Source organism: Eumetopias jubatus, unplaced genomic scaffold, assembly GCF_037043125.1.
Source record: "Eumetopias jubatus isolate StellerSeaLion01/CBP00866 unplaced genomic scaffold, mEumJub1_p1.0 scaffold_9, whole genome shotgun sequence".
NCBI lineage: Eukaryota > Metazoa > Chordata > Mammalia > Carnivora > Otariidae > Eumetopias > Eumetopias jubatus.
The window spans coordinates 57,109,491-57,227,997 of NW_028274815.1; the positions used below are offsets into that span (position 1 = coordinate 57,109,491).

At 42.7% G+C, this 118,507-nt stretch overlaps 2 protein-coding genes across 4 annotated transcripts; one reads left to right on the forward strand and one right to left on the reverse strand.

Annotated features, from left to right (window-relative positions):
* The first annotated feature begins 36,171 nt into the window (after window positions 1-36,171).
* Window positions 36,172-65,184, forward strand: RAB1A (RAB1A, member RAS oncogene family). Its single transcript, XM_028093871.2, has 6 exons — window positions 36,172-36,411; window positions 52,039-52,111; window positions 56,962-57,057; window positions 61,276-61,371; window positions 63,024-63,155; window positions 63,365-65,184. The coding sequence occupies exons 1-6, from the start codon at window positions 36,389-36,391 to the stop codon at window positions 63,560-63,562; spliced, it is 618 nt and encodes a 205-aa protein (XP_027949672.1). The 5' UTR covers window positions 36,172-36,388; the 3' UTR covers window positions 63,563-65,184.
* Window positions 65,029-91,343, reverse strand: CEP68 (centrosomal protein 68). 3 transcript variants are annotated; one of them, XM_088026502.1, is made up of 8 exons: window positions 91,226-91,343; window positions 80,018-80,411; window positions 76,891-78,414; window positions 75,383-75,505; window positions 72,944-73,040; window positions 69,580-69,752; window positions 68,348-68,417; window positions 65,029-65,613 (listed from the first exon to the last, which is right to left on the reverse strand). In XM_088026502.1, exons 2-7 carry the CDS (start codon window positions 80,366-80,368, stop codon window positions 68,394-68,396), a joined length of 2,292 nt encoding a protein of 763 aa, XP_087882628.1. In that variant the 5' UTR covers window positions 80,369-80,411; window positions 91,226-91,343; the 3' UTR covers window positions 65,029-65,613; window positions 68,348-68,393. The 3 variants fall into 3 exon arrangements, with proteins under 3 accessions (XP_087882628.1, XP_027949671.2, XP_027949669.2); XM_028093870.2 differs by having other exon boundaries at window positions 65,029-67,249; XM_028093868.2 differs by having other exon boundaries at window positions 65,029-68,417.
* Between the last annotated feature and the right edge of the window lie 27,164 nt (window positions 91,344-118,507).

The window sequence follows — 118,507 nt, forward strand, 5'->3', positions numbered from 1 at the left end:
GAAGTACATACTGAAAGGGCGCCTGGGTGGCTCAGGCGGTTAAGCAGCCGACTCTTGATTTTGGCTCAGGTCATGATCTCAGGATCCCGGGATCTAACCCGGGACTGGGCTCCATGCTCAGCGGGGAGTCTGCTTGAGGATTTCTCTCCCTCTCCCTCTGCCTTTCCTCCTGCTTGCACTCTCTCTCTCAAATAAATGAATCTTAAAATAAATAAAGAAGTATACATTGAGCATTTAGATGATGTGACATATAACATTATGCTGTTTTAATAATGGCATTTCAGGATTAACCAGCTTATTGGGCTTTGAGTTCAAGATCTCATTTCAAACTTTAATGTTAAAAGAAAATGTAAAGATGGCTGATTACTTATAAAGAACTGACAGTGCAAAGCTTACTAATCGCGTGAAGTCAAAAGTCATTCAATGACACAGATTGAAGCCAAGGCAGGAAATGCCGGTTGGTATACGGGCTGGTAGGAAAGGAGCAAGGGAGGTGGAGAACAATCAATGTTAGATCATCACCAGTCCTTGCAGGCATGCTCACAAAATGAGCAGGGGGCTTCTACAAGAAGCGGATGGTTTGACATCTACTCCAGCATCTAGATTAGATGTCAAAACAGAGGGAAATATATCTATGCAATAGCAACCGGGGAAGCTCAGTATGTGGCCGAACCAAGGGAAAAACTAACAACTTGTGGAAGAGCATGTATTTCAGAGTTAGTTCATTCGTGTATGCAGTCATTGAACCAGCACAGACTCCAGACCTTGTGCCAGGGGTCAGGAACATGGCTCTGAATGAGGCATGGGACCCCTACTGCCAGCCACCTCCCAGCCAGGTCCTTCCCTGCTTGAGTGCTGCCACTCAGGGAGAGGGTGGGGCTGAGAAGCCTGGGCCCCCTCCAAACCTGCCCCCTCCCCCTCCACAGCCCCACTCACTGTACCCTCCCCTGCTCTGTCCTCTTCACTTCTCAGTGTCTCCCCCCTCCCCCCACCTTCCTCCCACAGAGCTTGGCTTTTCCCCTCCTCCCATCTCCCCTCCCCCAGCTGCCAAGATAATCCTCAAACTGTAATAAGCCCAATCAGTCCACTTGCCCGGTTGGATTTTTCAAGGAATAGCTATCGGGGTGAGGCGGGTGTGGTATGCAGGCCTGGAAGAAGGCAGGAGAGGAGGTGTGCAGGGCAGGGTGGGAAGCAGGAGCGAGAACCCTCCAGTCCCTGTCTTCTCCAAAGGGCAGGGTAGGGAAGTGGTTAGAATCCGGTGTCTGAAGGTGCAGGTGGCCTGGGTTCAAGAGCAGTTTTTCCCCTTGCCACCGGAACCACCTTAGATACCGTCCCTTAACCTCTCTCTTCCCGTTTCCCCCATCTGCAATGCTGGAAGAATAATGATTTCTAAGGTTTTATTTCATAAGGGTGTATTCATCATATGGATAGAGCACGCAGAGCAGAGCCTCAAACATAAATAGATGCTCTGGGTGTTAGCTAAGAGTGTGATATGGGGAACCCCATGCCACCACGACACCAAGGCAGGCCTGCCCGGTTCCCTTAGTTCCCCTCTGCGGCTCTAGTCCTGGTGGCCTGTGGGTAGCTCTTAGGCAAAACGCAACATATGCAATGTCCCAAGACTAACCCCAAGTCCTAGGGACAGCAGCCTACATTGATTTTCAGTGGAAAAAGAAGGTTTGTGTCAAAGGGACAAATCTGCAAAGGTTCCACGGCCCTCTTGTAGATGACCTCCGAGGTTACTGTGCAGAGCGATTTCATTCCTCTTCCCTCAACTGCCTGCTTCTAGACTTGGCTGGGGGGCCTCCTTCTGCCTAACAAAGCCCATTTCAGTACCTTCCCAACAAGAAACATCCCTTGGCAACCCTCCTAGAATGTGCAAGCAGCTCTTTTTAAAATAGAATTCTGTTTTTCTTTGGTCCTTCTACATTTAGTATACAGCGTACTAAGTGGAAAATAGTCATCATAGTCCTTCTTCCCATTTTCTGCCCCTCTCTCTGCTCCACTCTCCTCTTCTGGGTCTCTTTCCTTCCCCTTTTATTGTCTTGGTTCTCTGTTTCCTTCAATTTCTCTTTATGGCTCTGTACTGAGCTGCTGTTGGTATTGTTCTGAACCAGATAGCTGCCAAGTCTAGAAAATAGTTTCTCTTTCCTGAACTTGGTGCTTGGCTGAAAAGGGAGAGTGGAGAGTTTCTTGGGTGAAGACCTGAAAGCGGAGAAAGAAGCAAACAGGTCCAGAGAGGGGACATCTCTGAGCTGACTCATTCATTTCCGGAGCAGTCTCTCTCCAGCTTCCCTTTCTCTTAGACTCAGAATAAAATGCATGATGTTGATCCCGAGCATTCCCTGCTCTCCATCCAGTATCTTTTATCTCTGGGTTCCAGGCTGTAAATGACATCTACTATTTTTATTTATTATAAAGTGTCTTTTTAATCTTGAATCTGCATCTGATTTATTTTGTTGCTTGTTATTTCCTGAGTCATGAAGGGAGAGGTTCCAGTGTTCAGGAAGTGCAAGAATGGAGAAGATTTGCCTGATCCCTTAGCAAACTCTCTCTAGAAATGAAGGTTTTCAGAGTTCCGCCCAAGGACCAAGTACAGGGACGGAGTTTGCTCTTAACCTACAGGTACCCTATTTATCTCAGCTGTTGTTCAGCTATGTACAATATTTCAAGGGAAAGAAAATATTTTAGTATTTGACCACAGTTTATTTTGTGTAGGTAGATGTGAATAGCACCTTTTTAAAAAAGGGGGTAGCTGTGTGATTAGAACAAAAAATCGCATTGTCATTCAACCTTTTTTCTAAATTAGTCTCTGAATTTGATTGATTGGTTTGTTTTAGTTTTGAAAATGGATTTATTATTATTATTATTTACCAATTCAGACAGCAATGCTGAGACTTGGTTTCTCCATCACATAGAGAAGAAAAAATTTTTTTCTTTTACTATTCTGAGTTCGCGTCTGAGACCTCTATAATAAAAGACAGATTAATGTAATGAGAGAAAAACAAACAAATTGATTAACATGTGTACCTCATGTATATGTGGAAGACACCCAGGGATGTGGCTTAGAGGTGGCTTAGAATTCAGGATTACCTATCATCTTAATAAGGAAAGGGGAGGGAGAATGTCGGTCTCTTAGGAGAGAATAAATGATTTTTAGGAAAGCTGAATGGGCCCCTCAAGAACGGATGGGAGGTATGATAGCGTGTGACAACGTCTGTCTGGGGGTGCTGTGGACTTGTAGTTTCCTCACCTATGATAAAAGTCAATCTTCCCAGGTTAATGAAAATCCCAGAGAGAGGATTTTTGACAACTAACTTCCTTTTGGAGGATCTGTCTTTGGGCAGATGAGGGAGTTCAGAGAAAGCCTCTCCCTACATTATTATTTTTTTTTTGAATCAGTTTTCAAGCACCTTCAGCTTAAAATAACCAAGATACTAAAGTGGCACCTTTTGGGGTGGCATGTTCTGCTACCTTTCAATCCTTTGTGGAATCTATGACCCAGGGTTTATTAGGTTGCTTATTTAAAAACAATCCGAAAGAGTTATTGGATCCCTTGCACAATTACTCCCATCTTAAGGAGAACAAGGAAAAAATAAATTGTCAGTTCCACAAGTGTGAAGGAGAAACTCCAAAGCTATAAGGACAAATCCCATGAATGGCTCTTGTATCTGCCTCTCTACATTTTGGTAAATGTAAGCAATCAGAAGAGAATGTCCACTACCAGCACTAGACTCCTCTCTTGGTTTCTATCTCCCTCAGTGTTTGCTCCTTCTAGGTTCTTCCTCTTCTCCCAGAACCCTTACCCTCAGTATGCCCCAGGGCTCCTTCCTTGGCTCCATCACTATCTGCATTCATTCCCTTGTTATCTCATTCAGTCTTGTGACTTTATTCTTGTCAGGAATGCAGGAGTGTTCAGGAGTGAAGCAACAAGATGCCTCCAACTCTCAAATGGCTTGTTTAAGCAAATAAAATAAGAGCTTATATAAATAGGGAAATACAGAACTAAAATGGCAGAATGTTGATAATTATTGAAAGGAGGTAGATGGCATATGTACTAAATATATGTACATTCCCATACATGTTAAAAAAATAGAAATAAGTAAATTATCATCTGTGTCCTAACTCCCAAATCATGTCTCCTGCCCAACCCTCTCTGCTGAACTCTAGACTCGTATAGTCAATTGCCCTCTGGCTTCCCCATTTGGATGTCGAAGTAATATACCCAAACTGAACTCCTGATCTGCCCTCCTCCCTGAAAATCTGCTCCATCTGCAGCTTCTACACCTCAGATGATGACAATTCCATTTTTTATAGTTGTTCAAGCCAAGAACCTTGGAGAGAGGTTGACTCTTGTCTTTCTCTCCCAGCCCCCCTCCAGGCCTTCAGGAAATCTGTTGTATCTGTCTTCAGAGCATGCCCAGAAAGCGATCACTTTCACCACTACCACTCTACGCCCTGCTCTAAACCACTGGTGGCCCTTCCTTAGACCATTGCTGTAGTCTCCCAATTGATCTCCCCGTTTCTGCCTTATCCTCCTCAGTCTGTTCTCAACTAAGAAGCCAGAGAGACTCTTTCAAAATGAATGCATATTGTGTTTCTTCTCTCTTCCAGAGCAGAGTCTTACCCAGGGTAGACAAGGAAAGGGTGGAAGCCGAAATCCTCCAGCAACACTGGGCCCTCTGTTGTTTCCTTCTGCTTCCCTCCTGGCCCACTGTGCTCTAGTTCCTCTGGCCTCCTTGCTGTTTCTAGCATAAGCCAAGATGCTCCTGCCTTCTTGGGACTCTGTACCAGCTGTTACCTCTTCCTAGAAGTCTCTTCCCCACAGTTTTTGCACCTTTTCTAAGTCTTTGCTTATTGTTACTTTTTTTTTCTTCAATAATTTTTTAAAAATTTTATTTGACAGAGAGAGACACAGTGAGAGAGGGAACACAAGCAGGGGGAGTGGGAGAGGGAGAAGCAGGCTTCCGGTGGAGCAGGGAGCCCGATGCGGGGCTCGATCCCAGGATTCTGGCACCATGACCTGAGCCGAAGGCAGACGACTAAGCCACTCAGGCGCCCCATTTATTGTTACTTCTTAACAAAGCTTAGTCTTATGCATGCAACCTTCTCCTCCACTCATGCTAGATCCATCTAACCTTGCTCTTACTTCCCTGTAGCTCTCACCACTGTCTACTACATGACCTAATTTACTTACATAATATATTTATCATCTGTCTCTCCCACTTGAACATCGGCTCAGTGAGGATAGGGGTGTTTTGCTTGTTGCCAAATGCCCTGTGCCTGGAACACCGTCTGGTCCAATATGGGGCCTGGTATGCCCTGAAAATTTGCAGAATGAATGAATTAAGTGAATAGTCATACTTTGTATTGCTTGAGCAAAGAACCTGTAATGTGAGCTTTATTGGGCCATAAATTAAACTTAAGTCAAAACTCTTTTAAATCCAGAATCCTGAGCTATGCTCTCACTCCAGCCTGGTCTTTATTTTTGTGCTATGGTGGCACAAAGCCATTTGTGAATGGGCTCTTGTATGAATGATTTCATTGATCTTTTTATTCTGTATGTTGCGATTCTTGGAACTCCTGTCAATTCAGCTGTTTCACTGATTTCACTTAGTACTTCCTTAAAGTGAAAGCACACTACTTAATATGTGAGAATCAGTGTGAATTAAAGTCAGAATAAGAATAATCCCCTGTTGAACTGGCAGAATTCCAACAAGTGTCCCATGGGATATGAAGATGCACCTTTGATATCCATTCTCCCTAAAAGTCACCCCCCTAAACACACTCTATATTCAGTAACAAGCTGTGTTCCTCCTAAACGTTATTAGTCCCTTGGGCCAGTATGAAAAATTTCTTTTTGGTAACATAATAGATTTCTCCCACCCTTTCTTGGCTGATTCCTTATATAGCAGAAGCAGAGGTATCATTATACTCCCAGGAAGAACTATTTATATAATGTAACACCCTTCTTCTCTACAGTAATTCTGCTACTATAAATAGTCTATTCTAGGTTGCCCCATTTTTTTCTAGCTTGACCATATTCATAGACATGTTAAGTGCCTCTCTTGGTTTCTCAAACTAAATCTTATAGTTTTAAATAAAGGAAAACCCAATGATTAGGGAGTAGAATAAGTTCATCTTATCCTTTGTACTCCATCTCTTTCTTTTCTATTAGAACATGAAATTTGGCAAATTCAGAGGAAAACAGAGCTAAAATAAAGCACTAGGGGTGCCTGGGTTTCTCAGTCAGTTAAATGGCTGTCTTGGGGTCGAGTCATGATCTCAGGATCCTGGGATTGAGTTCCACGTCGGGCTTCTTGCTCAGTGGGAGGTTTGCTTCTCCCTCTTCTTCTGCCCCTCCCCACCACTTGTGTGCTTGCTCGCTCTCTCTCAAATAAATAAATAAAATCTTTAAAAAAAATAAAATACAGCACTAAATGGAAATGAACTGTATAGAAGTAAGTTGAACAGGGGTTTGGAAAAGGTCTGGTCTCTGAAAGAGGATGGTAAAGCTAATGTGTCAGCTGTGTTTTGGACAACTCTCTCGTTTTCTGCCGGGGCACTTGCTAATAAGGTACTGCTAGGGACGATGCACACAGCAGGCAATTCATAACTCCTCTTTTGGGCAGCCAGATATCATGTCTTCTGAAATAATACGAGGAAGTACCACTAACACCTATGACTAGTCTAGCCAAAAATGTTTAATTGGAACACGTTAAGCTTTTGGATCCAATTTACAGTTCTTAGGAAATACAAGGGATAGAAGATCAAGCTTAATATACACAAACAAGCAATCAGACAAAACCAGAAACCGGGACAACTGGCTGAGTGTCTTCACTAAGTTAGTGTCATGCCTCAACAGCCTGGGCTAAATTAAGAGATTTAAAACAGAATAACCAGGTGCAATGGAAATAGGCTGAATTTTCTTTTCTTTCTTTTAAGATTTTATTTGAGAGAGAGAGAAAGAGCATAAGCAGGGGGAGGGGCAGAGGAAAAAGTGTGAGCCAGACATGGGGCTCAATCCCAGGACTCTGGGATTGTGACCTCAGCTGAAGGCAGACACCCAAATGACTGAGCCACCCAGGTACCTGGGAAATGGGCTGAATTTTCTTTCTTTCTTTTTTTCAAGATTTTTAATTTATTTATTTGACAGAGAGAGACATAGTGAGAGAGGGAACACAAGCAGAGGGACTGGTAGAGGGAGAAGCAGGCTTCCCGCGGAGCAGGGAGCCCGATGTGGGGCTCGATCCCAGGGCCCTGGGATCATGACCTGAGCCAAACGTAGACGCTTAACGAATGAGCCACCCAGGCGCCCCTGGGCTGAATTTTCTTGAAGAAACCAAATGATAAAGACAGTCTGGGATCTGGGAGTTAACTGAGATAAAATTTACTAAAATGGACAGAGAATGCTGACCAGAAAAAAAAAAAGCAGGTTATAAAACAGTATATACAACATAATCTAATTATAGTTAATAATTATAAAGATAAGGATTTAGAATATGCACTAATGTGATGATCTCTGGTTTTTATTTTTGTTTATCTGCATTTCAGTTTTTTTACTGCATATATATATATACTATATCTGTAACAATAAGAGGTCATTTTAAAAATGTTGGAAAGTACTTTTTTACCTCAATAGGCTAGACTTGGCTCTATTTCATCTTGCTACGATTTCTTTTTTTTTTTTAAGATTTTATTTATTTATTTGAGAGAGAGAATGAGAGAGAGCGAGCACATGAGAGGAGGGAGGGTCAGAGGGAGAAGCAGACTCCCTGCTGAGCAGGGAGCCCGATGCAGGACTTGATCCCGGGACTCCAGGATCATGACCTGAGCCAAAGGCAGTCACTTAACCAACTGAGCCACCCAGGTGCCCCATCTTGCTACGATTTCTTACAGTTTATTCACTTTATGAAAAAAAAATACTACTATTGAAAAAGACAGTGTTCAAGTGGTTTAACTGCGAGGGGAATTCAAGGTCAAATATTACATTCCTAAGCTAGTTATTCATTGATACTAATGAATGTTGCACAAAATGATGTTTAATAGTGTGTAGACCGTTTATATGCCCCAGTTCTGTTTGTGCTTCATTCCATATTCCTATGGCTTTATGCATTGTTATGTATTTTGTATTCAAGAAGCACTTGTTGATGAGTATATGTAGGAAAAGTTAAATTAGATGATTTGATCTTTCGTTTCCATAAGCACTGCAGTTTGGAGACAAAGTTATGCGTTTCTGTCCTCATTTTCATTTTATTCTGGGTACAAGAGGATGACCTAGTTACTGTTTCCCGATATTAAAGTAATTATATGCGGGCATTGGTGCTCCTGCTTTCTACTTCTAATAGTTCTACAGAGCAGAAATGGCAGTAGCCTTGGAGCTAGCAAACTTGAATTCCAGTCCCAGGTCAGTAAATAACAAGGTTAGTTTTTCACATATTTGAGGTGAGAAAGCAAGGGTAGAAGAAATCTAGGGTTCCTCCTAGCTCTAAAATTCCATAATCCTAAAACATTGCTTTCTTATATTTTTTTCCAAAATGAGATTCTCCATGCCAAAACAGACAAACAAACAACAAAACCCCATATATATTATGAGGCTTTAGCCAGTAGCCATTTGTATGAATGGCATCCCATAATTTACACATGATGATTTCATAAAGAGATTGAAACCAGAAATTGTTATTTTTTATATTTTCAGAAGAAGTAAAAGTAATAGGTTGCCTCTAGTTCTACTGAAGATCCAGTAGATTCCAATATATATTCCCAACATATCCAATGGATAATAGACACCCTATTCTCCATCACAAGGAAATACAAGTTCATAATTCAGGTTAGATAATGTTTACAAATCTAAGATACCTTTTATTTTCATGGGCTGTGGGGTCAGGCTAACTTGGGTTTAAATGACAGTTTTGACACTTTCTGCTTATTTTCCAAACCTTTTTTTTTTTAAGATTTATATATTTATTTGAGAGAGAGAGCGTGCACGCATATGTATGCAGGGGAGTGGGGGAGAGAATCCTCAAGCAGACTCTCTGCTGAGCCCAGAGTCTGATGAGGGACTCGATCCCAGGACCCCGAGATCACAACCTGAGTCAAAATCAAGAGTCAGAAGCTTAACCAACTGAGCCACCCAGGTGCACCCCTCCAAACCTTCTACTGAGTTCCTCATTTTCACTTTTTTATTTTTAATTTCTAAGACCATTCTCTGAATGTTTTCTTTTTTTCCCCAGTAGCATCCTGTTCTTGTTTCACAGTTACCCATTGCCTTCTTCCTGCATTATCCCTGTTTTCTACAAGTTTCTTTTCTTCTGTTTGTGTGTCCTGCTCCACATTTTGACATCAGAAGCTTCCTTCTGATCTCTGTTACTCCTCAGGTATCTGCTTTTCTTCCATTGGGTTGTCTTTGTTGTTGAGTGGTAATTGTATTTAAAAAAATTCCAGACACTGCACCCTTCTCAGATATATGATTTGTAAATATTTTCTCCCATTCTGTAGATTGCCTTTCCACTTTCTTTGTAGTGTTCTTCAATACACAAAAGTTTTAAATTTTGACAAAGTCCAATTTAGCTTTTTTTTCTGTAGCTTATGTTTTTGGTGTTATAGCTAAGAAATCATTGCCTAATCCAAGATCATGCAGATTTTCCTGTTTTCTGTTTTCTCCTAAGGGTTTTATACTTTCAACAGTTATATTTAGGTCTTTGATCAGTTTTGAGTTAATTTTTGTGTATTGTGTGAGGTGAGGTCTAATTGATTTCTTTTACATGTGCATATCCAGTTGTCTCAGCACCATTTTTTGAAGGGATTATCCTTTCTCCCATTGAATGGTCTGTGGCACCCTTGTTGAAAATCAATTGACCATCAATGTATGGATTTATTTCTGGACTTCAGTTCTCCTCCATTGATCTATATGCCTATCTGTATCCAAATACACACTTCCTTGATTACTGTAGATTTGTAGAAAGTTTCAGAATCAGTATGTATGAGTCTTCCAAATTTTTTTTCAAGATGTTTTGACTTATTTTGGATCTCTTAGAATTCCATATGAATTTCTGCAGAAAAGGTTATTGAGGTTTTTAAAAAGATTTTATTTATTTATTTATTTGAGAGAGAGAGAGCTCAAGTGGGGGAGAGGGGCAGAAGGAGAGAACCTCAAGCAGACTGCGCTAAGTGTGGAGCTGGTTGCAGGACTCAATCCCATGACCCTGAGATCCTGATGTGAGCTGAAATCAAGAGTCAGATGCTTAACCCCCTGAGCCACCCAAGCATCCCAAGGCTATTGAGATTTTGGTGGCGATTGTGGTGAATCTGCAGATCACTTTGGGTAGTATTGCCATGTTAACAATAGTAAGTTGTCCAGTCCATAAACATAGGATGTCTTTCTACTTACTTATGTCTTCTTTAATTTTTCTCACAATGTTTTTTAGTTTCAGAGTACAAGTCTGCTCTTCCTTGGTTGCCTTCATTCCTAAGTATTTTATTCTTTCTATTATAAGTGGAGTTGTTTTCTTAATTTCATTTTTGGATTGTTCATTGCTGGTGTACGGAAAGACAACTAATTTTTGTGGGTTGATCTTGTGTCTTATAACTTTGCTGCATTTATTTATTAGCTTCAATAGTTTTTTTGTTGATTCCTTAGGATTTTCTATACATAGGGTCACGTCATCTGCAAAAAAGAGATTATTCTACTTCTTCCTTTCCAATTTGAGTGCCATATATATATATAATATATATATATTTTACCTAATTACCCTGGCTAAAATTTCTAATACAATATTGAATAGAATTGGTAAAAGTGGATGCTCTTGTCTTGTTCCCAATCTTAACAATGCTCTTATTTGAAAAGAGGGCATGGGGGACTGAAAATCTAATTTGAAGCTTTGGTGCATGCTTGGAACTTACTGACTGAAATTCCCTGTGGTTGATCTGGCTGGGCCAGTTGGTTGGGAAACCTTTGATGTTATTACCTTTAGGTTTCTCTCTTCTGCTAAATTCTTGCCTCCTGCTTTCCAGTTTCCAAAATTGTGTTGCTGTTGTCTCTTCTCTTTCTTCCTGTCCTTTTTAAAAAAATCCCTTTACATTATATTACTGTTGTTTTCCTGGGTGAAAAGTATTTACCATCTTTCCTCAAAACTCCAAGACTGAAATTAATGGGTGTTGTACCAGTTTTTGTGTGTCCTTTGTCACTGAAGCACTTGGGCCTAATTCAGTCCCACAAATAAAACATGCTTTTGACTTCTCAGTAGATTTTTAGGATTTCGAATGGACTGAACTTTCTCTTTAGACCTTTTATGATTTTTATTTTTATTTATTTATTTGAGAGAGAGAGAGAGGTTGAGAGAACGAGTAGGAGGAGGGGCAGAGGGAGCAGACTCCCTGTGGAACTCGGTCCCAGGACCCTGACATCATGACCTGAGCCGAAGGCAGGTGCTTAATGGACTGAGCCGCCCAGGCGTCCCTCTTTAGACATTTTAATGACCCAGAGATACCACTGACATGACCTACTGGCCCTGACGAGTGTTGTGGTAGACTGTCCCTTTGGAGCACCAGAGTTATCCAGCAATGTGGAAGGAGTGAGTCACCAGCTAATGGGAGCCACCAGTGTGGTTTCCATCCTGACTCACTATTTTCGTGCCCTTTTTGCTTCTTTGTGCCACCAAATGAACACTAATTATGGGGATGCCTGGGTGGCTCAGTCAGTTAAACGTCCGACTCTTGATTTCAGCCCAGGTCAGGATCTTAGGGTCATAAAATCAAGCTCCGTGTTGTGCTTTGCGCTCAGTGGAGAGTCTACTTCTCCCTTTCCCTCTGCCCCTCCTTGTGCTTCCATGTGCGTGCTCTCTCTCCCTCCCTCCCTCTCAAATAAATAAATAAATAAATCTTTAAAAAGAGGCAAACCCTCTAATTACAGAAACTACCTATGAATTGGCCTTGCATCACATCAGGAAAATGTCCTTCTAGTAATCTAGTTCGTCAGAAAGCTGTGACACCAAGAAGTCAGCAAGAGGCCTTCAATAGAGCCATATTTAGATGATTGTCCCCTGCCTGGGTCTGAGAGTCATTGGCTTCACTGGTTTTAGGGCACAGTCTCTGAACCCTGAGTACACATGAGAACTATTTACAAAACTTGAAGAAGGAGAGGAAGAAGGAGGAGGAGGAGGAGGAAGGAAAAGAGGAAGAAGAAAAGCTTGTCTTCAGTCCTCACTCCAGACTAATTACTTCAGAATATCTGGAGATAGAGTATAGACAGTGGTATTTTTTAAAGCTCCCCTGCTGATTCTAAGTGCAGCAGGCTCAAGAGCCCTGACTTAAGGGGCCTACAGAAGGGAAGTGCTTGGCTAAAGCTTCTGGGGCTTCTCCAGAGCTTGTGAGGGTAGTTCCTCCTCTAGGTAGGGCCAAGCCGAAGGAACCCAGGCTACCCCCCCTTCAACACTGAAAGTCTGGAAGTGAAGCAACAAAATCTTTTGAGTTTTCCTTTTGAAGAAATTGTTTAAAATATGGAGGTTTTATAAGAACTTAACCCTTCAGTGTGGCGAGGAGAGCTTAGGAATTATACAGGAGTACTGACTTTGGGCTTATGCTTTTTTTTTTTTTTCCCAGTAGGCTCCACACCCAGCATGGGGCCCAGCACAGGACCCAAACTCATGACCCTGGGATCAAGACCCTGAGATCAAGACCCAAGCTGAGATCAAGAGCCCAATGTTCAACCAACTGAGTTATGCAGGTGCCCCAGGAGCTTACGCTCTATAACAGGTGGTGTAACATCTCTTATCCTCAGTTTCCTTATGTACAAAAGAGGATAAAAATCTCATAGGGCTCAATAAATAGCAGCACTTCTATTGCTTGGAAAATAAAAATAAAATAAAAGGCAAAATAAGACCTTGAAAATGGTACCACTGAGGTAAAAGATGCTACAGAAAGGCTATGCTAGACATAACATATTTTTAGCACTGTGTCAGGCAGGGAGCTGTAAGAATGGTCTTACATAACAGTGCTTTGCAAACACTAATGTTCCTACAAATCCCTTGCAGATCAAGTTAGGATGCAGATTCTGATTCAGTAGATTTGGTGTAGGCCTGAGAATCTGCATTTCTAACAAGCACTAGCAGATGCTAATGCTGCCAATCCAGGGACTACACTTTATTTTTTTATTATTTTTTTAAAGTTTTATTTATTTGAGAGAGAGAGAGAGCATGGGGAGGGGCAGACGGAGAGGGAGAGAAGCAGACTCCGCTGAACATGGAGCCTGATATGGGGCCGATCCCATGACCCTGAGATCATGACCTGAGCTGAAATCAAGAGTTGAACACTCAACCAACCGAGCCACCCAGGTGCCCCCAGGGACCACGCTTGAAAGAGCAAAGTAGAGGGCATATCAGCCAGGGTGTCTGCTGAAACTGACCTTCCTTCTCCATAGTCCTCCTGACTGCACCTGTGGTGGGCCTCTGACCCAAGGAGTCATCCACATGCTGGGCTTCAAAATACAAGATGATGGAGTGTAAGGGGGCCACTTAGGCTAGAAATTTTCACCAAAGCACAGGTCAGGCCCCAAAGGCAGTGCCTGTAGCTCCCAAGGGGCCAGATAGTCTGTACAGTTCCATTCTGTTTGTATCTAAAACACCCCATCCCTTTTCCTTCACATAGTCTGGATGCATTCATTGGTCATTCATTCAGTCAATATGTATCTAGCACCTACTTGACTCTAGGCATGATTCTGGGCTGCAGAGAGACATCAGAGAGAAAATAAGCCCCTGTTCTCAGACAGTTCACATTCCAGGGGAAGACTCCTTCCAATCAAATAGGTGAGCTAAATGAAAGAGGGATCCTACCAAAGAGCCTCCAGGGTCACTCGGCTGTGTTCTGTTATATACTTGGAATGTGTTTAACTAGGATAAAGGAACTTGTTATGGAAGAGACTGTAAGCCAAAAATGTAAACACATTTCAGAAAGATCAAACAAAATAATATATGATGCAGTCGTAAGTGTCGTCAGTGTATGAAGTATGCATTCAGGTTACAAAGAACATAGGAGGTATATGGAGGCACTCTTTAATTTTTCAGAATTGTACTTTAGGGGGCATTCGTCTTTACTTTTTATTGGGTTTTTTTGAAGTAGAGTTGACACACAACGTTACATTAGTTTCAGGTGTACGACATAGTGATTCAACAAGTCTATATGTCATGCTGTGCCCACCACAAGTGTAGCTGCCCTCTGTCGCCACCCAGGGCTATAATAATACCAGCGACTATATTCCCTATGCCACACCTTTCATCCCCATGTAAAGGGCATTTGTCTTTAAACAACCTTATCTTAAAATGATTTAGGATAGGCTATTGGCTCCCACTTTTTTTTTTCAAGATTTTATTTATTTATTTGACAGAAAGAGAGACAGCAAGAGAGGGAACACAAGCAGTGGGAGTGGGAGAGGGAGAGGGAGAGGCAGGCTCTCCGCGGAGCAGGGGGCCTGATGCGGGGCTCGATCCCAGGACCCCGGGATCATGACCTGAGCTGAAGGCAGACGCTTAACCAACTGAGCCACCCGGGCGCCCCTTGGCTCCCACTTTTATGTGCAGCATTTTTCAAGTATTACAGAAAGATACAAAAAACAATCTCTAAGAATCTGTGAACTCCTAAGAAACACTGTCTTTTTCAATAGCACTTATTAGCAAAATGACAAAACCATGCATGTATAAAACCTGCAGTAGGGGCACCTGGGTGTCTCAGTCGGTTGAGCGTCTGACTCTTGGTTTCAGTTTAGGTCCTGATCTCAGGATTGTGAGAGTGAGACCCGCAGTGGGCTCCGTGCTCAGCGGGGAGTCTGATTGAGGATTCTTTCTCTCCCTCTCCCGCTGCCCCTCCCCTCCCTCTAAAATAAATAAATCAGTCTTAAAAAAAAAAAAACCCCGCAGCATTCTTAATAGTGTTTTATAAAGTAATAGTGCATAAAATAGAGCAACTAGCAACATTCAGAATTCCGATGTTCCTAACCCGTCCTTGCTTTCTACAGTAGGAAGCAGTGAAGCACAGCAGTTAAGGACATAGGATTTAGAGTCAAACATACTTGGGTTCTGATCCCAGCTCTGCCTCTTGAGAGTCATGTGGCTTCAGGAAAGATACTTAACCTCTCTGACTCTTAGTTTCCTCATCTGTATAATGAGAATAATAATAATGCCACCCTCACAGGATTTATTATAGGGGCTAAATAAAAACACTTTATATGTAATTCAGTATCTACTGACTTTTATGAATCACTGTACTCCTAAAAAGATACTCCCATCTCCATTCCCCCACAGTGACCCGGCATTACTATTGGGAACAAATACAAGGGTGCTTCAGTAGTGCCCGTCATGACATCTTCCCTCATCTTCTTCCTCTTCTTGTCCACTGCTGCTGTCTGTCGCCTCATGGTGGTGCCCCGTTTCACACCCTCAAGCTGTGGCCTCTGGATGCTCCCGACCTTACCAGTTCTTAGAGCCCAACAACACTGCTGGGGCAACTAGAAATGGGAGGAAAGGGCATCTTCCTCTTCCTTCCCTGGTTTTGACAGGTCTCTCAAAGCCTCTTTTGAAGAGTTCCATCAACTTCTGCCTCTAACTCTCCCAGTAGTGAATTCAAAACCAGTCCAAGGAACTAGGTAGATGCTGGAAGCCCTTCTATCTCCTTCCATTCCCCAGTTCCTTCACTTCAGCTTCTCCCCCTCCCCACACTTCCTCTCCACATTCTCTGTTCCGGAATTAAAGCTCCTTCCATATGCATGCATACATGCTAGCTCATACTGACCTGGATGTAGGATAAGTGGTGGAAATAAAGTGTCTACACTGGCAGTAACCAGACAATCGATGCCCCTTTTTTATACATACATAAGTGTTTGGATATTGATTGCACTTCATCCCACATTTATAACTCTCTTTTGTAACTTTTAATTTAATCGAGTAGTACAGAGTATAATTTTGTACATGATGTACCTACTAGAGATAGACACTCAATATTTTCTGTTGCTGACAAAACAAATCAATTCCACAGACACAGTGTCAAGTATTTATTAATATGATTTTGTGCAATGAAAAGAAATGGGATGCTGCTTCGACCTTGCTTTTCCAGTGAATGGGAGAAATAATGTTACTCTCAACTCTTAATTATCTGCATAGCTTTTGAGGCTAATGAAAGGAGTCTAAGGTTGGGACTCTGAGGAAAAAAAACCCAAAAAAACACAAAGTGAGTTCTTTCTTTTGAATTGTCCAAACTAGTTCAGTGAGTTCCTAAGGGATTGACTTGCCTCAGCAATTGGATTTTAGGGATGACTGAAATGGTTGGCTTGGCCACAAATGCAGCCCAGCTGGACATCTGAAATGCATTTGACCAGATTCCAAGGAACAATGGGTGTGCCCATGGATATTACATTGATGTCACACCCCTTACCCCAGAGAAGAGGATTTTTTGCGAATGAGATATTATGGTTGCATATTTTTTATGTATATAGAGTATTTTCATATTGCTGAATATTCTGATTTGATTTTTTTATTATGGCAAAATATACATATAAATGTACATTTTATCATTTTTAAAAAGATTTTATGTATTTATTTGAGAGAGAGAGAACAAATGGGGTGGAGGAGCAGAGGGAGAGGGAGAAGCAGACTCCCCACTGAGCAGGGAGCCCAATACAGGTCTCAATCCCAGGACCCTGGGATCATGACCTGAGCTGAAGGCAGATGCCTAATCTACTGAGCCACTCAGGCGCCCCATCATTTTTATCATTTTACATGTACAGTTTAATGGTATTGAGTACAGCGCTGTGCAAACCATCACCACTATCCCTCTCCAGAAACCTTTTACCATCCCAAACAGAAACTCTGTACCCATTAAAGAAAAACTCCCAATTCCCCACTCCCTCCAGCCCCCAGAAATCACCATTCTACTTTATGTCTCTATAAATTTGACTATTCCAGGTATCTCATATAAGTGGAGTTGTACAATATTTGTCTTTTGCGACCGGCTTATTTCACTCAGCATAGTGTCCTCAGGTTCATCCATGTTGTGGCATGTGTCAATATTTCATTCCTTTTTAAGGTTGAATAACTTTCCATTGTAGGTATACACCACATTTTATTTATCCATGTTGTCCATCTGCTCATGGGCGTTTAAGTTGATCCCTCCTTTGGGCTATTATGGATATAGCACATAACACGCTGCCATGAACATGGGTGGAGGGCAAGCTAAAAGGTATGTTTCTTACAGAGCACTTTTCAGTTATCTCAAAGTCCTTTGAAAATAGCTTTTGCATGAGAAAATTAAAAAGAATTTAAGTAAATTCCTCATATAACGTAGAGTTATTGTGCTTAAGAAAAAATGAGAGGAAATAGGCTATAAATCTAAAACAAATATAAGAAATTATTGGAAATGTTGGAAAAATATCAAATGCCATTCTATGTGTCATGATGGGTAGAAGAATGAAACCTGCTGTTAGGTCTATGAACTATACAGTTCAAAGATAGGTGGCTGCTCCTGGTTACCTAATTGAATAATTCCATTTGCATTCAAAATTCAGTCAGAGGATGGGCATGGGGGGAATATTTTTGATCAAAACTACAGAGTTCCCTTAATGAAAGAATCTCGTATTTTCTTTTTTATAAAAGTTCCAGTTCTTCGTTGCAACTTTTGACCTTCAGATATAAAATGAATTGAGTTTGAGAATATATTTAGAACAAACACACTAAACCGGTGTTTCCCACCGGAGGACTTGTCTGAGACATTTGGCAATGTCTGAAGACAGTTTCGGTTGTCACAGCTAGGAGAGTGCTACTGGCATCCAGCAGGTAGAGGCCAGGATGCTGCTAAGCATCCTACAATGCACAGCATAGCCCCCACAAGAAAGTTCTGTGGCCCATAATATCAAGTGTCATTTGTGTCACTGTTGAGAAAGCCAGCACTAAACAGGGTATCTTGAACAATTCCAATCAGCTAGGGCAAAATTGATATTTGAAAACACTTGATCACAATGAGGCTGTATTTCCAGTTCTCATAAAAAATATTATTTTCTTCCTTCCTGCCATCCCTCCTTTCCTTCCTCCTTCCTTTTTTTGTAGGGACATGAAAGAAGCTTATCCACCATCATCTCTACTCATTTTGGGGTTTCAACATTATCTTAAAGTGGTTAGAAGTATGAATGGGGGGTTCAGGTTAGAAGTCAGACAGCTTAGAAGCAATCCTACTACCTCAAAATAGAAAATATTGGCTTGTGACCCCAGGCATGGTTTTCCTAACCACCTTCCTAACCACCTCAATTTCCTCCTCTCAAATTGGCAGGGCCAATTTGCCTCGTGACCTCTCCTCCAGCTGTACTGGGAGTTCTCTGCTGGTGTCACTTCTGATTGATTCATGCCTCATTTGGACTGGTTGGTGCCCAAGCCAAATACTTTGTTATCGCCACACAAAGTGGATATAATAACTACACTGCCCATCCAGAAAGGCTTGGAAGGATCTTGTACGGCAACTAAAAATACTTACAAAGAATAACAACCACGTAAATGTAAAGTCTTAGGGAATAAAAGGACATAAAAATACCAAGGATGACAAACCAAAGATCAAAATGTGCACGGCCCCATCTGGGGGTTCAGGGTGAAGTTATTCTTAATTTGTTTTGCTTTTTAAGCTAAGTCTTTGTTTCTGCTACCATTTAATTTGGGGAAAACAAAGGCCATTATGGCCTTGAATTTTTATCTCAGAGTAGTTCAAATCCTTTTTTGGTCACAGGAGAGCAAATTATGACAGAAAAGAAAAATAATCTTCTAAATTATTGGGTCATCATGGCATGGATCCACGTGAGCTCTTCTGGGACAAGATTTAATCACTTCATAAACTGCGTATGTTGATTGTGTTATAAATAATAATCCTGTGTGCCTCATTAAACCCCAAATGCATGTCCTTGCATGAAACTCATTCTTTTCTTGCCAGCCTGACTAGATGCATTGTCTTTGGAGTTGTCTTGGAAAACAGGTGCACCTGGCTCAGTTAGGCAGGTGCGAGATGTCTCAAGAGCAGTGAAATTTTACGCTCAATAATTTTGACAACGCATGCTCTAGATTAACTAGCAGGGCTTCTCTCCTTTTTTTTTTTTTGTAAATTAACTGGTAGATCAATTAATATAAATTGCCAGATAGGAAAAGTAGCTTGACTCCTGAGACTCCAATCTGTCATATTTTATATTTAAGCCTTGAGTTTTACAAAATGGGAGCCTGTCCTAATTTCTTCAACAAAAACCATTTAGAATATATTTACTTAGAATGAACCAACCTCCTGGAAAGATAAACCATAGAAGTTAAATGGCTTTTCCTTTAATATTAAAGAATGTAACAAGAAATTCCCACCTTTCTATCGTGTTTCATTGATAAGAGACCTATTTCTTGTGAAATTGGGCAAATTGTAGGGCTCCTCAAGGTGGGAGCCATTGGCCAGGCCCATCGGCAAAGTGTTTGTTACCAGTCCATCCATGAGAACACAGGCACAGAAATCAAGGGTAAGCACCTAGGAAGTTTTATAGCAATCTAAGCATAATTATTTTTCTAGTACTTTTTCATTTCATTTAGCAAAAATGTCAGTTTAGGTGTTGGATTGAAATGAAAAACTCTGGTCCTTCATGGCAGATAGGCTGAGAAGTGCTGTCGTAGGGAATTCTTTCAGCGCCATACTCTCTTCTCCAAGGATGACTGTCCTCATAAATTTTTCTTAGGCAACAGAATAATACTATTCTATCCTCCTTAGTTGCTCTGCTTTGAGTGTGAAGACACATAATAGCCAGGGTTTTCACCTGCAAATAATAGCAATTTGATGGAGACTCAATTTCCGTTCCTTCTGCCCTTCAGGTCTTCTGAATCCTTTCCCAACAGGACCCATTTCCTCCTAGATCTTGTGCAATATCAAAAGTGTGCCCTTGTAAGGTGTTCATGGTACCCTGGTTGGGCTCCTATGTTTAAAGGGGTGCTAAGGAAAATCTCTCTCTGGTGCCGGCACATTCCTCACTCCCATTCCGGAAGGAGTTGGGTTATCATTCTTGTATCAGAGACAGGGTTAGGTTAGCTGAGATGTGAGGCATCTGATCATTTAGTGTAGTGTTTTAAAGGATGTCACAAAGTGGGTGCCTGGGTGGCTCAGTCGGTTAAGCGTCTGCCTTCGGCTCAGGTCATGATCACAGGGTCCTGGGATCGAGCCCCACATCAAGCCCCGCATCCGGCTCCCTGCTCCGTGGAGAGCCTGCTTCTCCCTCTGCCTGCAGCTGCCCCTGCTTGTGCTCTCTCTCTCTCTCTCTCTGTCAAATAAATAAATAAAATCTTAAAAAAAAAAAAGAGTAAGAGTCCAGTGATCCTCCTAGAGATGTTTACAAGCTGCTGGTAAAAGTGCTGGCTGGTTCTTTGGGAACAGAGTTCTTTGCTTTTTGTCTCAGAGGGGTATGACCCAGATAGGAAAGGCTGGACGAGGATCCTCCCCAGGGGCTATCTAACCAGCTTTGGGGTTTTGTTTTACTAGTAGGACATGCTGAGTACTTATTGATGGGGATAATACGGGGCATGGAGGGGAGGGGAGGGGACAGATTGTGGAAAAAGATTATGAACTGATCAGTTGAGGTAGGGATGGTTTGGGAGAAAGAACAAAGATGTCTAATGGGAACTTCTGGGTGTTTGGCTTAGTCTGCCCATGAAAATGTCAGTGAATGGCACATTGGGAGTAATTTTTTAGGTATATGTGTAAGGAGATAAATTCTTTGCCTGGTCTCAAGATGGGGCAAAGGGCCAGACTAAGATCTACCCAAAAGGCACTTTCAGGTTGCACATGAATACACACCATAAGGATGTTTCCACTTCAGGGGCTTCTGGGTGGCTCAGTTGGTTGGACATCTGACTCTTGATTTTGGCTAAGGTTGTGATCTCAGGGTTGTGAGATCGAGCCCCGCATCAGACTCCATGCTGAGCATGGAGCCTGCTTATCACTCTCTCTCTCAATAAATAAATAAATAAATAAATAAATAAATAAAAGAAGGTTTGCACTTTGTATGGGAGGTTGCACTATTTGGCCTCCAAGCATCCTTAACTACCAATCACAATAAGATGGTACTGGTTCTCCCAGAAATGATTGCATTTTAAAAGAAGATCTGTAGAAAGTAAGCAATGCAAAACCCCAAGGAATGCCTCATTAATCTTGGAATTTCAATCATGGGCTAGGACAGGTAGATGATTAATGTTAGGAACATCCTGGTTCCTTTCAAATTGTACCACTATAGAAAACAGCCTAGAATCATAGAATTCGGGGGGCTAAACTTCTTCATTGCAAAGATTCAAAACAGAAACATAGAATCCCTTTCCTCAAGAATATGGGCTAGAATTAGTGAATGACTTCTAATAAATAGAGTATGGGGAAAAAGTAATAATTTTATAATGGAGAAATCTGGCAGACACCACCTTAACCAACTGATCAAATTAACATCACCAGTAATAAGTCATGTTGATATCATGTGCCCCCAATATGATGAGAAGGGCACATCATTTCTATACTCCTTTCCCCCAAAAGTCCATAACTGCAGTCTAATCATGAGAAAATATCAGACACCCCAAAATGAAGGGAAATTCTACAAAATACTTCACTCTTCGAAAGTGTCAAGTTCATGAAAGACAGGAAGAGACTAAGAGCTGTCAAGACTGGAGGAAACATGTTGAGTAAATGCAATGCGGCATCCTGGATTAGATCCTAGAACAGAAAATGGATGTTAGTGGAAGAACTGTTAAAATCCAAATAAAATCTGTAATTTAATATTGTACCAATGTTAATTTCTGAGTTTTGATAAATGTGCCATGATTATGTACAATGTTAGTTATTAAGGAAAGCTGAGGGAAAGATAAATGGAAACCCTTTATACTATCTTTGGATTTTCTGCCAATTTAAAATTATTTCAAAGTAAAAGTTAAAAAATACAATTTCGGTGAAAAAGTACTGAAGCACAGAGGAGTTAATTGATATTCAAGATCACACAACAGATAAGTGGTTTACCTGAAATTAGAATGCAGGTGTCTAGACCCAGACCCAGAATCATTTATCCTAAAAGCAGTCTCCAATAGGCCACTCTAAACCCTGGGGTCCATCATTCTCCTGCTCATCTTGGAGGATATATTTATGAATTCAACTTCTCCAGACTTTCCGGGTGGGAACTAAATAAGATTCTTCCAACTACAGTCTTCCCTGCAACACTGCAAACCCCTCCTCCCATTGTCAGAAGCAACCATTTCAAATTTTTTCCACTCCTCATTCTTCCAACCCAATCACCTTTTTCTTCACTCCCTCAGATGGCCAGATCTACTTCACAGCAAGCACAGAAGCCATCAGAGAACTTCCTCAAGTTCTGGTGACCCAACCTACAAACCCAGCTGTTTCCACACCCACCTACCTTTCTCCATCCCCTACCATTTCACCAAAAGAGATGTTCACCATACTGTCTCCAACTGTACCCCTCACTTGTGTCCTGGATTTTCCTCCTGTTCCTGCCTCAGGGACCTCTTCTATCAATGAAACTCCCTCTTATCTCTCTAACTTCTCCTCTCTACTGGCATCTTGAGATATCTTATCTTCAATCTAAAAACCATATTTCCTCAATACTACAGACACTTGGATATCTACCTTGCCCTTCGCAGCCAAACATCCTGAGAAAGTCATCTAACTCATTTCTTTCTTCACCTCCCACTGCACTATTCTTTTCCCACTTGATTTTTCTGAGCATTTAACACTATGAACCACACCACATTCTTCTTCCTTTTTTTTAGTTCACCCATTTAAAGTGTACAATTCAATGGTGTATAGTATGTACACAGTTTTAAAACATTTTCATCATCTCACAAAGAAACCTTGTACCCCTTAGGTGTTACTCCCCTTTCACCCCATCTTCCCCTACCATCCCTAAGCAACCATTAATCTACCTTCTGTCTCTATGGATTTGCCTATTCTGGACTTTCATATGAATAAAATCACATAATACGTTGACTTTTGCGACTGGCTCCCTTCACTTAGCATAATGTTTTCAAGGTTCATCCAAGTTACATGTGTATTGGTACTTCATTCCTTTTTAATGGACGAATAACATCCCATTATATGAATATACCACAGTTTGTTTATCCATTCATCAGTTGATGAGCATTTGGGTTGTGTCCACATTTTTTTACCATGATTTTTAAAAAAGACTTATTTATTTTAGAGAAAGTGAGAGCAAGCATGGGGAGAGGGGCAGAGGGAGAGAGAGAATCTCAAACAGACTCCCCACTGAGAATGGAACTCTATCCTAGGACCCTGAGATCATGACCTGAGCTGAAATCAAGCAGTCACCCTCTTCACCTTATTTCCGAGTTTTAGACAACTTTTTGAAAGATTTTACTTATTTATTTAGCTTGTTAGTTTTTGAGAGAGAGTGAGCACATGCGCACAGCAGGGGGAGGGGCAGAAGGAGAGGGAGAGAGAATCTCAAGCAGACTCCCTGCTGAGCACAGAGCTAGACGTGGGCCTGGATCTCACAACCCTGAAATCATGATCTGAGCCAAAATCAAGAGTCGGATGCTTAACTGGCTGAGCCACCCAGGTGCCCCCGGACAATTTTTCTTAATTCTAATTGTTCTCCAACCTCTCTAGCTCCTACTTTTCAATCTTCTTTGTAGACTTCTTTTCCTTTACCTTCCCTTGAATAATGGTGTTCTCCAAGGTTTTATCTTCAGGGATTGTTCTAGGCTCTCTCCCTTTTCACTCCTCCCCATATTTCTCCTTTACTACCTGATTAACTACTATTCATCCTTCAACCCACCTCTCAAATAAGCCTTCCCAGACTCCCTAAGTAGCATCAGCTTTCCTTCTTTCAGAGCACTTACCACCATTCTAATAAACAATTCATTGGGTAGTTGTTTAATGTTTACCTCTTCCACTAGACCATAAGCTCCATGACAGTAAGGAACATGACTGTCTTTTTCCTTTCTATAATTCTCAGGCCTAAATAATTATTTGTTGAATAAATGAGTAAGTGAGTGCATGAATGGAAAAATAAACAGATGGTTACATGATCTCATTATCTGTTTCCATGGTCTCAGTTTTCAGTGTATTGGTGAGTGAAAGTCATATATTACCAATTCTCTTTCTCTTTGGAAAATGATATTCAAGGAAAGTCTCTTGTTATATTCTAAACAAGTGCCAGAACATCAGAATTCCATGAAGATGCTTTGAAAATGCCAAATGTCAACAAATGGGACACACAATTCAGCTATTGCTTGATCTCGGATGTAGACTTTACTGTCCACGAAGGGTTGGGAGATAATTCTCCATGTGTCTCTTGTGTTTCTTCAGGTCTTGTGAGCAGATGCACCAACAGTCTTTTGTTCTGTACTATCTTTTCCAGGACAGTATAGCCTAGGAAGATGGAGATAGTGTCTTTCTCCAGAGCAGAAGGTAGGTTTGTTTGCTATGCAGTGCAATAAAGTTAATTATCTCCCTCAGGAACAAAGTTTGAACAATGAGGTTGCTTCCTGTCCATTATACAAAACTGAAGTTTCCTAGTCTTGGGGTTCCTCTCCTGGAATGCAGTTGGCTGGCACCACCTGGCCCTCATTCTGTCACCTGAAGAAACTGGAGTTGGGGAACTAAAGCAAGAAAATAATAGTTCTCTGGCTGCTATTTCTGTGAGTAATAAACTTCTTTTTCACCAACCCAGATTTGTCTTTGGTTAGCATCCACAAAACTGTGGCAGACTAACTTGGTAGCTTTCAAGTGGGAAAAAATCTCAAATCCTTCATGGTTCTTGACATGAAGCAGCGATTTATAAACATTCATATTAATTGTTTGGTGATGAGGTAGCAAATGTTCTAAGCATTTTACAACCCAATAGAGTTGATTATTACTTATATATAGGTGCTTTACAGTGTCTTAGTTCGGACTTAGAAAATTGATTAGGAGTCTGGGGTTGATGTGTAACTGGTTATACTTCTCTCCCTCTAAATTACACAAAATAGGCTCCCAGTTTGGGTTTTCACACAGAGTTTCTACTTTTCAGAAGAGCTTTTTTGATATTGCATGGAAGATGCCTGTGCATTTGTCCATATTTATTGGTATGTGGTTTTGGAAGTGCCTTAACATATTCTCTTAAGTGTGAGTTTAGCATTGCCAAGTACTACCTCAAAGACAAGAGTCATGCTCATTACTCTTTTGTATCCTTCTCCTCCTTGTAAGATTTGGTACAAGTTTTTGGTCCAAATATTCTCACTGTTCCTGTAGGGTTGATTATACTTTCCAAACATTGCTGCGGTATCTCCCACCCCTCTGCATTGCTCTTGTGCAAAGTCAATCTGTCACTCCCTCATCAAGAGGTGGCGTCTATTTCTGCATCCCCTTGAATCTGGGAAGGCCCTGTGACTGCTCTGACTAATAGAATATGGTGGAAGTAACACAGCGGAAGTCCTAGGCTTAGTCCTCTACTGGCCCAGCAACTTCTGCTCCCGCTTCTTGGAATACCTGTTCTTTGGCTGCTTCTTGTCATAACTCAGCCTTCATGTTGAGAGAAGCAGGCGCCACATGGAGAAACCACATGCAGGTGCCCTCGGTGACAGCCTCAGCTGTGCTCCTGACCAACATTTAGCATCAATTGCCAGCCGGGTAAGTGAGCCATCTTGGATGTCTCACCTAGTTGAGCCTTCAAATGATCACAGTCCCAGGTGACTTCCAACTGCAATTGCATGAGAGACATCAAACAAAATCTGCTGAGTTGAGCCCAGTCAACACATGGCAGGTAATAATAAATTGTTGTACACAGCCATAGAGAATCAGAGCAAAGAGGCCCCTGAATTAAGAATTTCGTTTGATCACGTGGTTCTAAACCCATCCCCAACCGCTTAGAATCAAGTTTCTAAGCAAGTTTCACTCAAGATTTAGTGTGGCAGCTTGTACCCCATAGACATTATTGAAGTATTCTTATGAATTAATGAATGATTGTATATAAAACAAAAATCATTATAAAGCAGAGGTCTTAATCCCAGGGGATTTTTTTTAATGTTGATTTGCTCAGTTATAAATTAAACACTTGGAAAAAACTCTTCTTCCTTAATTTAAGTTTATCTGGCCTCCTGGGCAAGGCCAAATCTCCAGACCAGAATCAAGATAACCTGTTTGATCACAAGCCTGAGCACAAGTAGGAGGATATTCTAGAACTGGTTTTGCTGTTGTTGGGCAACAATTTGAATCTGATGGTGTTATGCTAGACTACCATGGAGGCTCATTCATCACTCTTTTTAAAACTTTGAGAACGTTAGATTTTGATTCTGGGGATATTGTCTTCAGATCTCAGAGCATTAAGTGCTTTTGTCTCAAAAATAAAAAGTCACTCTGAAGCAAAGCAGTGGATAGCAATCTCTTGCCCACTGCCAGCCAATTGGCCTATGCTGTGTGCCTCTTTCCTCTCATTCCTGTGCTCCAGCTTTGCAAATCTTTCATACCGCATATTCCTTCCTGCCATGGGACCTTTGCACATGCTATCTTATACTCCTACCCCCTCCACTCCATTTCTTCATTTTGCTCAATTCATCATTTTGCCTCAGTTCAAGTACAAGTTCCTCAAAGATGCTTTTTCTGACCTCTGCAGAGTAGGTGAGGTGCCCCAGTTATATGCTCCCATAGTACCCTATATTTATCCATCAGAGTACATTTTGCAATTATAATTACATATTCTTAGTTGTGTAATTTATTTCTTTGAAGGGGCATATTTTTCACATGTTGATGGCACCATCTAAGTAGCTTAGTCTCTACATCAACATGACTTCACCATTTCAGGCAACTCTTTATCAGGAAGATAAAAGTTACAAATGACTTTATTGTTGATTCCAGGACCTGCTTGAAAGACACATCTACTCTTCAAAATAAAGCATCAAATAAGTGCTCGCTTCGGCAGCACATATACTAAAGCATCAAATAACAAAATTTTTTTTAAAGATTTATTTATTTATTTACTTGACAGACAGAGACAGCAAGAGAGGGAACACAAGCAAGGGGAGTGGGAAAGGGAGAAGCAGGCTTCCCGCGGAGCAGGGAGCCTGAGGCGGGGCTTGATCCCAGGACCCTGGGACCATGACCCGAGCCAAAGGCAGACGCTTAAAGACTGAGCCACCCAGGCGCCCCAAATGACAGTTTTTATTTCAAGTCTCTCTGAGCCCCTTGCCTCAACTGCTGTGTCTATCAACTCTAAACTATCATATCGTGATCCTTATCCAGTGCTAACCGAGCCTTCCCTCCCCGCCCCCCAGTGAAAGACCCACCTTTAACCAGACTTTTGAAGTTCAAAAATAGCCCAATTTTGTCCTTAACTTTCTTTGAGATGCTACAAAGCCTATCTAGATAACGCTTTCCTTTACCTAGGTAAGCAATAAACTGAGTTTTGTCATATCAACACATTGCTTTAGTGATATTTTTGGAGAGGAATTTGTGATGGTGACATTGAATCAATATGTGTTTTAAGTGTGGTAGCACTTCTTTTTCCTCCTGAAAAGCTGTTATTAAATCCATGATGGAAATCAATGATGTCTTAGATTGGAGGAAATGTAGTAGTTAACTGATACATCTCTTATGAGAATTTACATGCTTCATAAGAGCATAGACCCAGGCACTTTTTCTCATTGGTTTATCTCCATGTCAGAGCAGAATAGGTGCTTAATACGTAATTGTTGAATGAATGAGTGGATCACTGAGTAGATGACAGACCAAGATGGATGGATTGCCCAGCCTAGTTATGTAATATCATCATTAGGTGAAATAGAAGTTGTCCACAAGGTTGCCATTGTTTTAGAAGTGAACGAAAATGAGTTCCTAGCAGCACATAATAATGTAGACGTGGCTTGGCTAATTGAAGATGGAAGGGCAGCAGAATATGCCACCCCAAAATATGCCACTTTGGCATAAGGATTATTTATTATTTCTTGGACCCCTTAGTCACAGGTGTTACACTCCTCTGTAATGGTTCTGAGACCTACTTAGGGAATTTTTTTATCTGATTTTATTTGACACATCTGTGGCCCCATCCTGCCATTTGCTGAATACTGTGGCGACCTTGGCAGCACCCTGACCTCAAAAAAATTCCAAACTGGGGGCAACTCCATGGGAGGTAGAAGTCAGGGAACCAGGTGTTCAGACAGAGGTTCTTTTCAGAGTACCGAAGGCCTGGAGTATGATATCTATGGCAGGCATAGTGCACTTCAGCCAATCCTTTCCTTTGCCTTTTCTTCTGGCTGACCATGCCTAGATGGATAGGAATTTCTTATCTATTAGGCTTTAACACATTCTTCTTCTTTCTGGGAAGATGGGCTGAGCTTTATTTTGGCTGAGAATAAAGGAAAAAGATCCTAGAGCTTACTAATGAGGCAATTCTTTCCTGAGGATCCAATCAATGAATATGTTGGATATTTATTAGGTATAAAGCACTGTGCTAAGTAGGGGAGGGATATAGAATTGATAAGGTATGGTCCCTGCCCTCAAGGAGCTCATAGTCTAGCTAGAAACCTAAAACATACACATAAAAAATTATAACTAATAGTATGTAGTGCTGTCTAATAGAACTTCCTGCAAAGATGGAAATGTTCTTTAATGTGCATTGTCTAATATGGTAGCCACTAGCCACTTATGGCTGTTGAGCACTAGAAATGTGGGTAGTGCAACTGAGGAACTAAACTGAATTTTTAACTTAATTTTAACTTATTTAAATAGTCATATGTGGATCGAGGCTTCTGAACTGGACAGCTTTGTATGAGGCATTACATGAGCACTAACAAAAGAGCTGAGGTAGATAAAAGAGGACAAAGAGCATCCACTTCAGATTGATGTAGACAGGGAAGGCTTCCAGAAAGGGGGGTGATTAGAGTTAGTCCTTGGGAATATGTAGCATTCTCAGAGGAGAATATGCAGAAGATAGCACTGGCTTCCGGGAACTTTCAGAGAGCACAACGGAGGGTACCAGAAAGTAACTATTGAACAGAGTACAGTCTTATTTTGGTTTTCATCCATCTGTTGTTTTAGAAAGATGGTTGGATTTGATGAGGCAATTATTTCTCTTTAGTGCTCTGTGACACCTCTTCTCCAGGGGTCTGAGCAAATAATCTTAAGGGCAATAGAAAGACCACTAGACCAGGAGTCAGGAGACATGGATTCTATTCCTGATGTGTCATTAACCCACACATGGGCTTAGTTTTTGTTGTTGTTGTTGTTGTCTAAAAAGGATCAAGGGTTCTTTAGTAAACATTCTCCAAGTTTCTGTCCTATACCAGTGTTCTCTGATTCCCATCACATTTTAGTGGGACAGGATGGTGCAGTCCAATGTCACCCAACTTAAAGTCTTGCTCAGGGTGGAGAATGGAGTTATTGCAGGTGGGAGTTGGGGGAGGTATAGGGATGCAAGAGTCTACATCCTTTGCACCCTCCTGTTTTGGAGGAAGAAAGCAGAGGTGAAGGAGTGGAAACTTCACCTCTAAAGTATCTCTCACCTTCTATAGGTTGGGAAAGGTGGGGAAAGTTGGACTAGAAAAAGGGAACACCTTAAACTGAAGTGGGGATGAGTTTAGTGTGTATTGGGACTATATATTTGGGGTAAGGTTGGGTATGGGGAGGGGGTGTCTGAAGGGAGCAGATGGTGGTAACTGGCAAGTACAAGTCCTGGAAACATTTTTAAACTTGACAATTTCTGCTAAGATTTTTCACCATTCCTGCCTACCATTCCTGCAGATCAAATATGGTACTTTAGAGTCATTGACCTAAAGGGATGCTTCTTACACAATCACTGGACATCTTAAATTCAGGGCTCTGTCTTGACGAAGACTCTCTTTGACCAAACTCCAGTCAGGCTCCTTTGAGCCCTCTTCTCAAGCAGGTCTCAACCTTGGCTTATAAAAACTACAGACTCTCAGCATAAATGATTTTGTCCATCCACATACACTAAGAGATTTGAACAAACACCAGGATAGTTTCTAACCACTCGAGGCCACATCCTTGGGACGATCCAGGCCCCCCCTTAATGCCTGCCTGAAAAAGCTCAATGCTGCCTGGAGAATTTGTTTGTTCTAGCCAAAACATGGTGGCAGGCAGAGAGGTCCTGAAACCCTCTCTTAGAGTAGTCACTTTAGAAAGTTTGCAATTGTAAATCCTTCCCTGCTTCCTGTCTCCTTGAAATGCAAACATTCTAGGAGGTAACTCTCATTCCCAGACCAGTGGCACTGGGCACCTTGCTCTAACTTGCACTGCTGCTTCCTATCATAAAGATGCAAAAAATTCTGTCTTCTAGATAGTGCCAGTGAACAAACCCAGATGGCCTAGACACATGGACCAACCCTGTTAACACCTCTCAATGTCTTTTCCTTAGCACATGCCAGCTTTAAAAAGTCTATCTTTCATTTCAGTGACGGTGAGTTCAGTTCACACTGGGGCTTCTTCCCTATTGCCATGGTTGTTACTGAGTGAAGTCTGTTCTTCTTACCCCTTTAACTAGTGTCTAGTTTTGTCTTTTTTTTTCTTTGTTTTAAGTCTACATTACTCAGTGCTCATGAGGATAAGTGCACTCTTTAGGCCCCATTGCCTATTTCACCCATTCCCCCACCTGCTTCCCCTCTGGTAACCATCTGTTTGTTCTCTAGAGTTAAGAGTCTGTTTCTTGGTTTCAATCTCTCTCTTCCCTTTGCTCACTTGTTTTGTTTCTTAAATTTCACATGAGTGAAATTGTATGATATTTATCTTTCTTTGACTGACTTATTTTGCTTAGCGTAATACTCCCTAGCTCCATTCATGTTGTTGCAAATGGCAAGATTGCATTCTTTTTTATGGCTGAATAATATTCCATTGTATATTTATTCCACCTCTTCTTTATCCATTCATCTATCAGTGAACACTTGGGTTGCTTCCATAGTTTGGCTATTGTAAACAATGCTGCAATAAACATAGGGGTGCATGTATCCCTTTGAATTGGTGTTTTTGTACTTTTTGGGTAAATACCCAGTAGTGGAATTACTGGATCATATGGTAGTTCTATTTTTACTTGTTTGAGGATCCTCCATACTGTTTTCCACAGTGACTGCACCAGTTTGTTGTCCCACCAACAGGGCAAAAGTGTTCCTTTTTCTCCACATCCTTTCTGATACTTACTGTTTCTTGTGTTTTTGATTTTAGCCATTCTGACAGAATATGAGGTGGTATCTCATTGTGGTTTTGATTTGCATTTCCCTGATGATGAGTGATGTTGAGCATCTTTTCATGTGTCTGTTGGCCATCTGGATGTCTTTCTGGAGAAATGTCTATTCATGTCTTCTGTCCATTTTTTAATTGGATTATTTCTTTTTGGGTGTTGAGTTGTATCAGTTCTTTATATATTTTGGATACTAACACTTTATTGGATATATCATTTGCAAATATCTTCTCCCATTCAGTAGGTTGTCTATTAGTTTTGTTGCTTGCTTCCCTTACTGTGCAGAAGCTTTTTATTTTGATGTAGTCCCAAAAGTTTATTTTTGCTTTTGTTTCCCTTGCCTCAGGAGACATATCTAGGAAAATGTTGCTTACAGCCAATGTCAGAGAAGTTACTGCCTGTGTTCTCTGCTAGGATTTTTATAGTCTCAGTTCTCACATTTAGGTCCTTAATCCATGTTGAGTTTATTTTTGTGTATGGTAAAAGAAAGTGGTCCAGTTCCATTCTTTTGCATGTGACTGTCCAGTTTTCCCAACACCATTTTTGAAGAGACTGTCTTTTTCCCATTGTATATTCATTCCTCCTTTGTTGAAGATTAATTGACCATATCATTGTGGGTTTATTTCTGGGTTTTCTATTCTGTTCCATTGATCTATGTGTTTCTCTTATGCCAGAACCATACTGTTTTAATTACTACCACTTTGTGGGGCACTTGCCGGCTCAGTCAGAACAGTATGCAACTGTTGATCTCAGAGTTGTGGGTTTGAGCCCTACGTTGAATATAGAGATTACTTAAAAATAAAATCTTTAAAAAATTTACTACTGCTTTGTAATATAACTTGAAGTCTGAAATTGTGATACCTCCAGCTTTGCCTTTCTTTTTCAAGATTGCTTTGGCTATTCAGGGTCTTTTGTGCTTTCATATAAATTTAGAGCTCTTTTAGTTATGTGAAAAATGCTATTGGTATTTTGATAGGGATTGCGTTAAATCTGAAGATAACTTTGGATAGTATAGACATTTTAATGGTATTTGTTCTTCCAACCCATGAGCATGGAATGTCTTTACATTTCTTTGTGTCATCTTGAATTTCATTCATCAGTGTTTTATGGTTTTCAGAGTATAGATCTTTCATCTCTTTGGTTAGGTTAATTCCTAGATATTTTACTGTTTTTGCTGCAATGGTAAATGGGATTCTTTAAAATTTTTTATTGTTATGTTAATCACCATACATTACATCATTAGTTTTTGATGTAGTGTTCCATGATGGGATTATTTTCTTAATTTCACTTTCTGCTGCTTCATTATCGGTGTATAGGAATGCAACAGATTTCTGTAGATTGATTTTGGATCCTGTGACTTCACTGAATTCATTTCTCAGTTCTAGTAGTTACTTGGTGGAGTCTTTAGGGTTTTCTGGATTTGTCTTTGGCAGTCTTCTGTGTGTGTGTGTGTGTGTGTGTGTGTGTGTGCGCGCGCGCACGTGTGCACATGTTGATCTAGAAAGGGGACAATTTCTGGCCATTCTAGTACTTCCATACCAGGGCAACTTTAATTCTGCCCTCAAACTGCACAGTCTTCCACCTGTACCCCTCTTCAAGGCTTTTCTCTTCTGTTCTCTGACTTTAACTGGGGCCTTGGTTTCCATGCTGGCAGGTAAACTGGATGTCTCTAGGTCACTTTTAGTTCCCCCTCCCTCCCCCCTCCCCCACACCTTCAGGTTCTACAACCTGCTCTCTGGAATCTTCCCTCCTTTCCATTCTGGATACAACTACCCTAGGTCAGGACATACCATCTCTTGCCTAAGTGAATCTAATTATCTTTTAACTAATCTCCCTACCTCCAGTCTCCACAGAACTCCATAGGGCTCCTTTAAAACACTGACACACACATACATACATACATACATACATACATACATACATACATAAAACACTAAGCTGATCACCTCACTTTCCTTCTCAGAACTTTTCTTGGCTCTCTCCACAACCTACTGAACGAAGCTGAAACTCCTTAGAAGGCATTTGGGGCCCCCCTTACCTTACCTTAACCTAAACATCTCCTACCTTATCTACCATGGAACCTGTGATCTCTGTTCCTTAAATACATGTGTATCCACACTTCTAGGGTTATGCTTACATTATTTTGTCATTCTGGGATATAAGTCTCCCTTCTCCCCATTTCTGTCAATGACCAATATTTTATTTTTTTCAAGGCCTAATTCAGATAACACCTCCTTCATGAAAGCATTCCTAATAGTTTGAATTAGAATTGTTTCATTCCTCTGTATCAGCTCATACCATTTTTTGAAAGTCAGGTTCATAATTGAGGTATAATTTCTATACAGCAAAATTCACCCCTTTCAGATGTATAGTTCTATGGGTTTTGACAAACAAAATATATATAGTTGAGTAACTAAGCATCACCACAATGAAGTTATAGAATATTTTAGTGAAACCAAAAAGTTCCCTTGTGTCTCTTTGTAGACAATTCCCTCCTCCCATTCCTAGTTCCTGGCAATCACTGATCTGATTTTTGCCCCTATACACCTCATATCATTTAAATGTATTTTTGCCTTTTCCCCTATGGGCCTGGCAGACTGAGAGCTGTAATCACTCACCTTTGTATTGCTCATGGTTCCAAGCACAAGTTCCAAACACACTTATTACATACCAGGTCATAAATATTTGATAAATGAAAAAAGGAAGAAAAGGAAGAAGGGCAGACCAGAAGAAAGGAAAGAAGGAAAGAAAAAAGAAAGGAAAAGAATGAGCCAAAGAATAAATGGACAAATAGCCCTAGGAGAATTCTGATTCGGCAATGGGGCAGCCAACAGAGTGCATGCTGGTTTGATTAATTATTCTGAGTTATTAATCTGAACTACAAAAACAGTTACTCTTAAACACCTATATAGTGAAGTCTGAATCAACAAAACTGACACACTAGTTTGGGAAGGAAATCGTATTGTAAATGACATAAGTTGTACTAGCATGCAGGAAAGGACCACCCACCACTCCCAGGCTAAGCTGCCTCTGATCTCCTCACATATTACACCACCGGAACTGAGATATGAACTGTTCTGTTCTTGGTATATAGCACATGCACTTAAAATTTCCAGGGGAATTAAGGGAAGGAGAGAGGTAATGTTAAGTGCCCCAAAGTCATGGTGTTATATGCTTTGTACTGTTTTATTTTAATTCTTACAACTACTCTCTCACTGAAGTTAAAGTAATTAGGAGGTAACTCTTTGTTGGGAAAGGAAATAGATAATTAAAGGAAGTTTAGGGGTGTACCTCCTAAGGGTCGAGACAAGTTATAAATTATTTTTTAGTTCAGGATAAGTTCTTTGGAGATTTTGAGTTTTTCTTCTATGAAATCACAGTAAGCAAGAAGGGACAAGAGTCTAGAGTAATAAACATTTTTTTTTTTTTTTTGATGTCTATCATTGATCCATTCAGGGTATTTCTGGTGTGGTGACCATGTTCATTTCAGAAGCCAATATGATGTGAAGGAACTCTAGTGTGCTGTTTGATGAGGTTGTCAACAAAGGCAGAATTTGGGGGTTAAGGAGTATATTTAGTAAGTGGGTAATAATAACTGCCTTCTTTCTATATTATGGTGTCATGGTAATTTAAAGGGATTTTGCAATCACTCTTGAGAGATAATTTTCTTGGTTCTTAGAACAAGTTGGAAGATAAACTTTGGACGATGTATTATACTATGCCCTTTGCAGTTAAATAACCCAAGATAATGTGTTAAAGTTTAGTGGAGATCTAAATTCCTGAGCTGATTAAAGAGTGTTAAGACTATTAGGTTTTAGAAATGTTGTTAATATTACTTCCAGAGTTTCTAGGCACTATGTAGTGATGAATTGCATGTTTCCCTCGCTTATTATTTTTCAATCTTGCAGAACAGCTCAGCATTAAATAACTAAAATTACAGTTCAACTTGAAGCCTGGGACCAGGGCAGGAAGACCTTGAATTTCTGGCTGACTTTGGGATGCATCGCGTCCATGAAAAGTGGAGCCACTGAAAACTGTGGGATCATGATGGAAGTGCTTTTTCAGGAAGATAAATCTGGCTATGTGTGCAAATGGTCCGGGGCAGAGAAGAGAGAGGCAGCCTCCATTCGGAGGCTCCTGCAATATCCACACTGAGGTGATCAGAGCAGAGCTGGAAAAGAAATGGTAAAAAATGATAAAAGAAAATGGTAGTGTCTGCGACCAACACTGGACGATGACCAGATCCAGTGGGGTTGGGTAAGTAAGGAAGAGAACTGAAAGAACGGCTTCGTGTTCTCCAGCGACCCGAAGTTCTCAACAGAGGCCCCTCGACTCCTCTTCCGTCCTTAGCACCGACGTACTGAGATCAGCTGGAAAGCTCAAGCCTCAGGCTGGTCCGGCCAGCCAAGGGTGCACAGGCGGAAGGACCGGCCAGGCGTATACTCCAGCCTGCCTTCCTTCCCCGCCTCCGCTCTCAGGCAGTCGCTCAGATTCCTAACCCTCTCTCCTCACCATTCGGAGTCCCCAGATCACCCCGCCCCCCGCCCAACCTCAGTCCGCGGTCGACACCGCCCTCTGTCCCTCCCCTCCCCCTCCCCCTTGGGGCGCTGACTCGCCCGCCTGCCACGTCTCACTGATGACATCACCAGGGCCGCTCGGTCTTAGCCAATCCGCTAGGGGGAGTCCGAGCGAAGTCCTAGCCAGCGAGTCAGCGGGGCGGGGAGCAGGGAGGGGCAAGAGGGGGAGGTGAGAGAGCGGGGAATGGGGCGGGCGACAGGCTCTCAAATACGCATGCACCAGAGGCGCGAAGCTTTGCGGGAAGTTGAGTCCCGGCTGCCCCGTCGTACCGCAGGTCTTCGGCGCCCACTGCCGTGTTCGAACTCTCTTTCCCGGCGTGCCGCGCGGTGCGGCCGCCCTCCGGGCTGTGTAAAGACCCCTCGGTCTAAGGCTTTCCTATTTCCTGGTTCGCCGGCGGCCATTTTGGGTGGAAGCGATAGCTGAGTGGCGGCGGCTGCTGATTGTGTTCTAAGGGGACGGAGTGGGGGAAGACGTTTGCTCTCCCGGAACAGCCTATCTCATTCCTCTCTCTCGATTACCCGTGGCTTGAAGAGTCAGGGCGGCGGCTGCAGCAGCAAGGGCGGCGGTGGCGGCGGCGGCAGCTGCAGTGACATGTCCAGCATGAATCCCGAATAGTGAGTGCAGGAGAGCACCGGTCGGCTGGGTCCATGGGCCAGCTTGGAAAAGCTTAAGGGGAGCGAGGAGGGCTGAGGCAGGGGTGGGGGCCTCGGCCTTGGTGAGGTGAGGGTGGTAGAGCAGGAGATGCTGGCGGCCGGGAGTCGGGCCCCATTGTCTGACGGAGGAGGGGCGGCCGGGGGGAGGGGTCGGGCCGGAGGGGTGAGCCGCCCGGGCCTGGACAGGTCAGGTTGGAGGCCTTGAGTGCCCGGCCGGTGCGGAGGAACAGTCTTTTGAGGGGGTTCGGGCGTTTGGGAGTCGGTGGTCGGGCGGTGGGAAGGGGTAGCTTCACGCGGAGGCAGTGACTTTGGAAGGAAGACTTGTTTTTAAGGGGAGAGGCTAGGGTGGGAGAGCTCTCCTAGAGGGCACTGTCAGACCCTGCGCCCGCACTCTGCGGAGCTGTCAGAATCGTCTGGGTGGAAACCAGCTTTACTCGTAAATCTTGAGCTTGTTGGCTCTATTTTTTCACCCTCCCGGCCAGGTTGCAGGTAATATGGATGCTTTTCAGGACTGCGTGGGATTGAGGGGAATGAGTAGATGGTGAGAAGAGATTTTAATTTTTAGTGTTGTGTTTTTTTTTTAAGTTATTTTCTGGAGTTCTTCAAGAACTCAAGGGGCCCATTTGCCTTCCTGAAAACCTGGGCATTTGTGAGAATTTTTTTAGAGGACACTGAAGTCATTTTGTCTTCTGTAGGTCGAGAAAAAAAAATAAACAGACCTAAGACGTAGGAACATTTTTCTGATATTATCAAAATAAAGGAAGACTGCTGTCAAGTTGAAAGAAACGAACGGGCTCTATGATCTGTAGGTTTTGGGTTACCTGCTTGAATGCTCGAAGATAGGGAGTGAGGTTCCATGACGTGTCATGAAAAGTTAATGCATTTCTTTTTCTTGCTTACTCAAGAAGTCAACACAGCATATGTGACACACCTGACACCTTTCCTGGGAACTGGTGTTCACTTTCCTTGGGAAGACTTCTGTTGGGCTCTCCTTAATGGACATTTACAACCCTCCTTCATTTTACGTATATAAATTAATGAATAATTGGAGGAGATTTAATTGGTATTCCTCTTCAGAGTCAGAAGGCTTTGGGGGAGAGAGGGATTTTATTTTATTTTATTTTAAGCAAAAATCAGTGTTTTAAAAGCTGAGTGTATTTGCTGCTTTGGTCAATTACTGCTAAACATTTCCCCTAAAAGGTCCACCCATCAGTTTAGCTGACTGTCATGTGTGTGTCACATGGCTCTTGCAAAATGCATTCCGACTTCAAGTTTTGTAATATGGTGATTTGATGCTGAAATGTCCCCTTTTGCACTAAACAGAAGCCACTGTATTCCATTAGAATTTTATATACTTTAAGAAGTTGTGGATAGTGTTCTCGTAGTGCCATATTTGCTATGTTGGCAGTTTTTGATTTCTTTATCAAGGACTCCGAGGACAGAGTTGGTTTTGCATAGTTAGGGAGAGTTGAACTTGAGGTCCCTAATTTGGTGGTTTTCCTGGCAACAATAAAGTACGTGGATTTGCCACTTATGGAGAATTGTAAACCTCCTCTTTTCAGGGAGTTTCTTATATTTGCTACATATTCTTAGTACTACAAATAGATCTTTAGGGTTAGTTGAACAGAACCATGACAAATTAGCCTCTGATTTTGTTTCTCCTTTTGTAAAATAGGATAGTAGGAGCCATTATTCCTATCAGGGTAGTTGTGAAATTCAAGTGTATGTAAAAGAAAACATAGCACTCTAGGTGGTATATGTCGTTATCATGTATGACATTCTAATAGTGCTAGGATTTAGGAATATGATCCTTACCCTCGAGTTTATAATGGGATATAGAAAATAGATTGTTGTATATGTCAAATACCAGTAGATCTAGTTTGTTGCACATGTGCAGGATGGATAGGAGCAAGAAGATTTCAAAGGAGGGTGGAGGGCTGTGGTTGGCTAGTCAGGTTCAGGAAAAATTGATAGAGACTTCTAAGGGAATTATTAGCAGATTTAGAGAAGTAGTAGGGAATGAGGAGGATTTCTCAAAGGGGAAGAAGGAAGAATGGTTAATAAATGGCAGTGATAGCAATTCTTAAGTATATACAGTGCCAAACCATCGGTTAGATTAATGACCTTAACAGAATCAAACCCAGACATCATTTTTATACTTTTTCTGCCATCGACTATGCCAGTACCAGGTCTACTATATTTATATTCTAGACCATGTCTGTAAAATAGGAGTTTGGAAAAACCTTTGGAGGAGCATTACTGAAAATTACTTGGAGAGGAGGTGATGGGTATTTTATTAGGGAAGGTCACAAGGGCAACCAGCAGGCAGATTTTTAACAATGTGACTTCAGCAGTTTTTTTCGTTTTGTCTTTAATGAAGTTTGTTACCGTCATAAAAGTAATTAGTGAAAAATTGGTAAATAGAGAAAAGGAAAAAAATAAAATAGAGTTTTATCACTGAATACAAGTCCGTTTACTTTAATACCTTGTTCTAAACTTTAAAATCTTAAATTAAAACTTTTAATGGGTGAGTGCCTTTCATGATTCCATGATGTCTTAATAGCTAGCATTTATAGCTACATATATGTTAGGTATATTATAAATTATAATACATGTTTGTTGTAGCACATGCATTATATGTTGATGTGAAAGGGGGTAGTATACTAGATAATATTTAAAAGTGCAATCTAAATGTTCCTTGGTTTTGGTTTATCATCTACTAATTTATCTTATTCCTTTTAGAAACATTTAGAACTCTTCATGGGTGCCACTGAATTTGGTAATGAAAATAGGTTCTTAACAAAAGAGGTTTGGTTCTGTCAGAAAGAACAGGATTTTAGATTATTGGTCAACATAGGATTACCTGTTGGTAGCTTTTTTATTGAATGCTTTTACTTTATGATCTTTAAATTGTAAGCTTGGTTTGGGAGTGAGGAGAAAAAGAAATATATCAGTCAAAGGTTAAATTTTAAGTTGTCCCTTTGACTACTTTCTATGTTATTTGGTTAAGCTTGGTTTGGGAGGAGAATAAGAAATACATCAGTCAATGGTTAAATTTTAAGCTGTTCTTTTGACTACTTTCTATGTTATTTGGCTAGTATGAGAGAAATGACAACCCTGGATTATCTTTATGGTATAGAAATTAAGGGTAATGACTGACTTGTCTGAATTTCAAGTACAAACAAAAAGAAAAAGCAACTGGAAGTGGAATCTGAATAATGGAAAAAGTAGTTGGAAAAGATCAGAGCTTTCTTTTTTCTGGAGATGTGAAGAAAGATTTTGATTTTTCTGAGCTAGGTGGTGAAGCAGGCAGTGATTATTTCAGCATACTGGTTAAGAAATGCTTAACATTATTCTCATACCAGAAACATTTTTTCTAATCCATTAGCTTTTAGTGGATTTTTTAGTGTCAAAGAAATCATTTTGGCTACTTCATCTATAAGGAATGTGTTAATAAAGTATGTGTACTTATCATGGATATACCAGTTAACTGTAATAGGAAGGACTGTAGTAGTCTACTTGGATCAACTGTAGTTCTTTAATGCAGAAAAATTTTATAGTAAATGCCTTGTTTTTGTTTTGTTTTTTTAATATGGCTCCGGAGTGATGTTTAAGATTATGGCTCAAGATTTAATCAGTCTTACAAACAACTCTTCTGTCATAGTAGACTTAAGGAACATTTGACTTTTTTTTTTTTTTTTTGCTAGCACCGTGCTTTGAATTAATCTGTCTTTTAATATAAGGGTTTGAATGTAAAAGCAACTTAATCAGTCTTATTATCTGTCAGTATAATTTCATTAGTAAGTATGTCATAATTGGCTTTTATAATTTTTATTTAGAACTTTTTTTTATTAGAAAAGAAGCATAAATCAACTAAAAGTAAGTTGCCTTTTTGTTGGTTGTCTTGATGACTTTTTGGTGGTGTTTGTAGTGGTTTGAAAAATTCAGAAAATTTTAAAGAAGAATAATAACCAGTATTCTCACTATTGGGTATATGATTTCATAACGTCTGTAGAGAATCAGCAGATGTGATTCTTTGGGTAGTGTAAGTTTCTAGGAGCTGTATAGAATCTCCACAGAATGGGGTGCCTGGATGGCTCAGATGGTTAAGCGTCTGCCTTCGGCTCAGGTCATGATCCCAGGGTCCTGGGATCAAGTCCCGCATCGGGCTCCCTGCTCAGTGGGGAGCCTGCTTCTCTCTCTCTCTCTCTCTCTCTCTCTCTCTGTCTCTCATGAATAAATAAATAAAATCTTTAAAAAAAAAAAAAAAGAATCTCCGCAGGATGAATCTTAAGAGTTTTGTGTGAATAGATGATCTTGTAAGATCATTTGAAGATAACTGAAATTTTGTGTTTAAAAATTTCTTTTCATAATTATGTTAAAATGAGAGCTGTTGACAGTTTCTTATATTCCAAATAAGATTTTTAAAGTTTAAAAAATAGTTAAAGATGGAAGAGCTTCAGAATCAAATGTTCTCTTGACAACTCTTTGACTTTTGAAGAGAATTTTGCTTTATAAGTGATTTTATTTCTTGGATAGTTCAGTCTTTTTTATTCTGGAAGCAATCTTAGTAATTTGTGGTTTGACATTTTGTTATAGTCGCATCCTATTAGCAATCCCTTGTGTACATATGTCTTCTTGGCCTCCTTTGACTATATGATTATGATAGTTTTACTATTTGCAGTTTTATAGTTTCGTTTTTAATAATTAAGAATAGATTCCTTTTGCTAATGTTATCTACTTTTGTCTCTAATATATGAAAATATTTAAGGTCAAATAAAATCCTTTTTAAAGTTTTTGAGATTTTTTTTTTTAAGGTTTGCTAAAAAGTACTTTGAGTGTTTCAAGATGAAAATAAGCCAAAAGTGGGTATAGGATGCCAGTGCATGGGATATTTTAGATGTGTTGCTTATCAGTTTTTTACCACTCTGAACTCAATTTTGGAGTTTTAGTAAGAGTTAGAAAAGGGGTGCCTGGGTGGCTCAGTCATTAAGCGTCTGCCTTCGGCTCAGGTCATGATCCCGGGGTCTTGGGTTCGAGCCCTGCGTTGGGCTCCCTGCTCAATGGGAAGCCTGTTTCTCCCTCTCCCACTCCCCCTGCTTGTGCTCCCTCTCTCGCTGTCTTTTTCTCTGTCGAATAAATAAATAAAAATCTTATAAAAATAAAAGAGTTAGGCAGAATGCCCCCCCCCTTTTTTTAAATCTTACAGGGAGAAGGGAGTGGTCAGACTATTCTACTGTTTTCCTGTAGAAAGTGGAGCTGGTACTGCTTCTTTGATGTCTAGAATAGAATTTAGGGAAGAACACCTAGGTCTTGGCTTTTCTTTGGAACTGCTCTGTGAGCGTTTCAGATTATAAAAGGGTAATGGTGGGGTGATATTTGAAAAAAAATAATAGTCTTGAGGAGCAAAAGAACAAATGTTGGTTTGTTGACTGACTTTAATAATTAAAGAAATGGGGTACAAAGGAGAAGTATGAAATGAAGCTTTCCTTGGTAGTATTGTGGCTGGTTGGCTCAGGTGGTCAGAACACTCAGCTTTATTAAATCCAAGGTTGTGATAGGTTCTGATTAAGTTTACTCTGTTCCTTGTTTGTAGATTCCTAATTCTGACAGGTAATGTTAAGTGTAAGTGCCTTTGCTCACAAGGAGGAACACCTTTGGAAACACCATTTTTTAATAGTAGCTAGTACTTAACAAGCGCTTACTCTGCTTGGCATAAGGTCCTCACACAGGGCATTTTCTGCAGGCTGCCCTTCAAACTAGTGAGCTTTACAAGTGAAGTTGAATAAATTATGTAACTGAAGTTTTCCAGAAACAGTGATGGATTCAACTTGTCTGAATGTATTTCCTTTGAATAACAGTGGTACTTAAATGGAATTATTCTTTGTCTTTTCCACTCTGCCTATAGATATTGTCCAACAACTTGACTGAGGGCAATTACTCTTTAAGTTTTTAATTCTAGTTATTAGTTTCAGGTGTACACTATGGTAATTCAACAGTTCCATACATCACCTGGTGCTCATCACAACAAATTCACTCCTTGATCCCCATCACCTATCTCTCCCATTCCCCACTCCCCTCCCCTCTGGTAACTGTTTTCTATATTTAAGAACCCACTTCTTGATTTGTCTCATTTTTTCCCCTTTGCTTGTTGGTTTTGTTTCTTACATTCCACATCTGAGTGAAATCATACGGTATTTGCCTTTCTCTGATTGACTTATTTTGCTTAGCATTATACTCTGGCTCCATCCATGTTGCAAATGGCAAGGTTTCATTCCTTTTTTATGGCTGAATAATATTCCATTGTATATAAATGTATATTTTTTACATCTTTTGTCCATTCATCAATCGATGGTCACTTGGGCTGCTTCTATATCTTGGCTACTGCAAATAATGCTGCTGTAGATATAGGAGTGCATGTGTCCCTTTGAATTAGTGTTCTTGTAGTCTTTGGGTATATAGGGCAGTTATTCTTAGCCCATTTATGGTCATGTACCCCTAGGAGCATTTGATGAACTCTGTGGACCTGCTCCCTTTGTGCATCCATGCTCATAACATTTTGCATAAAAGTGCATGCTGCTTTTATTTCCTGAGCCTATTCATGAACCTTAAGAATGCCTGATTTAGGAGATTGAAAACAGAAAAGAGAATGTTTACTACCACTCTTTCAAAATGTGAAAACCTGAAAATGACAGTTTAATTTAAAATCTGGTATCCTGAACTAATTAGTTTTTTAAAATGTGAGATGTGTTTGGGCATGCTTTATTTTGATGACCTATTCTGTTCTTTCTTTTTTCAAAATGCTACCTTTCTGTTTCTCATTAGGTTTTTAATATATGAATTGTTTCCAAGAGCCTCGAAACAGAGGCATACTAAGTTCACAGAACATTAGCATTCCCATTAAGAGCAATAGGTCATCTCTGTAGTATCTTTACTACCTCAGAATCCATATGGATGTAGTTAGGATAAATGTCTAGTCAAGTTTAGTATAGTCTTAAGCATTTGATGGAACTTGTAAAAATAGTTGAATAGCTAGGTTTACAAAAGGACATTTGAAGCAACTTTGTGAAAGACACACTGTGGATAATTATTTAGTGCTTTATTTGTAGATTGGTAGCTAGCACCTGTCTTCATAAAGAGCAGTTGGGTTCATCACTTACTAAAAGCTAATGAAGTCTGAACTCTAAAATTTATCATGCATTTTGAGCTGAGCTAACTTATTCTCTACTTAATGCAAATGTTCTAAATTAATTTAAACAGTGAATCACATTTTTCTTTATTTTGGTCAGGTCCTGTGTGCTCGTTCATTGATGGTTTGATCCATTCTGATAGGTTTTATATGTATGACTTAACTTACTGATATTTTTATCACCTGAATATATAAAATATATCATTGAAGGAATGTGGTGTGATAAAAAACGGCATTTGGAGTTACAAACCCTAGATTTAAGTTCAGACTGCCACTTAACCTCTGCAAGTTACTTATGAGTTTTGAGCCTGTTTCTTTATCCATAAAATGTGATTAGTACCACCTCAGTTCTGAGTCTCCAGAGTAAACTGTACAGTACTATGCAGATGTTATTTGAGATGTATATTCTAATAAAGGATGTTAGAATATATGTAAATGGCGAGTGGTTTCAATTTTAAAGCTTTTCTCACACATGATTAATCATCACACAATTGTCTGTTTTTGTCTACTTTAACAATTTTTTCAATACAGATTTAAAAAAAAATCTTCCAGTAAATACATACTTATATGTGTGTGTATACACATGCATGCACATGCGCACACACACAGAGTTAATGTAACCTTAGAAGAAATCTTGGTAAAGAAAACAGCCATCCTTTTCTCTGTTTTTTGATGTGTTTTTTTGATTATGAAACATGGACTCTGCTCCCGGATCCTTACCAATTAGTTAAGAACATGACTAATGCTCAAACAAGTATAATCAGTATCATAGTATTAGCACAGATTAAATCTTGTGATACTTTCAAAGAATAGAATGGGAAAATAGCACAAAAGATTTAGAGAAAAGGCCTATGATTTCTATCATTAACAGAAAGTTTTACTTACGTTTGGTTTACCTGGCGAGTAACAGAGCACTGAATAGCAGGACTTTCCAGAACCCCTGGTGCTAGTTGTGGGATGTGGTCAACAACTAACAATTTGAGTTGTTACCACCAGCCAGAAATTTTATGTATGTACATTCTTTCTCTCAATCCTGTGAAGAAATAGTATCCTAGTTTTACAGATGGGGAAACAGAGGCAGAGAAGAGTTAAATGGCTTGCCTAAGGGCATTCAGAGTAATTAGCAGAATTGGAATTTTAATTCAAGGGCCTGTGATTTCACAGTCCTAGTATGCTGTTTCTCATTTACTGTGGTTAACTCTAGGAATTTAAAATTTGAGCCAGTTAAGTGACTAACATTTCTGTGGTTAGTTTTAAAATTCATGATTACAGAGGTCTTTTTAGAAACGTTAAGGGTTTGTGAAGTACCTGTTTCCAGGTACATACTGTCTTTGACTTTCTCCTTCACATCTTGTGTTGGGTTCATATTTAAAGCTTCTTTAGGCTTGAAGTTAATTATTGCATCCATTCTCAGTTTTTCTACCCCCCTGACTGTTCTTGAATATTTATACTTGGGGCCTTAAAAGTCACAGAAAAGCCTTTCTGTGAGTAAAGCAAGTGAAGCCAAAGAACTGACTTTCTTTTGCTGGAGAGGGCACGATTGCTGCAGACCCTGTTATTATTGTATGTGTTACTAGGCTTTGGGAGTTGTGACTGGTGTGATCATAGTACTTAACAACTGTTAGTTGGGTCACTTTTAAACTTTTGCTTTAGATTATAATAGTAAACTCCTGTGATATTTTGTCAGCTATCTGAACAGAAGCTTTGGATAAATAGCTTCAAAGTTTTTGTCAAAGCTCTTGAAGGTTTTCATCAAGTTACCTTGCAGTTTGGAGAGAGGAAGGAAGAATAATAATAAAAGCCACTTACTGTGCTCCCGTAATGTGCCAGATACTGTGCTACAGGTTTTAGAGGCATTATTTCTAATCCTGACAAGAAGCTTAATTGAGTGATAGAGGGTGCTAATGGAATATATTACAGATGAGGAAATTGAGGCTCATGGTGGTGAGTGAGTACCTTGCCTCAAGATCTGACAGCTAGTATGTGATGGAATCTGGATTCAAATACAGGTCTTTCCAGCTCTAAAACCCATGCAGGTTTTGAAAGGTAGAAGAGGTAGAGGATAACACACCTCCTCCTGGGATAGTTTTCAGCAAATACTTGTTATATAGGTTGTGAGACCGTCTATCTACTCTCTTGTCCTCTTGTATGACTTGCCACTTCTTTAGCACTACCAAACTTTCCTTTATTTTCAGAATTCCTGCTTTGAATTTTTGGAACACTGTTCTATAAACAGAGCTAAAATGGAACCTGGAAAAGTAATTAATTGTCTCTAAATATCAAAGAAAAGTGTGTAGCCTTAGTACATCATGGGGACAGTTTTTAAAAAATTGCTTGGCTGTTTCCTTAAATTTGGAGGAATGACTCTTGTACTCTCAGATTCTTGATAATTGATTATTTTGACTGTTTATCTTGACTAACAGACTGCTTTTGTCCATAGCTGAAGGTTTATTTTGTTTTTTATTTAGTTTAACCCTTAAAGTAATATGTGCTTTATAAAATTCAAACAATGTAGAAACATGTGAAGGAACTGAAAGTTCTTACCTCTTTTCTCCAGCCTGATGGTCAATTTTGAATTGTTTTCTGTGGAGCATACTTAAAATGAGTGAAGAAGAAAAATTGGTGTCAGACACAGTTAACTGCAGCCCAAATTTTAATTAATCATTCCATACCCCAAAGTCTAATAGTGTATAGTTTAATAGTGAATAAAATTTGGCCACTGTGTCATGATATCATAGTCATAATTTTGTTTAAAATTTTACATGTGAGCTTAGTTTTAGGCTATTTTCAAGTATGACATTTATAAAAAGGTAAAATAACATGATTCCTTCATGCAAGTGAATTTGTTCCAGATGAAAAACAAATTTACTTTCCACTGAACTTTTTAAAAATAGTAGGCCTTTTCTAAGGTATATTTATATTATAGGTGACGTTATGAAATTTGTATTTGGGGGGTACTGTGTGTGGATAAAAACAACTTTATGTTATAGTCCCTCCACTGTTTTATTTTTGTCTTTTCTTCCTTCCAAAGGGTGGGATGTTGAGAATTTTGTTAATGTCAGTCAGCTTTCCCTTATAAAGTATTCACTGACATGTGAATTGTATCTGATAATTTAAATTTTATTTTATAAAAGAAAAAAATGTTTATTTTCATTTAATCAAAAAAGCTGACTTCATAAACTTGTGGCTACATTGGGAATGTGCCAATGCTATTTGCTTATAAACGCAATCCTACTCTACCTACTTAGAAATCATTTGTGTTATGACAGCTATGCTGAACAAATTTGCAAAGGTGTTAAGTCTGAAAAATCCCTCTGATTAACACTTTTTCCTCATTTTTTTTTCTTTTGGTTATAAGACTAATAAGAGCTTACTGCAGACTTTGAAAAAAGTATAAAGAAGAAAATATCAATTGCAATCCTAAAATTTACAAGTGTCCATTTTCCCCCATATTTTTTATGTGAAAATAAAAAAAAAACATGTGAAATGGGTTATACTAAACAAATGTAATCTTTTCACATAAGAGTGTTTCACATAGACAGTCTTTTTAGAAAAGATTTTAGAATTCCCAGTAGCATTTTAGATTCAGACATAAGCAGATTCTTTTCTTACTACATATTCTTTGTATGCGGTTTGGTAACTTCATGAGAAGGAAACCATTTTATCTAAGTAGAATTTTGAACCAAAGTTTATTTTAGTAACTTTTTAAAAGTATAATGCTTCATACTCACAATAGTGTCTTTTTTAAAGGTACAGAAAATTTTCTGTTAGTGCTTGCATGCAAAAATGGTAGAGGTATCAAGATTATGTCCAGGGGCGCCTGGGTGGCTTAGTTGTTAAGCGTCTGCCTTCAGCTCAGGTCATGATCCCAGAGTCCTGGAATCGAGCCCCACATCAGACTCCCTGCTCCGCAGGAAGCCTGCTTCACCCTCTCCCACTCCCCCTGCCTGTGTTCCTGCTCTCGCTGTGTCTCTCTCTGTCAAATAAATAAATAAAACACGAAAAAAAGAAAAAGAAAAAAAAGATCACGTCCAAATCTTAAATAATGGAAATAAGGAATCTCCAATATTGCTAAAGTAGACCATGAATTGACTTACTGGAAAACTGATAGCAAAAAATTTTTCACTTGCTATCATCTTTGATGCCCCACCATCCAGTTGTTAAAGGCTGTTAATTTCCCCCAAATCTACCCCTTTCTGTCTAGCCTTAATCTGTGTCAGTTTTACCTTAACTTTCTTAGCTTTCTCACTGAATTATCTCCTCTTTAAATTAAAATGCTTGTGTTGTTGTAAGTTCAGCAGTTCAAAGGAATTTTCTCTGATAATAAAAATACTTGTGCCTCAAAAGCAGCTATTAAGTTTTTATTTTATAGATTCCAGCATGATTTATGATTTGTTGATTTAACTTGAGAAAACACAAAATGTCTCTCTTATGTTTAAAAAATATCAGGAGCTAGCTTATCAAAGAGATTGTTGTTTTGTACCCATTTCACTAATGTCCTCACACTTTATTTTTTTAAACCTTTTTATTTTGAAATAAATTTAGATTTCTAGAAGAGTTGTAAAAACAGTACGAGAATTCCTGTATACCCTTTACCTAGCTTCCTCTTAATATTAACATCTTTCATACCAAGGTACATTTATCAAAATTAAGAAATTAACATTGGTACATTATTAACTAAACTATAGACTTTTATTACAGTTTCTTCAGTTTTTCTGTTAATGTCCGTCTTCTTTTGCAGAATGTAGTCCAGGATACCACGTTGTATTTAGTTGGTTCTACGTGTTAGCCTCCTTCAGTCTGTGAGTTTCTCAGTCTCCTCTTTTTTATGATCTTGACATTTCTGAAGAGTACTATTAAGTATTCTGTCGAATGTCCTTCAATTTGGATTTGTCTGATGTTTTCTCATAATTGGACTGGGGTTATGGACTTTGGGGAAGATACTGTAAAGGTGAAGCACTCTACTCGCCACATCATATCAGAGGGTACATGATATCAACATGACTTATTCCTGGTGATATTCACCTTAATCACTTAGTTAAAGTGTTGTCTGTCAGGTTTCTCCATTGTAAAGTTACTGTATTTCCCTTTCCATACTCTTAGAAAGTAGTCATTAAGAGCCCACACTCAACAAAACGGAATTAAGTCCATCTCCTGGAGGGAGGAGTATTCAAAGAATTTGTGGACACATGTTAAAGCCACCACAGTAATAAATATTTGGGGGGGACATACTTTGAGGCCATGTAAATATCCTGTTTTTCCTTAAAGTTTATTCACAAATCTTAGCATTCACCGGTGGATTTTGCCTGCAGCAGTTCCTTACTGTGGTGATCTATTAATGAATTTCTACCTCTCTAATTCCTTCTGCACATATTTTTAGACTCCTGTAAGGAAGATTGGTCTCTTCTCCTGTTTATTTATTTAATAATTGATACCAGTATGAACTCATGGATGTTTATTTTATTCTTTGGCTTATAACCCAATACATGGTTGTTTATTTTGTGGCTCAAGTTATTCTGCCTCAACCAGTGACAGAACTTTCAGGTTGGCTCCTGTGTCCTTTTGACATGCCATGTCCCCATCCATTTTTCCCCCTAGTTTTTGCCCAAAATGTTAATCAGGGATGGCTGTAGGTCTTCTTTAGTTGTATCTCACAATGAGAGAACCTGATTAAAAATACAAAATTAAAATGTTCTCTGATCTGTTAGCACGTGCTTTGTAAGAGGCACAGTGCTAGATTTTGGATACACAGGAGAATGAGTTGGTTTATCTTCACACTCACAGATATGTCAGACATAAGAGTGAGGAAAAATAGATTCCAGGCTACTGAGGGGGAGAAAATATTCAGTGTCATAGTAAATTAGACATGAAAAAGACTAGAGGAAGTTCTGAGAACAGTGAATAGGATTTACTAGAAAATATAAAGTAGAAGAGTGGTTATTACAGTTGTGACTATAGATATCCGACTAGAATAATATAGTTTTTTCACTTAAGTCAAATTATATTGTAGACTGATCCAAGTTCTTGGGGAATAGAAGAAAAATACATTTAAAGTCTCACCATTTGCTAAATTATTCTTGACTTTATACCAGAATTCTCACCTTAGGCTGTTTTTAGATTTGCATATTTTTGTCAACATTTTTACTGTATTCTGTTTTATAAATTATAGTTAGAGAAATATCTTTAAGCAGTCTCAAATCTCTGAATTCTCTTGAACATTTGGAATATTAATAATTTAGAAATAAGCTACTACAGTAGTAATTTTATTTTTTTATTTTTTATTTTTTAGTGGTAGGTAATTTTAAATGTCCCAATGCAAGTAACATGCTATTGATCACACTCTCCAGGTGTGTTTATTCAACAAGAGGAAGAAGTTTGTGAGATTGATTTTGTTTGCCATTCTCCTCGATGTCTCTTGTCATGTTAGTAAACCTGATGGCTTGGGAGAGAACAAAGTAGTCTTTAGCAATAATTATCTCATTGCAGAGAAGAGTGCTCAACTGTTCTTATTATTTATAATAGCTGTGAACCTTAAATTATCAGAAACTCATAAATGTTTTAAAGTAACACTATTTAAAAGTTAAAATGAATGTGATGATTGAAAAAGTTGATTTTTAGAAAATTGACTATTAATTTCATTTAGCCATAATGTAATTTGTAACACTTACTAGGAGGCATTCCTGTTTTTCTTTTTCCAGCCTTATGGTTACTCTGAAATAAGTTGATCTTTAAGGTAATGAATATTTGTGGCCTACTGCTGTCCTTTATTGTAATGGGTTACAGTATAGCCATTTCAGGGGGTGTTTATTGAGTATTTACTGGATGCCTGGCACAGTGCTCTGGGAGATTGGTAAATTCAGGGCATTTGTTGTGTCTACATTTCTGTTAAAAGCGAAGTAATATTAATGGTGAGATTATTCTTGCTAACTGAAATGTAAATTGTTAACATGTACCATGTACTCATTGCTGATGTTCAGTGTTCATCATTCTTAAGAATTTATTTAGTCAGAGGAGGGTGTCAGTAGTACTAAAGTCAGTTACCAGCTTTACTGGCTAATAAAAGTTGTTTGGTATTAGGTATTATTTATTAAGGGTAAATTTTACAATTATTACCCCTTCCCCCCTCCTTTTTTCTTTAGGATCTCAAACTGGAAAGGATGTTAGTTATTTAGTTCATCCTGTGCTTCAGTCTCCTTCCTAATGACTTGTTGAAAAGCTTCTTATTTCCTTCTGTGATTTTTATTTTGTTGCTGACAAGGGCACTTTGGATTTTTTTTTAATTCTTTTTTTTTCCAGGTATAATTAGGAACAATAAATGTATTATGATAACTTGGTAAACCTAGAAAAAAATTTTAAGTAATATGTATTACTGTGTAAACCTAGGTAGCAGTTGATGAATATTCACAGAGATTATTTCTGAAAGTTTTATATCTTTCTTACATTTAAATAATGATAATTGTCATCTAAATTTAAATTGTGAGTGATATTTGGGTTTCATCTTAAGTACAAGTATCATTTTTTTTAAATTACAAAGGACAAAACTGAAAATCATGAATAGGTTTCCTTAAAAAATCTGTAAATTCTAAATTTTGGGGTCCTTTTGAAATTACTTAAAAGAATACATAGCAGTGGTCCAAGTTGAAGAGGATCTGTGAGGGACTCCTTGGGAGGCCATGGGCAGTATGTTGTCTTTAGGTCCTGGAAGGAATCCCTGGGGCTGGTTTTTGAGTTAGGCCTGGGAGGTTAATGTATGTAAATAGAGCCTAGCTTTCAGTTTCTGAAGAAAGCTTTAATACAAACTTAGTAAGTTGGTAAAGTTGTATGTTTATGTAAACAGCATTTGATTTTACCACATCTCTAGTCTAAAATATTTTTTAATACAGGTTTTTAGAATTTAAATGATCTTTTTTTTTTTTTTTTAAATGGGGAGAATTCCAGGTAGATGCTAGGAAAGGATCGTAAAAGCCCCTTCATTGGAGGATTGCTATGAAATAATGATCTGGTCTTGGAATTTGAAGGAGAGATTTGTTTCATTGGCAAGAACAATGGAAAGTTAACTCCCTGTATTCTAATGCTGCAGAGGAGTGGAATTTATCTAGCATAAGTCTCTTGGGCTCTCCAAGAGTACACATTACTTCTATTTCTTTCATTCTTTCCTTGGAAGTAGAAGTTCATTGATCTCAAGAGATCATGGGTGGCATTACTTACCTTTTACATAATTCTGCCATGTTTAGTGATTCCTGAAAAGGGCTTCTGCCGTTGGTTGCAGTTTGGGCTTCTGAAGCCATTCATGGGCCTTTTAGAAGTCCTCAAGTGAGCTATTATTGGCTATATTTTTGCTGTAGAACTTACAATGCAGTATGCTTGTTATTAATGTGATCTTCTTTTTCTTTTTGCAGTGATTATTTATTCAAGTTACTTCTGATTGGCGACTCTGGGGTTGGAAAGTCTTGCCTCCTTCTTAGGTTTGCAGTAAGTTGAAATTGAAATGCCTTTAAAGAAATTAATGCTGTGTGTGTTTTCTAGGTAGATAAAGGATTAAACAATTTTATTTGGAATAAAGTAGTTCTTCCAGAATTTATATATTTAAAAGCCTCCGAGTGTATATTCCCAGTGATATCTTCGACTCTTAAGTAGAGGAAATGCTGTTGCTTTTAAAAGAAATTCAGCTAAGCATGATTATGAAGTTAGAATGTCTAATACTCTTGGTAGAGTTCAAATAGTTGGCCTTTGTTTAAGTGACTTGATGAAAAAATGAATCTTCAAGGAAAATTTTAGTAGAATAAAGGAAGAAGCCGGGCCTGGTACAAACTTTTTTTTTTTGACAATGGCATACATAGTGTTTTATATGCTGCACTTTACGAACAGGTATATAACTTTAAACCTACTGAATAGAATCCACAGTCTCCTTCATAGTCTTTCTCAACTGCCTTCAAATTTAGCATGTTTTCCTTCTCGCTGTCTAGGTCATTGGTTCTCAGAGTATGGACCAAAGACCCTTGGGGATCATCAAGACTTTCTCAGAGGGTCCATGAGATTAAAACTTTTATCCTAATAATACTAAGCCATTAGTATTTACTAAGTAAGTACTTACTTAGTACTAAGACAAAAGACATTTGCTTTTTCACTGTGTTGACATCTGCTCTGATGATGCAGATGCAGTGGTGGATAAAACTGCTGGTGCCTCAGCACCACATTAAGGCAGTGCTAAGTGCTGAACTGTATTCATAGTCATGGTATTTACCTGTATTTATTCACGGGGCGGGGGGGGAGTTTTCATTTAAGAGTTTCTGATGAGAACAGTAAAAATGATTAATTTCTAAAAATCGTGATCCTTGAGTATTCTTTTTTTAAATGTTCTGTGTGAGAAAAATGAGTACATATAAAGCACTTGTACTGCAGACTGAATTATGTTGGTTGTCTTGAGGAAAATAAAAGCACTTACGTAGTTGTGAGCTGAACTAGCTGCTTTTTCATTTTTTAATTTGTGTCTTTTTGTTTTACTTGAAAGAACAACTGACAAACTAGTTATGTATAATTTGATGGTATTGGGCAGACATTTTCTCAAATGAACTGAGACTATCATTTCAAGGAAAATATCTGATAGCATTTGCGGTCTGTAATAAAATTCAAGCTTTCTAGTCTTCAGGGGAAGATTAGAAGTTCAGAAAACTTAAAATTCACCACTGTGAGCTTACTAGCTTATAAGATACTGTGTCTTTTCTGATGAGTGACCGTATTAGTGAATATCATTTAAAAAATGTATAATTTTTTTTTAAGATTTTATTTATTTATTTGACAGCGCAAGAGAGCACAAGCAGGGAGAGCAGCAGAGGGAGAGGGAGAGGGAGAAGCAGGTTCTCCGATGAGCAGGGGGCCTGATGCAGCTTCAATCCCAGGACCCTGGGATCATGACCTGAGCCGAATGCAGACACATAACTGGCTGAGCCACCCAGGCGCCCCTAATATAATTTTATTATATGTAACAGTGAAACCAAGGAACTACTAGAATAAAACATAGGTGGCTCTTTAATCTTGTGTGAAAATACTTTCTAACATGGAAACATACCAGGAAAGAAAGGATTGTTAAATTTGATTGCATTAAAATTAATGTCAGGCGCATGAAAATGTTAGAAAACATGATACTAGCAAAAAAATATATGAGGAAGGGATGATCTTCTCAATATATAAAGCACACTTACATACTAAAAAAAGGATGTTTGTCCTAATGGAAATATGGGCAAATACACAAATGGGCAGTTCACAAAAGAAACAAATTGACAATAAATATGAAAAGTTCAATTTTATTTGTAATTAAAGGACTTTAAAACTAGGTAGTACTTAATTTTTATTAAATTGGCAAATATTAAAATCAGGAATCATCCCTATATTAAATCAGCAATGCTAGGTATGTGGGAAGAATCTGGCATCTCTTGATGAAAATGAGTACAGCCTGAGGTGTCTATGTTGCAAAGAAAATCTTCTCTGGGATGCTTGTTGATCTAAGTCACAGGTTTTCAAGATTATTTATTTATTTATTTGACAGAGAGACAGCAAGAGCAGGAATATAAGTAGGGGTAGTGGGAAAGGGAGAAGCAGGCTTCCCGCTGAGTAGGGAGCAGGGATCCCGATGCGGGGCTTGATCCCAGGACACTGGGATCATGACCCAGGCCTAAGGCAGACACTCAACGATTGATCCACCCAGGCGCCCCTAAATCACAGGTTTTCAGTACTGCCTTCCCACACAGCAGAATTGCCTGGGAAGCATTTAAAAAATACTGATTCCCGGGCCTCTAGAATAGGGATGAGCTGCACCAGGTATAATAATGAAATGTATAAGCTATGGGAGCACAGAAGGAAGAATCTCTGACTATTCACCAAGAGTTAAAGAACGTTTGGACAGTCAGTATTGCCTGAGCTCAAAATCCAAGAATGAATAAAAATTGTGACCCAGGGGCTAGGGATTAGGAGGTATGCATAAAGAAATATTGAAAATTTGGACAGAAGGAAGAGAATGTGTAATGGCTCAGAGGTATGCAAGTAAGGCACATTTAGGAACTTATAAAAATTCTAAGAAAGCATTTATATATTTCCGACAAAGTCCCTGTCATGTGGGAGTGCTAAATGAATGTTTATTGCACTCATTCTGTTCTCCCTCCTCTTTCTGCCGTACCTGATACTTATTAGGCTCTCGTTTAGAAAGAAGTTACAAGATTTTTAAAAAATGAATGCCTAGTAATGGTGACCAGCATTTTGTCAAATTGCACTCAGTGCTTTAAAAATATCCTTTTACTCAGTGATTCTGCATGTGCATAAATGTGACTGTATGAGGAAGTCAACATGGCTACCTCTAGACACTTGGAACTCTCTGACACATTTTACAGTTTTCTTAGATCTTTTTTGTTTTAATTCCATGTACACATTACATTCAACATTATGGAGACTTGCCCACACTGATTTCCTTTCTTCCCTTTCTCTTTTTTGGAGTGTTGTAATGTGAATCCTAAATGTGTCACTTTACTCCTATATACTTCAATATGCATTTCTAAAAACTGGACATTTTGGGGGTGCCTGGCTGGCTCAGTTGGTGGAGCATGTGACTTGATTTCGGGGTTGTGAGTTCGAGCCCCACACTGTGTGTGATTACTTAAAATCTTTAAAAAGTAAATAAATAAAAATTGGACATTTTCTTATAAAATAACAATGCCATTGTCAGCTTAGAAAATAAATTTTGCTGATTGTCTCAGAAGTGTGGTATCACAGTTGTTTTGAATCAGGGTTCAGACATGGTCTGTACCGTCCATTTGGTGGTTTGCTGCTTAATTTCTTAATCTAGAGTTTTTCCAGCCTCCTTTTTTACTTACGTATTTTTCATGTCTTTTACTTTTTGCAGAACTTAGGCAGTTGTCATATAGATTATCCAACATTTTAGATTTGTCACTTTGCTTCTTTGTGGTGACTTTAAACTTTTCCTTTATCCCTCATGTTACTGTAATTGGAAGCCCCAGAACTCTGCTATTCTTATGGTAGCTACTAGCCCCATGTGGCTTTTTAAATTTAAATTAATTAAATTTGAATTAAATTTAAAATTCAGTTCCTTATTCTCACTAACTAGTGGTTACTGTTTTGACTAGCACAGTTTATAGAACCTTTCCATCATCAAAGAAAGTTCTCTTTGATAGGGCTGCTCTTAATAGATTTAGGCCCATCTTTGTTGGCAGAGTACTTGCTAGGTGTTGCCTTGTGCTGGCTTAAGATTGTTCATTGGGTTTAGGTGGTGATAGCTGATCTCACCATTCACATATCTTTTCACAAACATTTTCACTTGAAAAAGTTTTGTTTCCATTTTGAATATCATAACAGATACTTGAGGAAAATAGGTGTAATTTTAAAAGTTTATCATTGGGTTAAACATTGTTCACACAAAAACTTGTGCACAGATGTTCATAGCAGCATTATTCATAGTAGCCAAAAAGTGGAAACAACCCAAATGTCTGTCAGCTGATGGATAACAAAATGTGGTCTGTTCACACAATGAACTATTATTTGGCCATAAAAAGGAATGAAGTACTGGTACATGCTGTAACATGAATGAGCCGTGAAAACTTTATGCTAAGTGAAGGAAGCCAGACGCCAAAGGCCACATCCATTCACATGAAATGCCCAGAATATGCAAAGCCATAGGGACAGAAATTGCATTAGTAGTGGTTTCTGGGGTTGAAGAGGAGATGAAATGAAGAGTGACTGCTACTAAGTTTCCTTTCGGGGTAATAACAATGTTCTGCAATAAATAATGGTGACAGTTGTACAACCTTAGGAATATACTAAAAACTACTGAGCTGTGCACTTTAAAATAAATTTTACGGTATGTGTATTATATTACAATTTTTAAAAGTCATAGCTAGGAAGTAAAAGTGACTCCTAAAAAAAACTGGAAGAGAATGACATGAGCATTCCTTTGTGGTGAATACATTGGATGGAGGGTCAGGGGAGCAAGAGTTTTGCTGATTAGCAAGTAGAAAAATCATTTGTAATCATTGAAAATATGAAACTTTTTTTGATATGATGTATGTAAAGAATTTGCCTAGAGATGTTTGGTAAAATAAAAGAAGAGCTATTGAGAAAATCCTAAGAAGAAACTGCTATTAAAAAGTGTATTGTAATCAGAACATGAACTGAGTACTGGAGTGGGATGAAGTAGCTGTTCTCAACCTGTTATGGCTTATAAACTTTATCAACTTTGTAGATAAAAGTTGACATTATATTTTCATATTTCCTCTATTGAACATTAATTTTATATGTTGACTTTTTTTTCCCTTCAGGATGATACATATACAGAAAGCTACATCAGCACAATTGGTGTGGATTTCAAAATAAGAACTATAGAGTTAGATGGGAAAACAATCAAGCTTCAAATAGTAAGTCATTTTTAGACTAGAATTTGTTTTGGAAATCATTTTGGTAAATTTAAAATGTATTATTTGTTACTTTTTAACATGCTAAAATTGAAAGGATCTTAAGAATCATGTACTTGTGATAGAATGGTAGAATAAGAATTTAGATTAAAAATGACTTCTCTAAGATTATCTTCCTCGTTGAATTTTCTGTTCATAAAGTAAAGAAATACATGTAAGTCATACTTGGTCCTAGTTCTTTTTCTTGTGCTTTTATCATTTGTCTGGGGGGTCCTCAGTTGAAGTTTACCTTAATAGTGAAAGTAGATTGAGCATTTCCTGATGTCTTTTACTGTGCTGAATACTGTGGAGCATTAAAAGAAACCTTAGGGGAGAGGGTTTTTATATGTGGTCAGTTGAAAAGTTTTGTTTAGTTCTTTTGTATTTATTAGATTGTATGTACCAACTCTGTAGAAACAATTTTATTGGAAAGGAACTTAGCTTTTTTAACATGTTTTACAGCTCAGAAAACTAATGCCAAGATATTCAATGACTTGCCCACAGTTACTGGCAGAACCAAGTGACTCACAGCTTGCTTTCTTCAGTATTTTGTGTCCCTGTGCCATCCTAGCCCCCTTACGCATTGCTTCCATCCCCAACCCTGAATTAAAAACAGGCAATTGTAGTAGTTCAGTTGTATCACCTTTATATGGGTTTGGGCACTACAAGTGTGGACATATTGGTCTTTAAAAACATTAATTTCTGGGTATCTTTCGGTATTGACTCTTCGTACAAGGTAACAAAACCATTGACTGCTAGAAGGAGTTCTGGATTTGAAGTCAGGAAACTTGGATATGTTATCTTCACTCTGGTATTTACGAGTCAAAGAGTCATGTGTTTAACTTTCTTCAGCCTTTTTCCTGGGACTCCATTTCTTATCTCTAAAATGATCATGATGGTCCTTGATTTACTAACTTACAAGGTAGTTGTGAGAACCAAATCCAGTAGCTCTCTGTGGATATGATAATGTATGTGAAAGCCTGTTGTAAACTTTTGGACATTATATAAATGTTACTGATGATGTGACATACCCAAATAAATGGATATTTGACAGTTTTTTGTTTTTTTAGTTGCCCCGTTTTCTCATCTGCCTTTGATAAGAAAAAAGAAGGTACATTACAAAAGAACGGTGGATCCATACAAGTGAACATACTTGATACTACAAATTAGGACTTGCAAGGATATAGTTATCAGAGATAGCTTACTTCTTTCAGCCCGTGAACAGATTACCTTTCATATTGATTTTTCCCATTGTATGTAGAGTGCCAACTTTATACTTGGTACTGTACCACAAAGAATATTGCAAAAAAAGATGTACGCAACTGTCTAACCTAATTAGTAATGTGAAATGATTATGTGTCATCACTGAGCTCATAAGATTTTAGTGTATATTTGTGAAACACCCATTTATTGTTACTTTCCTGTGGCTGGAAGGCATCTAACAGGTCAGTCACTCGGTCTTCTTTCATCTTCAGTGGGAATTTCCTTTTGCTATCTGGTGCCCTTTTTTTTGAACACTTCTGGGAAGTTCACCATTTTTCAAAGCAGCTAGTTCCATTTATAAATAACTTCTGATTGTTAAGTCTTTATATTGAGCTGAAGCCAGTTTCCTTTAATTTCTCTTACTCCTCTGCCTTTCGGAGCCGCCTAAACGCAATTAATTTCATTTTCTATTGGCAGCCTGCCCTTTAGATTGATCTTATCAAAACCTTCTACCTCTGAAGTCAGTCATTCCTTTCTGGAAGCATGTTTCCAGAACCTTTTACAATTTTGGTCACTCCTGCACATTGTAGGAGTGCCTTTTATTAAAATGTGATTCCTAAAATCAAATATGAGATAGAGGCCAGCCAGTGTGAACTACATGGGGTAAATTTTCTCTTGATTGGGACTTTGAATTTTTTTTCTCCCCTGCACTTCAGGATTCATGCCCTTTTCTCATAATTAATCCATTCAAAGATAGATGCAAGGTTATAGAGATGAAGGAAACAGAGCCCCCTAGGAAGAGATTCCATTTCAGTGGGAGAGACAAACATGGAAAAATCAGTTATCCTGTGATTATGAGGAGTAGTGAGAATTAGATACAAAGGGTGATCAGTTAGAGAGGAAAGTACTGTTAGGATGAAAAGTCACAGGAGTTTTCAGAGCGGCAAGGAGAACATCAGAGATTTCACTCTTTGGATGCCTTTGCTTAGTCAGCTACAATTATTTATGTTAGCGTTTGTTTGGAAACAGTTTCTTCCTTGTCTAATTTTGCTATCTTTGTGAAAGGGGTTGGTGGGTGGAGAAGGGAACTAATATTTTATGGAGCACCTTCTGTAATCAGGCTAGGCATTTTACAAACATTAGTTCATTTAAACCCCTTCAGCAGTTCTATAAGGTGAGTGATACCTAGGCTCTATAGTTGAGAAAACTGTTAGGTGACTCTCCCTAGTGTTAAATAACCAGGAACATAGGTTTGACGTTTTGAAGTCAGGTTGCTTTGACTCCAAACCCATGCTTCTCTACGGATATCCCGAAAGACTTTGAGGCTCCTCACTTATACAGTAGATCTAAATAGTCTTCTGCCCTCTCAAGCTTAGTACTTTGGACAGAAAAGGTAATGAAGTTGTGGTGACTTGTTTGTTTGCTTTTGGATTCACAGTTGTTAACATTTTACCTTATTTGCTTCATTCTTTTTTTTCCTGGAGAATGCTAAATTACAGACATTATATTTTACTCCAAAAACACTTCGGTGTACATCTATATTTTACTGTGTAACCACCATTTTCACATCTAACAAAGTTGACACTAATGCCATAATATTCCCTTAAAATCCAGTCTGTATTCAGATTTCTCCCCAGTTGCAACTTGTTTTTAACACCCCTATGTGGGCTGGGTCTTTAAAAAAAAAAAAAAGGATGTGGTTTCACTGAGTGTTCCTGAACCTTTAGTTTTGCCATTTAAGGTGTTAGTGGGGATCAATATATTCCAAAACTTTACAGTTCCTCCCTTTAGAGGCTGTTGGGGTCCCTGGCTGGCTGGGTCAGTGAACTCTTGATCTCATGGTTATGAGTTTGAGCCTCACATTGGGTGTGGAGATCGCTTAAAAATAAAATATTTAATTAAAAAAAGGCTCTTGCTTTTTAATCTCCATTTGTCTTATGCATCGAGTCCATTTTTTTGTGTTTTTAATGGTAACCATTGTGCTATTTCCCCATCAGTCTTTTACCAATCTCTTTTAGTGGGGTAGGTAGCTATTCTAATTACACAAATATTTTAAGAAGTCATTGAGTAGGATGGGCGCTTGGGATAGCTCAGTCGCTAAGCATCTGCCTTCGGCTCAGGTCATGATCCCAGAGTCCTGGGATCGAGTCCCACATTGGGCTCCTGGCTTGTCTCCCTCTCCCACTCCCCCTGCTTGTGTTCCTGCTCTTGCTATCTCTCTGTCAAATAAATAAATAAAATCTTTAAAAAAAAAAAGTCATTGGGTAGGAGTAATTTAAACAAAATCCTCATTGCTTTCCTTAAAACCAAGGCTTTTTAAATCTAACAATTGAGTTTGCCTCTTGATGTTTTTAACAATTTTTTAAACCCAGAATTTTAATGTAGTAACATAAGCATTTGTTTTCATTGCTTGAGCCTATATGGTTAGGTAAATGGATCTTAAAATGATTTTATGAAAGTATATGGAATCATCTTTACATTGTTTTTCCTAGGATTGAGATAGTATCTTACTGAGATGGTTAAAGTACTGTCTTGACTAGTAGTTATCTGAATTAGGTCCTTTCAGTGCATGTGCTAGCAAGTGATTGTCTTATTTGTGAAAGTACACAATGTTAATGAGGTATTAGGCCAGCAGCTTTCCTAATCAAGTCAACCTGTCTCTGCATTCATACTGAATGCCTTGCACCATGCTAAGGGCTGTAGGGAATATGAAAAGTATAATAAAGTTTCTGACTCAAAATGCTTATTGGGAGCATTACAGCAAGCTAAATTATAGGCACTATCTTCTTTTCTGAATCTTCAGGTATTTGGCAGTTACCATGCAATTTAGGAGTGTGAGCATTGAGGGTTAATGTTTCCATGTCAAATCTCGATAATTTCCAAAACTATGTAAATTTTAAACTGTTTTCCCTCTTCCTGCTCTTTCCCCCAACTCTTATTTAATGGAATTGTTTGGATTTCTTGATTGTTTTATAACAGTGGGACACAGCAGGCCAAGAAAGATTCCGAACAATCACCTCCAGTTATTATAGAGGAGCCCACGGCATCATAGTTGTGTATGATGTGACAGATCAGGTAAGTTCCAGGAGGGAGTTGTGCTACTGTGGCAAAGTAGGAAGTTACTGTTTGATAAATATCAGATTCTTTGACTTTGCTTATATGGCATCAGTATTATACGTGGCAGAATACTTTGTCCACTCCCAGATTAAATGTCACATTAAAAAACATTTAAAGCAGTCCTCTTTTTAAGGTACATTGATATTTTTCTTCCCTCCATTATTTGAATATCAAATAAATTGGCCAACCAAAATTTTATATTATTTTCCTTTAGTAAATAGGAAATTTAGTTTTTACATATGCTTTCAAGGGACTCTGCTTATATTTATCATCAACTAAGTAACTTTTTGATCATTCTGGCAAGAGTTCGTAGGGATCTGTGGATTATTTAGTGTATACTGTGCTCTTGGTGTGAAGTATTAGCAGGAATTTGTTAATTAGAGCTCTTAGTGAGATTAGAGGTCTCTGCCTATGGAGGATATGGTTCAGAAGTAGGATGAGCTGGAGGAAGATTTTTAAGAGGACAATGAGGGGGGGCACCTGGGTGGCTCAGTCTGTTGAGCTGCCGACTCTTGGTTTCAGCTTAGGCTCAGGTCATGATCTTGGGGTCCTGGGATCAAGCCCTAAATGGGGCTCCACGCTCAGCAGGGATTCTGTTTCCTCTCTCCCACTGTCCTTCCTCCCACTTGAGCGTGCTCTTTCTCTCTAAAATAAATAATCTTAAAAAAAAAATAAAAGGACAGTGAGCATCTAAAGATTAGCTCATGTTGAAAGAATGTAGGGGGTATAGAGATAGTGTGATGATGGTGGTCCAGGGGCCATGAATGTTCTTTTGATCAGAAAGAAAATTTCAGGGTCCTTTTTTTCTATCAAAGAATGAAAGATAAACTGAATATTAAAATTTATTTTTCTGTGGCAAATGTTAAATCTCACCTCACCTAGGAAATCATAGCTAATTAGATAATTAGAATCATAGACTTCAGTCCGTGCCATTAGAAGTATTGGGTGAGTTATGTCAACAGGAGAAAAAAAAACTAATTTTAAAAATCTCAGGTCATTACCATGAGATAATGAAGTATGAAAATTTTCCTTCCCTAAATATGTCTGTGGAAAAGAAAACGAGCATCTTTAGTAGTTTAGTATCTTTTGATATCTCTAGTATTATAACACTTAGGTGCTCTTGTTCATGAACCAACATTTTATCAGATTTCAAAAACTAGGTTTTTATAGGTGTGTTTAAATTGCATATTCCAGGGGTGCCTGGGTGGCTCAGTTAGGCATCTGCCATCGGCTCAGGTCATGGTCCCAGGGTCCTGGGATTGAACCCCAAGTCGGACTCCCTGCTCAGTGGGGAGTCTGCTTCTCCCTCTCCCTCCCGCTTCCCCTGCTTGTGTTTTCTCGTGCTTGCTTTTAAATAAATAAAATCTTTAATTTGAGCTGTATTTTAAGTATTTCCCTCCCTTAAGCCTTCAAATATAATCTCTTTTCATATAGGTACCCACAGGGTCTTGTATCACTTCACTTCCTTCCCAGCACTGTAGTAATTTTGTAGCTAGAGTTGCCTCACTAGTTTTTCTTAGGCCAGGAAAGACCTTTGGTTTTTACTTGCTTATTTAGAGCAGTCTTGTCCAGAACTGTATGATCATTCTTAAAAATGTCTGTCTGCTTAGGAGTCCTTCAATAATGTTAAGCAGTGGCTGCAGGAAATAGACCGTTACGCCAGTGAAAACGTCAACAAGTTGTTGGTAGGGAACAAATGCGATCTGACCACAAAGAAAGTAGTAGACTACACAACAGCAAAGGTACGTTTCAAGTTTGATTTTCAAACTGAATGTGAAGGTGTTCGGTTTGGATGAAGTGTGGGTATGGTCAGCGTACAGCCTTTACAGCCCGTGCAGTGTCTGTCTGGATTCAGTAAACTCAGGCCATCCTCACTCCCCATTTCAGATGATAGAAATGCACTAAGTGGGGAAACATTTTCAGTGTTAATTAAGCCTTACTATTTTCTTAGGAATTTGCTGATTCCCTTGGAATTCCATTTTTGGAAACCAGCGCTAAGAACGCAACGAATGTAGAACAGTCTTTCATGACGATGGCAGCTGAGATTAAAAAGCGAATGGGTCCTGGAGCAACAGCTGGTGGTGCAGAGAAGTCCAATGTGAAAATTCAGAGCACTCCGGTCAAGCAGTCAGGTGGAGGTTGCTGCTAAAATTTGCCTCCGTCCTTCTCTCACAGCAATGAATTTGCAATCTGAACCCAAGTGAAAAAACAAAATTGCCTGAATTGTACTGTATGTAGCTGCACTACAACAGATTCTTACCGTCTCCACAAAGGTCAGAGATTGTAAATGGTCAATACTGACTTTTTTTTTATTCCCTTGACTCAAGACAGCTAACTTCATTTTCAGAACTGTTTTAAACCTTTGTGTGCTGGTTTATAAAATAATGTGTGTAATCCTTGTTGCTTTTCCTGATACCAGACTGTTTCCCGTGGTTGGTTAGAATATATTTTGTTTTGATGTTTATATTGGCATGTTTAGATGTCAGGTTTAGTCTTCTGAAGATGAAGTTCAGCCATTTTGTATCAAACAGCACAACCAGTGTCTGTCACTTTCCATGCATAAAGTTTAGTGAGATGTTATATGTAAGATCTGATTTGCTAGTTCTTCCTTGTAGAGTTATAAATGGAAAGATTACACTATCTGATTAATAGTTTCTTCATACTCTGCATATAATTTGTGGCTGCAGAATATTGTAATTTGTTGCACACTATGTAACAAAACAACTGAAGATATGTTTAATAAATATTGTACTTATTGGAAGTAATATCAAACTGTATGGTGATAAGTATTGTTTTAATTCTTATGGTTAAAGGGAAATAGAGCCTTGCATTATACTCCGAACAGCCATTTGTGTGTGCAACCAGGGCACTGTAGACCTATCTTAGAGCAGCATCCAATACGCTTTCCAGATACTATACCCAATAAATGACCTAGGGAGGCTTCTGTGCTGTGTTGGGATTTAACCAAGCTTAGTGGTTCAGGGAGACTTTAGTTGTATGGAAAACAAGTTTAGAATGTATGCTATCTAGTCTATTATCTCCTTCTCTAAAACCATTTGAAATGGCTTCACCGATCAACATTTTGTTAATTCTTCTGTGGTTGAGGTGGAAAGCAGCACACCTTTCCTAGTTGGCAAGTGATCAGACTAATGTGTGTACTGATACTGTTTTTTCCATGCTCTGAGTCACATGTCAACTATTTTATCCTCCACAATTGTATAATTTAGGTTGGAGGAGAATTAAAGCATTAAAGTAGAAAGCAGGAAATTTACTATTGATTGCCCTAATTTTAGGAATTATATCCCTGAAAATTAACTGAAAACACAAATGGTAGGTGGGAATGATAAATGAGAAAAATGTATTTATTTCAGTGGAATTTTGCACGTGAAAATTTTGTTAAATAGGACCTTAAAGATCCTAAGGTTTGTTTTTATTGTGGGAAACAAAAAATCTGCTAACGATGACATTTTGAGGTGATAGAAGTCAGAGACTGTTTCCGTGGGGTTGAAATAGCAGCCAAAACATTCTCTACTTAGGCGCTTGGGATGTGGCTGTTGGCAGCACGTTTTATGGTGGGATCTTTAATCCAGTGATAAAATTTAAAAACAAGCCAAAAATGATAGGTTTCTTTATTTTCACTAAACAGGCAATTGAAATACATGGTACAAAAATAAGTGGTAAGATTATTGTAAAATGAAATGGACAGAATAAATATTCAATTTAATTTTCCATCTATGAGAATTTCACAATAAAATCATAGTTTACTTTGTATTATAGATGTGCTTGTTGGATCTATTCATCCTCGCATAAGGCAACTGAAAAATCCCTCGTTACCAATAGTTACTTGGGTGAAGATTTTTTTTTTAATGCTTCAAAGGTTTGGTTTTTGCCTTAATGATACAATATAAAGGGGGAAAGATTCAGAAACTATTTTCTAAAGCAGATGAATGCTACAACTGTTACGTGATGCTGTGCACTTCAGTTTTATACAGCAAGCTATTCAAACTGGCAGCTTATTGGTGAGTTAACAAGAACGAACAGTATGTGAATTTATTTTAAGATGTAAGCATATTTACATACTTAGTTTTGAAAATCTAGTGTTCTTTTCTTTCCCCCATGGCAGTCAAGACTGGGGCTTACCGCAGGATGTTTCAGCATGCTTCCCTATTTGCTTTTTTGCGTATGACAATAAATGCAGTTCTGAAAAAAAATATACAAACACTTCAAGCTACTATGGGCTTTAATAATTTGTCCACTTAGTAAGAGGAATTCCCACTTGTTGTATTTTAATGTCCCTGGCTGCCATGAATAAGCTTACGTAAGTGAAGTGTTCTGAGCCTGAGTGGTTGCAATCTCTGGGAAACCCTAATAGAATGATAGCCACTCTGGTCTGAGCAGGAACTTCCTGTCCTTTGACCTTTGACTGAAATTTCCTTTAGCATACATGTTGCCATTGCAGCATCTTGACATCATCCCTTTATGTTCCCGTTGAAGCTTCAAAACAGCCCTATATTGATACTATCTCCTATTTGCGGATGAGCCTAGCTGTGGAGCTGCAACCCGAACCCAGGTCTTAGTACTACTACTTCCCTGTGGACTTCGATTGTTTATTTACAGGGACTACTAGGAAATGTTACTACAGGTAAACGTGGGATCTTATAACTACTGTTATGTCCACGTAAGCCACTTCTGTCCTTAAGGCGAATGCACACCAGCCAAGGTGCAGTGGCCGGCCAGGCTGTTCTGCCTCTAACCCGGCCGTGGCTGCTCACGGATATGCTGCAGCGGCTTCCTAGGCTGAAACCATTTCAGCTGGAGTTTTAACGCTGGTCTTAAACTCCTTATAGCACTGCTAAAGATAGAACTCTTCAGTGGCATTCACAGCTAGGTCCAGAGTACCCTCAGTCACACCTTATTTCAAAAGAGATAGATAAAAATATCTTAGATCATCTCTGTAATGAAAGTAATACTTTCTTGGGAAACCAGGTACTCTGAAATAAAATACTCTGAAAATTCCTGTCTGTTGAAGCTGGTAATTATTAGGTTGGATGGGAACAGAATGGCATATTCAGCATTCACTTGCTGTAACATTGGCCAAGTTTGTTTCCCCAGGGTTGTCGTCTTCAGTTTTTTTGTGAATAGAAACAGGTCTCTCAAATACTAGCAAATAAATGGGTTTAACGCCTCAGGGCTGTTTTAACAGTAGAAAGGCATGTGCCAATTTATAGCGACATCAAAGAGAAGGTGAAATAGATCAATATAAGAACACAGGCCATTAGACATTTTTAAAGCATCTGTAGGTTTTTAATATTTTACGTATGTAATTATTTGCTCTGGAGGTGCTTTGTTTTGTCCTGTCTTTTTAAATCTCACAATGGAACTAAGATTAATAGGGAGATGGCAGGGTTGAATTCTGATCAGGCCCTTCCCTGCTCATTGGTAAATCATACCATAGCAGCAGGCACTTGAAATAGTGCACTTTATATAGTTTACTTTTGTAGTTAATCTTTAAATATTAGATTTTAACAGATTCTTTCCCAGTGACGATAAAGTCAGAGATTTTAAAGCAGAAAAGTCACATTTAATAATAGGACTTTAAGTTCATAGGGAGGTAGATGAGATAGTGTTATGATTATGTGACCCCAAAACTAAAGTCCTAAACTTCTTTTAATAAAGAAGGTAATTTTGTATTAAATGTTTTGTTCTGAGGGGATGTCAGAAGTCTGCTCATGAGTAATCGTTCCAATGTCACCTTCTTTAGGTTCAAGATGACTTGTTCATTTTTCTTTATAAACATGAGATCTTCCTTTCTTAAGAACCCTCCTCCAATGAGCATCTGGAAGGAGTTTGAAAAAAGATCTTTAAGTGCTTATCTCACATATATTTAAGTGTGAAGAATCCTTTTCTGAAGTCTTTAGCCCACCATAATGCTAGAAATATATAGGGGGAGATGTGATTTTCCCCTCCTTCCATGTTCATTCACACAGGAGAAATTTTTTAAAGGTCTTTTGTTGCTTTTTTGCAGAATATGTGGTTACCAGCAAGAGCTGAACATTTTGCTTTAGAAAGCTACAGAACTGATGGTTGATCAGAGATTATATAGATTTTTTTTTTTCTCCTGTCAAGGTACATGTCACTCCCAAGCAATGAAGAATTTCCCTTTTCTCCTTCACCACTGACAGCCTTAGTTTCTGTAGTTAACCAAGCTTCATGACCCTATCCATGCCCTTCTCCGCCCTGATCTTGGAGACTAGGAATGGACTGATGCGTCCATCTGGAGGTATCCTTAAGGTGTGGATAATGAGGCCATAGCCCTGCGGAAGCTCAGTGACAGTTCCCTAAGTCTCTGACACATTTTCCTTTGACGTATTAGTTAGGCAGGCAGATGGAGCCCTCCTAAACCCTGAAGATAATTTAAAAAGTGTCCTAATAGTCAAAAATAATTTGTTCAGAAGTTTCTGTTAATTTGGGGATTTAAAGTCTCTTCTAAAATCTTCAAGAGGAATTTATAAACCTAAGCTTAATTTTATAAAAAGACCCAAGTTCCTGGCCAGTGATTCTTTTTTTGTTTCAGTCTCTTGGGTCTTCTGGTATGCCTGAAAATACCAGTATTTGGTGCCTTCTCTCTCATGTGAACCTTCTTTAAAGGATTTCAGCAGGTGGACTATTTTAGGAGCTCTGTTCTTTTTAACTGGATTTGGGGGTGGGGGGTGGTGAAAGACCTGTAAGCCTTACTAGTCTTATTTTATCAAAAACTGTAAAGCTACATGCTTTTGTAGAGAAGCACCAAAAGGAAAACCTCAGTTTGGAAGGATTCATTTTAAATAAAGAATAGTAACTCAAAAGCCCTTACGTCAGGGAAGAGAAAGGCATTTTAAAGCTAGTACATTACAGTTAAGTTTCCCCCTTGATTTGAGTGTTAAATGGCTCTTACAAGGGCTTCCTGAAAGTTTCCCACCAGCCAGGTTTTAGTCGACAGATTACATATCTGCTTGAGAAGATGCCTGAAAGAGAAAGGGAAACTTTTTTTTACAGGCGGAATACTGCAGAGGAAGAAATAACAACAATCACTGTATTCATTTTAGAACTAAAATGACTATTGCTCAAATTTCTTTGAGGCAAGTACAGGGATTCCCTCCTCTTTTTATCCTTTACATTCTCTTGGCTACAGTGAATTGTCACCTAGAAAGTCTGAGAATTAAGCACCGCATTTTGATTGTAGGAGAGTAAGTTTCAGAAAAAGTATGGTCCAGTTGTGGAATCCTACAGAATGTTGGGCAGTGGCGATCCCACATTAGGCACCCACCCCTCTGCTCTCTTAGCTCCTCTTCCCTATCATTCCCTGTTCGACTTTCCCGAAGATCAAAAGAAAGTTGTACTGTTAAGTCTCTAAGGCATGTTACCCCCGTGGATCCCCCTAGCCCTTTTTGGAAGGCAGTTTGCAGAGATCATTGTTGGGAAGGGGAGGGGTGGGGTCCTATCAGTAACTGAGTCTCTGTGGGCACTTGGTGCTTTCGAGTTGCTTGAAGATGGAATACCAAAGGAGCTGGGCAGGGGCGCCTGGGTGGCTCAATCATTAAGCTTCTGCCTTCGGCTCAGGTCATGATCCCGGGGTCCTGGGATCGAGCCCCACATCGGGCTCCCTGCTCGGCGGGAAGCCTGCTTCTCCCTCTCCCACTCCCCCTGCTTGTGTTCCCTCTCTCGCTGTGTCTCTGTCAAATAAATAAAATCTTAAGAAAAAAAAAGGGAGCTGGGCAAGAAGAGCCTATAGAACAGGGAGCCTAACAGCGGCCCTGTACTGGGAGAAGTTTACATATGCAGACATTAAAAAAGTTTAGGGATAGAGGAGTTTTGCCACTGTTGTCTTGAAGGGGCTGAGAAGTGCGAGCGCGGGGCACCCTAGTCCTCAGACAGGCAGCAAGAGTGAAAGGAAGTCCCGGAAGGCACCGCAGTGAGCCAGCTCACCAGAGGAAGACCCCCAACCTTCTACCTGGAAATGGTAGCATCTCCCTTTTTCAGTGTCAGGGTCTTCTACTATCTCATTTGTTTCAATAACTTGGTTCAACAAGCTTCTAAGAACTAACCAACTGTTAGAGCAGGAGCTCTGTACCCTAACTGGCACTGGGGTCCAAGGACAGATTTTCTTCTCTTGGGTTGCCTACTTACTAGGCGCATCCCCTTCACATCCGTACTCTTGTGTGCCATGGACGTCTTGTCCGGGATGAGGGTGCAGCCGGCCAGCATGTCCAGAGAAGCTAAGATAGCATCATATAGGCGATCTGCATGGCTCTCCAGCTCACTGGGCTGCTTCGAGATCCTCCCGAGGACATCTTTTAACACTAACAAATGAGGTTCAAAGCAATTAGGCAAAAAACAAAACAAAAACATGTGATTATATTTTCTAAAGAATCATAGAAGTGTGTAGCATTTTTACACAAAATAGGAACATGGCAGTAATTTCAGGATGTCCACACTTTTTAACAGTGACTCTCCAGGGACTGCTGTTGCACTGGGGGATCCACGTTAACTTCTGATTAGAGCTGAGAGAAGAATTCCGCTGGCTCCACTCTGGATTTACATAATTCACAAAAAGGCACAGAAGCATGGTTCTCTGGTGACTGGTGTAACCCGGCTTTTAGAGTTAAGACACAAGGCACACCCAGATCCTCTGGGGCAGGCTTAAACAAAACAATATGCCAAGATTAGGACATTGGGTTCTGCTGTCAGGTCCTAAGAGCCTCTGTTGGCTGGGGAAATGGTACTTAGCAGGTATACAGGTAGCCTGGTAATGTATTCGGGAATGCTTGTGAACCCTTTTTGGTGGGTCCTCGAGGAACAGACTTCAAAAGAAAAGGATCTGAAAGCAAGCTAAGACAAGAGGTGAGTGAGGCCACGATTTCCTCCAACGAGGAAGGGATGGACTAGGTTCAGAGTGCATCACAGCAGGCTTGTTTTTCTCTTAGAAACCTTATTTCCTTTATTAAACACAAAGGCTGCTTTAGCTTCCTGAACCTTTATCAGCTGTGTTAACACTCAGCTGCAGCAGGAAACACTGTTTCCTGCTGCAGCTGCAACATCTCCCAGCAGCAGAAGGGAAAGGGGAAGCTGCGGAGGATGCGGCCACAGAAGGAAGCAGGGTCTAGCTGCGGGGAGATCAGCCTCTAGGGAGGCCACGGCAGGGGGTGCAGCTCCTCTGTGCGGGCGGCGGCTGGTCTCTCCCCTCCACCTTTACCAGACCTTGGCTCAGTCCTGTGTGTTCGTCAGTGGAATTCAGGGGACCTTTATTTTTGTTTCTGAACTTTTATCTTAGGATGTTAGAATATTTGGTTGGGGCCAAGTAAAAGGAAAGCTGGGCGTGAGAATGCAGTCTTTCCCAGCCAGGCTTTGGTGTTTTAATGGAATACATACATTCAGGAGCCTGGTTCAGCTTCATGCCTATAGGTCCCAGTCATGTGATCCAGCTGAGTGTGGAGTTTGGATATGAGAAGGGACTGGCAATGCGTGCACCGAAGCAGTGAAAAAGCCAGCTCTCCACGGGGAGGCCTCTGGCAGGAGGCGGAGACAGATGCATTTTGGAGGGGCAATGAATGTGGTTCTTGTTCCTATGGTTCTGCTTGTGGCCGGGGGAGAAAGCGGGCTGCGAAGCTGGGTAGGGGGGTGTGCGCTCAGGCTCGACCCATGCTGGCAGTGTACCCTGGAGAGAGCTGAACACTAGTGCATCTAGCGGAAGAGACCCTGTGAAGGTCAAGGGGAACATGTGGTCTTCACACAACACCCAAGTTCCTGGTTAGTCAAAGCAGAGGTCCGGAGGGGGCAATGAGTCCATCTCAGAGGGGCTGGGTACATACCTGAAAATCACAGGAACGCCCAAATGACTTAGTTTGAGACATGGGCCAAGGGGGATGATGTTTTTCCAGATTAAGCACTGAGAAGTTATTACTGGATCGGTTTTTGAAGGAAGGTCAAGGAACCTGTAGCTTTTAAGAGGCCCAGTTGTTACAAGCGGCCTCTGTCTGGGCAGAGTTTCCTAGTATGGGGTGCTCTCCCTTCCTGCTCAGCCCCCGCACCTCCAGACCCAGCAGCAGGGCAATCGGCATCAGGGGGCTTGAGACAGGCTGCCACCGCTTAAGTGGTCCAAGGCAAGTTCGCAACTCTGAGGTGAGAGTAATAATAGCATCTAGCATCCATCTCACAAGGCTGTGATTAAACGGGACAAAAACCTGATATGTTAAGTGCTTCAGCGCAGCGTCTAGTGCATGGTGTTCAGTACAACACGGTGTTCAGTACAACACTGATGTAATTACAAGTAGCGCAAGAGCCTGACATAGCGAACTTCTGCCCCAATAAAACCCCAAAAACCCTCGTGCAAGAACCAAAACAAAAGCCTCCTGAGGGCAGGGGATTGCCAAGGGCTCCCCCAGTTCACACTGGATAATCACTGCCTGGCTAGAAAGCCCTTCGGTGGCTCCCTGTCCCATTGAAATCCCTCTGCCCGTTCACAGTTCTCAACGCTGGTCATTTTTCTTCCCAGGGGTATTTGGCAACGTCTGGACAGGTTCTCGGTTGTCACTACTGGCATCTAATGGGTGAAGGCCAGGGATGTTGCCAACCACCCTGCAGTGTGGAGGACAGCCCGCCTCCCACGGCATTACATGACCCCAAATGTGGGTGGCGCCCATTGAGAAACTGCTCTAGGCCACCTCGCTCACACGCACCCAGCGCTTCTGGTCGGGCCAGCGCCACCTCACTGCCTCTCAATGCCAGGGGTCCGGCCCAGCTTTGCTTCTGTCCTTTGTTTGCCGCAGAAGCCCCACCTCACTCCAAAACTGCGGCAGAATACAGATGCGATCTTTGAGCTCCTGCTTGTTTAGTCTTACAGGAAATCAGGGGCTGCTTTTGGCAATCCGTCAGTTCTTGGCTTTAACCCAGCATTCTCCGAGCTCATCCTCCCTTTCCCATCTGCCCACACCGATCGTGAATCCTCGCACCCTGCATGCTTAGGCATATTCTTAAAGTCTGTGATTTTACATTTTCCTAAATTGGGAACCCATCCTGCAAAATGAACTCTCAGCAGCACACTTCTTCCTTCAGTCTGCTCCCTCAGAATGGACTGCTCTCAAACACCGAAACGGATACTTCCTCAGAGCAGAACACCAAGCACATAACGAGAGAGGGGTCCAGCCTGGGAAAGGGGCACCCCTGAGGGCCCCCTACTGTGAATAGCCTATCAGAGAACCAAGGACGACTGCATGAAAACCAGCATTCCCACGCAGGTCAGTACCAGGGGACGGTAAAAGAGTGTCCTTGCAGACTCGACTCGACTTACCTTTCGGTCACCGGCTCACTGTGTGGCTGCAGGGAGAGTGACGAGGTGAGGGCCAGCGGGCAGCCAACAGAATCTAAGGCAGTGGGGGTGTGTGTGTGGGGGGGTGTTGGCACTACTGGATCCTTACCGGTGACCCTGTGGCCCCTGGACCTGCTGCTGAGAGGGAAGGAGTGCTGGCTCAATTCAAAACTTCAAGCGTCTCACCTGGGGTGTTATCCAACAGGCACTGAAGAAGAATCTCCCCTTTCTGTAAGACGCTCTCCGTCAGGGACTGGTGTTCATCTATATCTTTCTTAAATTGCTTAAAGCACATCAGAAAAGAAAGAAGCTTTGTTACTATTGTTTTGTAAAACTTACTCAAAATGATCCTTTGTGGAGCTCAATTCCCCTCTACCCTGGAAGACAAACCCATCCCATCTTCAGAATTCCCCAAGTAAGCAGCACATTAGTTTAACTTCACCTACTTTGAGCCCAAAGTAAATACAGACTCCATCCTTTTTTCCATCTACAGTTAGACAAAAGAATTTTCTTTTCCCTGCCAGAGCCTGGTTCATGAACAGCTTGGGAGTCAGGGTTTCTTTGTGTCGTATCTCACAGGGTTTTCTTTATAAACTCACAAGGCTATGGGATTCTCAGAACACACCGTCTTCTATTCTAACAAACCTGGTAGGAGCCACAAGAGAAGGGCCCCCACCCACTTCTTCCCTCAGTGTCCTGCTCTGTGCAGACCTTGGGACTTGGGGAGGCAGTGGGGAAGCTGTGAGTCTCCTAAGAAGCTGATTTGTTTTCCCCTCATCGGTACCGAGCCTTGTAGTTTTTGATGTTTCTTTAGCTGCTAAGATGTGTAAAGTCAAATCCATGACAACCTTTAGTACAGGGTACAGAACTTGGTGGTTCACGTTCTGGAGTTAGAATTTTACTCTCGGATTTAACTGTATTCCTATCTTTAGTTTTCCTTTGCCCTAATACCTGTACTTACTATTTTATTCTTTAGTATTTTCTGTAGTTCATATGGTGCCCTAAACCCAATGTGTTAAGACAAAGTACATGAGACAGAGTCAAAGCTGACAACATGTGAACACAGACACAGACTTGCGTATATGAGCTATCTTCTACGCAGGGGTCCGGGTAGCTCACGCATACACATGCGGCATGCACCAATCTGTGCGGGGAAGAGGCTGACAGTAATCCCACTTTGTGACACAGCTGTGTGGGTGACACAAGAGGGCGAGTCTTCACTGACTTGCGAGGGTAACTCCCAGCTCAGCTCTCAGTTCTACCCACAAAGCAAGAAAGGTGCTCTGGCTAGTCTGCAAGTTGAGGCAGAGAAGGACAGAGTGAGGGATAAAATGGAGGGACTGGACTTGTTCTACTTGGCACTTGCTTTGATGGGGATGAGGCTGAGGCACTCTGGAGAGACCACCCAGATAGTCTGAGGACAACTTCCCGGCAATTTCCTCTCTCCCCACAGTGGTACTGCCCCTAAGCCTCCAAGGGCTGGGCCCTGCTCAGCTCTGCACATGCACTTGGGAAGCTGCACACAAAGGACCCTGTCACACTCAGTCTTCTCTTTCCTCAAGCATACTCGGGGCAAGGAACTCAGGGCAACCTCTCTCCACCAGGCAGAAAACAGCACTCCCACGAAGGTACAACAGCTGGCCCATCCAGGCAAGGCCCCGCCCCTAAATTTTAGTTGGCGCCACGTTGGCCCTCTCTCCTGCCAGGGTGTGGGGGTTGCTGGGGTGGTGCTGCTCTGGCCTAGGCACACGTAAATCACATTCTCCTCTAAAGGCACTTGATTAGGTTACAGAAATTCAAAGAACTCTCAGAAAATCCTTTCTAGACTAGCCTCACAGGCTCAGACCCCACATACTACCTCTGCTCCTTCAAAAGAGGTTAGAAATGCTTGGTCAACCAGACATGCTAGAGGGCTGTGGGTAGTTCAGTCAAGGCTGATGTTATACTGGGGGTAACTGTACTTCTCAGAATGAAGGGGAACCTACTGGTAACTATTCCAGAACAGCAGGCACAAACTATCACTCCAAATACACCTGATCTAAAGTCAAATTAACCAGAACTCGTAATTAAAGAGATTTAAAAAATAACAAGACCTTAATGAAAAAGAGGCAAAACAAAACAAAACAAAACAAAACAAAAAAACCCCAAAACCCACAACCCAAAAACCAAACACACGGAGAAGTAAATTCCAGTCAGGGCTGCCCAACAGAACTTTCTGTGATGACAGAAATGCCGGGACACTTGAAATGTCGCTAGTACAACTGGAAAATATGAATCTTTAATTGTACTTAATTTAAATACCCATATGTGACTAGTGACTCATAATAGTGCAGTTCTACACTTAACCCCTGAGACATCTGCAAAATTACATTGCAAATTCCCTTAAGTATATCTGACTGAGGATAAATATATTTTCTCCAAACTCTGCTTGGCCTGGGAAATAACTCCTACATTTTAGTTTTTCAGCATGAAGAATCTGAAAAGGGCCTCTGATTAGATTTCACGTAAAATAGCCAATTGCGCCGTAACATACCAAGTATCAGTTATTTGAGCTTTTACTTTGTAATCAAGTACTTAGCCACCACTCTGGTGAGTGAACAGCCAGAAGCCAGGACCACATATTACCCGGTAAAGCTGCAGAGAAGACTTGAGACCTGTAAGATTGGACTTGGATGGAATCAAGTGGTCTGTAACGTCCGCTATGTTATGCAGCCAGCGGATCAGCTCTTCCAACTGACAGCAGAATGTCTGTGTAGACAAATAAGAACACACGGCGTTACCTTTCAATCCAGGGGATTCTGGGAGCCAGACTGTGCACCTTCCCCGAGCGTTCCTCACTTGCGGGGTCAGTCTCTTCCCTCCTCCCCTGCCTGTCCCCACCCCATGACTCCAGACCTCTGCGAGGGCAATATGGTTTCCGTCTCCCCTCAGCCTTTGACACCAAAAATGACAGGCTGAGAGCAGCCTGCCCTGCACGTGGGGAGAGGAGCTGACAGGAGGACAGGGACTGGCCCAGAGGAGGCACGCCTACCATGGAGACCGATTCCTGGGTGAGTACCACTGCTGACTTTCTAACTGTCCCTGAGGAAAACAAAATAAACAACTATAATCGTGACTAATTTGAACCTATGGCAGGAAACAAGTGAATTAAAAACTGTGGGTCCCTGTTTTGCATTTGCCTCGAAGTATTTCAATCTTTTATCACAAAAGAGGCACATGCTACCATGTGCCCTACCTGCTTCACAGGACAAATAAAATCACACATGGGACATGGCGGGGCTGACTGAAGCCCTCAGATGCTAGGAAACGTCTGTCGTGCTGGCTCATGGGTCTCTTGCCACCCGGCCTGCTGCTGTGCGTGTGCAGCGTCCGTGCGCTCACCCAGGACACGAGACCGCGCACGGACTGTGGTGTGGTGTGGTGTGGTGTGGGTGTGTGTGTGTAGCTGTGTTCCCGAACATCCTTGTATCAGGGACTATGCAAAGCCCTCGACATGAATTATTTCATGTAATCCACACAACATCCCAAAGAGGCAAGGCTCCACATCTTACAAATGAGCAAACTCAGAAGACTGAGCTGAAATTCCAAATACGGCAGTGCCAGGATTCAAATTCAGATCTGCCTGATGCTGGAGACCCTGTTCCACAGAGTGTGAATTCTACCTCCAGTCACGCGTCTATGAGAGGTCCGGTGACCAAGACGGCTAGGACATAGTGCATCTAATGACTCCCAACTCTGCAGCTCCACCACTTTATCAAACTGAAGCTCTCAGAAGTCCTACAGTCAAGAAAACCATTTACCTTTGTTCAATATTTCCTAAAGGCATGTGAGCACAGACGTTTCTTGTGCAGAATACCTCTTAATCCTCAAGGTCAAGAGGCCTAGGAAGCAGCCTTGAGTGGTGGTTAAGCTCAGGCTCCAGCCTTGGGTAGGCAGCTTCCCTAACCCCGCACTGCCTTTTCTCCAAACATGAACGACAACAGTAGTCCTTACTGGGCCAAGTGGTGAGAATCAAGTAAGAGAAGGCACAGCATGGTGCCTGGCACATATAAAGTGCTCGAGGTTACTACGTTTGATTCCATGCACTGGCAGAAGCCACACCTCTAGGCGAAGCCCCTTGAACGTAGGTTTACCTTCACACACTGCACGAGCGATTCTTCTCCCTGCTCCCCCTTCCCGGGAAGCTGCCCTGTGGCATCTGGGTCCAACCATGCGCGCCGGTCCCACACAGCTGGCAGGGAAGAGCGTGTTCCCAGCGGTCCGGAGACCCCCAGGGCCTGGCGGCTCCCCACACTGCCGTCCCCTGCAGAGGCCCTTGCCTGGATGAAGGAGTGCAGCAAACGGCGGTTCTGGCCCTCGGGGCCCCTGAGCCCTCTGAAGGCAGCCCCAGAAGGAAGCTGGCTTTGGCTCGAGTCTGACGGGAGGGAAGCTGGCCCATCACTGTCTGACACGTCCGGGGAGGTCCGCCCTTCGGCAGCCCCAGTGGGCAGGGTCACCAAGGTGGGAATGGAACCTAGATATGAAACCAAACTAGAAACCTGTGTCAGCCGAGTGGGCAGGGCAAGGTACTCGTCATCACTTTCTACCTCCTCTTCTGATTTCCACCCGGACTCTGTGCAGGCAGGGTGCCAGACGCCCTGGCTGGCCCCCTTCTCTCTCTCTGTCCTGGGCAAAGGCCACCCTCTGTCCCAGGTCCTCAGCTGGGGAGAACCGACCTCAAGGTGCTTGCCCATGGGGAGCCAGTCCTTCACACCCCTCGGGGCTGGCTCTCTGCTCTCCCAAGGAGCATCCCTACTGCCTGGGGCTCTGGGGGTAGATGTGACCTGGTTACAAGATGCCAAACCAACGCTGCCCTGCTTCTGGGGTACTCCAGAGGGCCACCGCATAAGGCTTGGCTCTCTGGGCCTAGAGAATGGCAGGGCGGAGGCCTCCGCTGATGGGCAATTCTGGAAGCCATTAGTGGGTGACTTCAGGGTACTTGCTGGGGAAACAGAAAAGCTATCCAGGTCTACACCTGAGTCCTGCAGGACAGGGTCAGCCAGTATATGGCTGTCAAGGTGCTTTGGGAGTTGAGGTTTGGGCCTAAGTGGGTAAGTATAGTCCAGCAGATCTTCATACTCTTTATTCGGGTTCCAGAGCGGAGAGTGGCGGTCGGGCGAAGGAGGCAGGGAGTCTGGTAGCACACAGGCCCAGTACTCGGCCTGGAAGGAGAGGCGCCTCCTGCCCAGCCCAGGAGCATCAACCCCGGGGGACGGAGGCTGTGGTGACCACTGGAGCCCCGGCCCTGGCCCCACAATGGAGGGGGCCGACTGGGGGACGACCAGTTCCAGGGAGGAGGAGACCTTGGCAATGGAGCAACTTGGAGGCTCTGCCTTCTCTCGGTGACCCTGCAGACTGCTGCCCGGGGAGGAGGCAGAGACGCTGCAGCTGGAGAACTGAGGAGCAACGGCGGCCTGGTTCCCCAGTGGCCTCCACCTTGGCGGGAAAGGGAAACCCGAGCTGTGGGGCTGCTGGCTGAGGTCTAGCGCCCGTGGCGACTCAACCGGGGACGGGTCATCTTCGCTGTCGGCATCATGTCCTGAGCAAAGGCCTGCGGCTCGTGGAACGCTAAGAGTCTGAGGTAGGTCCTCTGAGGCAGAAAGCCTGGTCTCCTCCATCTGCAATGAGAAGACGGAACAAAAGGCACGAAGGTGAAAATAAGCAAACCAAATTTCTTTCTTAGAGGACAACTCTGGGGACCCAGATGATATTCAGGAGAGCTCTTGCAATCGGAGTCTGCCATCTGATGCGAGAACTAGACAGCGTGCGGCGAGGGGCCAGCAAGACAGTTCCGCGTGCTCCGGGAAGCTGACCATCGTCCCCAAACCGCTCCCACCCTCTTCAGGCAAGCACACGGCGGCTCCGGCACACCGGGGCTGGGGCACACCACCTAACCTCGGAGAAGCGTGTCCCGGGCAGGAGATACCCCTGCCCTGAGACTCATCCACCTGCCCCCCCCGCAGGTGACCCACCAGGCCCCACCCATTCAGCTCATGCCTGTTATAAATGAACAAAGGGAGGCCCTCATCTCAGCCTCTTCAACTCATCTGTTCGATGAAGAACTTGCCCCCAAGGAAGGTAGGACAGCACGGTGGTTAAGGACGTGGGCTCTGGAACCAGACAGACTTGATGCCAACCCAACTGCCACCTTCCAGATGGAGACTCTGGGTCTCCCTTCCCTCATCTATGAAATGGGGAGAGTAATAGTACCACTTCCTCGGGACATGAGGATTAAAGGAACTCAGGTGTGAAAAGCACAGGGTCAGAGCTCAACGAATAGGCACCACAATAATAAGCCCATTGTAGTCAGCTCATGAAACAGCCTATTTCTGTGTTTGCTCATTTACTTGCTGCCTCACTAAATCTCGGATTCACAGGTGCCCTGGGCACCACCCCTGGCTCCCAGGCAGACGGGCCCAGCTGCTGTTTTCTCCCAGACAGTCATGCTCAGAGCATCCTCACGGGGCAGAACTGCGTGGGGGCAGCATGCAGCAGCCAAGGCCACAGTGATCCTGGTGCGATCAAAGCCTTTCCCACGGAGGGCCTTGGCAAGCAGAACATAATAGGATGTCAGAGCTGGGAAGGACGGATCATTCAGGTCACCTTCCCAAATATACTGAGGGCCTGAAAGATTGAGGTCACAGAGCCAAGCACAACTGCTTGCTCTCTGTGACTTGACTAGGCAAGGCTTCCCTGCAGTCAGGGAGGCCCAAGAAATTCTTCTTACCCAGGGACAATAGTGCCCACCACGGGGGCTCCAAGGCTCTGTCAGGTTCCCTGGGTCCCAAGGGGATAGAGTCTCAGAGCTTGAAGGAGCCCACAGCCCTGGACCCTCCCTCCCCAAGTCTCGTTAGGGCCCCCCACCCCCAAGAGTTCAGATCACCAAGTCAGAAACAGGACACGGCTCCCCCCATCACAGCTCCCGTGGCCCAGCCCTCTGGGCACTAGGTCTTGGCCACAGCATCCCCCGTCTTCAGAAGGTCACCAGTCACACTCTTGAGGAACAGGAGATGCTGTGGACAGAGTCCCCCACTGGCCCCAAAGCCCAGCTCTCCAGGTGAGCCTGTAAAACAGAAATCATCACACCCAGACTCCCCACCCCCCAATTCCCCTCCTTGTACAGGGGCTGGGAAAGCAGGTAAGATGGTAAGGAAATGCTAAAACATACTCCCAAAGGACCACAATAGTTAAATCTACAGTTCCATTTGCCTTATTACCTACCTGGCTTCCCACAGAGTGCAAAAGGTCTCTAGTCCCAGTGCCAGCAGGAAGGGGCAGGCAACCAAGAGCAAGCTTAGATCTACCAGCTACTGGCTCCCTGCTGGTGGTGTTGGCCTGGGGCTGGTCATATGCAGAGGGGCTGGCGGCAGGGGCAGACAGCCCCTCTATCCCCCACACGGGGGAGGCAGACCCTGCCGCAGCCTCGGCTTCCAGGCACGGTGGCTCCTCCTGCTTCCCGCCTACGAGCCCCGGGGTGTCCACCTCCTGCGCCCCGCAGCTCCGCCGCCCGCAGGACAGGGTCTTTGTGTCCACGGATGCCTCCACCTCTGCCTTTTCTTCCCCCAAGGCCATGGAGACGTCCCCAGGTCAGGGTTCCCCTGAAGCCTGCAGCTCTCTACAAAATGGGAAGAGAAAAGAAAAAGATACATTCTCTGCATCTGTACCTAGGAAACCTTGCTTTTTAATGATTAAGACAGACATCTGCAATGAAGGAAACCAGCAACAAAAAGAAAAGGTAACCTACTGAATGGGAGAAGATACCTACAAATCATGTACCCAATAAGCGTTTAATATCCAAATATATAAAGAACTCATACAACCCAACGCCAAAAAAAAAAAAAATCTGATTTTTAAAAATGGGTAGAGGACCTGAATAGACATTTTTCCAAAGAAGACACAGAGATGGCCCACAGACACATGAAAAGATGCTCAACATCACTCATCATCAGGGAAATGCAAATCAAAACCACAGTGAGAGATCACCTGACATCTGTCAGAATGGCCAAAACCAAAAAGACAAGAAACCAGTGCTGGCGACAAGGTGAAAAAAAGGGAGCCCCCTGTGCGGTGTTGGTGAATTACTGAAACTGGCGCAGCCTCTGTGGAACACAGTGTGGAGGCTCCTCAGACAACGAAAACCCGCAGGACTGTATGCTCCAGTGCTTCCACTTGTGGACAGTTACGGGAGGAAAAGGAGAACATTAATTTGAACAGATCAATGCAGCATTATTTACCACAGCCAAGATATGGAAACAGCTTGGGCGCCTGGGTGGCTCAGTTGGTTAAGCGACTGCCTTCGGCTCAGGTCATGATCCTGGAGTCCCGGGATTGAGTCCCGCATCGGGCTCCCTGCTCAGCAGGGAGTCTGCTTCTCCCTCTGACCCTCCCCACTCTCAAGTGCTCTCTCTCTCTCTTTCTCAAATAAATAAATAAAATCTTTTAAAAAAAGATATGGAAACAACTTAAGACTATGGAAACAAAGGAAACAAAGAATGAAATCTTGCTATTACTAACAAGGTGGATGGCCCTAGAGGGTATTATGCTAAGTAAAATAAGTCAGAGAAAGACAAAAACCATATGTTTTCATTTATATGTGGAATCTGAAAATTAAAACAAAGTACAACAAAAAGAAACAGACTCAGAACAAACTAGTGGTTGCCGGAGGTGGGGGAGATGGGTGTAATAGTTGAAGGGGATTAAGAAGTATAAGCTTCCAGTTATAAAGTAAGTAAGTCACAGGGATGTGTAAAAAGCAAGCAAGCACAGTGTGGGGAATAAAGTCCATAATATTGTAATAACACTGTATGGTGACAGATGGTGACAATACTTACCCACTTACATGGGTTAGCATTGTGTGATGTGTACGACTGTGTAATCACTAGGTTGTACATGTGAAACTAATATAAATATGTCAACTATAGTTAAAAAAAAAGGACTTTTTTTTTTCTGGTCAAATAAAAGAAAGAACAAATGGTGTTTATTTCCTCAGAGGAGAACACAGGTTGATTTTTCCCTGGCCCTGGAGTTTTCTAAGGCGAAGGAGGAGCAGACCATGTTGTCTTCTGCTTTTACACGGTCAGTACTAGCCCCAGCAGCAGAGGCCCAGGCAGGTGAATGCAGGTCCAAATCAGAGCCAAGGAGTAAAGCCGCACTTCCGTCCCGGCCCCACTGGGGCCTCCCTGCGCCAGCCCGGCCACGGCCACAGTTCTGCTGCTGCAGTGCTCCCACTAGCAGGCGGCTCGGGCCTGGCCCTGACCGCTGTGCTCTAGGGAACAGCAAGGCAGGGCCTGCTCAGGCCTTGGCTGAGCCCAGGGTGTTCCCACAGTGACCGCTTTGCCTGCTGGAGGAGGCAGGACCCTCTCAAAACACAGAAACCCCACCTGGGGCTGTGGAGCTGGTGGCGACTTCTCATTCCAAGGGTGGCCAGCGACCAGAGAGAGGATGAGCCGCAACTCTTCTCCCGCTAGCCTGGGCTGTGATTAACTTGCAGCTGAGGGAAGCCGTGGAAATCCAGGTGGATAACAATGGCAATGGCCACATAGCATGTGTGCACGGGACAGTGAGAGAGCACGCGTGAGCGTGCACCGGGTGGCGGGGGGGGCAGGCAGGCGAGGGAGACCAGGGCGAGCACTCAGGGAGGGAAGAAGGAACAACATGGGAGTTGGACCTGAAAATACAAGAGTTCCTTTAAGAGTTTCAGGGCTAACGGAGACCCCCTGCAGTCAGCCTAAGAGTACAGGAACAAGTACAGGCTGAGAGCCCTGGGGGCTGCGGCAGGAGAGCTGGCAGGCGGGGCAAGAGCTTTGGGAGGATTTGGAAGGGGAACAAGGGAAGCATAGTGCCCAGGATTTCAGAGGCCACCTGGAACGCACTGGACCAACCTCAAAGCTAGAACGTGGACAAAAATAGCCTTCCTTCTGCAGAGACCAGGAGCTGAAGTGACAGCAAGAGGAGGTGCTGGGAGCAACAGGGAAGCCCGAGAAAGTGGGGTTGGCTGTGGAGAGGGGTTCATCCTGCTCAGCTCGCACACTCGGGAACTGGGTGGGCACAGCCACACCTTGAGAGCACCCCGTCCTGGAAAAGGGTCCTACTCTGTCTGCCTAGGCACACGAGGCTCCAGGCCCATTCGGAGGTGATCCCAGAAGAGCACACACACTTCACACGTACTCTCTTACTTCTCACAACTACTGCACAGGGTTTTTTGGACAGGTAACATGGTTGAAATATAAAATGCGCTGCAGATAGAAGTCTCCCTCTGCCCTTGTCTCCATCCCTCACTAAAACCAGCTACCACAGGGACGCCTGCGTGGCTCAGTTGGTTAAGCATCTGCCTTCGGTTCAGGTCATGATCCCAGGGTCCTGGGATGGAGCCCCGCATCGGGCTCCCTGCTCAGCGGGAGGCCTGCTTCTCCCTCTGCCTGCCCTCCCTCTGCTTGTGTTCCCTCTCTCTCTCACAAATTAAAATATTATAAATAAATAAATAAACCCAGCTACTGCACACAGGGCATGCCAGGCACGTGCCCGGCACACGATGTATACTGAGTGTCAGCAGGTGCCAATCAGTGTGGGGAGGGGGCACAGAAATCAGTGTAACAAGTCACCTTACAAGCCACAAAGGAATCCAACAGAAGGAAAAAAAAAGCAGCCAATGTTTCAGAGAACAAAGGCAAAATATTTACTATTAGAAATTCCCATAAAAATAGGTAAAGAGTCTCAGTAATCTGTATGTCTCTTACCCCTTGACGCATATGCAAGCAAACACAAAAATCTCTTTCATCCTCCCTCTTTACGTAAAAGCAGCACACTGTACAGGACACCCTGTTCAGAATGTTTTCTTTCCTTTTTTTAAAAAAAAGTATCTCGTATGCCTTTCCTCAGCTATACACAGAGCGCGCGAGCTTCCTTTCTTTCATATTACTGCCCGGCACTGTATTCCGGAAAAGTGCCTTTTGGTTTATTTCACTGGTCCCTTGTGGGTGGATACTGGGGTTATTTCCAGTCTTTCCTTACTCCAAGCAATGCAGCAAGGAACCACCAACCAGCCAGAAGCACACAGTGCACACAGCCCTCGTGCGCCTGCTAGCACATGCACAACATCAACATCCGGAAGGACAGCTGCTGAGGGGAAGGCATCTGCACATACTTTGCCTATGTTGCCAAATGGCCTCTAAGGGTGGCACCCATTTACACCACCCCCCCAGCAGTCTGCGAGAGTGGGTTTCCCACGGGAGGCAGGTCGCCTTATCTCCCTTCACAGAGAGGGAAACCAAGGCTGAGAGAGATTCAAATCCAGGACGGTGTCACTCCAGAACCCAAGCTCTTTATGAACCATCAAGGGAACAAGTTACAAAGCAGATCAGCACATGAAGGGGAAGAGGGAAGAGAGTGACAGGATGGCGAGATGAGTGACCAAGTCCTAGTGAGACAGGTTTTCACAGAGCCACAGCCTCACCGTGTGGCTGTTTAAACAGCTACACATGAAGATGTTTAGAAGCTGAGTCCATGGGCTGGAAAAGTGTTACCTACAGCCCCCAATTTCTACTTCTTGCTCCATTCCTAGAAACCCTCTCAATGGCTAGAGTCAGGCCATGACGGGTGGCTAATTCCTTTTACCGGCTTTCCTGTTCCACTAAAGGGTGTGGTCTTACAACAGGGGCAGGAATATGATGATGCTGGGACAAGAAAAGAGTGCAAACAAATGATCTCTTTGTTTTGATGATGTAATTTTTATGTCTTGTCTGGACTCATTACTCAAAAAAGAAAGTATCCATTTATCCTGGGGGATGGGGAGTGGTGAGCTAGAATTATAAGCTATTTAAGAGACACCACTAGGTAATTTTCAAGTGTGCATACAAACCTGAACTAGGTTAACACTGTCACCAGAGGCCCTTCAGCAACCAGGTAAGATGGTCTGAAATAATGATTTTCATGGAAACAGTGCTTCGGAAAAGGCAGGTTTATTTTCTCAGTATGGACGAACAGTCTCTTCATAATCTTACTTCTTAATCTGCCTGACAAATCATGCCCCCCTCCAACTACACAAATTATGAGAAGACAGATACATGTGAAAGAAAAGAATTAAAAGAAGTCCATGAGGGCGCCTGGGTGGCTCAGTTGGTTAAGCGACTGCAGTCGGCTCAGGTCATAATCCCGGGACCCTGGGATAGAGCCCCACATCGGGCTCCCTGCTCAGTGGGGAGTCTGCTTCTCCCTTTCCCTCTGCCTGCCACTCTCCCTGCTTGTGCTGTCAAATAAATAAAATCTTTAAAAATAAATAAATAAATAATAAAAGAAGTCCATGAGAGCTAATTCCATGTTGTATATAAGATGCTACAGAATACAAAGGGCGAAATCAACTGGCATAGAAATAATCAGGGAAAACTCCTTGAAATAATGACTGTTGAAGGCAAAGCTTTTTTAAAACATCAATCTTGATGAGGTGGCCTAGCAAATGCACAAGTTTTAGATTTCTGGGGTTCAGTCCTGTCTGCACTTGCCAGGTGGGCATCTGCATGAAGGCCAAGCCCTCATTGCCACAGGTTTAGATTTTACACATCATTCCTTCTAACCTTGTGGGGTGTGGGTGGAGGTGGGGATTCTGCTTGGACACTTCCAATGAGAAGCAGCTTATTCCTTTTCCAATAGACTGCTCCGGATGATGAAAATGACTTGTGGTATTGAACCAACTCACAGGTCAACAGCTAACAGAACCTATTACTAACAGAACCTAAGATCACGTATCTTACAGTGTTCCTATAGGCTAGTGGCTCTGGGATGGGCAGAGGCCTCAGGAGACCTCCTCCCTAACAGGGAAGTACCACAAGGTTGGAGTGAGGGCCTGGAAGTCTCGAAGCACAGACAATGAAGAGTTAATTCAACCCTCCACCTGGGAAAGGTCTATACACACTGGAACCGCCCTGTTCTTGGCCAAACCAAGAGACAAGCCATAAAAGCTTCAGGATATCCTAGCGACCACCTGGACTTTGCTATTAAAATTCTCCATTAGTCTCCCGCAGAGGCCATATGACCTGCCAGATATATAAAATTAGGAGTGATGTAGGCTTGGCATCTGCTTGCCTTACAGTAAAAATATGCTCACACGTCACATATGTGGCAAAGCTAACTCTGTAAGCCTGGACACCTGACCCTTCGTGGTATTGGCTGCACCCCGTGCGTGCAGCCCCCGTCGCAGCTGCTGGTGCTTCCTCCCACTTGCTCCTATCCAGGAGGGGGAAAGGAGGGCTGCATTCGGAGAGAGAGAGAGAGAGGATACGCCTCTCCTAACTAAACCATTCAGAGAGGAATGATCAACCAGGGAGCAATCCTCCTCTGATCAAAAAAAGGACTACCTCCAGGATTTGTTAAATCACGACCTCCCTACGAAATAATCTGATTTATACAAGCTTTGCCAGGGATGCTGTGTTGGGGCAAGGCCCATCTCTGTCCCCAAGCACACGGCCACCTGTACTGGCTACATGGGCCAGGTATTAATCCACAGAGCAAGCCCTACCAGTTCAGGGGCCAAATGCTTCAAACTCCCTGTGTTTTCACAGGAGGCCACAGGTATAGGTGAACACCATGCACACATAGTGGCAGAATCTGACCACAGAACCAGACAAAGAAGCTCTGCCCACTAGGAAAGGGGGAGGGAGCGGGGCAGGACCCAACACTGCAGGATTGCTGGAAAGTTTCTGGGGGAACTAGATTTATGGGAAAGAAGCTTAAAGGCAGAAGCCAATCCAGGCGTGGGAGGCAGCAAGACAGGGGGTAAATACATATTCAGCGGAGGCCAACAAAAGAGACAGTCACAAGAGGCCAGGGCCTGCCTCAGAGTGGGGTGGGTGCCAGGACTGCTGTGGCTGGAGGTTTGAGACTGGGAGGTCAACAGCCAAGAGCAACCGCCTTTCTACCTGCTCCCGCCCTGGCTATTGAAGCCCCCAAGTCTCTTAGTCTTCCACATAGGCCCTGTCTTTCCCTGTGGGGCAGGTCATCCTGAGCACCGTGTCTACCTTTTTATTCGAAGGTCAAAGCCAAGTAAAAGGAAGAAGCCAAGTAAAAAGGAAGGTCGAAGCCAAGTGAAAAGGAAGAAGCTACAGAGGGTAGACATGTTTCCCATGGCTTGGTAATGGGCTGATGCCATCCTCAGAATGCTCCAGCACCAGAAGCCCCTTTCCTTCTCCTCCTGGGGCTACTTCCCTATGTTTTCCTTAAAGTCAGAGGGAATCCTCCAGCATCTGAGAAGGAGCCACTGGCTCCCTGTAAATCAATACAGGTGGGAAGGCTGCGGCCAGGCTGCTTCTCTTGCTTTCTCACTCACTCACTCACTCACAGGCTGGCGACTGACTGGGACCACCAGATAGCCGCGCAGCAAGGCCAGTCTTCTAACTCATCACGCAGGTCTTCAGAAGGCCTTTAAAGAGATGTCACTGCCACATCTTCAAGGAGCTTGGCTGAGCTTCCAGTCCCCTGTCCACTCAACCGCAAGCTCTCTGGCCTCCTTAGCAGATTGTCCCCAACCAACAAAACTTAAACTATGAGGATACTGAGGACTTCACGTGTTAATAACTGTACCTTCTCTTCCCACCAAAGAGCAAGGCAGAAAAGCAGCTTTCCTGTAACAAAAATCTCTCCTACTGTCTGAGCAAGCTGGCCCTGGAACCATGGTTGCAGTTCCACAAGCCACTGCGTGTTCTGCGCTTGGTGATTTCTGTGAGGCAGTCAGGTTACATGTATGAAGACTGATAAGAATCTTACTGATAAGAATGCTGCCCACTCTACTAAAGGATCCTCTTTTGGAGAACACACTGGAGAATTCTCTGGTCTTGGTAACAAAAACAAGTGTTTCACTGAACAGCCAGTTTGTTTTTACTTGAAAGGTATTGGTGAAACTGATAAAAATTTCCTCTTTGCTTTGACTACTAGGAAGCTCAGCAACAAATCTGCAATCCTACACAACCAAAAAGCTTAGGACAGAAAGGCACTCACCTTTTGTACTAATCTTACCCTTGACTTCATCTTACTTTTCTTTCAACCTATCTGCCTCAATTACTTCTATTAAAAATCTTGTTATATGGAAAGTATCTTGGAATGATTTCTCAAATCATTTTTTGGAACAAAATATAAGAATTGTTAAAAATAGAGTAACATAATAAATTAGGAAAAAATATCATAAATCCAAGACTTTATCCCAAAACCATAAAAACAAAACTGTTTTTAGCAGTACTTGTAAAAACCAAATGCAGGGGCGCCTGGGTGGCTCAGTCGGTTAAGTGTTCTGCCTTCGGCTCAGGTCATGATCCCAGGGTCTGGGGTCAAGCTCCATGCCAGGCTCTCTGCTCAGCGGGGAGCCTGCTTGTCCATCTCGCTCTGCCTGCTGCTCCCCCTGCTTGTGTTCTAATAAATAAATAAAATCATTAAAAACACACACACACACAAATGCAGATACCTGTGTTAGTACCTTTCTACTCAGTGTGAAGACCAGCAACATCTGCATCACCTCAGAGCCTGCTGGGAATGTAGATTCTCAGGCCCCACCAGTCTTGGAATCAGAATTTACATTTGAGCAAGATCTCCAAGTGACTGGTAATGTTTCAGAAGCACCAGGTTAGTCAGTAAGCCTGTTTCGCACACTGGAAAGAACTACTACAATGATTTTACAACCATTCACTGTGGTTTTGTTTTTTTGTTTTTTAAGGTTTTATCTTAAGAAAGTAATCCCTACAGCCAATGTGGGGCTTAAATTTACAACCCCAAGATCAGGAGTTGCATGCTTTACAGACTGAGCCAATGAGGCACTCCACTGAGTGCCTATCCTATGCCAGGCACATTTGAGAAGGAAATTTTTGGTCCTTGTCCTTAAAGTCTTTCCAACAGGACACTAGAGAAAGTTCACACCTTGTAGCAGGTTTTTAACAGCTAATTATAGTATGTCACATCTGGAAAGGAGTCCCCAGAAAGAACCATATTCCCTAGAAAGGATTCAAGATTGTGGCTACATTAAAAACAGAATCAGAGACCAGAATTCTCCTGTGTTAGTTACAAGTGAAAAGAAGATATTTGTTTTGGAGACTCCAAATAATTTAAGAGAAACTGACATGTCAAGGAGACCTACAGCTGGAAGGAAATGTACAACTTAGCCCGCTTCCTGCCCCCAGAAAGTGGTGCAGGAAAACCTGGAAGTGAGGCAACATCCCCTAGGGGTTCTATCTGCCACCTCTACGTCTGGCCAACAGGTCTAAAGCCAAAGAGAAGACTTCTTCCACTTTTCACAATGTTTGTGAATAACTTCAAAGACAGGAGACAGTTTCTTCATGAGAACAGTTAAGTTATAAGGAGAAAAGCCACTGCAAGTCCATCTCCACAAGCTCTGCCTCTCTGGCTGAACCAATCACCCTAAAGATTTCTTGTTAGCCACAACAGGCCCCGTCTGTTCCTCTGCTCTTACAGGACCATTCTGAGTATCAGAGCACATCAAGAGTTTATCAACTACTGTAATACTTGGCCAAATTATTATCTGGCACTTAATCTCTAGTGGGTGGTGAGACTCTAAATGAATCACAGATAACCTATGGAATACTTTTACTGTGGGGGAAAATCATGAAAGGCTTAAGGACTTTTTAAAATCAAGCAACAGATAAGGACTAAAAGGCAGACAGACCCTGAAGGGTCAAGTACTACACAGATACTTAGTATTAGTAAATCTATTCAAGTATCTGTTTATTTTTATCCTAATAACTGCTAACAGCTCCTGAACATTTTCTTTGAGCCACGAACTATGCTAAGCACTTTATATCAATATCTTTTTTAATCCTCAGAACCCATGGACTGGGTACTACTATAACTCCCATTTTACAGATAAAGAAACTGAGGGGCGCCTGGGTGGCTCAGTTGGTTAAGCGACTGCCTTCAGCTCAGGTCATGATCCTGGAGTCCCGGGATCGGGTCCCACATCGGGCTCCCTGCTCAGCGGGGAGTCTGCTTCTCCCTCTGACCCTCCCCCCTCTCATGCTCTCTCTCTCTCTCCCTCATTCTCTCAAATAAACAAATAAAATCTTAAAAAAAAAAAAAAAGAAACTGAGACACAGAGAAGTTAAATAACTTATCCAGAGTTAGTAACATGACAGATAAAGCCTGTTTTAACTTAAGAGAGCCAGAAGTCAACTGCTTCCCTAACCTGTAGAAATAACTGGTCCAACAAATTAAAGGAATGAAAATTTTTGTTTTGTCAACTTTTGGCTACGCTATTTTTTTGTTTTGTTTGGTCTTGTTTTGGCTTCAGTCACTGAATGTCTTGCTATGTTCCAAGCACTGCGCTAGGAGCTGGGGAAACCACAATACAATGTGATGTGTAAAAGCAGAGGCAGAAGAAAGTAGCCTAAAGGAAGACATGATTAATTAGCTGTGGGGTGGGGAAGAGCTTTAAAAGTTTTTCAGAAGAGAAACTGAGTTCTTTGCTCTTTTCAGTACTGAGTAGCCTAGAATTGATCCAGGTGATGCAGAGAATCAGGATGAGAAGTGGTGACCTCTACTTCTTTTTAACCAAACCCTAGGCAAACTGATCTAGTACATTTTATCACGCATTTTAACAACATCCTTCTCACCCTAGATCTAGGAGCTGTTAGGGTATTTATGAATACTACCTATCTTTGTGCAGGCCCCACTCCCCACCCCCCAACTGAATTCTCAGTGAGGTCCAATCTGCTCTGGCACTGGCAGGTTTCCGCTCATTTTTATTACAAACAATACACCGAACCCAACCAAATAATTATGAAGGACCTGAGCATATATGTGCCCCTAAGCTGCTGAGAACAGTTCTGGTGATGACAGTTGGAAAGGGTGGCCTTTCTAGGCAAAAAAAAGCAAGACATTTTGTTTTTTCCCCTCAGCAGCTGCTGCATTCACGGCACCAAGAAAGCATCATTCGTCTCCATCTTTCCCTTGGGAATGACCCTGAGCTGGTGAGAGAGGGTCTCCGCGGCAGAGCAGCGCGAGCGCCTGACTCCCAGGGCCGCCACTTGGCCCCCGGCGAGCGCGCAGGGTAAACAGCACACGCCCGGGCAGAGGCCGCGAGGGAAAGTGAGTCCGCCCGCGGCCGGGCCCGACCAGCCGCGCAGCTGCTCGGAGCGGAGGATACCTGGACACGCGCGCCCCCCTCGGCCCGGCCTCCCCGCGCTCAGCCTCTTACAACCCCGGCCTCCCGCCTCCGCGCCCCGCACCCGCCGTTCCGCCTGCAAAAATGGAGGCGAAGGCACGAGGCGTCCCTACCCCCAAGAGCCCTTTGTGCCCTTCCCGGCGGGGGACGCGGGGCCCGGCGACGCGCCCGGTAAGGCCTCGCAGACCCGGAGAGGCTGCTGGGCAGAGGGGGCCGGGCCGCGGGGGCGGGGGCTGCGGAGCCCCAACTGCCGCGCCCGCTTGCCGAAAGCTACCTACCTCACCTCAGACGCTTCTGACGCCCCGACCCGGCCTGCGGCAACAGCAAACCGACGCGGCGGCCCCGACGCGGGGGTCCCAGACGGAGACCGCGGCCCTCACACCCGAGCCCGCTACGCCAGGGGCGGGGCCGCGCGCCGGCCACGCCCTTCGGGCCCTCCCACCTCTCCGCGCGGAGGCGGCCTTTGGGGCGGAGCGGTCATTCCCAGCCCTAAGACTGGAGGCTCGACCAATACGCGACCGGTTCCCCCAAAAGAGCCCACCCCTCGTGCCGTTCTGGCCTATGGGAGGTCGAATCTTCTTCGGCCGTCCTTCCCTCAAGGTCCGCGCTCGCGGCTCAGGTTTGTCTGTTTCGGGCGAGCGGGGTTCTGCGAGGGCCCGTTGTCCCGGAGCTGTGCGGAAGGGCGCTCTCTCCTAGCGTGTAGATCGCACCCTGAGTCATGTATTCATTCATTCATTTTGCGCAGGGCACGCGATCGCGTTCGAGGAGCGCCGCCACGGGGGAGGCGGTCCCACGGTCTTTGTGCATGTTCGCATCCGCATTCGCATCTAAACACGCAGGCGTGTGACCGAGGCGCGAACTGGTGCCACCCGGCACAAGCGCAGGAGGGGAAGGTCTCCAGGCCGAGTGGTTGGGGAAACTTCCACGGGTGCGGTGGGATTTAAGCAGTCCGGTAAAGGGTGGGTGGGGTGTGGGTAAGTGAGCCGGGAGCCGCTTAGAGGCTCTATGAGCAGCCAGGTCTGATGGGAAATCCGTGATGGAGTCCAAGGGGAAGAGGGAGCCAGCCTGTGGAAGGCTGTGATGCTTGTCCCTTTCCACCATCACCCCCGCCAGCAGTGGGACCTGGGAGTCCAATGACCCAGCTCTTAAGCGTTTACTGCCCAGCGGAATCCTGAGGCATAATGGAACTACCACCAGGTTGGGGTGGGGAAGGGGGTCATACTGTAACCTGTGTTAGACCCGTTCCTCCTTTCTGATCCTTTTGCTCAGCAGCACTTTCGGCAATCTGGGTTACATCGAAGCCTCACTAGTTTATAAAAACAGGTCTGAACCCCAGCTGTGGATAGCGTACGAATTCCCTCTCCTGGAGCTCCTGGGCCGCACCAGTTTAGGACATAAAGACTTGGGTTTTCCTGAACCTGTCCTGGTAGCTACAGGTTTTGTCTAAACCAGGAATCACAAACTTTTTTTTTTTAAGATTTATTTATTTATTTATTTATTTATTTGAGAGAACGAGAAAGAGAGAGAGAGAGAGAGCACATGAGAGGGGGGAGGGTCAGAGAGAGAAGCAGACTCCCTGCCGAGCAGGGAGCCCGATGTGGGACCCGATCCCGGGACTCCAGGATCATGACCTGAGCCGAAGGCAGTCGCTTAACCAACTGAGCCACCCAGGCGCCCCAGGAATCACAAACTTTTGACAGCAAAAGCAGAAACTAGCTCACAGATGGCTTTGTTTCGGCAGTACATTGATTTTATTTGCTTTTGTCTTTTAATAAAAATTAAGTCCCATGAGCACCACTTGTGTGTTAATTAACAGCCAGCCTCTTCACACATTTGTTACCTGCCTGATATCAGAAGGCATTTGCATATGTTACCCTTGGTCTTCTCTGAATACCCCAAAGACCTCTGGGAGAGTCACCTAACCCCAGGGGCTGAGACTTGGGTCTTTTCCAGGTAAGACACCCAGCTGGACAGAGAACCGGGCCAAGTCCAAATAGGCAACCAGGTCAAATGGGGAATCAGGACACCAAATCAAAATGAAGGGAACTTGAAAGGAAAAAAAAAAAAAAAAACCAAGGCCAAATAAATAAGGTCTCAAAAAGCCAAGGAAGTTATGGGTGGTAGAATTTGAGATAAACAGACTATGAGCAGAAAAGTAATTCTGAGTTTAGCAAAAGACCAGTATAGTCCACCACTGCGTGTCAGGTCCCAGGTTAAATCCCCCGCACCTTCAGCAAGCCCACCCTTATCTCAACCAGACCTGCACTACGCCTGCTTGGAACTCTGCAGTGCTTGGTGTGTACCTTTTCCATGGCCTTTATCACTTTCTGCTCCGTGTGGTTTCCTCATCAATACGGGGTTAGGATGGATGACTCCCAAGGTTCTTTTCAGCTGCGACATTCTGTAATTTTCTGTTGAGCATCTTTTGTTTCTGCCTGACAAGTAATCTTTCCTTTGAGGAACTGCCTGAAATCCCCTGAAAGTTAGGGGAAAAATGGACCATCACCTAAAGACGTGGGCTTGGGGGCAGATAAAATAATTCATGAGACGGAGCTGTCCTCTTTTGAGGCGGGGATGAGTGCATTTTTTGTTGTCATAGGAGAGATGGTTGCGTTGGACAGACTAAAGCATACGCTATCATGGAGATCCTGTTGGCTACCCAGCATCTGAATATCCTCCTAATTTGCAGGAGCCTCCCCTACTCTCAGTCTTGGAAGGAGTCTGGGCCTTTTCTCCCACACTAGAAGCCAATGGGTCTAGTAGAAGCTGCACTAGAAACCAGAACCCTCCTTGCCTACTGGTAGCGGGAACATGGGCACATGACCTGGAGTAGAACAAGTCAGTGGTCCCGCCCAAAACTGAATCTTGCGCGAATAATATCACAAGAATTGAAAAACAATTCATGGTGGCAAAGTTCGCACAAGTACCCTAACAACAGTGTTGGAGTAGCATGGCTAGGCTCTCTGCCCTCAGGTCCACATCTGTATGTGATGGTCCATTCTTCCCCCAATTTTCATCATCATCCCATCTCAGTGTTGTAGTATGTAGACTACAATTAGAAGTAACCATCACCGGGGGCACCTGGGTGACTCAGTCAGTTAAGCGACTGCCTTTAGCTCAGGTCATGATCCCGGGGTTCTGGGATCGAGCCCCACATTGGGCTCCCAGCCCAGCGGGGAGCCTGCTTCTCCCTCTCCCTCTGCTTCTCCCCCTGCTTGTGCTCTCTCTCTCTCTCTGTCAAACAAATAAATAAAATATTAAAAAAAAGTAACCATCACCCATATTCTTTAAATACAAAATGAAGGGAGATGATAGGAAAGGACCATAGCTAAAGATCTACACTTATACATGACACAGCAAGAAAAGAAACACCAGGAGAGGCTACAATCCTCATTTTTGCAACTGGTCATGAAGCTTTACTGGCATTTATGATTTCCCTTCTCCACTACCCATTCCAGGTTCCCCTTATTTTCAAGCTGGCCAGAATTCTTTACCCACTGGGGTGAACCAAATCTTCATGCTCGAGGCGTCTGCTTTGGTGGGACTGCTTACATGTGGTGTAGTACCTTTCCGTTAACTTGTGTCTCTGGCGTGGTAGTGATGAGGTGCCCTAGGAGACCTCCTGGGCTCCAGTCATACTCCCCCTGCCATTCCCTCCAGTCGATCCCATTGCTGGTCAGGACCAGTCACCAGCCAACATGGTAGCCTCCAGCAGCATGAGAGGATCATATCAATCTCAGTTGCCAGTCAATTGGAACTGTTAGAGGCTCTGCTGTGAGTACTGCACATAAGTATCCAAACCAACTGATGTGAGGAAAGGGAAGCATACATTTTGGAGGACAATCATTAGGTATAATTTGAGAGGTGCCACACCTACTTTCACCAGCCGGTTCCGACATCTGCCTCCTGTGGAGGAGACGGGAGTGGCCCTTGGCTCAGAGTGTGCACTTCACCCAGAAGGACAATATACAAATTCTCAGAGCGCTGTCTGCCACCTGGCACTTCAACTATCGTTTTTAATTACATTTTTTATGTTATTAAATACATACACTTATTCCTTTTTTTCAAATCATGTAGTACTATAAGACTCATATGACAAAGGAGTCTACTACCCATTCAACCCCTTAATCTCCTTTATTAGAGGCTTTCATTTTCAAATCTTTAACTTTCTCTTCTGTTATTTCCATATTTTTAAGTAATGTACATTATTTTTTAATTTATGAATATGAGACCTGATCTGCTGACTTTTTATTGTGTTAGATGAGAACTTAGCCCTATTTTGGCTCCTTTCTTATTTTCTCTCATCCACCTTATATTTGCTATATCACAATTTTCATAACTTAAGTCAGTAGACAGTTTTTATATCATTATGACCTGGTAAATATTGTTTACTGATGAGTTCTATACAATGGTATGTTTCCTTTCACTTACAGCTTTTTGTTTTTCCTGGGGTTAATGATTTTTTTTTAAAGATTTTATTCATTTATTTGAGAAGAGAGAGAGCACGAACAAGCGAGCTAGCATAAGCAGGGTGGGGGAGGGGTAGAGGGTAAAGGAGAGGGAGAAGCTGACTCCCGGCTGAGCAAGGAGCCCGATGCAGGGCTCAATCCCAGGACCCTGGGACCAGGACCTGAGCCGAAGGCAGACGCTTAACCCACTGAGCCACCTAGGCAGCCCGGAGCTAATGATTGTTTTTTACCTGCAAAGATTTCGTTGTATCTGCCCTTATTTTTTCCATTAAGCATGTCATATTTCAGGGCACCTGGGTGGCTCAGTCAGTTGAGCGTCTGCCATCGGTTGAGCGTCTGCCTTCAGCTCAGGTCATGATCCCAGGGTCCTCGGATTGAGTCCTACATCGGGCTCCCTGCTCTGCGGGAAGCCTGCTTCTCCTTCTCCCACTCCCTCCCCTGTGTTCCCTCTCTCCCTGTGTCTCTCTGTCAAATAAATAAATAAAAATTTTTAAAAAAAGCATGTCATATTTCTACCAGTACTTTGTTTTAAATGCTCACATTCATCTCCCATTTCCGTTTTCCCCCAGAGGTTTCCTTCCTAAGAAATCATCCTTCTTTGCTTCCTTCTGAGCTCCTGCTGTAACCTTGACCTCTTAATTAGGCCTGCTACACTGTCATCTCCCCTCAGTAGAAACACCTGTTATTTCTGGTGCAGGAGGATCCAAAACTTTTTGGAATAAACAGAAAACGGCAACCGACATCCATATAAAAACTGCAGAACAAAATAATAAACCTTTTGAGCTAATGAAAATACAACCAAAAAGCAGTGGAAAGCTGCATCACAGCTCTCTCAACATGGATTAAATACCATTTGGCAAGCAACAGCAGCTATAAAGAATATAAAAAGTCAGATATTTAAAAGCTCAAAGTAGAAAGCAACAAAATGAGGATCAACTGAATTCAGGCAAGGAAAAAATAGTCTGGAGATATGAAAACTAAATTATATGGTGTCTAAGGGAAAATCGGTTAGATGTAAAGGCCATTGAGGAAAAAAATTCTTTTTGGAAAAAAATTTAAAGACGATCAAGAGAACCAAAAGTAAATTTGGAAAGGAAGTAAAAATATCAAGAAAAAGTGAGAGACACAGAAGATAAAGAGCCAATGTATATATCACCAGAGTCCCCAAAGAAGAAAAACATACCAATAAAACAAAGCTATTATATAAGGAAATTTTTTGGAAATAAAATAAGACATGAATTTTGGGAAGGAACCAAAGGTACCAGGGAAAAAAATGGACTCAATATCATTAGCCTGAGAGAAATACAAATCAAAACCACAATGAGGGGCGCCTGGGTGGCTCAGTCTGTTAAGCATCTGCCTTTGGCTCAGGTCAGGATCCCAGGGTCCTGGGATTGAGCCCCTCATGGGGCTCCTTGCTCAGCAGGGAGCGTGCCTCACCCCATCCCTTTGCCGGCTGCTCCCCCTGCTTGTGCTCTCTCCCTGTCAAATAAATAAATAAAATCTTAAAAAAAAAAAAAAACCAATGAGATTATCATTTCACATCCACCAGGATGGCTATAATCAAAATGACAGGTAATAACAAATGTTGGTTAGGATATGGAGAAACCAGAGCCCTCATACATTGCTACTAGGAAGGTAACATGCTGCAGCCACTTTGGAAAAGTCTGGCAGCTGCTCAAAAGGTTAAACAAAGGCTTACCATATGACCCACAATTCTACTCCTAGGTATATCCTAAGAGAGATTAAAACACATGTTCACACACATACCCGTATATGAGTGTTCATGGCAGCACGGTTTATAATAGACAGAAAGTGGAAACAGCTCCAATGCCCATCAACTAATGGAAAGATAAACCAAACGTGGTGTATCCATAAAAAGGAATGTTATCTGGCATTAGAAAGGAATGAGGTACTGACGTGAGCCAGCACAACATGGATGAACCTTGAAAACATAATGCTAAGTGAAAGAAGCCATTCATGAAAGACCACAGACTATGTGACTGCATTTATATGACATGTCCAGAACAGGCAAATATGTAAGAACAGAGGGTGGATGAATAGTTGCCTAGGCCTGAGGGAGTTGGGGGAATGGAAAGGGACCACTAAATGGGTAATGGGTTTTTTGCAGGAGGTGATGAAATGTTCTAAAATGGGCTTTGCTGGTGGTTGCACAACTCTGTGCATAAACTAAAAACCATGGAACAGTATTTTCTAAATGAGTGAACTGTATAGAAAGTGAATTATATGCCAGTAAAGCTTTAAAAAAAAAAAAAGGATACAGGAGTCAGCTTGAAAGAGTTTCCCACTGGCCGAACTTGGGACAATTCGCACATCAAAAGAATAATGCCAATTGATAATATAATAATTTTTAAAAGCATGAATTCATCATAATTCTAAAGCAAAGAAACAGAACATAAAAAAAGAGGGAGAAAAAGAAAAGTTTGTCTTTGCAGAGTGACAAATAGAGAAGGAATGACAGTTAGACAATCAGCATTTGCCACCTCAAATATAATCATTAAGCAAGTCCAGGATTACTCCCGGATGCTAACCTGCTGGGAAGAAGGTTGTTGGGGAACAAGATATTCACACAGACTCCCAGTATCCCCCCACAGAGAACGAATGACAAGAGGGAAGTTAGGCGTTTATTAAAGGAGAAATCGAGCAGTTCCCGAACATCACTAATAGAGGCTCTACCAGACACGTGGCTCCTAAGTATTCTTTCCAAAATAGTTTAACCTAGCTTCCTGCTTACAAGTGGATATGGGGAGCAGTTAAACACCTCCATCAGGAGATAATCATCTCCACAATATGGGGCCTTCTATAAAGCAATTGGCCTAGACTCTCCAAAAAATGTCAACAGTATGAAAAACCAGAAAGAGATGGTATTGGGGAGAACTGTTTTAGATGAAAAGGGATCAAATAGATCAAACAATCAAAAACAACATTGAGACCTTGACTGGATACTGGGGCAGAAAAAAAAATAAAGAGCTATAAAAATACTTCAGGGAAAGTTGGGGAGAGGTGAGTGTATAATAGATGATATTATAATAGATGATATTACAGCCCTATTGTTAAATAGTGCAACAACGCTGTGGTTATGTAGGAAAATGCCCTTATTCTCAGGAGATGCATGCTGAAGTAATTAGACGTGAAATGTCTTCACACCTGTAACTTATTTTTGATTGTTTAATCAAACGTGTGTATGTGTATATGTGTGTATGCGTATACATGTATATGAGGGTATATGCGTACATGTGTATATACAGAGATGTATCCATATCTACAGTTGACCTTTGAACAGCAGGTTTGAACTGAGTGCATCTGTTTATAATTTTTTCAGTACAGTACTGTAAATGTATTTTCTCTTCCTTTCAATTTTCTTTTCTTTCGCTTACTTCATTATAAGAATACCGTATATAACACATATACAAAATATGTGTTAATCAACTGTTTATATTATCTTCAAGGCTTCCCAATCAACAGTCAGCTATTAATTAAGTTTTGGAAGAGTCAAAGTTATACATGGAGGGGCACCTGGCCTGCTCAGTCAGTGGGACATGCAACTCTTGCTCTCGGGGTTATAAGTTTGAGCCCCATGTTGCGTGAGATGACTTAAAATCTTAAGAAAAAAAAGTTATACATGGATTTTTGACTCCGGCGGAGGGGTGGGTTGGCGTCCCTCAGCCCTACCTTGTTCAAAGGTTAACTGTATATCGGAATCTGTAGCTATGGCTACATCTAGGGGAGGAGGGGCAAATGTGGCAAAATGTTAACAATCAATGAATCTGTGGTTTGCAGCCGCTGAGACAGAATTTCGTGCATCCCACCTTCCCTCCTACAATTCAGACCATCGCATAAGCCCTTTCCCTTGAGACAGATCTAGTGTTGGGCTTCTAGCAAATTGCGTGTGGCAGAGATGAAGCGGTGTCACTTCTGTGGCTTCCCTCTTGGACATTCTGTCTCCCTCGCTGGCTCAGATGGAAGCTGACTGCTGGGACCTGCCCCATGGAGAAGAGCTCCCTGTGACCCTGAGGCCTCAGGCCAAAAGCTGAAGAGGAGCGGACACCCTCAGTCTAACAGCCTGTGAGGCAGTGAATCCTGCCGGCCACCATGGGAGTGAGCTTAGCAGGAGATGTCCCCCAAGACCTGACCCCCTGTGAGACGGCAGCCCCATGAACCCCTCCACCCCATGCAGCCTGATGGGGGACTCAGCTGAGCAGCGCCTGGGGTCCCGAACCAGGGAAGCTGTGGTGCAAGTATTTGTTCCTTTAACCCGCCATGTCCTGGAGTCCTTGGTTTCGCAGCAATAGATGCCTAGCTCACTAAAGAAGGGGTAGGTCCCTTGTACCCCTTCACTGCTCCCAGAGCTTTGCAGTTTTTCTACCACTGGGATGGCTTGGCTTGCACACTCTGTGGGCACCCAGGCCGCTGCATCCTCTGAAAGCTGCCGCGGCTGACATTGGACACTGCTGCCGTGGTCTCTCGACGAATCCTGAGCATCGGATTCAGTAGCAGGATCTCCAGGGGCCCAAATCCCAGCTTCCAGGGCATGGGGCAGAAAGTGCCTGGCTCTCTCAGCTTCCGCCGAGGATCCTGTGCCCTGTCTTCGGCCAGGGCTCAGGCAATGGGGGGTTCCCCTCAAACTGGGAGGTTATTCAGATGCTGGGTAGGCCAGAAAAAAGAAGGGAGGGAGAAGGGAGGGAGGAAGGGAAAGAGAAGGAGAAAGGAAAAGAAAAAAAGACGGTAGGAAGAGAGGAAGGAGAGAGGGCAGAGCAGACAGCTAAACTTTCTTCTCTACCCCCCAGCTGTCTGGAAAGCTCGCCTGCTGTAGGAGACAATAATATCCACACAGTTCCTGATGACCTAATTTATTATTTAAAAAAAAATTTTTTTTAGGCGGGGGCAGAGGGAGAGGGAGAGAGAGAGAATCTTAAGCAGGCTCCACACTCATGGCAGAGCCTGATGTGGGGCTCGATCCCCAGACCCTAAGATCAGAACCTGAGCTGAAACCAAGAGTCAGACGCTTAACTGACTGAGCCACCCAGGCGCCCCTGATGCCCTAATTTAAATTCATGGGTCCTCATTTATGGTAACTCTGCTATCTATCTCCATCTCCACTTTTACTCTCCTGCCCATATCAGCTCCCCCTGTCTGCGTCTCCAGAGCAGAGAAATGGTCGGATAGTTTGGCCACCATGTAATAGAGGGTGTTCTGGCTGGTCAGCACTTTCACTCCAAGCAACTTAGGGGGTCTAGATTGGCCACTACCTCGGATGCCCTGGTGACTGGGTTCCATTTGTTTGCCTTTGAGGTCATAACAGGACAACTTTTGTAAAGAAGTGCCTAAATTGGGGCCTTTGGCAGGCATTTTGAGGCTCCTGGAAGGGGCCAGTGTAGAGAGGAACGCTGCTTGGCTTATATACACTGCCATCACATTGATGGAAATAAGACAGGTGCAGGGGAAGCTGACTCGGGAAGAACAGCAAGGTTGGTTTGGGACAAGAAGTGAAAGGAGGTGTCCAGGTAGTGCTGTCGCTCAGTCATTTGGAAACGTGGAGCTGAAGTTTAGAAGTCAGGGCTGGAGATGGAGATAGGGTAGTTGGTCATATGGCCGAGAGATTTAAAGCTACAGACAGGAGAGGGACTTCCACAGGCATGGAAGAGACCGTAAAGCCGGAAAAACCAAGTGCCATTGCTGTAAAACTATTTGTTCTTTCAACCGTCTTCACCAAAACTGCAGACATTTGCATCTGGAATAAATGAGTGGGGTGAATGGCTTGTACAAACTGTGTGATGTCCAGACTCTGTCAGCCTCTCTGTGCAGCCCACAGACTTCATGTGTAATATTCATTTTGACATTGCCTGCTCAAGCTTCTCAAGGGAGGATAGTTTGTTGAGACACTAATGTGGGATTTTCCCCCATGTTTCTCTCTTCCTCCTCCAGCAGGTAGCCGGGGCTTTGGGCTTACTTTCCTCCAGGGAGGTCTGTGGCACGCTGAAAGAAGTTGTCTACAGAAGGACACCTGGGTGGCTCAGTCCGTTAAGCATCTGCCTTTGGCTCAGGTCATGATCCCAGGGTCCTGGGATCGAGTCCCGCATCAGGCTCCCTGCTCAGCCGGGAGCCTGCTTCTCCCTCTCCCTCTGCCTGCCGCTCCCCCTGCTTGTGCTCATGCTCTCTCTCTCTGACAAATAAATAAAATCTTTAAAAAAAAGAAGTTGTCTACAGCACACTGCCCTTCCTGCCTTTGTTTTCAAAAGCCGAAACCCCCTGAGTTGATTTAGTGGCCGCCCGCAGGCCGAGGAGACCAGCAATGGCTCTGAGGGAAAGCTGAGCTGGCACTGGGGGCTCTTCCCCAGGCAAGAGGTCCGCAGGCTGCAGGAGGAGTCCAGGGTCCTGTGCCCAGCTCCCAGACAGTGCTCCAGGGAGGTGGCCAGACCTCAGAGAGGAACAGTGAGGAGCAGTCCAACCGTGTATCCGTGTGTCCCCAAGGGTGGCATGTAGGCTCGTTAGCACCTCAAACTGAGAGAACCTGGCAAACAGAGAGCGGGGCCTCCACAGTGACCACGGAGGACCCACCTGCTCTGCAGGGTCTTCCAAGGACCTCCCCAGGGTGGTCTGGGCCACACTTTCCCATCGGTTTAGAGTTGAAACGAACTAATTTACATAATTTATCCCATCATGGACTTTTCAAAGTGTGGTAGAGGATGACTATTCCACATCAAAAATACTGCCCCCACCGTCTTTGTGCATTTAGCTTTTTCTATATACGCAGGATTCTTTTTTGGAAGTAGAGTCACAGAAATAGAATTACTATTGACAGGGTATAGACATTGTTAAGGCTCTTGATACATGGGGCCTAAATGTCCTCTGGATGGGTTGTGCCTTTTCAGAGTTAGATTTTAAAATGAGGACCTTTCTCCAGTGGGGTAGCGTGCAGGAGGGAGAGAAACTGTTAGGAGGCCGTTGCAGTATTTCACCTGAGGGACAGGGAAGGGCCAAAGGAAGATTGTGACAGTGGGAAAGAGGAAAGGACATGTTCCATTGTCCTTTAGGAGGTGGGGTCAGTAAACCATCTCCACATGTGGGTGAAGGAGAGAGAGTAATCAAGAACACCTTACTGGTTTCCAGCTTCAAAACCTGAGTAGATGAAAATCCTATCAACCAAGAGGCAGCGAGACTGGGTGGAAAGAGCCTGAGTTGTCCATCTGGTTGACCTAGTTCAAATCCCACTCCTCTACTCATTAGTTGTGTGGCGTTGGGTGAGTTATTGAAACTTGGAGCCCATTTGCCTAGATTTCTTTATCTGTGAAATGGCCACAGTAACATTTGTGTCTCTCAAGTTATTGTAGGATTAAATATGAAAGCGTTTTTAAAGCACCTGGCCTGTTGTGGCTTTGAAGAAACCAAAGAAAATGGATAATAGCGGTTGAAGAGAATGTAGAAACTTGGAGAATAAAGAATATAAGTGGTTCTGATGAGGGATAGAAGCAGAAAAATGTTCACCTTTAGCCCACAAGGCTGACCTAGAGCCCGCGGAGTTCTGACAAGGATCAAATACATACTGGTTGCTACATTCTTAAGGGGTTTCATGACTGCCTGTACATCTTACTGATAGTTAATATCAAGCTGGTTCATAAGCACCAGAGAAATCTTGCGAAAGTAGTTTTATAAGTAGAAGTTCGAAGAACACATCTATGATCTAGTACTCCCTGCACATCCCATCCCCCTAGAGCACTAAGCATAGAACCACCAGCTTTATACAGCAAAGGTGCAGCTCTTTGTGCCCACGGGTCCGGAACCACCAGCTTTATACAGCAAAGGTGCAGCTCTTTGTGCCCACGGGTCCGGTACCCGAGCTACGGAAATAAACTTACTCAGTTGCCCGGGACATCTCAAGGATTCTTTCTTGCCCGTCGTGCTCAACGATCCCATAACAGTTTGAGGCAAATTTTGTTTAAGATGTCTGCATGAGATTCCTCACAGTAGCCTTTATTTTGGTCTACTTTTCTTTTTTAAGAGACCTTGAGGTACGAAAAGGACGAGGGAAGAGAGGACGGTGATCCAGTTGCCCAGAGGGCAGTGGTGCAGTTCTCAAGTATGATCACAAGGTGGAGTCCGTTTTGTCCCAAAGAGTTGCACAGACCCTGGACTGACTGGGCACGGCCGCAGTATTCGTAGGCAAAACAGCTGCAGAGCGTCTTTGTGCTGGAGCTGCCTTCCCCAGAAGCTCCCTGACATGTACGGTGAGGGCTGCAGCTTGACGGGAGACAGGCAGTTTCTGTTTGCACCCTTGGCCTGATCAGGAAAGCTTTCCCTCCAGGATGGCCACTGCTGTGTTTGACCAGGTTCAGACTCAACTGCAAAACTTAGTTCTATAAGAGCTAAGACTTTTCTGTTTCTGAAAATGCACTTAGGAAAAAAGGGAACATTAAACAGAACTCAAGAGATTTCCTGGGGCTTTTTACTAAAGCTCATCCCCACTCCCCTTTTTTACCAAACACACACACACACAAAAAAAAAACAAACAAAAAACAAGGACAATGACACATTTGAACAGGGCAAATCTGACTGAAGGCAACATCTTTCCTGAGAGAGTGCTGGGGGACAACGAACCTCTGCTATCTGATAGAGAAAACAAGATGCCGTATTAATGGGAATTACACTGTTACCAGCATTTTTCATCTAACTGTATGTCGAAAAAGTTGGAGGTATGACTTATAATCCCAACAGCAACTTCAGTTTTATTTATTTTATTATTTTTAAAACATTTTATTTATTTGAGAGAGAGAGGGAGCATGAACGGGGGGGGTACAGAGGGAGAAGCCGACTCCCCGCTGAGCTTCACGTGAGTTCTCTTGACCTAGAAATGCAGCAGTTTCTTTGCTCCTCCAGACAGTCCCTAAAAATCTACTTCAACCTTCTCCTTTGCTCCTCCCTTGTTCCTCTAGATGGGCCTTTTGGTGGTTGTGTAAGACAACCCCACTGGCTCATCTCTCTCGTTCAGCTACCATCATGTCCATGAAACATACTCTCGTGCTCCATGCCCTGAGAAACTGGGCATGCAGGGCCATCCATCCTCCTTCCAAAGCAGCTCATCAGCCCACCTCTGGTCTGTAGATTTCCTGAGTCAGGGGGAGACACTCATCCACTTGCCTCCATAGCTGCAGGGGACACACATCCAGCCCTCCAAGAACTAAGTGATGCCCCTCTCACTTAGCCTGGGTGAGGGCAGGCACCACCCCACCCCATTAGTCAGGGTCTAGTCAGGAGACAGAAACCACATCAACTAATTTAACTGAGAAAAGTTAACATAAGAGTTGTTAACTAGGCAGAACTGAAAGCCAAAAGAACAGTAAGGTTTTGTGGAGATAGCATCTATCTATCTTGAGGGCTGGGAGCACAAAGACAAGCAGTTGGAATTATTTAACGTGGAAGTTTGTCGAGGGGCCTGCCGAGTTAAAACTCAGACCTCTGAGGAGGGGGTGCCAGCCAGCTGGCGCTGGATGCCTAAGGGGGTGTGATGAGCTACATCAGAGAGAGGTGGGAAACTAAACTAAAGTCAGCTGACGCCACTGGCATGAACTGTTGCTGCCAAGCTGAAGAAGCGTTGCTAGGGTGGTGGAGACAGGAAGAGTACCCGGGCTGGCAGGAAAAAGCCCTTCTCCGGCCAGCCTTGTGATCTCCTCTGCTGCCCCCTACTGGCAGAGCCTAAAGACAGCCGCGGGCAAGGGAGAGACCCCACCTAGAATCGTGAAGCCTAGTGCAGAGGATGGGTTTGAAGCTGAGGGGCCACAGCTCAATGACTGCCAACCCCCTTCTTTATTACTCTAAAGAAATGCTCCAGATATTCTTCTCTCCTCATTTCCAACCACCAGTACTCTTTGACAGTCTCAGTCTGGGCAATTTGTCTAATCTCAGCTCTGTTTTGAAAATCCTACAAATTAGTCTAACTCACAACTTACATTAGTATCCCAATCTATTTTATGTTGGTGTCTCCACTGAAACTTCTAAGGTAATATCCATTACAATAATAATAGCTAACACTGGGCATTTACTATGTATCAGGCAGCATAAGAAATTCACATATTAATAATTCTCATTTAATTTCACCAAGAGTTTTATTATCAAATACTATTAGTATTCATGTACTTTTTAAATCCCCATTTTATAGATGAGGAAACTGAGATGCATAGAGTTAACTTCCTAAGGCCAACTAGTAGGTGATGGAGCTAAAAGTTGAACCCAAATAGTCTGGTTCTACAACTGGCATTCTTTTTTTCCATATCTTCTTTTTGCCTCTTCATATCTTTCTATTCTTCTGCATGCTGTTCGGTGACCTTGGAGGCTAACCTGGATTACACTGGTGCACTGGCTTGCTCTCTGCCTTCCACTTGGGTTTGGCCAGTGTGGAGCACCAGGAGAGCTCAGAGGATGGCTGGGGTATTTATTAAACTTCGGTCTCTTTTGGGGTTCCCAACAGATTGCTTTCAGCCCTCACCTGTGAGGTGACCCTCTCCATACAGCTCTTGCTGTCTCTGCATTCTGGTCAACAACCTCCCGGTTAGGTCTAGAGTGGTAATGGCCCCAAGATACTTCACTATTCTTGAGTTTTCCCTACACCTTGCACTATCTGTGGACAGTCCATATATATATTTATATATATTAATTGCTCCTCAAATTGCCCAATTTGGCAGCTGTTTCCGGTTGGGACCTTGATGGGCTTTCCCCTTGCACGGTAGCAAAATGGTTTGTAGCGGTCCCAAATCATACATCTTCACACCACACTGCTCAAGGGAAGGGACAAGTTCTCATTTAGTGGTTTGAAAGTTTTAAAGGGCAAGGGGGGGGTAGGTGGTGTGGGGGACATATGCGCTAAGACGTACCAATCAATTGCAGTGTGGACCTGAAACAGATCCTAATTCAAATAAACCTTTTAAAAGTTACAACTTGTTTGGGGAGGCATGTTAATTATCAGAGACTGAGTAGGACTTTGCCAGCAATTTACAGTTGACCCTTCAACACCATGGGGGCTAGGGGCACCAACCCCCCCATGCAGTCAAAAATTCACATATAACTTTGACTCCCCAAAACTCAACTACTAATAGCCTACTGTTGACTGGAAGCCTTCGCAATAACACTCGATTAATATGTATTTTGTATGTTATATATATTACATACTGTATTCTTACAATAAGCTAAAGAAAATATTAAGGAAGAGAAAATATATTTACAGTACTGTACTGTAAAGAAAAAAATCTGCAGAGAAGTGGACCCATGCTGTTCAAACCCATGTTGTTCAAGGGTCAGCAGTGTTTAACACAGGTTCACTGTGGGAATTTTACAAGCCAATAGCATACAGAATAATGTTGCAAGTCAGTAAATAACACATTCCAAACCAATGATAGATTAATCACGTAATTGTTCCAGGCGAGGAAAGACGAAAGGAGTAAGGTCTAAATTTAATTGAGGTATATGATTATACTCAGTTGGTACTCAGGAGAGATGGTTTAACCAACCCAGAGCTGATGTCCTGCTGCCAGTGCAAAAGTGAAAATCCCCAGTTGCTAGGGCACGTTGCTGGGGACACAGGCCCAAGGATCTCCTTTATGGTTGCTGCTCAGCTTTCACGACTGGAGGAAAGAGTCACCTTTACGGCAGCCTTTATCAAGACAGGAACTAATTGCCCCAAGGTCTTCACAGAGCTACTTAGATCAGCAAAGTATAGTTGAGCCCAGACAGACACTCTCTGATAGTCCTCACAAACTCTCGGTATTTATAGCCTAACTTGCCGTAGTTGCTTATGTCTTTATTGATAAGCCCCAGCAGGAGCCCCCTGCACTGAGCTCCTGAGCTCTTCTCAGTGAGAACAGATGATACCATCCTGACACAACTTACCTCATTCTTATAACAAAACAACTTTACTTCTAAGAGATTTTTTTTTTTGGTCTTTGTCATAAGCAAGTGGATTAAAACAACTTCACTTAAGTCATAAACAAGTGGATTTGAAATCATATCAAACTAATACATATTGTAACTTTACAAAGCAAATGAAATTCGAACTGACCAGTTTGAATTTATTAAATAATTACTGTTTATTTTTTTAGATATGATAATGGAATTTTGGGGATTTCTTTAAAGAGTCCTTACCTGGGGGCGGCTGGGTGGCTCAGTGGGTTAAGCATCCACCTTCGGCTCAGGTCATGATCCCAGGGTCCTGGGATCAAGCACCGCATTAGGCTGGGCTGAGCGCCCCTGATCAGTGGGGAGTCTGCTTTTCCCCCCTCCCCATCCCTGCGCACGCGCACTCTCTCTCTTGCTCTCAAAAATCTTAAAAAAAAAACTTAAAAAAAAAGAGTCCTTACCTGTTAGATATATACTGGAATATTCATGGATAAAATTATATGATGTCTGGGATTTGCTTCAAAATAATATAGGAGGGGGATGTGAGTGGATATAGATGAAAGGAGATTAATCAATGGGTGATGAACATATGGAGGTTCTTTATGCTATTCTATTACTTTTGCACGTATTTAAAAAAATTTTTACTGTGGGAAATTTTAAAGAAAGGAAAGAACCCAAGGTAACAAGTTAGCAATTATTCCCCAGTCCCAGTCCCCCTAGCCTGTAGCCCATTGATGTGAAAAGATCCAAATTAGCAGTCTATTTGGCCAATCAAGATTCAGTTTTCAAATTCTTTCTTAATAGAACCTTTCAGGTACATTTACAATACATTTACACTTAATTAACATCCTATTAATTCTAATGGAAATGAGATAGTCCAAATTTAATTAATCACTTATGACAACCAGAGAAGGCCCTTTAAGTTAAAATTACTTTGGTTAAACGTTTTCTAAAATGTCTGTATCATTTCCCAGTAAGAAATTAAGTTACCAACAATTTTTTTTAAGATTTTATTTATTTATTTGACAGAGAGAGACACAGCGAGAGAGGGAACACAAGCAGGGAGAGTGGGAGAGGGAGAAGCAGGCTTCCCGCGGAGCAGGGAGCCTGATGCAGGGCTCGATCCCAGGACCCTGAGATCATGACTGGAGCCGAAGGCAGTTGCCTAACCAACTGAGCCATCCAGGCGCCCCCAGTTGTTTTTCTTTTTTAATTTTATGACTCATTGTCGTTAGGAAAGCTCAGGCACTGAGCTCGCTGTAATTTAGCCTAGGTTAAATTAATTAATTAATTATCTGGTGTTATTAGTGCTGATTCAAAAGCTCTGAGACTTCTTTTGTAAGTGGTGGTCTTCGGTGTTCTCTCTCCTCCTTGTGTCAGCCAGCCGGTCTGCTCCCCCACCCCCATGTGATTGTAATCTGCTCTCTGCTGTCCCTTCTCCACTCCTCATGGCAGCCTAACAGGGTGCCCTGTTCACAGTAGGCACTCAATAATCACTTATTGAATTGGATTAAACTTGGGAAGAATGGAAGGTTGCCAGAGGAATTCAAATAATTAAGCTCATTAAACCATTACCCTTAATTTTAGACACATCACTTAAGCTGCTGAGTATAGTTTGGGAATTCATACCTGTGTTCCAGATTGTTGAGGTTGCCAGGTATCTGGCTGCTAAGTTAAATGGGGGAGGGTATGGCTCTATTAGATATTAAAATGTATGTCTTCAAGCATGCATAATTGCTGCTAATTTGTACCGCAGAACAAAAGTAGCAAATTGGTAAAGGAGTTCTATTTCTACTTCTAAAATGAAGAATAGCCGTTGATTACCTTAAGTACAACCTCTACGTTCTTTGTAGATACCAGTGCATGAAAGTATGGTTTGTGAAATTCCACCAAGTTACTTACTGAAATTAAAACATTTTTATAAAAGATGAAATATATTGACTAAAACAAAGAATTAAGTAAATTATGTGGAAAGAAAAACACATAATCTTCATTTAATTGGTCTTGCCTACTAAAACATTTGATCTTTAGGCAATACATTTTAAGTATATCTTTAGTAGGCACTTAATTATTTCTCACTAAATATGTTTTGCTCAGGCACAATACCCTGGAGTCCACCTAGATTCCCTTCGGTCTCATCTCACATCCAATCCATCCGTAAATCCTACTGACTCTACCTTCAAAATCCATCTAGAACCAGCCATCAACATGTCTGCATTTCTAATAAGTTCCTAAGTGATGCTGATGATGCTGGGTTAGGCACATGGTTGGCCTAAATATTCTAACTTGGAAAGCCAATTGAACATTCTGAACAGAAACTTAGCAAATGTTGTCCTGGTGTTCCTGTCTACTCTTTGGATGAAAATATTAATTGCAAGAAATGTAGGGGGGGAATCTTGGACCTCGTTTTTTGACACTTAGCCACAGGGTGGCCCCCTAGCTCCAGTAATGACTCCATTGGTCCCCAACTAAGATGGTTTGGGTTATTTGGTGAAGTGCCAAACCATTTGTTTTTAAAAAGAAAGAGAAGAAAGAAAAAAAGAAGAGAATTCAGTTGTAGGACCAGTAGTTTGCTGTTCACAAAAGAATGCCTCCGGAGCAGGCTGGTGGCTTCTTCAGGAACGAGCAGTTCTGGGCTCTGTTGGAAGACACCAGCATCCCTCAGGTGGAAATGACACAGATGAAAGTATGTTTGTAAGTGGGAGAAGACATTAGTCAGAGGGTGAGATTTCATTGTAGCCAACAAGGAAGCAGCACACACAGGACAAATGTTGAGCTCTGTGTAGCCCATGGCGCCCTGCCCATGACAGGTACTGCATAGACTGATCAGCCCCTGACACCCCTTCAAACCCCTTGCTGCTGTGGTGAGGAGGGCACCTTCCCCTCAGCTGCCCTTCCCTCATGTCTTCACTTCACTCTCAGCCAGATAAGCGGCTTATCTAATGACACTTTGTCTGTCAGACATATTTTTCAATGATATAGTTTTAGCCGGGGCGCCTGGCTGGCCCAGTCAGTAAAGTGTGTGACTGTTGATCTCAGGGTTGTGAGTTCAAGCCCCATGTTGGGTGTAGAGATTACTTAAAAAGAAAATCTTAAAATATATATATATATAGTGTTAAAAGTTAAAATGTGTTCTCTACATATGAATAGGCAACTGATCTTTTTTTCCTCAATAAGGGTCTCATTGAGGTTATAGGTTGACTGCTTTGGGTACTCCTGGTAATCTTTACTTCAGTTTTATTAAATTTATGAGACCTATGCTTAATATCACAAACATCATCACTCTCAATTCTGTTTTTATACTCATTTGAGAAGTGCAAATTCACGTAGCTGTAAAACGAATACTGCTGAACAAAGATGGTGACACCACAGACGGAGATCCACTGGCTGGTGGGCAGCAGCACCACGAGGTTTGAAGTGTTCATTCACTCATATGAAAGTCTGCGTTGTCATAATAGGCATTTAGGGAACTCCTGAACTTGTCTGGAACAGGGGCACGTGTCCTGTTAGCGGGGGCTGTGGCGGACCCATTGGCTCAAGGCCCATTCTAACCTCCCTCAGGTGTAGCTTCCTGAATTGTGAGGTCTAAGAAGCTAGAGACCGCTTTCGTGGATTTCCTCAAAGCTCTGCCAAGCAGAGGCACCTGTGTGAAACTCAGAAGGTGAGCCTGGGAAGGTGGAAGTGAGGAATACAGGGTAGAGATACACTGGGAGGTTGCAGTTGCTGATGGGGGGGGCGAGGTGGAGGGGTGCGTGTCTTTCCCATTAGGTGGTTCCTAATGTCCCAGGTGTGGGGTGGTGGGCAGTGGCAGTGACACAACTTCTGTTAGATTCTTCTAGAACTCTGAACTCTTAGCTGCACTTTTCCTGGCTACTAGCAACCTGCCTGTTTCCCTATCCTCAGAAATTCTGTACACTCCTCATTAATACTGTGTAGTCAATGCTTTTTTTTGCTTTTCGTCACCACAGGGAATGCTGTTGCCTGCAACTTGGAATCCTTACTAGTAGAGGACTCTATCCAAATCAAAGCTATTCAGCCTGGGCTCAAGGAGATGCATTGGGATATCATGCTCTTCAAATGCCCTGAAGTTGTGACACGTCTCCTATTACCCTTTCTTCTAGTTACTGCTCACAGTTTCCATCTCTACCTCTCATGTGCTCTGATGTTTATTAGAGGGGTTCTAGCTGTCCATACCTGACTGCCGATTTTTGTCTTGTTTCTTCATCCGGTTCCTCGAAGGTGTTCATCTGGACATCCAGCTGGACTCTCTTCCTTGGTGCTTCTTTGGCACCTCCTGCCCTGTCACTTGGATGTCTTTTGAGAGCTATTGCCATGAGAACAAAAACACCATGGGGAAGTACACACTCTGACTTATATGACACAAAATGAACCCAAGTGCTCCTTGATCCAGAGCTTACAATAGAGCATGCCACGAGATTTCTCACTGGCTAGGGACACAGGATAATTCTCCAAATACTGGATAACGGCTATTATTTAAAAAAAGAAAATCTGTGTTAACTCTTCTTCAATACTGTATGTAATTCCTCATGTGAACGGCACTATCAGCTTTGCATGGAACAATACTAAATGTAGTAAACTTACTGTACAAAAAGGCAGGTGGCAGGAAGGTTGAATATAGGTACTAATAGCTGCCTAGAGAGGCTTTGTGTCAATAGCACTAACTAGATAGTGAAAGAAGGCACATGTGCTAAGACACGAAGTGACTAGCTCTGATTCTAAGACCAAATGCCAGCATGTGTGTGTGTATGTGTGTGTGCAGCGGGGGGGTTCCCCACACCACCAAGCACTTCCCTGTGTTTACCAGCCTGAAAGCTGAAAGCTCTCAGCTCTCTGAATCTTGCCCTTCTGGGCTTTTATGCAGGCTTCATTACATAGGCATGACTAATTAAATCTCTCTCTATTGGCGATCAATTCAACCCCCAGCCTCTCCTTCCCAGATATCAGGGGGTGGGACTGAAAGTTCCAACACTTGATTCATGATTGCTTCCCCTGGCAACCAGCCCCCATCCTTGGACACTTTCCAAAAGTCACCTCGTCAACATGAACTCAATTGTGGTGGAAAAGGGCTTATTATGAATAACAAGATGCCCGTTTTACCTCTATGGCTCTGAAGTTATTTCAGGACCTGAGGACAAGAGACCAAATTTTAAGATAAAAGATGCTCCCATTGCTCTTACCGCTCAGGAAATTCCAAGGTTGTGGGGAATTGTGAGCCAGGAACTGTGGACAAAGACCAAATATATATTTCTTATGAATCACCATGTTACGTTAACCCAGTGGTTTGCAGGCTTGGCTGCACATTAGGATCATCTGGGACTTAAAAAAAAAAAAAAAGTAAACGATCAGGTCCAGGTCCAAACCTAGACCAAATGAATCAGAACCCCCAGTGGGTGGAGCTGAGGCTTTTTTTTTAAGCTCAGGTGATTCTAATAAGCCCTCAAGGTTGAGAACCACTGGGTAGGGCTTGCTACTTTGCCACATTTATCCTTGTGAATGTAGCTTTTTCTCCTCTCTCAGCAGGTGTCTGAGGATTTTAAGATGAAGTAATCACATAGGTTTTTCTAATAAGTCATATTTTTGAGTAGGGGCCAGCTTCCTATTCAAAGACTGCCTATCTTACACAGATCAGGCCTGCTTGGTGTGGATGGGACCTAGACCCAAGCATGGTCTCCATGGTGCACAGTGCTGGTCTGCTGGAGCAGTGTCTGAGGGCTGAACAAAAACAAGCAGTGGGCTGGATTTAACCTGTGGCTCACGGTTAGCTGACCTTTGCTCTAGATGGCCAAGATGCAGTTGGCTGAGAGAATTTCCGATGGGCTGTAGGACACCTAAGAAAAGACATGATTATCCAAAGTGACTGGTGGCCACTGCAGTTAGGTCTCCTACCAGGTCCTGCCCCCCACCCCCATTTATTTTCCTAATGAAGTATGACTCACATATAGAAACGTGCATGAAACCTATGTGTACAACTGAGTTATGGAAAAGCAGACACCCATCCAGTCAAGACACAGGATATTGTCAGCATTTCTAGAGGCCCCTCTTCCAAACACCAACCCCTCTTTCCGCCTGCAGAAGGCTTCTAAACTGACTTCTAACCCTATACATTAGTTTTGTTGGTATAAATGTAGTAGTATCATATACACCATTTCACTCCTTGGTGTCTGTCCTTTTTCAGTACTGGCCACTGTTGCTCTTGTGTTTCTGGAAGGACTGAATGTAGTGGATCACCACTCAGGAGCTCGTGGGGTCACCCTTTTGTCATGAGATCGGTTCTCTTAGAGGGGTTTGGCTAGAAATAAGTGGGGAGTGGGGGGCTATGAATAGTCCAGCCAGCCTGCCCAGGGTGCTCTGCAGACTAGAGAGACAAAAGGTACATTGATGCCACAAAATGCCTAGCAACAGACCCAGATGCCTTGTGACAGGCATGCTAACAATTGGGAAAACCAGCCTGACTGGTAAAGTTGATGAAGCAGGTCCCTCTTGACCTATTGCCTCTGAGATTCATTAGCCTCCACTTATTAAAAATAATTTTTTAAGAGATTGATTTACTTATTTGAGAGAGAGAGCCTGAATGGGAGGGCACAGGGGGAAAGGTAACAAGCAGACTCTATGCAGAGCGCAGAGCCCGATGCAGGGCTTGAATCCACAACCCTGAGATCACCACCTGAGCCAAAACCAAGAATCGGATCCTTAGCCGACTGAGCCACCCAGGTGCCCCTAGAATTTTTTTTTTTTTTACAGGGCATTCAACATGCTTTGAGTGTGAGTCCAATCTTTTAACTGCAACTCACTTCCAGATTCGGGGCTGTCATGTAGAATTGTGAAGCATTGCCCAACTCCAGGGAGCATCATTTACATGGAATACAATGGAACCACACTGTACAATTAGCAGAATGTTAGTAGAATCGGTTGCCTGAATCCAGACCCCATTTTCATTTAGCCTGTGGTCTAGGTGCTTAGGCCTTCATCAGGTATACATGTTTGGGAAGAGGTGCTTCAAAGTAATTAGGTGTTCCCATTAACCAGGAATCTTTTTTTTTTTCTTCCTTTTTTTTTTGGCCCAACACGCTAAAATGAGTGAGTCTTATTTAATGATTAAGAAGATCTTACAGGGGCACCTGGGTGGCTCCGTTGTTAAGCATCTGCCTTCGGCTCAGGTCATGATCCCAGGGTCCTAGCATCGAGCCCCGCATCGGGCTCCCTGCTCCGCGGGAAGCCTGCTTCTCCCTCTCCCACTCCCCCTGCTTGTGTTCCCTCTCTCGCTGTCTCTGTCGAATAAATAAAATCTTTCAAAAAAATAAAAGGAGATCTTATAGGATCTCCTTTGGGTATGTGTGGGGAGAATGGAGTGTAGTGGGAATGTGGGCAGTGATTACATTTTGAACATCAATTTTCTTTATCTGGGGTGTATCTATGAAAGGAAACATCTCTACCTATAAATACAAAATGTCTATAGAGTAGGCAAATCCATAGAGACAGAAAGCAAATTAGTGGATGCAAGAGGTCCTAGGTTTCTTTTTGGGGTAATGGAAATGTTCTGGAATTAGAATGTGGTGATGGATGCACAACTCTGTGAATATACTAAAAAACACTGAATTGTATACTTTAAAGGGTGAATTTTATGGTATGTGGACTACATTTCAATAAAACTATTATATTTTTTAAAAAGTGAAGAGACACTGCATCGTTACTGAGCTCAGGACACCCCTGAAACTATTTTTTCAAAGAAGGAAAACTTCTGAGCTTTATGCATGATTTTTCCCCCTAAAGGCAGAGCTTGGGGACAGTTGTGTCCTAGACCTTGGGGCAAGTTCACCTGTTACAAACCACCCAAGGGATCCCAAGGCTCTCATCTCAGTCTTGTGTCTTCCTCTAAATAATCCTACATCTGCTAAAAAATTCAGCCGAATACTCTTTTATATATTGTTTCTAAGACACACAATTCAGGTTCGAGACTCTGATTTGAGAAATTTTAGGATACTCAGTGCCATTCTCTGAAACGATGAAAAGCCAGTGAGGACTCATGGCTGTCTTTCTTTGAGAGGGGGAAGTTTTCTTTCAAATGACTTAAGATTCTCCCTCTTGCTATGTACTCACTTACTGGCAACCCCAAGTAAAGGGGACTGCAGGTCAAAGGCCCTGAGTTTGGGAGGTAGGCCAGAACCCCCACACCTAAGCCTGCTTGCACCTTCCCTGAATGTGATGAGGAGGCGTTGAGCTTGACCAGGAAAGCAAATTTCCGTCTAGATGACAGGGTGTTGCCGGCATCCTGAGTGGCAACTTGTGAGGATACAGCTAAAGAGAGAAAGCATGAGTAGAGCACTTCTTCTGTGAATAAGAGACATTCGAGTGATGCCCCTGGTAAGATTATTGTCCCCATTTTAAAGATAAGGAGGCTGGGGAGCCTAGGTGGCTCAGTCAGTTAAGCGTCTGTCTTCAGCTCAGGCCCTGATTCCAGGGTCCTGGGATTGAGTCCTCATTGGCTCCTTGCTCAGCAGGGGGTCTGCTTCTCCCTCTGCCTGCCGCTCTCCCTGCTTGTGCTGTCAAATAAATAAAATCTTATTAAAAAAAAAAAGAAAAAAGGTAAGGAGGCTGAGGCTCAGAGGGGTTGTTGCGCCTGGGGTCACAGAAAAAGCAAGCAACAGAGCTCAGATGGAGCCCAGACAGTGCACACTCCTTGCTATGTCACTCATGTCCTTCCTTGATACAGTGGGAATTGCCCCTCAGCAGGCTCAGGTGACCCCACAGAACAGCACACTTTCTGCTCACCTGGGAAGAGGCAGCTTATGGAATTGCTCCTCTTGATTTGGCTATATTAAAAAGCTGAAGCACTGAGCACCAATCTCAACCTTCAAACACTCTTCAAAACCGAGAAGCAAGACCCCTATCCTCCAAGACGGGAATCTGGTCATTAGTAACTGGCCCCATCAGGCCCTTGGTCTGTGTAAACGGCCCTTTGGGGCCTGTCCAGAAATTAAAACCGGTGTCTGTATGATATGAAGAGCTGGAAATGTCCAGGTCAGAATAGGACCTGTTTCTTCAGAGGCCCCAGAGCCTGGAAACTAAGGCTTCCAGTGTGAGCTTGTCGGATAATCTTTTATAAAAGGCTTTTAGGGCGCCTGGGTGGCTCAGTTGGTTAAGCGACTGCCTTCGGCTCAGGTCATGATCCTGGAGTCCCGGGATCGAGTCCCGCGTCGGGCTCCCTGTTTGGCAGGGAGTCTGCTTCTCCCTCTGACCCTTTTCCCTCTTGTGCTCTCTATCTCTCATTCTCTCTCTCAAATAAATAAATAAAATCTTTTTAAAAAAAAGGCTTCTAAATTCCCTAATTGTGCTGGAAAGTGGTGTCACTGAAAATGAGATTATATAAAAGAATGGGCTGGGTGTGGTGTGGATGATGGTGGAAGCCTGGGCAAGTGCCTCACGCAGGGACTTTCTCAGTAATTCTATGGACTAGGGCATTCTTCCAGCGCGGCTCTTGGTTTACAGATGCTCAGTTAAGGTCTATTGACCTAGCTGTTCTAACAAGACTTAATTTTATGGAGGTATGGAGCAAAACCACCACTTTTTCTTGAGTCCTGCTAGTGTTGACTAGGAGGCATCCAGAAGCAGCTGGACACTCACCTTCAGCGAGCCCCATCAGTGACTGCCCTGCAGTAGCTTGGCCCACCTGAGTGGGCCTACCCTGCTTCAGGAGGTCAGGCTGGCTAAAAGCGGCGAGAACAAAATCCATTCAGTCACCCCCAGGTGATCCCCTAGAAGAGCTCCATCAGTAACTGCTACTTCACAACACAAGAAAGGAATAAAGGAATGTGCAGATCCTAGTAGAAATACTATATTCATTTTGAGGAGTGCTATGTTTTAAGGCAAATGTCACGCACACAAAACAGAGCTGAACAGTATTTGAACAGTATTTATGACAACATATTAGAAGAGCAGGGGAGACAGCTTCAGACAGTGAGAAAGTGGGATGTTCCCCAGCCGGGTCCCTCCTGGTCTGATTGCTCCTACAGACTGAAAACCAGGGAGGCAAAGGGCACCTTCTTCCTCCCAGGGGAAAGGGAGCTGTAGTGGCGGATTCCATACAGAAGCACCTGACCCAGGCCCCGGCACTCTGCCTACCGGCTTGCCGGCTTCAGGACACAGGAGGCGCGCTCACTGGATGTGCCGCTCTGATTTTTATGTTTTGTGAAATTTACTTTTAGACACAGGAAAATCAGTCTGCAGAAGCCACAACACTGTGCTTAGTTCACCTCTATCCAAATTCAAACTTGCTTGGATTGGAGCTAAAACAATGTGGATACACACATACATATACGCATTTGTGTGCATATAGAGACACACACACACACACACACACACACACACACACACGGAAGAAGGAAAGATAAGATCTACCAAAGGCGAAGGTGGAAAAATAGTGAATGTTCATTTGCAATTTGGGATCAAACAATGTCTTTCCCCTTTCAAAACAGAAGGGGATCAGCGAGGAGCCAGAGGGTCAAGGTTTCCAGGCAGCTCTCAGCTCAGTTCCCGGTCCCCCTTGGCCTCACAGGGGATGGGAGTGGCTTGGCTGGTTTAAAGAGATTTGGAGCGAATTGGGCCTTCCCACTGGCCGGGACAGCTCTGTGCCCATGGCTCTTCCCCACTCCTTCCACTCAGGCACACACCCCCAATTTTAAAACGGAGGAGCTTGACTGCCTCTGTCCCCGCCCGCCCATTCTCAACAGCACGGACACACATCTTCAGGGCGTGCTCCCCTTCTGCAGGGTCTGGGTGACAGCCATGCCACAGCAACAGGGAAAACAAGAAAATGCCCAAGGCCAAACATCCAAGAGCTGTTAATGGCCCATTGTGGGGTGGCCGAGCCGGTGCCTGGGGTCTGGGAGTCACAGGGAAACCAGGGACCCAGAACGTGCTGCAAGATGGGGTGGTTCATTCAGGAACACCTGAACAACATCAGGAAGAGGTCGTACTTGATGCTAGCAAATACCTACGAAGAGAACAGGTGGCATGATAGAGCTGCTAACGCACACAAGAGAACAAAGTTCTGCTCAGAGAAGCTGTCTTTACCAGGAGCATGAGGCCTCCGTGAAAAAAGGTATCATTTGGGTAAAACATAAGAAGAGCAAGGAGGTGTTAGCACTTGATATCCAAGAAGTGGAAAGG

Bases quoted from the DNA above. Each gene is read 5' to 3' on its own strand.
- RAB1A (XM_028093871.2), top strand. From the start codon at position 36,389: ATGTCCAGCATGAATCCCGAATA. The intron at 36,412-52,038 runs GTGAGTGCAGGA...TTCTTTTTGCAG, and splicing joins TCCAGCATGAATCCCGAATA to TGATTATTTATTCAAGTTAC. The intron at 57,058-61,275 runs GTAAGTCATTTT...GTTTTATAACAG, and splicing joins AAACAATCAAGCTTCAAATA to TGGGACACAGCAGGCCAAGA.
- CEP68 (XM_088026502.1), bottom strand. From the start codon at position 80,368: ATGGCCTTGGGGGAAGAAAAGGCAGAGGTGGAGGCATCCGTGGACACA. The intron at 73,041-75,382 runs GTAATATGTGGT...ATGTGCTTTAAG, and splicing joins CTTCTCTGCAGCTTTACCGG to CAATTTAAGAAAGATATAGA. The intron at 69,753-72,943 runs GTGAGACGCTTG...CTCATTTGTTAG, and splicing joins CCTGTTGGATAACACCCCAG to TGTTAAAAGATGTCCTCGGG.